Source organism: Vigna angularis, chromosome 10 (genome assembly GCF_016808095.1).
Source record: "Vigna angularis cultivar LongXiaoDou No.4 chromosome 10, ASM1680809v1, whole genome shotgun sequence".
In the NCBI taxonomy this organism is placed as follows: domain Eukaryota; kingdom Viridiplantae; phylum Streptophyta; class Magnoliopsida; order Fabales; family Fabaceae; genus Vigna; species Vigna angularis.
Genome location: NC_068979.1, coordinates 29,811,442 through 29,955,232, shown reverse-complemented (window position 1 = coordinate 29,955,232; position 143,791 = coordinate 29,811,442). Strand labels below are relative to the sequence as shown.

General features: G+C 31.2%; 15 protein-coding genes, 1 non-coding gene and 1 pseudogene across 29 annotated transcripts in view; 12 read left to right on the top strand and 5 right to left on the bottom strand.

Moving 5' to 3' along the window:
• The window catches only part of LOC108335913 (3-ketoacyl CoA thiolase 1, peroxisomal), a 7,653-nt gene extending 4,379 nt beyond the window's left edge, over positions 1 to 3,274 (top strand). The window contains exons 1-5 of one of the 2 annotated variants that reach the window (XM_017572122.2): positions 1 to 1,175; positions 1,719 to 1,842; positions 2,214 to 2,322; positions 2,568 to 2,651; positions 3,055 to 3,274. The exon at positions 1 to 1,175 is cut by the window's left edge and continues 874 nt beyond it. In XM_017572122.2, the coding sequence (XP_017427611.1) occupies positions 1 to 1,175; positions 1,719 to 1,842; positions 2,214 to 2,322; positions 2,568 to 2,651; positions 3,055 to 3,101 (1,539 nt within the window). In that variant the 3' untranslated portion in view covers positions 3,102 to 3,274. The remainder of the gene's footprint in view (positions 1,176 to 1,718; positions 1,843 to 2,213; positions 2,323 to 2,567; positions 2,652 to 3,054) is intronic. The other variant, XM_017572123.2, reaches the window with a different exon arrangement.
• A 1,415-nt stretch (positions 3,275 to 4,689) lies between these two features.
• Positions 4,690 to 10,719, top strand: LOC108336084 (uncharacterized). The gene is made up of 9 exons (XM_017572404.2): positions 4,690 to 5,040; positions 5,755 to 5,952; positions 6,397 to 6,494; positions 8,037 to 8,124; positions 8,207 to 8,410; positions 8,846 to 9,102; positions 9,793 to 9,883; positions 9,969 to 10,182; positions 10,310 to 10,719. The coding sequence occupies exons 1-9, from the start codon at positions 4,873 to 4,875 to the stop codon at positions 10,522 to 10,524; spliced, it is 1,533 nt and encodes a 510-aa protein (XP_017427893.1). The 5' UTR covers positions 4,690 to 4,872; the 3' UTR covers positions 10,525 to 10,719.
• An 18,722-nt stretch (positions 10,720 to 29,441) lies between these two features.
• LOC108335130 (flavonol synthase/flavanone 3-hydroxylase) lies at positions 29,442 to 30,994 on the top strand. The gene is made up of 3 exons (XM_017571069.2): positions 29,442 to 30,000; positions 30,089 to 30,416; positions 30,532 to 30,994. Exons 1-3 carry the CDS (start codon positions 29,549 to 29,551, stop codon positions 30,790 to 30,792), a joined length of 1,041 nt encoding a protein of 346 aa, XP_017426558.1. The 5' UTR covers positions 29,442 to 29,548; the 3' UTR covers positions 30,793 to 30,994.
• A 5,081-nt stretch (positions 30,995 to 36,075) lies between these two features.
• On the top strand, positions 36,076 to 39,478 carry LOC108335361 (jasmonate-induced oxygenase 2). Of its 2 annotated transcripts, XM_052869004.1 has the most exons (4): positions 36,076 to 36,711; positions 38,099 to 38,426; positions 38,979 to 39,023; positions 39,115 to 39,253. In XM_052869004.1, exons 1-3 carry the CDS (start codon positions 36,248 to 36,250, stop codon positions 39,009 to 39,011), a joined length of 825 nt encoding a protein of 274 aa, XP_052724964.1. In that variant the 5' UTR covers positions 36,076 to 36,247; the 3' UTR covers positions 39,012 to 39,023; positions 39,115 to 39,253. The 2 variants fall into 2 exon arrangements, with proteins under 2 accessions (XP_052724964.1, XP_017426859.1); XM_017571370.2 differs by lacking the exon at positions 38,979 to 39,023 and having other exon boundaries at positions 36,081 to 36,711; positions 39,115 to 39,478.
• Positions 39,479 to 42,232: 2,754 nt separating this feature from the next.
• LOC108335101 (probable N-acetyl-gamma-glutamyl-phosphate reductase, chloroplastic) lies at positions 42,233 to 47,696 on the top strand. The gene is made up of 13 exons (XM_017571040.2): positions 42,233 to 42,459; positions 42,681 to 42,812; positions 43,301 to 43,408; positions 43,660 to 43,746; positions 43,853 to 43,903; positions 44,007 to 44,078; positions 44,428 to 44,547; positions 45,283 to 45,343; positions 45,455 to 45,535; positions 46,559 to 46,638; positions 46,716 to 46,805; positions 47,151 to 47,279; positions 47,394 to 47,696. The coding sequence occupies exons 1-13, from the start codon at positions 42,397 to 42,399 to the stop codon at positions 47,499 to 47,501; spliced, it is 1,182 nt and encodes a 393-aa protein (XP_017426529.1). The 5' UTR covers positions 42,233 to 42,396; the 3' UTR covers positions 47,502 to 47,696.
• A 2,978-nt stretch (positions 47,697 to 50,674) lies between these two features.
• Positions 50,675 to 54,435, top strand: LOC108335215 (uncharacterized). Its single transcript, XM_017571180.2, has 4 exons — positions 50,675 to 50,964; positions 51,773 to 52,201; positions 52,792 to 53,031; positions 54,217 to 54,435. Exons 1-3 carry the CDS (start codon positions 50,854 to 50,856, stop codon positions 52,984 to 52,986), a joined length of 735 nt encoding a protein of 244 aa, XP_017426669.1. The 5' UTR covers positions 50,675 to 50,853; the 3' UTR covers positions 52,987 to 53,031; positions 54,217 to 54,435.
• A 4,181-nt stretch (positions 54,436 to 58,616) lies between these two features.
• LOC108335814 (heat shock 70 kDa protein 4) lies at positions 58,617 to 61,000 on the top strand. The gene is made up of 2 exons (XM_017571985.2): positions 58,617 to 58,983; positions 59,192 to 61,000. The coding sequence occupies exons 1-2, from the start codon at positions 58,764 to 58,766 to the stop codon at positions 60,826 to 60,828; spliced, it is 1,857 nt and encodes a 618-aa protein (XP_017427474.1). The 5' UTR covers positions 58,617 to 58,763; the 3' UTR covers positions 60,829 to 61,000.
• Positions 61,001 to 61,646: 646 nt separating this feature from the next.
• Positions 61,647 to 65,936, bottom strand: LOC108335815 (serine/threonine-protein kinase SRK2E). Its single transcript, XM_017571986.2, has 9 exons — positions 65,245 to 65,936; positions 64,410 to 64,484; positions 64,207 to 64,308; positions 64,069 to 64,122; positions 63,866 to 63,958; positions 63,587 to 63,679; positions 62,513 to 62,617; positions 62,345 to 62,443; positions 61,647 to 62,078 (listed from the first exon to the last, which is right to left on the bottom strand). Exons 1-9 carry the CDS (start codon positions 65,419 to 65,421, stop codon positions 61,782 to 61,784), a joined length of 1,095 nt encoding a protein of 364 aa, XP_017427475.1. The 5' UTR covers positions 65,422 to 65,936; the 3' UTR covers positions 61,647 to 61,781.
• Positions 65,937 to 80,544: 14,608 nt separating this feature from the next.
• LOC108334728 (myb family transcription factor EFM) lies at positions 80,545 to 83,270 on the top strand. Of its 6 annotated transcripts, none has more exons than XM_052869813.1 (6): positions 80,545 to 81,007; positions 81,350 to 81,579; positions 81,669 to 81,999; positions 82,352 to 82,428; positions 82,508 to 82,711; positions 82,805 to 83,270. In XM_052869813.1, the coding sequence occupies exons 1-6, from the start codon at positions 80,791 to 80,793 to the stop codon at positions 82,886 to 82,888; spliced, it is 1,143 nt and encodes a 380-aa protein (XP_052725773.1). In that variant the 5' UTR covers positions 80,545 to 80,790; the 3' UTR covers positions 82,889 to 83,270. The 6 variants fall into 6 exon arrangements, with proteins under 6 accessions (XP_052725773.1, XP_052725776.1, XP_017426146.1 ...); XM_017570657.2 differs by having other exon boundaries at positions 80,546 to 81,007; positions 82,508 to 82,688; XM_052869814.1 differs by having other exon boundaries at positions 80,547 to 81,007; positions 82,355 to 82,428.
• Positions 83,271 to 89,195: 5,925 nt separating this feature from the next.
• LOC108334580 (uncharacterized) lies at positions 89,196 to 95,138 on the bottom strand. The gene is made up of 8 exons (XM_017570441.2): positions 94,858 to 95,138; positions 94,502 to 94,786; positions 94,133 to 94,416; positions 92,565 to 92,693; positions 91,602 to 91,724; positions 90,915 to 91,022; positions 90,360 to 90,538; positions 89,196 to 89,578 (listed from the first exon to the last, which is right to left on the bottom strand). Exons 1-8 carry the CDS (start codon positions 94,991 to 94,993, stop codon positions 89,455 to 89,457), a joined length of 1,368 nt encoding a protein of 455 aa, XP_017425930.1. The 5' UTR covers positions 94,994 to 95,138; the 3' UTR covers positions 89,196 to 89,454.
• A 3,911-nt stretch (positions 95,139 to 99,049) lies between these two features.
• LOC108335941 (uncharacterized) lies at positions 99,050 to 99,965 on the bottom strand. The gene is made up of 2 exons (XM_017572173.2): positions 99,647 to 99,965; positions 99,050 to 99,505 (listed from the first exon to the last, which is right to left on the bottom strand). Exons 1-2 carry the CDS (start codon positions 99,906 to 99,908, stop codon positions 99,237 to 99,239), a joined length of 531 nt encoding a protein of 176 aa, XP_017427662.1. The 5' UTR covers positions 99,909 to 99,965; the 3' UTR covers positions 99,050 to 99,236.
• Positions 99,966 to 104,982: 5,017 nt separating this feature from the next.
• LOC108335940 (uncharacterized) lies at positions 104,983 to 105,878 on the top strand. Its single transcript, XM_017572172.2, has 2 exons — positions 104,983 to 105,300; positions 105,442 to 105,878. Exons 1-2 carry the CDS (start codon positions 105,039 to 105,041, stop codon positions 105,708 to 105,710), a joined length of 531 nt encoding a protein of 176 aa, XP_017427661.1. The 5' UTR covers positions 104,983 to 105,038; the 3' UTR covers positions 105,711 to 105,878.
• An 89-nt stretch (positions 105,879 to 105,967) lies between these two features.
• Positions 105,968 to 111,784, top strand: LOC108335939 (pentatricopeptide repeat-containing protein At5g39710). 7 transcript variants are annotated; one of them, XM_052869611.1, is made up of 3 exons: positions 105,968 to 108,514; positions 109,191 to 109,437; positions 110,755 to 110,978. In XM_052869611.1, exon 1 carries the CDS (start codon positions 106,045 to 106,047, stop codon positions 108,364 to 108,366), a length of 2,322 nt encoding a protein of 773 aa, XP_052725571.1. In that variant the 5' UTR covers positions 105,968 to 106,044; the 3' UTR covers positions 108,367 to 108,514; positions 109,191 to 109,437; positions 110,755 to 110,978. The 7 variants fall into 7 exon arrangements, with proteins under 7 accessions (XP_052725571.1, XP_052725574.1, XP_052725573.1 ...); XM_052869614.1 differs by lacking the exons at positions 109,191 to 109,437; positions 110,755 to 110,978 and adding an exon at positions 111,347 to 111,784; XM_052869613.1 differs by lacking the exon at positions 109,191 to 109,437.
• A 10,054-nt stretch (positions 111,785 to 121,838) lies between these two features.
• LOC108335430 (uncharacterized) lies at positions 121,839 to 123,117 on the bottom strand. Its single transcript, XM_017571448.2, has one exon. The coding sequence runs from the start codon at positions 123,044 to 123,046 to the stop codon at positions 121,958 to 121,960; it is 1,089 nt and encodes a 362-aa protein (XP_017426937.2). The 5' UTR covers positions 123,047 to 123,117; the 3' UTR covers positions 121,839 to 121,957.
• Positions 123,118 to 138,016: 14,899 nt separating this feature from the next.
• TRNAR-UCU (transfer RNA arginine (anticodon UCU)) lies at positions 138,017 to 138,089 on the top strand. The gene has a single exon. It is a non-coding gene; the product is annotated as a tRNA-Arg (tRNA).
• Positions 138,090 to 138,513: 424 nt separating this feature from the next.
• Positions 138,514 to 140,511, top strand: LOC108335002 (pectinesterase/pectinesterase inhibitor 18-like; annotated as a pseudogene).
• A 973-nt stretch (positions 140,512 to 141,484) lies between these two features.
• Positions 141,485 to 142,633, bottom strand: LOC108335003 (putative clathrin assembly protein At1g25240). Its single transcript, XM_017570921.2, has one exon. The coding sequence runs from the start codon at positions 142,631 to 142,633 to the stop codon at positions 141,485 to 141,487; it is 1,149 nt and encodes a 382-aa protein (XP_017426410.2).
• Positions 142,634 to 143,791: the final 1,158 nt, after the last annotated feature.

Sequence of the window (143,791 nt, the reverse complement as noted above, 5' to 3'; positions counted from 1 at the left end):
GCTGGTTCACAGTCGAGCTTTAGACATTCGCCGGAGTCATACGATATGATGGTCGATATATTGGGTAGAATGAAGGTTATGAAAAAGTTGAGGGATTTGTTAGATGAAATGCGTAAGAGTGGTCTGGTCACTATAAATACTGTGGCTAAGGTAATGAGACGGTTTGTTGGGGCAGGGCAGTGGGTAGATGCAGTTAAGATATTTGATGATTTGCAAGCTCTTGGGTTGGAGAAGAACATAGAATCCATGAACTTGTTGCTTGATACCCTGTGCAAAGAGAAATTTGTGGAGCAAGCTCGTGAAATTTTCTTGGAGCTGAAGCAGCACATTGCTCCTAATGCTCACACCTTCAACATATTCATTCATGGATGGTGCAAAATCTGCCGTGTGGACGAGGCACATTGGACAATTGAAGAGATGAAAGGATATGGTTGTCGCCCTTGTGTTATAAGTTATTCCACAATCATTCGGTGTTACTGTCAAGAAGGGAATTTCATCAAGGTGTATGAGCTTCTTGATGAAATGCAGGCTGAAGGGTGCCCTGCTAATGTGATAACTTATACTACTATCATGAGTGCACTGGCAAAGGCTGAAAAGTTTGAGGAAGCTTTGAAAGTACCTGAGAGAATGAGGTCTTCTGGATGTAGGGCTGATACACTTTTCTTCAATTCTTTCTTATATACATTGGGGAGAGCAGGTAGATTAGATGATGCTGCCTATGTATTCAACGTGGAAATGCCCAAGGCTGGTGTTTCTCCAAATACATCCACCTATAATTCATTGATTTCTATGTTTTGTTATCATGCCCAAGAAAAGAGAGCTTTTGAAATACTGAAGGAGATGGAAAATTCAGACTATTGTAAGCCTGATGCTCAGACTTACCACCCATTGATCAAGTCTTGCTTTAGAACTGGAAAAATAGATAGTGTGTTGAATGATATATTAAATGACATGATTAATAAATATCATCTCAGTCTTGATCTTTCAACCTATACGCTGCTAATTCACGGGCTTTGTAGAGGAGATAGATGCAATTGGGCGTTCTCTCTGTTTGAGGAGATGATTGATCAAGATATAATTCCTAGATTCAGAACTTGCCAATTGCTGTTGGATGAAGTCAAGAAGAAAAATATGTTTCAAGCTGCTGAGAAAATTGAGGATCTTATGAAAAAATTGTAAATGCATGAGCCTCTTATTTGTGTGCGCACACTGCATTGTTACACATTATTTTAACCATTTGATACAAAACCAAGACAAATAAAGAGAGTGGCATGGGATTTTTTTGAATAGTATATCAATGGCTTGAATGCTCAGACATTTCTTATCTGTTAGCCTTTTAGTTGTTTCCCTAGATTAATGTAAGTTTTTGAGATCCTTGTTCAATAAATACTCTCATTTGGCTTCCTGCAGGCGAAGCTATTGAAAAATATTCATATATATATATATATATATATATATATACTTATTGGGTAAATTTGTCTGAAAAAGTGACCGTAATATAGGATACTCAAGGGTTGAAGCCATGTGCTTCACATTTTTTATATTAGAATATTATATGCTGAAAGGATATGTGAAATCAGTAACTCAAATTTTACTTGAAACCTATTCAGACATGGACAGATAACTAAATCAGGTTTCTGACAGAACCTAATTCATTTTTTTTTCTATTTAAAATTTGTAAAATTGAAATTTGTCTCACAATTGAATTTAATTTTCAGGAGTTTCGCAGCTGTTGGAGTAGATCCTGCAGTCATGGGTGTTGGCCCAGCAGCTGCCATCCCAGCCGCTGTGAAATCTGCTGGTCTTGAACTTGGCAACATTGACCTATATGAAATCAATGAGGTAAAAGTTTTAAGAGTTGTCATTACAGACATTGTTTTGGACAAACTTTTCTATGAACATTTTAAGAGTTCTACGAGAAGAAATAAGGAAGTAAAATGCATTTAACTCCTTATAAACTGAAGTCAACTTATACATCTTACCTGTGGGAGAAGTTAAATGACAGTTTTTATAAAAGTTCACTACTTGATTTTCACTTATGGAAGAAGGTTAATTTATTTTACTCTCTGATTTTCTTCTTCTAAAAGTGTTCAGAAGAAAAGTTTATTCAAATAGGGTCTTAATTAATCACTACTCTTCTTGTACATGTTTTCATAGCCAAGTCACTTCAATTAATGTTGTACTAAGTATTTATCAATATAATGGCTTTGTAGGCCTTTGCATCACAGTATGTTTATTGCTGCAAGAAATTGGGACTTGATCCCAGAAAGGTTAATGTTAATGGTGGTGCCATTGCTCTTGGACATCCTTTGGGCGCCACAGGTGATGTTGAGATGTTTTCATCAGAAATTTATCTTCTTTTTGCCCCTTATTAAATGGAAGAAGATGCTAAAATCTCCATGGAGGCACATCTTTTCATTACTGTAACATGTTTACTCATGTATATTTCATCTTACAATCAAAACAAGCCATCTTACACATACAGTTGAACAGATAAATTCTGTTCATCTATCATGAACCTAGTGCCGACATTGTTGGTGAATTTTCATGCTGCCATTTTCTGACAGGTGCACGATGTGTTGCAACTTTGTTGAATGAGATGAAACGCCGTGGCAGGGATTGTCGCTATGGTGTAATCTCCATGTGCATAGGTAGGTGATTTCTTCTTTATGGCCTCTCCATCTTATAAATACAAGTCAAAACAATTGTATATTTTGAGAAATTAGTTTTGTGACTGATTCATATCACTCAAAAATTGGGAGATTAATTTTGTAAATCATTTCAAGGTTTGTTGGACACAATGGAAAATTTGTTTCAGATTTTCTTGTAAGTTAATGTTCGTAACCTGGCAAATGTATAGCTAGTTGTGTAGAAGTTTATCTAAACAACACCTGTCTGGTTTAATATTAGTTTTTGGAGAACCTAAATGAAATAGGTTTCTTCCATAATTCAAAAATTAGCTTGAGAGAAAATTATTTCATTTTCTTTCTTATTTGCTTCTATTGTAATGTTATTCCTTTCCATGTAACATTATTGAAATGTGCATAATTTCAGGTTCTGGTATGGGAGCTGCTGCTGTATTTGAAAGGGGAGACTATTGAAGATTTGTGCAAGTTTTTATGGTTAGAATAAATAAAGATCTTTGTTGTTGAACACTAGTTAAAATAATGTATTGCGTGTTCACTTTTTTTCTAATAATAAAAAATAATAAAATTATAATTATAATAATAAATATTATTATTTTTATAATTTTATTATAAATTATTTTTGTTTATTTTGTTAGTAATATTTTATTATAAATAGTTATATTAATTTAAAAATAGTTAAATTTAAAAAAAAAACAGTTAAATTTAAAAAAATCACTTGATAAAGTTGGTAAATAGTTATTTATTGAAGAGTAAACAAAAAAAATTGTGTATACCAAACAATAGATTCTCATAATATGGACTATTTAAAAATCCGTCTAGTTTGAATTCGGTTATGATGGGAATGTCACAAAATAGTGGCGGACAAGATATGTTATTACCATCATTATTAAATAATAAATTGCACTTTCAATTCTCATTAAGATTTAGGTAGATTTTTTAGATTATAGACTAGACACAGTGAATAAATTAGAGAATTTGAAGGAATGGAAAAAGAGATTTGAAAATAAAGTTCATAAGAATTGGGAATGATGTAAAGGGTATTATAGATTAAAAATATATTTTAATTAATAAAAATATATGATTATTAATTTGTCTTTGTGTTAAAATTTAATATAAATTTAAATTTAAATAATAGAAATTATATTAAAATAAAATTAAAATTATTAATGATAAAAAAATTAAAATTATATAAATAAAAAGACGTTCTCTAATGGAAGAAGTTGTGTTTGAGATTTGATAGACTTTGTTTTATTGGTCAATAGGAGAAGGTGATCAAGTGTGAGAACAGAGGATAAGGTCAACAAATTTGATTTAGCTCGGGGAAAATATAATGCAATTTGACATTTTAAAAGTTTATTAAAACAATTTAATAAAATTATAGTATTTCAAACTTCACCTAAAAATAGTGAGCACGTTTTTATCGATGTCATCCAAGTTCTATTTTCATGAATTTCGGTTTGATACTTTGATATTCTCACGATTATGTCGATACAAAGTTGATATTATACATGGAAAAACAAACACGATGATCATCATATTAGTTATATGTTTGCATTGTTACATTTGTCTATGTTTAAATGAAGTCTTAAACATTTTGAAAACTCTTTAATATTTATATTTTTACTAATTTTATATTTAGGTGAACTTTTTTAAAATTTATTAGTTTTTCTTTTTAAATTTAATTATTTTAAAAATGAATAAAAATGTCTACAAAATAAATAAAAATGATATATAATCAAATTATAAAAAATATTATATTTATTTTTATAATTCTAATTTTTTACTATTTTATTATTATAAAAATAATAACACACACGCATACTATATAAGAAAGTAAATTTTTTATTTAAAAAATAAACAAACCAGTCTATTATATATTCTCTGAACTTGTCCATATCATGTCCACACAGTAATTCTAAAGTTGATTATTATTTAATTAATTATTAATTAATTATACACACCAAAAAACTCACTTAACAAAACAGTGAGCATAACGTAAAAACGACGTGCTCTTGTTTGGTCGTTCACACGCTTAAAAGATCGAAAACGACATCTGGCATTGCTCTGCTAACACAGTCTCATCTTCCACCCAAATCCAAAAAGACAGAACACACAACAGATCGAAATACCATAGCGTAAGGAACAACAATCCCACAACTCAGTTCACATTCTTTCACCAATTCCCGAAAATCTCTCATTGGAATCTCCACCAAAGAAAAAAAATATGGACGACAAAACTCAGTCCGAGAGTAAGCAAAACGACGACAAGGACGTTGCGCCAGAATCACAACCGCCAAAACCGTCGTCGGGAGGGTGGGGCTTTATGCAGTTCTCGTTTCTCTCCGATCTTCAGAAAGCTGCCGCTGTTGCCGCCGAAGAGATCTCTCGCAATGTGCGTTTTCAAACGCCATAAAAGAGATGTGCCATTTTGTTTAATATTTTTGGTGTCAACCAACGCATTTGTTTCAATCTCTGAATTTGTTGTTGATTTCTGTTATTTAGTGTGGTTTTTCCTTTTTGTTATTGTTTTAATTTATGGAATAGTTTTATTATGCAACTGGGCCTTAATGCGTTGCATTTGCTGTTTTTGGTTGACAGTTTTTTTCTTACTAATTTAGGTAGTGAGTTTAACAGTGTCGAATTCTCAAGTTCAACATTTGGCTTTCACAGCGTTTAGATTTTATTATATTCGAAGGGGGACAATAAAAGGATTTTTGTTGGTTGGAGTAAAACATGGGTACATGGAAAAGGGGTTGATGTTATGTTTCCAATAAATTCTGTCTTAATAGATTATATTGAATGAAGAAGTGGATGTATTGATGTCTTGGAAATTATTTATTTGTTGTGGATTATTAGGAAAGAATGATTGAAGAAGACTATGTAAGAGTGATGTTCAATTGAAGCCCATATGGTTGTGCGTGGGAATGATATTAATGCTTTATTCTTCTAATAAATCATATCTTATTTACTTAAAATTGATAATATTGAATGAAAAAGTAGAGGCATTAATATTTTCGAAATTATTTGGATTTGGCAGATTATTAGGAATAATCATTAGAAAGGTATCAAATTATTTGTTATGAATCAATGTGGTTTTGAAATGCAGGCTGCTGTAGTTGCACAGACAGCATCTAAGGGCATTGCGGAGTTGCAAAATGAAGCTGAAGATTCAGAATCTTCCAAAGAGGATGAAGGGACTGAAGATTCTGCAGCTGAGAAGGAAAGTGACAATGAGGATACCAAACTGCGAAAATCTGCTCTGGACAGATTGGAGAAAGCTAGTGAAGATTCACTACTTAGCCAGGCAAGCACATAAAGATAAACTTCCTTGGGGGGTTGGGGTGGGTTAATTTGCAATTTGGATGCTATAATTTTTGGATTTGACCATTTAGGTCTTTTGCATATTATGCTAATTTATTCATATGTCTTTGCCTCGGCAAATATGCAGATTTCCTATTCATTGTTCACTATCCTTTTGCTCATCTTTTACACGGATATTTCTCTGCTGTTTGTTTGTTGAAACTAGTACTATCTAGCTTCTAGAATATGCTTCTATGGGTCTTGCCTATAGGTTTGATTTGGTCTCATTATTGTTATGGGTTTTGAGTAACAGTGAGTAATATTTTTAATGGGGACAGTTGACTACCTAGGAATAATAATTCTGTGCTTTTGGATGCAAATTTTATGCTTTTCGGTTGTCTGTACTCATACATTAAGCACTCATACCCAAGCTACTTAATGAGTATAGGGTTTGAAAGCTTTTGATAGCTCTGTGGAGAATTTTGCATCTGGAGCTTGGAGTGCTTTAGGAAATGCTTGGAGAGGGAGCACTGATTTTGTTCAGCGGTATAATTCATTGCTATATTTGTTTATTTAAATTTTTATTCTAGCATTGACCCACATAGAGGTTGTTTTGTATGTCTAGTAACTGGTCATCGTTCTGGTGGTGATATGTTGATATTTTGATGGAAATAAGCATGTATGCTACTTGTGAGTATGCGACTAGTGTTGGTATGGTATTATGCAATTTTCTTAAACATACTGCCTTGTTTGTTGATAAACTCATAATTGTGAATGGTAGTTTTTCCAGTGACCTTTATAGCATTTAGTGGTGCACTGGCCCTTGTGCTTGGCTATTAATTGCTTGAGGCATTTTGATAGCGAGTAGAGATTGCTGCCATCGTTACCATGCCTTGCTGAAATATCTCTGCTGTCATTTCTATGGGGAAAATGACCGTCAAATCTTTTACTAAATAAAAAATCTCCCCTCATCATCCTTCATTTGCTCTTTCTGTTTTCATTTCTTTGGTCTGGGTTTTGCTGGTAGAGGATTTCTCTGCGTGCTACTTGACCTGCTTGCTATCTTCTCTTCTATGTCATTTTTATCTTCATCTGCTTTGGATGACTTGGACTGAAATATTTATATATGCCTTGGCTGTATGTTCTTTATGCCATACTTCTTTTTGCATTTTTGTTTTTGGATGTGGGTTCTACTAGTTACCCCTTTTTTTTTGAGTGAACAGTCAAGGCTCTTAAAGTGTAAGGTTTTTACATTGTCATCTAATCACAAATTGTCATGCATGATAAGTTTATTGACTTCTACTTTGATTATATTAAAAGTTGCATACAAACATTTATTTCTGGTTGGTTGAAAATGTAAATATTTTATACTGATAATGCATATAATTTTTTTTTTTTTTGTTTTCTTTGGGCTGGATATTCTTCCATGATGTTTTTGGAATTTAGATATTGGCTGTTATTATATTAAGAGGCACTACACATGTTCATTTTATGCTGGACCCACATTCTTATTTATGTTTTAAATGCAACCTCCTGTTTGTGTATATATGTTTATTTTTCTTATTGTCATTTTGAATGGAATGATGTATTATGCTTTTAACAATATATAAGCTAATTTTCAAATGGATATTCTACAATATGCTCATTCACACTCTGCTTTGGGAGATTACGTTTTGGTGGATCTTTGCAAGAGCTTAGGCTCTCTCTACTTTCATTAATAATATTTTTATTTTACCTCGTCCTATCAATACACCGTTTTGATAATACAGGTTTTCAGCGTTCCTCAAATATCTGGTACAGATATATCTGTATTGTAATTGCATAAAACTACTCCACTACCTTTGCTTGATTCAAATATACTATATTTTTAATTTCTCTTCTTTTCTTCCTGTCTGGTTTATATTTAATTTATGACTGACATTGTTGACTAAGAAAAATGTTTAATTTTTTATTATAATCCTGCAAGTTACCTATCATGGTCTAATTTTAGAATGCTTCACTATTTGCATAAAATATGAGGTGGCTTCTTGTCATATAACAGACTTTCTGTTTAAAGGTTATGAAGCTAAATGTCTTTATGTTCTGTAGGCTCGAAAATTCTGCTGCAAACCTTTCAGGGTCTTCACAGCATGATGGGCCAGGAGCTGCAGGTTCTAATGCATCTTCTCTGTTAGAGGTTTGGAAAATTTTCTCATCATTTGATATTTGTTATGAATAATTACAGATATACATGCATATTTTTGTTCATTGTGATACAGACAGGAAGAGCTTTTACTGCAAAGGGAATGCAAGTGCTTGAATATGTTAGTAAGGAGACAATGGACCTATTAATCAATGAAACTGGAATTGAGGTTGAGAAGGATAAAAAACCAGGTGAAGAACAAAATGACGAGGATCAATTATCAGAGGAAGTGACTTTTGATCGATGCTTTTACATTTATGGAGGTCCAGAGCAATTGGAGGTATTATTGTTAAAAGATATAGAAATTTTCTCATAATATAATTTCTGCGTCTTTAAGAGTATTCTGGAGTTTCAACTCATGAATGAGTGAAATATGTTCTAGGAGAGGTCTTTGCTTTCTTAATTGAGTCCATCCCTTGAATTAGTCAGGGGGCTCAAAGTGGTTTCTGGATGAGAGCTCCTGATTGGAAAAAAATCCCATAGAAGTGGTTTCATATTTCATGATTTGTTTCCTTGTTTTGTTATAGAATTAGAAATCTAATATTAGTATGAAGAGGGTTGGTGGACTGTTTTTGTAACCATATCACTGCATACCATTAATAATTTGTTCTCTTTTTCCCTCCTCCTTCTTAATTCCTATAATTTCAACACTTGATGTGTTAAATTGTGTTGTTTTAGATTGTGGTTTAAAAATGTTTTCATTTGCCTTACTCAGGAACTGGAGGCTTTGTCTAGTCATTATGCCATGCTATTTAACCGAAGAAAAGTTAAGTTGTCAGCTGAACATAAGTCTATATATGATGGGAAGCTTAAAGAGGTCCAACAAATTTTTAATTTGAGTGCTGAAATTGATAGCAATAATAGTGATTCAAACAAAGGCAAGACGATAAAGAGAGGAAATGAAGGAAGCAGTGATGAGATGAAGAACTTACACGATTCAAGTGTTGGCAAGGCTGCTGAAATGGCCGCAGGGTAATTTAACATCCCACATAATTGTTGACATTTTATTCACCTACCACTGTTGCCATAAAATCGAGTTTAAAGTGGTCTATTCATCATATACTAAAATATTACATATCTATGATCCTAAGGAAAATTTGTTAAAGTTCTATCTGCAAGTGTGTCAATGTACGAATTTAGAAAGTCTACGTGATGTGGTTAATTTGGATGTTTGTATGCAGGATAAGACAGATAACATATACATACGGTCATATGTAAAAGCAAACAAAGTTTGAAATTTGTTTGTCTATCACTTTACTACAAGTGTGATGAACCAACTATACCAAAAGCTTAAGCCATTAGATGAAGACCCATGAATGGTTCTACTTACATCCAACTCATCCCCTTATATCCAAGAGCCCCTTGGATGATAATGCACAGCTACACTTCATCTATAATTTTGTTATTGGAATGGAGGGTGGTAAGCAAGGACAGAGTCCAAACCACTTGGCCATAGAAGGCTCTCATGAATAAACTATTCCAAAAGCTTAAATGGTTTTATATAGTATTACATCTCGCAATATCCTAACCCCTTACAGTTTATGATCCTGGTTATTTTCGGCAGTCTGATCATTAGGCTTGTTCACCATTGGCATATATAGATTAAGGAAGCCCTCCTTACTTCATTATATTATATGCTATATTTGATGTTTCTTGTTGCAGTTTCACTAATACCTTAACTGGTCTAGCTGCTAATGATGTAGTTCTGAGAACTACTGCAAGATTGGAATCACTTCATTCTGAGGGAGTTCATGTACGGTACATAATATAGAAAAAAATTATTCTATCACATGAGGTTCTCGTAAAAGTTAATAATATGGGGCTTCTTTTCTTTGCAGAGACTGTCTGAAATGTGCTGTTTTGCTGTGTCCCAACTTCTAGTGTTTGGAAAATCCATCATTTCTCGTGCCAATAAGACTGAGGATGAAGCAGATGATGATAAGGCACACATTGAGTGGCCGGAAGACGTTACTGCAAAAGCGAATATCATAAGAGTAAATGCCCAAACAATGATAGGATATGTGGAAGCAGTTTCTAACAGTTTTATTACAGGTTGGTTGTTTACTGATTCCACCATTATAATCAAACTAAAGTATTCTGCTATATTTGTATGCCTTGAATTTCCATTATTCTCTGCTCATAGCCGTTTATCATTTGACATTTGGCATGCATGTATCAGGCATATCTGATGTAGCGGAGGCCTATCAAGCTGCCATTAAAGCTGTTACTTCTGAGTCTCAGTCAGTTGTTCCCCACGCATCATCAGTTCAGGAAAAAGCCAATGCCTTCTCGGAGAACCTTCGAGCTGATCAAACCACAGCGGTATGCAAAATCCAGGAAGGAATGCAATTTTTAGCTCACGTTCTCATTTCAACCTCAATGAATGCTGCTTGAACACTTATATACGTTCCTATTTGTAAATAGTCACAGAATAATTATAAAAATGGTACTCCACTCAACTATGCTATAGTTTAAGTCGGTTTTAGACTTAGTGACTGGGGCAAGTTTGTCCTGATAAATTGATTCTTGCAACCGATTTATTCTTTAATTCCTCAATTCAGTCTATCATATATGAAGAGATTTTAGATATGCACTCGTGTTACACATTTTTAATCAATTATTCGTCGTCATTTGCAGTAGTCCAAGTTGGAATGAATTGTTGATGTGTACATGTTTAGTGGTGTGGTAGCCCTTTTGCGTTCTGTTTACAAGAAAAATTGATCACTCTGTTGAAAGTAGATTTTGGATCTCAATTCAAGGAAGTTCAGTGAATTCTTCAATATTAGGTAACTAACTGTCTAAATTATGTTTGGCTGATGCAAAGATTTTGAAAGCTTCGCCTGCCATGTTCTAACCCATTTTACAATCCAAACACTAATTACAGGATTAGGCCCTTTTAAATAATAATTTCTAATGACTTGCTCTTCTCAAGACAACTTTAGTACCTATTCTTGATTACATCTATGCGTGTTAGTAGAACCGGAACAGATACCAATTCACCCGAAATGTTGTAATGATGACTTCAAGGTGTAATAGGGTGATCATTAATTAAATTGTATGAATTGAAATATCTTCTAAAAGAATTTGATCTTGACAGAACTTTGACGTCGAAAACAAGGTTTTAAGCCTCAAACAAGAAAATAAAATCAAGAGAAGCAAATGTTTGGTGTATCATGTTTTGTTACAAATAATAGTACAAAAAGTTGTTTTTGGTGATAATGGTGGTATACATCGTATGACTTATGATGGTGAGATCTTTACAAGACTGGGTGAAATTATTATTAGTATACAAATGTCACAATTTCGAAACTAATTTATAATATGCATTTTTTATTTTCATGAAATAAATAAAAACCTTTTCATTGTTTCCTAGCGTTATTTGAAGATAGAAAAGATTTATAAGTTTGAGAAACTTTCAAAGCTCAACTGAAAATCAAATGTTTTACCTTGGATTTCATGAACAAGAATTATGTTGCAGTTCATTACTAGTAAGAGATTAGGACATTCTCATCACTATGTTCAAATATTTATGAAGAAAAACAATCTCGCTAAAAGTTTTTCTCAATTAGAAGAACTCTTTGAATAAGTTACATGCCAATATAAAGCAAATAAGGATATCTTTTCCAAAAAAATAAGACTTGGAGGGTTCCACAAATATAGTTAATATATATGTTGGAGAGTCTACACCAATTTTTAATGTTAGTGTTAGATTGTTTTCATCAATGATCACACAAGAATACGTTGAGTTTATCTTATGAAGTTTAGATCTAAAGTTGTCAACAACTTTTGGAAGTCCAAAGCTTGGCCGGAAACTCAAAGAAAGCACAAAATGCAAATGATCAAACGTGACAGTAGAACAATGAATAAGTCTTTGCAAATTTTAACATGTTCTTATGAAGAAGCAAATATAAAACACCAATAGCCAGCACCCAACATGCCTCAATTGAATAACATTGTTGAAAGGAAGAATAGCGTAACTAAGTATTTTTTACATGATAAAGATTTGCCGAAAGCATTTCGGGCGAAGTTATAAACATAATTTATTTGCTAAATCAGTTGCTAGAAACAGGCTTTGCAAAAAAGACATAAGTTGAAGTTGGTTGTGGTTTTACATTCCTCGTATTAATTCAAAGACAAACGGGAAAAGAAATTAGAAGTTGGATTTTTTTTTTTTAACTTAGAGACTTGATCTTAAAAGATTATAGAGTTTATTTGTTGTTAGATTGAGTGCTTATTACTATACCACATTAGACCAAAAGTTATTATTAATAATTAAAATGAAACTTTTTTACTATGACTTGGTTCATTTAGCTTACTCAATGAGATGCATCATATAACAAATGATCTTTAATCAATTAAAACCATTTAAAACTCAAAATTTTCGATTTAAATATGTTTTAATATTAAAACAATTTTTAAATAAATTAAAATAGCTTAAAAGTGATTTTAGCATTATAATTATTGTTTTGGTAATAAGGTTGATGTCAATTATCTTGTACGCTAAACTCTTCCCAAACTTTAAGAAACATATTGAGCCTATAATTTTGATTGTTATTAGGGAAATTACCAAAATTACCGCTCGATCTGTTTCCTTTTATTAATGGTCGTTGTGTTTTTGGCGAACTGCTTTAGAAGGTTTGGCAGGTTATTATCGGAAGTTCGTGGAAGGATTCTCCAAGATAATGGGACCACTAACATAGTTGACCCATAAGGATCAACCGTTTGTTTGGAAGGATAAGTGTGAGGCAAGTTTCGAGGAAATGAAGAGGAGGTTGACATCTGCTCTAATCTTGGTGATCCTAGACACTGAGAAAACTTTTAAGGTGTACTGTGATGCATCATATCAAGGGTTGAGATGTGTGTTAATGCAAGATAGGAGACCAGTGGCATATGCATCTCGTTAGTTGAAGGTGCATGAGAATAATAACAGTTTGAGATTCGGTGAACGATATCGCACAACCCTCTCTCTCGCGTAGGAGGATGCACAACTTCACCTACACTTCACCTACACTATACATATACCATATTAATAATACCAATAAACAAACAATAAAGACTATTAAACACAGAAGTCCTAATTATTTTATGTTTGAACGAATTTTGATCAGGTGGGAAATTTGCAAAGGGTGTCAAGTTTCCTGTAACCTACATGATGAAAAGAGAACTCTTATTAGTGGAACAAAACATTGTACAAAAGATATGTCAAAATCCATTGTTGTCAAACAAAATAATGTACAAAAGATATGTCAAAATAACCGAACAACAACCCAAAAATGATTGTGCATGTCAAAATTGAAACTTTACACCCAAAGAACCAAAACAACCCCAAATGATAAAAAAAAAATTGAAAACCACTCTAAATAACCCAACAACAATAACAAAGAAAAACCGAAACAAACAAAAAAGAACTTACAAAACTCACGTCAATGGTGGTTTGGACTTTCAACTATGCTTTGAAACGACGGTTGCAGCAAAATGAATGGGGAACGACGAACAAAGAACGACAGTTGCAGGTTAAGTGAACAACGGTTGGAGGTTCGGTGAATGACATCGCACAACCCTCTCTCTCGAACAACCCCCTCAAAACCCACGTCAATGGTGGTTTGGGCCTTCAACGATGCTTCAAAATGGTGGTTGCAACAAAACGAACGACGATTTTAGGTTCGGCGAACAATAGTTCGAGATTCAGTGAACGATATCCCAAAACACTCTCTTTCGCACAGGAGGATGCACAACTTCACCTGCACTTCACCTACACGATACATATACCATATTACAAATACCAATAAAAAGACAATAAAGACTACTAAGCATAGAAGTCCTAATTCTTTTATGTTGAATGAATTTTGATCAGCTTTAGGTGGGAAATTTGCAAAGGGTGTCAAGTTTCCTATAACCTACATAATGAAAAAAGAACTCTAATTAGTGGAATATTATCAACATGAAAACAGAAAACATGTAATAATATGAATATGCATGTTATAAAAACTGGAAAGTACCTTTGAGTTGTTGAGAGCCATAGTTGAAGTAGCAAGGAAGAAGATTGAAGCAAAGAGTAAGAAAACAGTGGCCTTCATGGTTGGCAAGCGTTTGATATATAATGCTTAACTTTTCTATGAGTTCATGTGAAGAGTATTGCGATGTATTTATAATCTCAGTTCAGCGAAGTGGGAAATTGTATAGAGTGTTGCATAAAACATTGTCAGTTTTCACCCACACCACTAGAGATAAAAAAAAATTAGGCATTTTTATAAAAATATTTGTACAATGGTTTAATAGAAAAATGTTACCTATTTTGAATAAAAAGGGTGGTGGAATGAAATCAAATGAAGTATATATTTACAGGTTGGGGTGGTTAAGTGTACATGTGATATAGGCAATGGTTGAAAATATTTTGAGTTTTTTAGATTTAGTTTCAGCTTGCTTAATTCAATAGAAACAACATCTGAAGGTGCCTAATAAAAACACAACAACCCCATGTTAGCTCTTGATGAACAAAAATGCATAGATTAAGCAAAGGCAAAAAAAAAAGTCAAGTGAATTTAACTCTAATAACTATTAATCACAATGAGTTGAACAAAAATTGAATTTGATTGTCTCAATTATATTCTAGGTTTGGCGAACAATAGTTTGAGATTCGGTGAACGATATCGCATAACCCCTTCTCTCTCGCACAGGAGGATGCACAACTTCACCTACACGATACATATACCATATTACAAATGCCAATAAACAAACAATAAAGATTATTAAACATAGAAGTCCTAATTCTTTTATATTTGAATGAAATTTGATCAGTTTCGGGTGAGAAATTTGCAAAGGGTGTCAAGGTTAACCTACATGATGAAAAAAGAATTCTTATTAATGGAACAAAACATTTTACAAAAGATATGTCAAAATCCATTATTGTCAAACAAAACAATGTACAAAAGATATGTCAAAATAACCGAACAACAACCCAAAAATGATTGTGCATATCAAAAATTGAAACTTTACACCCATAGAACCAAAGCAACCCACAATGATAAAAAGATTAAAAAATTGAGAACAACTCAAAATAACCCAACAACACTAACAAAGCAAAACCAAAACGAATAGCAAGAACTTACAAAACTCAAGTCAATGGTGATTTGGACTTTCAAATATGCTTTGAAACGGCAGTTGCAGCGAAATGAACGAGGAACGACGAATGAAGAACGACGTTTGCAGGTTCAGTGAACGACAGTTGGAGGTTCGGTGAACAGCGTCGAACAACCCTCTCTCTCGCACAACCCCCTCAAAACCGACGTCAATGGTGGTTTGGGCCTTCAAAGATGCTTCAAAATGACAGTTGCAACAAAACGAACGACGATTGCAGGTTTGACGAATAATAGTTCGAAATTCAGTGAACGATATCTCACAACAGTCTCTTTTGCACAGGAAAATGCACAACTTCACCTACACTTCACTTACACGATACGTATACCATATTACAAGTACCAAAGAACAAACAATAAAGACTACTAAACAGAGAAGTCCTAATTCTTCTATGTTGAATGACTTTTGATTAGCTTTGGGTGGGAAATTTGCAAAGGGTGCCAAGTTTCCTATAACCTACATGATGAAAAAAGAACTCTTACTAGTGGAATATTATCAACATGAAAACAGAAAACATGTAATAATATGAATATACATGTTATAAGAACTGGAAAGTACATTTGAGTTGTCGAGAGCCATAGTCGAAGTAGCAAGGAAGAAGATTGAAGCAAAGAGTAAGAAATCAATGGCCTTCATGTGAAGAATGTTGTGATGTATTTATAATCTCAATTCAACGAAGTGGGAAATTATATACAGTGTTGCATAAAACATTGTCAGTTCTCACCCACACCACTAGAGATAAAAATAATTAGGAATTTTTATAAAAATATATGTACAATGGTTTAGTAGAAAAATGTTACCTGTCTCGAAAACAAGGTGGTGAAATGGAATCAGATGAAGTATATGTTGACAACTTGTGGTGGCTAAGTGTAGATGTGATATAGACAATGGTTGAAAATATTTTGAGTTTTCTAGATTTAGTTTCAGCTTAATTCCATAAAAACAGTATCTGAAAAAGCCTAACAAAAAGACAACAACCCCATGTTAGCCCTTGTTGAAAAAAAATGCACAGATTAAGCCAAGGCAAAAAAAAAATTCAAGTGAATTTAACTCTAATAACTATTAATCATGATGAGTTGAACAATAATTGAATTTGATTGTTCAGCGAACAACAGTTTAACATTCGGTGAACGATATTGCACAACCCTCTCTCGCATAGGAGGATGCACAACTTCACCTACACGATACATATACCATATTACAACTACCAATAAACAGAATATAAAGACTAATAAATACATAAGTCCTGATTCTTTTATGTTGAATGAATTTTGATGAGCTTCGGGCGGGAAATTTTCAAAGGGTGCCAAGTTTCACGTAACCTACATGAAGAAAAAAGAACTCTTATTAGTGGAATATTATCAACATGAAAACAGAAAACATGTAATAATATGAATATACATGTTATAAGAACTTGAAAGTACCTTTGAGTTGTCGAGAGCCATAGTCAAAGTAGTAAGGAAGAAGATTGAAGCAAAGAGTAAGAAAACAGTGGCCTTCATGGTTGGCAAGCATTTTATATATAATGCTTAACTTTTCTATGCATTCATGTGAAGAGTGTTGTGATGTATTTATAATCTCGATTCAGCGAAGTTGGAAATTGTAAACAGTACTACATAAAACATTGTAAGTTCTCACCCACACCAATAGAAATAAAAAAAATTAGGAATTTTTATAAAAATAATTGTACAATAGTTTAATAGAAAAATGTTACCTATCTCAAAAAAAATTGGTGGAATGGAATGAAGTATATGTTGACAACTTGTGGTGGCTATGTGCAGATGTGATATAGACAATGGTTGAAAATATTTTGAGTTTTTTAGATTTAGTTCAGCTTAATTTGATAGAAACAATATCTGAAAGTGCCTAATAAAAACACAACAACTGCATGTTAGCCCTTGATAAAAAAAATGCACATATTAAGCCAAGGCCAAAAAAAAGTCAAGTGAATTTAACTCTAATAACTATTAATCATGATGAGTTGAACAATAATAGAATTTGATTGTCTTAATTATATTGTAAGTTCGGCGAACAATAGTTTAAGATTCGGTGAACGATATCGCACAACCCTCTCTCTCGCATTGGAGGATGCACAACTTCACCTACACGATACATATACCGTATTATAACTACCAATAAACAGACAATAAAGAATAATAAACACATAAGTCCAAATTCTTTTATGTTAGAATGAAATTTGATCAGCTTCAGGTGGGAAATTTTCGAAGTTTGCCAAATTTCCCGTAACCTACATGATGAAAAAAGAACTCTTATTAGTGAAATATTATCAACATGAAAACAGAAAACATGTAATAATATGAATATACATGTTATAAGAACTGGAAAATACCTTTGAGTTGTCGAGAGCCATAGTCGAAGAAGTAAGGAAGAAGATTGAAGCAAAGAGTAAGAAAACAGTGGCCTTCATGGTTGGCAAGCGTTTTATATATAATGCTTAACTTTTCTATGCATTCATGTGAAGAGTGTTGTGATGTATTTATAATCTTGATTCAGTGAAGTGGGAAATTGTATACAGTACTGCATAAAACATTTTCAGTTCTTACCCACACCACTAGAGATAAAAAAAAATTAGGAATTTTTATAAAAATATTTGTACAATAGTTTAATAGAAAAATGTTACCAATCTCAAAAAAAGGTGGTGAAATGGAATCAAATGAAGTATATGTTGACAGCTTGTGGTGGCTAAGTGTAGATGTGATATAGACAATGGTTGAAAATATTTTGAGTTTTCTAGATTTAGTTTAGCTTAATTACATAGAAACAATATCTGAAAGTGCTTAATAAAAACACAACAACCACATGTTAGCCCTTGATGACAAAAATGGACAGATTAAGCCAAGGCAAAAAGAAAGTCAAGTGAATTTAACTATAATAACTATTAATCATGATGAGTTGAACAATAATTGAATTTGATTGTCTTAGTTATATTGTAGGTTCGGCGAACAATAGTTTAAGATTCGGTGAACGATATCGCACAACCCTCTCTCGCATAGGAGGATGCACAAGTTTACCTACACGATACATATACCATATTACAACTACCAATAAACAGACAATAAAGACTAATAAACACATAAGTCTTAATTCTTTTATGTTGAATGAATTTTGATGAGCTTCGGGTGGGAAATTTTCAAAGGGTGCCAAGTTTCCCGTAACCTACATGATGAAAAAAGAACTCTTATTAGTGGAATATTATCAACATGAAAACAGAAAACATGTAATAATATGAATATACATGCATAAGAACTGGAAAATACCTTTGAGTTGGCGAGAGCCATAGTCGAAGAAGTAAGGAAGAAGATTGAAGCAAAGAGTAAGAAAACAGTGGCCTTCATGGTTGGCAAGCGTTTTATATATAATGCTTAACTTTTCTATGCATTCATGTGAAGAGTGTTGTGATGTATTTATAATCTTGATTCAGTGAAGTTGGAAATTGTATACAGTACTACATAAAACATTTTCAGTTCTTACCCACACCACTAGAGATAAAAAAAAATTAGGAATTTTTATAAAAATATTTGTACAATAGTTTAATAGAAAAATGTTACCAATCTCAAAGAAAAGGTGGTGAAATGGAATCAAATGAAGTATATGTTGACAGCTTGTGGTGGCTAAGTGTAGATGTGATATAGACAATGCTTGAAAATATTTTGAGTTTTCTAGATTTAGTTTAGCTTAATTACATAGAAACAATATCTGAAAGTGCTTAATAAAAACACAACAACCCCATGTTAGCCCTTAATGAACAAAAATGGACAGATTAAGCCAAGGCAAAAAGAAAGTCAAGTGAATTTAACTATAATAACTATTAATCATCATGAGTTGAACAATAATTGAATTTGATTGTCTTAGTTATATTGTAGGTTCGACGAACAATAGTTTAAGATTCGGTGAACGATATCACACAACCCTCTCTCGCATAGGAGGATGCACAACTTCACCTACACGATACATATACCATATTACAACTACCAATAAACAGACAATAAAGACTAATAAACACATAAGTCTTAATTCTTTTATGTTGAATGAATTTTGATCAGCTTCGGGTGGGAAATTTTCAAAGGGTGTCAAGTTTCACGTAACCTACATGAAGAAGAAAAAACTCTTATTAGTAGAATATTATCAACATGAAAATAGAAAACATGTAATAATATGAATATACATGTTATAAGAACTCGAAAGTACCTTTGAGTTGTCGAGAGCCATAGTCGAAGTTGTAAGGAAGAAGATTGAAGCAAAGAGTAAGAAAATAGTGGCCTTCATGATTGCCAAGCGTTTTATATATAATGCTTAATTTTTCTATGCATTCATGTGAATAGTGTTGTGATGTATTTATAATCTTGATTCAACGAAGGTTGGAAATTGTATACAGTACTACATAAAACATTGTCAGTTCTCACCCACACCACTAGAGATAAAAAAAAATTAGGAATTTGTATAAAAATATTTGTATAATAGTTTAATAGAAAATTTTTACCTATCTCAAAAAAAGGCAGTGGAATGGAATCAAAATGATGTATATGTTTACAGCTTGTGGTGGTTAAGTGTCGATGTGATATAGGCAATGGTTGAAAATATTTTATGAATTTTTTAGATTTAGTTTCAGCTTAATTTCATAGAAACAATATCTAAAAGAGCCTAATAAAAACACAACAACCCAGGTTAGCACTTGATGAACAAAAATGCACATATTAAGTTAAGGAAAAAAAAAGTCAAAGTAAATTTAACTATAATAACTATTAATCATGATAAGCTGAACAATAATTGAATATGATTGTCTAAGTTATATTCTGGGTGGCTTAGATTCATTTTCTACTGTCATTATACAGCCTTAATCTTTATAAAAAATTAATAATTAATCACATAATTTTAAAAATGAGTACTTTTATAATTTAATTATATATTTAATCATCTAATTTGTTAAAAAAATAATAAATTAAGTACACTATTAATATATTATAACTATATTAGTTAATTATTAGCTTAAATATTAGTAATAATAGAACTTCACATCTTTTATAATTAAAAGAATATCCAACAGTTCTTCTATAATTAGAAAATATGAGTTAATGCAACCATCCAAGAAATCACGCTCTCATATAAATTTCCATATTATAATGACAGTGTTTTGAAATTAATAAGAGATAACTAATTAATCTGTGTGTTTTCCTCCGTGTGTGGTAATGGCCATTTAATGGGGGTTGAAATATCAGTATGAACACTACCATAATTTTGTTATTCCATTTATAAGTTAAATCCAATCTAGTGTCATTATTTTCTAGAAAAAAACAAAGCAATTAACATGATAACAATTTGGTGCAAAATCACTTAGCTATTATTCTTGAAAGATGACTGATTTTAATAGTTTATTCTAAAGATGACTGTTTTTAATCATCTTACGGCAATTATGTGCATGGTTCACCCTTCTTGAAAGCTCTAAAGCATTTGAGTCATTAGAATATGCAGAACTTAAATTCAAATTTTTCATGTGTTTGAGTTACAATAACAACAATATAAAACAAAGTTAAAAATTTAAAACAAAATTTACGAAGGTCCTTTATCCAGACTTTTAATTTGTCATTTCTTTTATCTGCTTTCTTTGTCTTTCAATTTTGTAATTTGTTAAATTAAAAGAGAATTTTGTAGGAACCCATCGGAGAATAGTTGATGCTTATATGTCGATATATTTTATTGTAAGAAACATTTTATTTTCAAAAAATTAAAATTCCATGTTATATTTGAGTCTCATGCTCAATCTCAATTGTTTACTCATTCTTCCTCTCTCATTACTCACATTTTCGATATGGTTTTGATTTTTAGAGTAATTATTCTTATACCTATATATGTCTATTTGATCAAGTTTTTTTAGGTTGAGTTCTTTTAGGTCAAACTTTTATGGATTAATCACTCCAAACTGAACTCCTCTAGACTAGTCACTTTGGACCAATGGTTATTAATAATGTTAATGATGAGTGGCCGACTACTCTGACCAAATAATGTGGCCGACCGGTTACAACATAATCATATTAACAATAATAATGAAAAATCAACCTCTAATTAAAGATTAAAGTATGATTAGACAAAAACAATGTAAAAGTACATAACAATCATTATATATAAATGATGACTTAAGTTTAAACAATGGACCTATACAGAAGAATAACTCAACAAAGATCACATAAAGTTGTGAAGACCTATCAACAAGCAGCATGGTTGCAAAAACCTATCAGTAAGGAGCAAGTAAGCTCAAAACCAACCCACCAAGGTTATCTATAGTCACCTAGTGACCTGGCCACGTTGCCAGGAGGGGCCGCTTAGCGGAAACCCCAGGCCGCCCAGCGTTGATGTGCCAGGAGCTTTCTGAATCCAGCTTCGCATACAGGCACTCAGCGAACCATTTACTCGCCCAGCACTGCCTCGTCTGCCAACACATAGCTTGTTGCACTTACCACATTTTGAGCATGTTTTTCTTGAGTTTCACATGTAGCTTGCCACTTGGTTTTCTATAAATGCCATGCTAGAGCACTTGGTTTCCTATAAATGCCATGCTCCTCTCTTAGATCAAACACTTTTGAGATAAATGACTTGAATCCCTATTGAGATTACTCCACGTCAGTTCCTCCTTGAAAGTCCTGGTTAGAAAATCTGAGAGATCCTCCTCTTCAAGTCTATGTTAGGTTTCCAGTTTTGTGTTATGTGTGAGTGTTCTTGAAGTGTCTTTTCATTTTATTCGGTGAATTGTGGTTTGAGTCTTTTAAATTTTTTAGATTATATTCTGTTATGTTAAAGTCATGTTACTTGTTTCAATCGTCACTTTATTCCAAGTTTTAGTTGATTAATTTGCTGCTTTATCATTTGAATCTGCAAGTTTCAAGTGTGCACAACAAGTGAGCTATGAAACTCTTGTGAGTGAGCTCGGTGGCCACTGGCAGTTAATATGTTCAACTAAGTTTCACCGGATTAACATAGCTTTGTGAGAGTCTGATGTTTGAGTCATTCATGCTTGGTACTAGCCCATTGCCAAGTTCTTATGTTAATTTCCAGTAAGCATGTCTACTGTTACATTGATTTCTGCATTTGGTTAAGGTCTGCAGAATTTGAATTGTCTGTTGCATAATGCTGAATTTGGTTAATTTCTAGTATGCTGCGTTTGAAACATTTAGTTAGCAGTTTCATTAACTCTGTTGTGCGTTCAATGAGTTGTCATGTTTGAAATCAATTCTGCTATTAATTTGTCACACAATGAGGCTTTTCCTTAGCAGTAAACAAAATTGTCAAAACTGTCCAAATCAGTTTGAATAACACTACTGCAATAGTCGAGAATTATTGTGACTATGTCTTTTCTTATGATTTTAAGTTGAATCAATTTCTTTCCACATGACTGACATGCTGATTAGTTAAATAGTTAAATGATTATCTGTTATATGGTGAACTGTAGCAAAATGCACTGACTTTAATCACAGCCATGAATTCTCAAATGTTCATAGAGTTGGCTGCATTTTAAATAATAAAAGCGAAACAAGAAGAAAGAGCAATCAGAATCAATGCAATTCACGATATGCAGTAGCTTTGTCTCAGTCCAATAACACTGTTAAGTGTGAATTAGATTTTCATTGAGGCAATTTCACAAACAATTTACTTTTTAGCAGTGCATACCTTAAATCTGTCATGTTTGGTTCAACTTGATTTGTTTACTTGCTTTATTCATCTTATTCTAGATCCATTCTATATGAATTCTGGTTGTAGTGCTTGCCTTTTATTCATTAGCCTTAAATTCTAGTTTGTCCAATTTGTAGTATTCTTTCGTACTATCAAATCCAATACAGTTCCTTGGTTTAACCTTTCTTAATTGACATTTTCTTTGCTTTACTTCTTGGCTGTCTTGGTTGTTGTGGTGTGTTTAGAAATTGCAGAAACACTTTGGAAAGAAGAAATTAGTGTGGCTGGTAGCATTTTAGGTGGTGGAGGTCTTCAAGATTCTCCAAACCTTGAGCTACCAAGTTTTGAATTTCACCAAAACAGTTGCTGAGTGCACCCAAATAGCAGCCAACCAGATCAGAAATTGAGATCAGCGTGTCACAATTCTATAAATCAAACAGCATAGGCTTTGAAGCCGAGAGGAAGAGAAAACTGCTGGTTGAGTGGGAAATGGAGTTACAAATCAAGAGCAGAATAGTTGTTTGAATGCATATACCAAAAACCGAGTGTGTCTTAATTTTCAATAATTGCTGAATTTGTAATCTGTTTTTGGCATCTTTGTAAAAGGCTTTTACACCAAGTGTCTTGGAATAACCTTTGGTGTTCTTCAATCACTTGGCAAACTTCTTGTGCTTAAAATTTAAAATTGAAGTAAACAGTGAGTGTAACTTGGAAACCAAAGTTTATAAGTCTCACTCTAGGTCTGCATCTTTCTTTTAATTTCGGTCTCACCTTAGGATTTCCACTTTGTGTTTAATGTGTGTTTTTAGGAGTAGCTTGGCCAACGCTATCAAATTCTAGGCATTGCTAAAATAGAGTACGTATAGTGCGTATATGCCTTTAATTTCATCTTTGTTTATGATCGAGTCCATCTTTTAAATTCAATAGTCACACTCTTCTGAAAGTGATAAAGTAAGTAGCTTAAGACTAGATAAGACTTTGTACTCTTCTCTGACTCATCTCTTTATTTGGGAGTGACTTTTGGTGAAATCTTAAAGCATTTTCAACTTAGGACAAACTTTTGAAATTAAAAGATGTCAAGATGAAATACACATGAGAACACTAGAGGGGAGGGGTAAATAGTGTTTTCTAAAATTTTCGGAAAAGGTGTCTGATGAGTTTTTAAGGGATACCAAACAAGGATATGCTTAAACAATGATATGGAAAACTTAATAAAAGATTTTAAAGAAGAAAACAGTAAAGCAAAGTTTTTATACCGGTTCACTCAATGTGAGTTATGTCCAATTCTCCCTTAAGAATTCTTAAGGGGTTTCACGAGTTTTACATCTCAAGGTTTACAAAGTCAATCCTGACTAGTCTGAGTATTATAAATCACTCTTGGTTCCCCTAGTCAACATGACTAATTCGAGTATTATAAACCACTCTTGATTCCCCTAGTCAACATAACTAGTCTGAGTATTATAAACCACTTCTGGTTCCCCTAGTCAACATGACTAGTCCGAGTTTACCCACTCCTGGTTGTTGATTATTGTGACCACTCCTAGTATCCAAGTATTGTCAACCATTCCTAGTTCCTTAGTCTAACCTGACTAGTACAAGATTAATATCAGTGCACTATCACAAACGCAATTAGTGTTTGATTACAAATATAAATTGAATAAACTCTTATAGAGAGGATTACAAAGTTACAAATCAATATGTGAACTAGTGAGATTTTTTCTCTTATTTTTTAAGAGCGTTAGACGATATAAGCTCATGAAGTTCTTTCTTTCTTTTCTTTTCTTCTCATATTTTGAATGAGAATTAGGCATTGTAAGCTCGGTCTGGAGTGCTACTGAAGGAACATTCCACTCCTACAATTCTATTTGATCCAAGTGATTTAAGGGGAGTTTTTGAATTCTTCAACTTTTCTCCAATTAATAAGTTTTCATTCTTTGTTCCAAAATTCTTTTGTCAAAATATTCCAACTCCATCCTCCATCATTTCAAAGTCCTCAACAAAAAATTTCAAACCACATCTTGAGTTAGTGTTATCTTTTAGATACAACTAACTCAAGACAAAAATAAAAGTTTTTACAAAGTATGACTCCTAGTTTTCATTAAAGATATAATTCAAAGTCTAAGGAGGCCTTCTTCTAGTGTTCTCTTTCTACATACCTTATTTGTTAGACCAAAATTAATTAAGATTATGTTTGATGTTTATTTCAGAATGACATTTGACCCAAGAGGAGTTCACGAGAATGACAAGCAAAACAAAGCCATTCAAAGATGGCTTGCTCCCAAGAATGTTATGAGCTTCTTCAACAATAAATCCATATGTTTGTCATATTTAAGGACAAATCCTTCTCAAAAGGAAGGAGATGATGACTTGAATTCAAACAATGGACCTATCAAAAGGAGAACAACTCAACAAACATCACATAAAGTTTCCAAGACCTATCAACATGGAGCATGGTTGCCAAAACCCACATAAAGTTGCCAAAACCTGTAGCCTCCCTTATAGGCCCACTTGTAGCCTCCTCTACAGGCATACTCGAGTCATTCCTCTTCTAGCTTTGGACTTGTTCCCTTAACGGAACAGTTATCCCCTCACCAAAGAAGATTCAGCACTCGAACACCATTCTCTTTTCTACAACTATTTGCCAAAGAGAACCTCACTCTCTTTTCAACAACCAATGCCAAAGGGAGTCACCCCCTTTTCAACAACCAATGCCAAAGGAAATATCCCTCCCTTTTAAACAACCAATGCCAAAGGGAGCACCTATCCGCAAATAATCTCAAGATTTACTACGTAGAAAAAGTAAACTAATCACTCATGTCTCATACTCATTGATCAACCACACACCCCCGTGTGCATTCCATCACCCATTCATACTCCATCACCAATTCAAAAGTCAAACCTAACCCTAAACATAGCCATTAATCTCATTATCTGATTATCATCACGTTCTACAACTCCTTAAGCTTGGTCCACATTCATTCTTCATCAAATTCACCATTTTTAACAAAAATGCACTGGGATAATCGATTATCATGATAATCGATTATTCCCGAGAAGTTCACGTTTACACAAATTACATTGTAATAATCAATTATCACTTATGATAATCGATTATTTCAATAGCTCTAACACATCAAATTTGCATATTCATTACACATGAAAGGATAATCAATTATCATCCCAATAATCGATTGTTCCTGAGACAAAACTCAAAGTCATATCCTAATGATAATCGATTATTGCTGAATCGAAACATATCATAGACAAAACTCAAATGTTCAAAACACACATACATCATAGATCACGAGGAAACATGCCCAATACATATTTTGAAAAGTAAAATGTAAATATTTTTCGAAGGTAAATTGGAAAATTGTACTTTATTTTTTAGTTGAATAATTATACAATCAATTTTATTAAAAAAATATTTGATCAAAATAATAAAAACATTTCAATTTAATTGAATATAAAGTTTAGTAATAAAACATAATAAAAAATAATTAATCAAGTTATATAAATTTACATAATGATATTTTTAAGTTTTATTATTATACAAAAGTAAACAATGTTCATTAATAAAAAATAATAGTGATAATAAAAATAATAATACACAAGTATAAATAAATAATAAATTTAATATTAATCAATAATAATATCATTTTACAACTAAATAATTTTATAAATAATTTTTTCTTATTTTCATATATTATTATTAAATTAAATACTTATTCTTTTCACTTTAAAATTTTTCTCTTTTTCTTTCATTTAATACACATTCCTAGGTGTGTGGAATAGTGTGACAGTATGCAACTAGAGTCTGAGTCTACTGCTCTGTGTTGACACCTCTGGACCATTTATACTTTCTATATTATTTCTAATTTCACTTCCCAATAACTCATTTCTTTAATAATTTTTACTTTTATTAAATATTTATCGTTCATAATATTAAATAATTTTATCCTTTTGTAAATATATATTATTTTAATTAATAATAAAAAAGAAAATGAATGTTATTAAAATCAGATAAAAAAAAAGATTTTGTTTATTATTCTGTTCTTGATTGTTCTTTCTCTTTTCTAACATATTTATTACTTTTTTTTCTGTTACCCTTATAATAACTTTATTTATATAATTTAGACATGTATTTAATGTATTAGAAGAAGAAAAGTGTGTAAGAGAAAATATTATACTAGTATTTTATTAGAGTGATTTTTTATTATATTTATATAAACAACCTTGAATTACACTTAGAATAAGTTGGTAAAATATTACTTAATAATAAAGTCATAAAGAATAATACTAATGGTTATAAATAAAATTAATTTTAATTATTTAAATCTTCCTTAAATACATCTAATAATGTAAATTCAATTTTTCAAATATGAATTCTAACTTCAACTTATATTAATTTTGAAAAAAAAAATATTTTTTCTTTCAAAACATTTAATAGCATTAATTAACTTAAGTCAAACTTCTCCTAAATATTATTTCATTTAATATATATTTGTGTGGTCCCATAGATTCGTAAAAGAAGAAAAAACAGTGTACGAATGATTATTTGCAATTCAGATCTTAGTATTTTATAGCCATAAAAAATTCTTCATCTTCTAATTAGAAGGAAAAAATTAAATTTCTCAGAAAATGTTACAATCATGGTTTTTAGGCTTAAAATAAAATTAAAATAATAAGTGAAATGATGAAAGTAAAGATGAAACATATATTAATAGTTTTACAATCAAATCCTATAATTTACTCAATTTTGTATACTCACGAGTCTCACTGTTTTATGTGTCTGTTTGTGAAAACCTTATTCAGTCACATTGTGGTCCATTTCAAATTCTTTAACATATTCTTCTTTTGGCTTTATGCAACAGAACTATATTATTCAACTATTTCTTTTAACAAAATTCCAAAAAAATCACAATAGGCCTTGTTGTCTTTTATACAATAAAATTTAAGTCTAACAATAAATTGTAATGTGATCTTAAAAAATACAGTAAGAAAATGTATTATAAACTTAAATATTACTTAAAAAATATATATACAATTAATATAGAAAAAAAATAAGAGTAAAAATGTTTTCAAGTTAATTACATATTTATTAACCACTGAAAAACTAAACACTCATTGAGTTGTTGTCATGAAGTTAAAACAACATTAACTAAATTATTTTGTATTATTCTAAAATTAAACACTTATTATAAACTCATTAATTACCCAACAGAAATTAATAAAATATTCAATGAATCATGTTTTATGTCTATATTATTACAAAATAATAAATTATCCTTAAGCTATATAAACAAACATATATAATATTATAAATTATTATAAAAAAAACATTTCTAAACTAAGATACAGAAAACTAGGAAAAAAGATTAATATTATGCAAATTATTCAATGAATTATTTGACAAGTGCGAATGTGATAAAAAAAAATATGGAAAATTTTATATAATACAAACTATTTTGCTAATAACATTTATCAAAATTTGAAATGCAGTAAGTAATGTGGTATAAACCATAGAAAAAAATAATTATACAAATTGAATGATTAAATATTTAAAATATACTTTTAATCTCTCAATTTGATATAATTATCTAATTTGAATTTAATCCTTTTCTCCTTTGTTTACGTTACAAACAAACAAACAAACGTTGTAGAAGTAACGGTCCTATAATGTTAAATGTACAGACTATAAGATAAGATCATGTAATTGGGTATGTCAGTTTTTTTTTTTGTTTTAACCTACTCTTATAAAATCTTTTAAATTCCAATGTTAATAGAGAAAAGAAAGAAAAAGGTCATATGTTTTATTGATTGAGTGACAATAAAAATAATATTTTATTGTGGATGCCTGAGTTACTTAAATAAATATATATTTTTTATTTTAAAGAATCATGTGAGCTAAATCAAAATATTATTTTTATTAATAGAAAACCAATGTAATTACTTTTATAAAAAATATTCATGAACATGAAAAAAAATTCCTAAACATATAATATAATATAAAAAAAGAGTAAAAATAACAAATTTATAAGTTATATGTCATAAAAAAAATTACACAAAATGTAGATAAAGTAGATAAAATAAAGGTATATATATATATACATACATACATATATATATATATATATATATATATATATATATATATATATATATATATATCATTGTTCATATTCTTATTAAAGATAAATATATGTTTAAAATGTTAAAAAATATTATTATGACTAAGTATAATAGAAAAAATGTTATTATAATTCTAAAAATATGAAGGAAACTGTTTTTTTTAAATAAACAAACATGATAAAAAGAAAAAAATAACAGAGAGTAATCTACAAATTGTTTAATGAATTATTTTATTGCATTGACTGTTCCACCAGATCATATAATTTTGTCCACACCCTGTAATTGAATGCTACAAAACATATGTCCACATTCATTGTATTTGTAGATTAAACCAAAAAGCAAAGCAAAATCAAATTTGTGTTTTTTTCTTACAAACGGACTAACTCCATGGTTAGTCACAAGGTCTATATATATATTGGATGTGTTTGATGAGAAAAGGAGCATCAAGAAGAGAAAAAGTAGAGTCATGGGAAACATTGATCTTGATCCAGCTTTCATACAATCCACAGAACACCGTCCCGTACCGAAGGTGGTGGAAGTGAGTGAGATTCCAGTGATTGATCTCTCAGGAATCAGAGATGAATCGTTGATCATCTCAGAGATTGGGAAGGCCTGTGAGGAGTGGGGGTTCTTTCAAATTGTTAATCATGGTGTTCGCACTGAATTATACAAAGAGGTTGAGATTGAGGCCAAAAAGTTCTTTGGGTTGGAATCAGAGGAGAAAAGAAAAGTGAAAAGAGACGAGGTTAATGCAATGGGATACCATGATGGAGAACACACCAAGAACGTTAGAGACTGGAAAGAGGTCTTCGATTACCTTGTTGAAGACAATGCACAGGTTCCATCCTCTTATGAACCAGATGACAAAGATCTCAGAACACTCACCAACCAGTGGCCCCAGCACTCCCCCCAGTTCAGGTAATGTTAATTCATGTTCTTTTATGTGTTAATCTTGTAAATGATCATGAAAAGAAGAAAATGTTAACTACGATATGTGTTTGATCAGGAAAACAATGGAAGAGTATGCTAGAGAAGTGGAAAAGCTATCATACAAGTTGTTGGGGTGGATCTTATCAAGCTTGGGTTTGGTTGCTGACAAATTCCATGGCTGCTTCAAAAAGCAACTCAGCATGGTGAGACTGAATTACTATCCTCCATGCCCTTTTCCTGATCTGGCACTTGGTGTTGGTCACCACAAGGATTCCAGTGCTTTGACTGTGCTTGCACAAGATGAGGTTGGAGGGTTGCAAGTCAAGAGAAAATCAGATGGAGAATGGATTCCAGTTAGACCCTGCCCAAATGCATACATCATCAATGTTGGAGACATAGTTCAGGTATGTTAATTATTGTTACATGGTTTGGCTTTGATTATCAATTGAAGATGAAATGTTTTGGTGAATTTGTTCAATCAGATGCTTTTTGACCAATGGTTTGAGGTGGATTTTGAAGGTTTGGAGCAATGACAGGTATGAGAGTGTGGAACACAGGGTGGTGGTGAACACGACCAGAGAAAGATTCTCAGTTCCGTTCTTCTTTTTCCCAGCTCACCATGTGAATGTGAGTCCTGCTGAGGAGCTTGTTAGTGAGGAAAATCCAGCAAAGTTCAAAGAATACAACTATGGCAAGTTCTTTGCTAACAGAAACCGCAGTGATTTCAAGAAGCGTGATGTCGAGAATATCCAAATTCAGCACTTCAGGATCATGAATTAGCCTTTTCGAATGGCCTTCTCAACATGTGTTTAAGTTCTTGTATTTTCATCTTTCCAAATAAAAGCATGTGCATGCAAGAAGTGGATGTGAATTATGTCACAGTGTTCTAGTACTGTGTTCCAACTTCTAAACTGTAATGAGACTATGTAATTTGCATTTGCATGTCCATGAATTTCATGGAAATTTTACTATTTCCAACCAATTCTTGTTTTCTCAGTTTTTCTTTTTCCAATCTATTAAATTCAAGAGGAGCAGAGGAGCATACTTAAATTGGACAAAAACACTTATTTTTGACACAAATATTCATTAAATTTTAAAATTATAAACTGTGATGATCTAGAAATTCAATAATAGATCCATATAGTGTCGAATTAATGTTAAAAATTAAAACTGTTTGTCAAAATATTATTATTGTAAATTTAAATATTCTTTAAAAAAATTACCTGATCAATCTACAAAACTGTGCTGGTATAATATCCAAGAAGAACTATTTTACAAGTGTTCAAAAAGTTTAATTAATTTTGGAATGTACTTTTAAATTAACAATGGTAATAAATTAACAAGATGAAGAAGGAGTTCTTATCCTTCTCATATTTTAGTCTATTAGAAAATATATTTAATAATTGTCATGAACTTTTGTTTCCCTCAGTCTATATAAGATAGATAAGACTGAAACTCAGATAGACATAAAACTACCAATATTAAGAGCATCTTTCAATAAGATTTTGTGAATAAGCAATTTCTTTTTTGTTTTCTTAACCCGCTTTAATATTTTAAGTGGATTCCACGATATCATATGAGATTTAATCAATCAATTCATAATTTATTAAAATATTATATCTTATAACCAACCTACAATTTTATATCTTTATGTCATAATGTTATGCACTAGGTGTTAAACTCGTCAAGAGATTACTTTTAACAATGTCCAATTAGTCAAGTTTGTTAAAAAAAAAGTATGAAACATTATTAAAAAAAATTATAACTAGATATTCATATTAATTCGGATAATTAAGTCAAAATATTATTATACATAAAGTGTTTCATTGTTTGGTGTAATATGTTTGTTTTTATGTATAATGTTTAAACATTCATATACATCTATATCATTAATTATTTTTACTCTAACTTACCATTTTTGTTTGTGAATGTGTTTGAATATTTTTCTTGTTTCCTCTCCTTGTTAGGATCATCTTGTGAGTGTGAATAGAGGGAAAGAGGAAAATGGAGTCTCTTTAGAATATGTGTTGGACGAAGCTGTATTCTATTTTTGCAAAGAATTATATTTTTGATATAAATATAATTTTATCAACTTATAAACTCATTATTATTCAAGTAAATGAAATTGAATTTGGCACATATCTCTACAACATGGAGTTTTTACATCCTAATAAGATATCTATGCATGTCAAGCACATGAATGTAGACATTTTTTTTGTGGGAAAATGCACCATATGATACCGGGAAATGAATGACACGTATTTGTAATATTATACTCCTTCCAATATCACATGCATAAGTGGACCTAACTAATAAATGTATGATAAAAAGTGTATATGGTTGAAAGGGCAATTGTTGTATTCAAAGAAATAAAGCATGCATGGCAACAAAGGAAAGAGTTAAATTATGTTTTGTATTGTTGTAATACTTCTTCAATGAGTGTACATGCATAAATGGACTCACCTATAATGTGTATCTCAAATAAAGAGCCATGCTCTGTCTAAAAGGGTAACATGTGATCTTTATATTTGAATTCAGTCTACTTAAATTTAGATTTAAATTCACTAAACATACAATACTTTTATTTATTTTTTCAATTCCACACTAGTAGAAAAATACCTTTCTATAACGTATAAAAATTATCCGTCATACTAGATTGATCGGTGGCAAGATGGTAATAAAAATAGGACATATTATAACGTAGTTTTGTAAATCAGTTATAATATGAAACGCTGTGGCAAACTTGTAAATAAATGTAAGACATATTGTTTTTCTTCTAGCTAAAGGTCATTTCACTATTATTTATAAGTCATTTATCAGTTATCATATAATTTGAGCTGAGAATAATTCAAACTTCGAAAGATAGTATTTGATGTTAATTTTATGAGAGAAAAAAAATATTACTAAGGAGTAATTATTGTTTATACAGATATGTGTGTTTTTTAAGGACTTATTGATCTTTTCAGACTCATGGAAGGTGAGATAAAATTATTTGGATCGAGGTAGATAAGAAAGCTTGAAATTTTAATTTTTTTTAAGAATATAGTCTACCAATATCTTAAAATTTCACCTTAGACCAATCTGTTTAAATGGGAGCCAAATAAAGTGTGCTCAAAATTTTTTAGACAAAGTATTATATATAATTTTATAATTTAAGAATAATATTATACTTTTATTTAATTTTTTTATAATTTAAATCATTAATTTAACAGTTAAAAACTATTTTACATTTCTAAAAATTTAAAATTTAAAGTATATTTAAAAAATATTTTTAATATGTATAATATATTTGTACATGCGCTCTCTCTCTCTATTATGCATTAAGGATGTACTTTTACACTATGATTAAATACGTAAAAAATTAAAATGAAAGTAGGTATTAAATAGGTAAAAGAACAATTTGAAATACTTTGAAAAATATGAAAAAATGCAATAAAAAACATAAATAGTTTTGATGAATAAAATAATCAATTATATTTATGCTCTGTTTGTTTATATTTCATATTGTTTATGTGAAATTTGGAGAAACAAATTTCTTATCTTTGTTAAGAAGATGAGTAGATTAGTAAATAATTTCGAATATAGGATAATTACTATTTCTTTATCTTGGTAAGTGGAGAAAATATATGAATACGTTTATAAATACTCTTTTCTTTATTGTTACATTTGTTGATTAATCATCATTTTGTTTTTTTTTCAATGATATTATTCTCGATTTTTGTTTGTAATTTTTTTTTAAACTTTGATTTACCTCTAATTAAAATCTTTCTAGCTACTTATTTCTCTTTTTTCAATACTCAATGTTGAACTACAACTAGAACCGGAAGATTTCACTAAACCTTCTCGACAAATATCTTCACTTAAGATCAAGTCACAAATGTTATTAAATTTCAACTTGTTATTACTTGTAAAATTACTAAATACAATGATACTTGCACCTAAACTTTCCAAAAGAAAAGATATGATTAAGACACTTTACTACATGTTTTCCCCCACATGCTTTCATACTCTTTGTTATCTTCAGAGTTCGACCAAAATAGGAATTTACTGACTTTCCGTCCTTCACTGTAGTGTTTCAAAAACCTTGTGTAAGGATTGTAGTTGTGCTCTTTTCACATATATTTTTTAGTACTGGAATTTTTGCTTCATGGAATCCCATAAATTTTTGGACATCTCATCATTTAAAATAGTATCTAGAATTTTTCTATAAATTGCTTGATAGAGATAATTTTTTATCTTTAAATCTTCGAGCTTCTACTCCTCAAATAGCTTGAGTTATGCCTGGGTTGCTTTTGCACTATCTGAAATGACTATAGTTCCATGTTTTATTAGATGTTGATTTTGCACTATCTATAATGACTATAGTTTCATGCTCTACTAGATGTCAATAGTCCTTTGAACGAAGGAAACTCTCCATCAATTTTGCCTAATGCACATAATGTCCATCAAATTTTAGGATCGTAGATTATATGTATTTGATGGATTATATTATTATCATCTATTTCTCCTTAAGCACTCACTCTCAAAGGTATTTCACTTAATCTCACTTGATTTCAGGATCCTCACAAATTCCTCTCACTCTTACTCTTACTGTTGATTTTTTTTTGGTTCCAGCCCTATAAATGAGCTTTAAAACCAAATTGTGAACAAAAATAAGGTAAAATAATTTTATGAATTTTGTACCCGCTTGTATTAATAAAAAACTAAAACAATGTTACATTTTATAACCAATTACAAAGCAGAAATGGTAACTTATCCAACCCCACTACTTTCACGCTGGAACTAGTAGATTGTGCTTAATTAGATCACAAACTAAAATATAGAGAATAAGTCAATACCTAACCTAATTTATTTAAAACAAAAACTGCTTAAAACAAAAACATCTTATATATCTGCTAACAAAAATAAATTTCACATACTACATATGAACTCATACTCAATATATAACAACGTTGGAATATAAAAATATTTTCCGAATTGGGTGTTCCGGAGCTTATTTCCTCTTGAACAACCAATATGGAATGTATATGCCACACCATGCCACGCTCTCCCGGCTTCTTCTCCATATTCCATCTTCTTCCTCCAATTTTCTCACACAGAACGCGCACATCATTATCTCCTTTCAAATTTGATTCCATTACTACCCATTCACTACCACATCAATCTCACACATAATCACTCGTACCATTCATCAGATACAATTTTCACACACATCTCCGATCAAAAGTCCCATAGTAGCGGCGGTGGTGGAGTGCCAGAGATGGTGAGGAAGGAGTTTTAACGGGGTAACAATGTCCGTGTTTTGGAAGGAGGAAAAAGTACTGCTGCTTCCTGTGAACGGAGGTCGGAAGGAAGAATTAAAAAAAGATAATGATAACGAGTAGTTTGGTTATGATAAGTTTTATGGGATGCAGGAAGATAAAAAAAGGGGGTGCAGAAAGTAAAATCCTATGTTAGAGTGGCAAAACCAGCTGCGATTCAGTTCGGCTACACATTTCATCAGATTACAAAAAGTAGGTCAGAGATCAACTTCATCAAAGGACACTTGGTGGACTGATCTATAATTATTATTATTTTTTTTTACTTTCAAAATTTGTTTTTATATATTAACCATATAAATATTTCTACATTTTTAATTAATTAATTAATATTCTTAATTGAATAAATAAAAGTAATTAATGTTAAATTATTCTATTATAATTAATAATTAATGATTTAAGTTACAATATTATTATATATTTATGTCTTTAAATAAATATAATATAAAAAATTAATTTTTTAGATTATTTTTTATTTTAGAATGGAATTAAAATTGATGGGTGGATTAAAAATTTGTACCCGATCCGTTTCATTTTGGACTGGTTGGCAGATTTGTTCATGGACTTTATCATCCCTACAATATGCAGTGGTACTACACATGTAAATTTCGGAATTCAAACACTTTCTGTGATGTATTTATAGATTGAAAAATATAAAAAAATAAAAAATTAATTTTAAATATATTTTTAGATTAGTTCATATTTCATATACACATAGGTCTTGAATCTGGACTAGTTCTTAGGCCTGGTGAAATAATTTATGTCATCTCATTCAACCACCAGATACAAACAAAAAAACATGTCAAACATTGTCGGAATGTGTATTTATAAATAACCCGAACAGATATAGATTCGATATTTCGAACTCCTCTTCCACACCTTTCAATTGCAATAACTGATATTCTCAGCGAAAGGGCATGGGAGAGATAGATGAAGCTTTCATTCAAACAGAAGAGAACAGGTCAAAGGTTTGTATGATTGAAGAGGGAATCCCTGTGATAGACCTCTCCCCTTTGGTGTGTGGATCTTCTTCTGAGCCTTGTTTTGAAGAGGTTGTGAGGCAAATAGGCAGTGCATGCAGAGAGTGGGGATTCTTCCAAGTGATCAACCATGGAAGCTCAGTTGAGAGCAGGCAGAAGATGGAAGAAGAAGCAAGGAAGTTCTTTCAGCAGAGCAAGGAGCAGAAGAATGAAGTGAGAAGAGATGCTGTGCATGTTATGGGCTACTTTGACTCTGAGCTTACCAGAAATGTTAGAGATTGGAAAGAAGTATTTGATTACACTGTAGAAGAACCTACCTTGGTTCCTGCTTCACCTGATCCTCATGATCTCACAATCACTCATTGGTATAACAAGTGGCCCCAATACCCACCACATTTAAGGTATTTTAATCTTCCTAATCACTTATAGTTTATGCAAGGTATCTTTCTAATATATTAATTGATTTTTAATTATATCTATTAAAAATGTTTTTAATATATTTTAAAATATTAAAATTAATTACTATGTTTTGAGAACATAACATAAAGATAATACTGAAAATTTATATTTAAAAAGTTTAAAGGATGAGTTAAAACCTATAGTTCTGTTTAGGTGATCAAAGTTTAAAGCCTCATAATCTTTCATGATCAACTTTAATCTGTGGTGAGAATAGAAAGCAAATTTATTGTTGTATGAAAATCATATATTCGATAGGTTTAATAGGCTTTTTCTTTTTATATATTTTGAGGAATTTATTAAATGCGATCTCTCAATTTTTTTTTTGTCTTAAATTTAGTTTCTGTTTTATTCAAAAGGAGTCAACATAGTATTATGCCTGAATCACTTTACAATTTTGTGTGGTGAATACAAAAAAAGATAATAAAAAATTAGAAAAAATAAATGACATATGATATCTTTCAAACGAAATCTATTAATTTATCAAAAGTGGTTATTTAAATAAAATAAAAATTAAATTAAAGACAAAAATAAAATTGAGAAGTTACATTGAATAAATTTATTAAATATTAGATAAAACCTATCAAAAGCCTATTCTATAATATATGAACAAAACTGTTGAAAGGGAAAAAAAAGTATTATGATGTGAAAGTGTCATAATTTAGATAAATTTTGATTCGATATATAGTTAGATATTATTTGTTATGAATGAAAATTAAAAGAAAAAAAAACAGTGAGAATCGCATTAAAGGGAAAGAGAGTGGATACTAGAGTTTATCAATAATATCAAACACTTACGTTTTCAAAATATACCAAAGTTTATTTTAAGTGAGATATCTAAAACAAATAGGATTAAGCTCATTTATGTCATTTTGGACTTACCTTTCGTATGAAATTACTTTTATTCCTTTTTAAGAAGTAAGAAGTTTTGGAAATTCTGAATATCAATTTGTTAAGACTCCAAATGTAATAAACTAATGCATTATGCATATATAATTTTATACAATGCTACGAAAAAGAAAATACTAAAATTAGAGTATCGACAAGTGTTTATTTAATTATTTATCGTGCATGTTGCTCTCCCTTGCGTACGTATAATTATATTAATTAGAAGATTTAAAATAGACGGTGTATAGTCAAATTTATTTTTTAAAATTTATTGATAAAAAAGAATTATGATTACAAACAAAAAATTCATCAGTAAATAAGTATCACATGAGTAATACTGGTGTGATAAATATAAGTTTTTAGAGAAGATATTTGAAATAACAAAACCCAAACCATTGTATATATTAGAAGTTGTAGTAATATGGTAAGGTTTTTGTTGTCCAGAGAGGCATTGGAAGAGTACGGGAAGCAGATGGAAGAGTTGGCACTGAAGCTAATGGAGCTCATTGCATTGAGCTTAGGTTTGGCACCGAAACGTTTTCATGGTTTCTTCAAAGACCAGACAAGTTGGATAAGGTTGAATTTTTATCCACCTTGTCCTTCACCTCACCTTGTTTTGGGATGTGGTCGTCACAAGGATAGTGGTGCTTTGACAGTGCTTGCTCAAGATGATGTTTGTGGCTTGGAAGTAAAGAGAAAATCTGATGGCCAATGGGTTAGGGTCATACCAGCACCTAATGCTTATATCATCAATGTTGGAGCTGTAATCGAGGTACTCTCCTTTCTAGTTTTAATCCCAATAACACATATTTTAAAATTGAAACTAAATATTTGTAGATAAATTAATAATGCTTGAGTTCATTTTTTTTCTTGAAATTATTTTATAAAATTATTTTTCATTAGATCGAGAATTAGTTTTATTTCGGATGTGTAGAGTTTAGGATCTCTACAAAACATGTCTTCACACGTTATTTTAGGTAATTCTGATTGTCTTAGTCCAAATCTTTCATTATTTGCGTTTCAAACTCTCCGGGAGTACAGGTTAAAGGTACTCTGATACTCAAGTCAGTTACAATAAAGTCTTAAATTCATAATAAATGAATCTACCTACTTTCTTATCTTTGACCTCTATTTATAGGTTTTGAGACAAGCCTCTAGTAAAACCTTAATCACGACTTATGGTCCAAAACTTACTAAGCAACATTTACCTGTAATTTTGATTTGAAATGATATTTAAGGATGATAAGACACGTCCACTCGTCCACTCAGCTTTCTCTCCTTCTCGGCCGCTTAGTTGATGGACTGTTTATCTTTTGACTTGCAGCTTATGGACTGCTTAGTTGATCGGGTCATCTGATGATTTTGTTCTGTCAGTTTTGTCATATAACCGTCTGATCATACGGTACAAGTTTTGACATGTTGATGAAAATTATATATTAATTATAATTATTATTTTGCAGGTTTGGAGCAATGAAACTTATGAGAGTGTTGAGCATAGAGTTATATTGAATAGTGAGAAGGAAAGGCTCTCATATCCATTCTTTCTCACCCCTGCACATTACACCATGGTGCAGCCTTTGGAAGAGCTGCTAAATAACCAAAACCCTCCCAAATATAGGCCCTACAATTGGGGCAAGTTCTTTCTTACAAGGAAACGTAGTAATTTCGTCAATCTTAATGTAGAAAACATTCAAATATACGATTTCAAGATTAATTAGATATTTTTCAATAATGTTGTAATCAGGATCCTAAAGGAACTTTGTCCATCGATTATGACAATGTATTGTTTTTATAAGCAGCATAAATTCAATTTCAGAAGCCAAAGTTCATCTACTCTTTTTTTTTTTCATTTTTCCTTACTGATGAACAAATCAAATTTTAACGAAATTTATCAAAAAATAGTAAGTGGTACATTTAGTCTTCGACTTAAAAGAGTTTTTCATACAAGAAAGAATTCCTTCATGTTAAGAATACAAATTAATAACATTAAACAAATTTTTAAATAACAATTATTTAAAACACAATATAATATAACATATATATATAATTGTGAGTTGATCAAAGTTTTTGTAAAATTCTTTATTGTTAAAATTGAATATGTGTTTCTTATAAATAATGTGACACTCCAACGGCTACGAATAATATTGCCAACAAATAAATATTTTGAATATTTTGATTTATTTTATACAAATCAAATTTTATAACAAATAAATATTCGTAAAAATGACAAGACATTATAATAGAAAATATTTTGAATATTATAATCATAATAAATAACTTGTATTATTATATAAGATTACTCTTAAGTGTTAATAATTTTCTTTAAAAATAATAAAAGAAAAAGAAATTATAGTTGTTTGACATTTATTAATGGGGAACTATAATAGGTCGTGTGTGCAAAATGATGGTTGTTTAGAAAATGTATGGATTATAGGGAATTTGACATTTTCTCAATCATAAGAAGTTGGATTGCTATCTTTGCTTTATATGCATGGTATCAATCTTATGAACGAAGTTGATAGAAGCAAACGTTGTAAAAGTTGGAATGTTGTGAAAAACATGGGTTTGGACTATCTTGGTATTGCTTGAGCTTAGGAAAGGACCAAATAATATGCTATTATTATACTAATTAATTACCTTAAGTTGTTCAAGTTATTGGTAATTGTTTGGTGTATATTTCAAGTGATGATTTGTAATGCGAGAAAGAAAGAGATTAACATGATTTTCTCATTTATTCAAGGGAGATGATGTGAGAAAGAGGAAATAAATGGATTTGAGAGAATTTGAAAGTAAATTGTATATTGTTTTTTTAAAGGGATTAGAGGTTATTTAAAGTAGATTTAAAAATAAAGTTCGTAAAAGTTTTTGTAAGATTTGACTGATGTAATAGATTAAAAAAATATTTTAAAGAATAGAAATTAAAGATTATCAAATTACTTTTAGTGGTAAAAGTAATATAAAATGATATTCATGAATAACACAATTTTTTTTGTTAAAAATAATTTTAAATAATATAATAAAAAAATAATTAAAAGACTAATGCAATATTTTTTTTAGGAAACTGAATTTTTTTTGTTTAAATCATACAGCATTTGACTTGTGTTATGTCTTCTAATCTTATCAACTTGTGTTAATTATTTGTTATTCTTCATCACCAAATCATTATTTGCTTCGGATTAACAAATGACTAATAACATGAGAGGAAAAAATATTTAAAATGTTCAAAGTGTCCGAACATTTATTCAAATAACAATTAATTGAACCTCATGGAATCAGTTACAGTCTCAACGTAATCGGTTATGTAGTCCAACAAAGCCTTATGGAATTGATTCCACCTCGTTCAACTTGTACCATGGAATCGATTACAAGGAGTTCATAGTTCGTCTTCAACCTCAAGGTCTTCTTCATTTTCCTGAGTTCTTAATTCATCTTCAAGATCAAGTTCGTGGGTTCCTAATTCGACTTCAAACTCTGATTCACGAAACAAAAGAGAGAGTTAAAATTGATTCCCTATTCAATTTAATTATCATGACATTTTGGTTTTCTTTTAGGACAAATAGGATTTTTGCACTTATATAGCCTCAAATATGAACTTATCTATGAGGAATGAAAAATCAATCAATCCCTCAAATCATTGCCTCACTTCACTTCTAAATTTATCAATGCGAATACAATAACCACTACAAATCTGTTTATGCAAATACTCTTCAAGAATGTATTAATCTCAAGCGAACATAGTGTAAGTGTTGAACAAGACACTAAGTGATATGATTTGTAGCTCAAAGAATATGTTAAATGTCTAAGAGGAGTGACAAAAGTGGCTTACATATATCCTAAACTTGTGACAATGTATGCCATATGATTATGCTAGTGTGGGATGAATGATCACGCCTCCAAAAACAACTTATTTTATTATTTTTAACTAGTGGTTGTCATTCAAGCATTAGCTAGAAAGCTTAAACAATTAACATTCAATTGATTAGTTGAAGTAAGAAACACTCAATGAGAATAAGATAATTAATATGTATGATTATAGTGAAGGCATGTTGATATATAATGATTTGTAATGTGCATTTTTATCCATGTTATATTAATAGTATGTTGTATAAAGGATATTATCCACGTCTAATTTCGTTCCGATAAATAAATTCATTTAAAAAAAAAACTAAAAAATACATGTTTTCATTTAATGGTAACTAAAAAATAAATAAAAAATGAAATAAATTTTCTTACTTTATTATTTTATATGCCCTTTACATATGGTTATATTATGATGAGAAATAAACTAATAAATACATTCACATTGTAATAGTTGACTATTTAAATAATTTATTAGATTGTGATAAAAAATTTATAAACTCATGAAACATGTTCTTTTAAATGATTTATTGACGTAACAGGTATAAAGAATACTTCATAAAAGCTATTTATTTTAAGTTTATAATTTTATTTATTTTCCGTTCTTTAAATTTTTATAATATTGAAGCAATAAAGTTTTAAAAGAATAATTATTCTTAAATAAACACCAAAATAAAATCCAATTCAATTTGATTAGAATTCTTTTCACTAGATGTTGTCAGTTTTGCGTACTTTAAGCTCTACTACATAGTAAAGTTAAACCCAAGGCTGTATTCGGCCCGACCCGAATGTAAGAAGAAGGAAGAAATTCGCAGTTTCACAAATTGTGAACACCCAATTCTCTGATCCCGCACCCTTGTTAGGTTCTTGGCTGTCTAGAGAAAATGAGCGCAGTCTCTTCCAGTTCCCTTTGTTTTTACACTGGCCATTCTTGGAACAGCCTCAAGGTACCCTTTTTATTTTATTTTTGTTTTTTGTTCTGTAAAATGTTGTCTTTGTTACCGTACAATGTTTAGTTTGTATTTATTAGAATGCGGAGTACAATTTTCTTTTGATTCTGTCACTTTTTCTTTCGTGGGTAAATGTGTTTGATTCTCTGAGTTTATGTTGTTACTGTTGTGGTTAAATGTGTTTGATTCTCAGTGTTAATGTTGTTGGTGCTGTTCAGGAGTTTGGAAGGGGCAGAAAGCAACAAGATAAGAAGCTACTTGTGAAGTGTTCCAGCAAGAATGGGAATCCATCTTCACAAAATGCGGCTCGTGTTGGTGTTCTTGGAGCTAGTGGCTACACTGGTTCTGAGGTGAGCCTGCATGACACAAAGTGGTTCGAAGTGTGTTTGGTTTAGTGTGAGGAGAGGTTGAAACATGGAAAATTAATAAATAAATAAATAAAACAAGTAACAGTGATTTTCAACAGAAGTTATGGCTTAGAGTGAGATGGGTATAATCAAGGATTTAAAAAAATGATTTTTTTTCACAATGTCAAGGTTTCTCGGATCACTGCAACAACAATTGCTACTACATCAGCTGCATTGTGGTGGCAATTTCCCGCAATATCAATGATCTTGACGTAACTGTGATCACAATTTTAAACCTTAGTGATAATTAATTTATTCTGTTTTTTCTGCTTGTGCTTAGTATATGCAACTTAAGTGTAAACTGTGAAGTGACTTTCGTTCCAAATTGCTGCACTACCACTTTACATGTACTCAACAAAGCAAGTTGATGTCAGTGTCAGTTTTGATCTGGTGTTATTCTTTTGTGAGATTGTGAAGATTTTTTTGGTCAGGTTTTGCGACTCTTGGCAAATCATCCACAATTTGGGATTGCACTGATGACTGCCGATAGGAAAGCTGGGCAGCCAATCTCTTCTGTATTCCCACATCTGAGCACTCGGGTATGGCTGGTTTTAGGAATGATGATATCTTTAAAGATATATTTTTTTGTTATTTTTTATGGAAGGTGTTGTGAGCTATCTGTTTTTCTTCTTCTAAGTGAGATTAGCATACCTTTTTTATGATGATCATGGAGGTTGTTGTTATTCATAATCATCATTTTCTTGAACAATCCTCTGGGCGTGATTTGAAATATGCATGTTGATGTATTGTTATGTAAATTACATAATTTGAACTTAACTCATGTTTACAGGACTTGCCAGATTTGATTGCAGTAAAGGATGCGGACTTTTCTGATGTGGATGCTGTATTCTGTTGTTTGCCTCATGGGACTACTCAGGTTCTTTATTATGTCTTTTGACATTGTAATTTCCGTATTGGCCAAAAGAGCACTGGATAAAGTATATTGTTTAAAATTATTCCTTAGATTATCTTCTTGTTAACAGGAAATAATTATAGGCCTGCCCAATCACTTGAAGATTGTTGATCTTTCAGCAGTATGTTTTAAATTACTGTTCTCTCTGGTTTTTTTAGAAAAACAAAGCATTATGAACAAAGCTTTGCTTAATATCAAACTTGTAAACGAGAGGGATTTTGTAGGATTTTCGACTAAAAGATCTTTCTGAATATGAAGAGTGGTATGGTCAGCCACACAGAGCACCAGATTTACAGGTGGAACTCTTGTCCTTTTTTATTACAGAAGGGTCTAAACTATCTAGTTCTACCATCTGTTTTCTAGATCAGTATAGCACATTATCAACTTATACTATAGGCTTCTATGCTGTCTTTCATTTCATTGAACTTGGCTTAGCAAACTGTTGAACCCCTTATAAGTTATAATTTCAAAATGAATATATTTTATGAAGTACAATGCCTTCTATTTATGAATTTGACCTGTCAACATTTATTTCTTTCCAAGTGTTCATGTATATAATATATGAGAAGATTGAGTCTCAGGTTGAAACCTCTTGTTTTGTAATTTTGTTTTAATGCCTGAATTAATCTAGTTATTTCTATCCAGAAAGAAGCTGTATATGGATTGACAGAGGTTTTAAGGCAGGAAATAAAGAATGCACGTCTAGTTGCCAATCCTGGATGTTATCCAACTTCTGTTCAACTTCCCGTTGTCCCACTGATAAAGGTCGATGTTTACTTTACAGTGTACAATGCATATTTTGAATAAGTGAATTTTCCTTTCAAGAAAAGACTGTCTCATTAAAATGCAAATAATAGTATAAATTTGTGCTCTAAGGATTTTCTTTTGAGATGTATCTACTAGTCTTTTCTTTGCCTTGTGGCTTGAAATTTATGGTCTAGGATGTTAAGCTTGATAGGTACCGTTCACTTTAAGAATATTTCTATGGTGCTTAGTTCATGGTCTTTTTAAGCTATTTTTCAGATATGCGGAGGAACTGGATAGCTCTCTTATAATGACTAGATTTTAGGAGCTCCTTTTTTTTTTCTTTTACCCCTTTTATTTTTCCTCCTGGTGAATTTCTTATCCTTCAACCTTTTGTACTTCTATCCCTTTCTCTGAATAAATTTATTGTTTTATCAATTAAAAAAATGTGCATATTGACATTTATTCAATAGCATGAATTATATATAGACCATTAATATATATGAATTCTTCTTTTGGACGTCCACTTGTCGTTTATCAAGTTTTTCTACTTTGACTTGATTGGACTACTCAAGATGTCAAATCAAGAGTAGGCTCAGCTTATTCAGGGGTGGAAGCATTTTATGCTCAGCTTAATGCTTCCTATTTTAAAAACTGAATTTTCTGTATTTATTGATTTTTATCATGCTTGAAGTGTTTCAAAACCCCTTTAACTTTAAGTTTATTCTTTCTTTCTGAGTTTTCTTTGTTTTTCAGGCTGGTCTAGTTGAGATTAAAAATATTATCATTGATGCTAAATCTGGTGTCAGTGGAGCAGGTTAGAATTTTGATTCATCTCTTTTGTATTTTATTGCAATTATTCCACAAAAATATTCTCAGCCTTAACTTCTCATTTATATGCGGTTCTATTACTTGATTCTTGTTGCAGGGCGTAGTGCCAAAGAAAATTTATTGTTCACTGAAGTAACTGAAGGTCTCAATTCTTATGGTGTTACCCGTCATCGCCATGGTAAGTTTAGTTTGCTTGTTATAGTTAGATTTGCGTATTTCTAATCCTACAACTCCAGCCTAACTAATAAAAACCCTATGTTATCTCGTTAAACTTTTGTCTGTGACAATGAAGTATTGAATGATTAGTTTATTGTAAGAGGTATGCAATAGTACAATAACCAGTAAAGGCAGAAGCAATAATACAGTTTACCAATAAAGCTCAAACATGCCTCTTCAATTGTGTGTCCCTGTATCCTGCGTGTATCCGACACTAACACGTGTACGACACTTGTACAGCACAAATTAGTCAATCTGTTAAATTGTCATCTTCAGAAAACATTTTTTCATCTCCGAAACAAGTCTAACACGGCTCCATCACTGCACTAATGAGGGAAGATATGCTAATTTATTTTAGAAGTTCGAAATTTATGGTATAAGTTTCTATTGTAATTATAGCAATAAGTAGTAGTTCATATATAATTAGGATTATCTAGATTGTATATGTATTGTTGAGATTATTTTCATTTATTCTCGTATCTTATATTGTAGAATTTATCTAGAGTGTCTTTTTGGATGATGATGACCAGGGAGTGAAATGTGTTAAATATATTAATTCCTCTTTTCACTTTGGACTTAGATGAATGGATTAGATTTATTTTTGTATTCGACAACAATATGTTCCGATAGCTATATTTGAAAAGCTTTTTTTATAGATGATTTTGAATATATAAATTTAGATTTCCAATTTAAACAATTCACAATGAGCTACCTCCGGTAAGTACACCAGTGTCAAGAAGAGCCGAGAGTGATTTCTGCTAATTAGCATGGTTCTCTCCTCCATTAGGAAAAAGGAGATGTGGGGATTGGCTAGTTGGGGCCTTACGGGGCATCATAACGAAAATTAATCATAACTTGATTGTGGGCTACTAAGTTCTTATCCTATTTTTGTTATATATGTCTACTTAGCTAGGAATTTTATCTAGTAGCAACAAATGGCATCTGAATTTGAATAGATCTAATAATCATATTTTATTGTATGCAGTTCCTGAAATAGAACAAGGACTTGCTGATGCTGCAGGTTCAAAAGTAACCGTTAGTTTTACACCACACCTAATTCCAATGGTAGGTAGCGCCTAGAGTTGTGATATATTTTCTTGCTTTTAAGTAAATTAACAAAATTCTACTTTGCCATTTATCAGAGTCGTGGAATGCAATCAACTATTTATGTGGAAATGGCTCAAGGAGTGAGAACTGAGGACCTGCACCGACAACTGAAGCTCTCATATCAGGTTTAAACTTTTGTCAATGCTTGTCACCTCCTCACTATACATGCCATTACTACTACTTTACAAAATTGTAATGTATGAATTGTATATATGCCAACAAATACGAATAACTCAGGTCTGAAAATGGTACTTAATGGTCATTCTTCATTGTTGTGGAAAATGTTTTCATCATTCAACTCTCTTCATCACAGAAGAGTCTCTTTAACCTTAAAACTTAAAGGCTTTATCCTGCCTTGGTTTGTGGGTCTGTGGAAAGGGCTATCTTGATTCCTAGTTCATAGCTTTTTTAGTCTACTTTGGTTCATGTTTGAATTTCACGTTCAACTTCTCTTTTATTTGGTGATTCAGGAAGAAGAATATGTTGTGGTGTTGGAAAATGGAGCCATTCCTCGAACTCACAGTGTGAAGGGGACTAATTACTGTTTAATCAATGTTTTTCCGGATCGAATTCCTGGAAGAGCAATAATTATATCTGTTGTATGTTATAAGCTTTTTTCCCTCTTATATACACTTTACTTTAGCTAACATTTTATGCATTTAACGGTATTATGATATTATAGTTGGCATGACTATTTTGATGTGTTGTTGCAGATTGATAATTTAGTGAAGGGAGCTTCAGGTCAAGCTTTACAAAACCTTAACTTGATAATGGGATTTCCAGAAAATCTGGGACTTCATTACCTGCCTCTGTTTCCTTAGAGTACTTCTTTTGTCTAGCTAGAGCTCCAACACTAGTTACAGTTTCACCTCATTTTTTTTGTTGTTGTTGCTTTGTAATCTTAAAATAAGCCATTGAGTTTTGAGGTGATTTGGTTTTTCAAGCATGAATTTTGGCCTTTTTGTAATGCCAATGTTTAAGTGGACTATGAAATCTCCATCTCAAGTTTCTTTTGAGATATTTGTTTTATTTTGACTCAGCCTTTCTGGTTTTCTCTAAAATCACAGGTGCAGGACTGTGGACTGGCTGCTACAGTTCCTGTGTTTGGATTATATTCTTGCATTGAATGAAATTGATGTAAAAATAGGGTAAATTATTCTCTTGGTATGTAGTTAAACAGAATTTACCTTTTCAGTCTTTATATGCAAAAGTCATTCTTCAGTTTTTATACATATTATTTTCAATTTTATTTGTTTTAGTTTGAGTAATTAAAACCAAATGTTTAGTATTTGATTTGGTTCAGTGTTCTTAAAAAATCTTAACCAAATGGACTCTGATGGTTGGTAGGGTATTTCCAAGATGTTCACAGAATATATATATATATATATATATATATATATATATATATATATATATATATATATATATATATATATATATATATATATTATTCCTTGACAAAACACCAATTATTAAACACCTAAAAAGTGCTTCTTTTTTTCATTTCAAGAGTTTTTAAAATCATTTTCAAGTTATCATTTCAACTGTAAATTGTCTCAGCTTATTTCTTTGGAAATCGATTTTTCTTTAACATTAATTTTACCGTAGTCTAACTTTTATGCAGTAATGAAAATTATTTCGTTATGAAAATGCAATTAATTTAAGTTTACTGTATAATGTGATTATCTTCTTTATGTTACATTCTGAAAGTAATTTTACCTTGAAAGTAATATAATCTTACAAATGTTGTTTATATAATTGAAAACTAATGGAAAGGAGTATTTAAACATGAGCAATAGTAGCGAAGCAATGAGTACTTATTTAACAATAACTTATCATTACACCAAAATATTTACCAATTAATTATTATAAACAAAATATGACAATAATTTTTTTCTTAAGCATATATGTTTTATACAATTAAGTTAATAATTTGATTTTATTATAAACTCAGTAAAATAATTACTTCAAAACAATATTTGATTTTTTATTTTTATTACTAAATAAGTTTATAAATTTATTATAGTTACAAAATACATTAACAAAATGTTGATATTAATTCTATTTAACAATTTATTCAAATCCTTAAAAATAAATTTTAATTTCTCCAAAGATATAAATATTAACTATTTTAATTAATTCATTTCTTTTCTTCATAATTTTTCTATTTTTGTGTAGGTTAGTCTCCATAAGAAATTATTTATTTTGTAATCTTTTTTCGTTTATAGCATATAAACATGACGCATAATTTTATAGTTTTATTTTTATTAAATTAAATTAGTACAAATAGTAAATTTTATAATTTTTTTTTAAATGAATAAAATTTCTATTTTTCTAAGTATAAATATGTTAAAAATTTCATACGAAATATATATAATTAAAACAACAACAAAAATTAAATTTTAAGTAACTAATTAAATCATGAAAGATGCTCCCAAATTAAGAAAGCACATGCAGCTCAACAATGCAGGGTTTTAGGGGTTGAATGCGTTATAATAGTAAAATTGACGTTTAAAAAAGTTTAATACATTTAGTCCTACTTTTGGGGTTTGATTTCTTGGGGTTCATTCCTTTTGAAAAAGTTCAGTAAAATCTCATATTTCGTTTAAAAATGTTTAATAAAGTTCTTTTCACTGATGCCGTTAAAAATATTATGGTGCATATGCTATCCTGCCCAAACCTAAGTGAGTTGTTTTGTTTGATGATTACATCCAACAATGTGAAGTGAAGTGAATTTGTGAGAATATTTTAAAAAAAATTAAATGACTTAAGCTAGCTGGTAGGTTTAAGTCTGGGTTAAAGAATTATCCTTAGCTAAGACTGATTTCGCCATTTCTGAGTTCAACGTTGTGTTGCAAGTGATGTTGTAATGAGGGTTGATTGTTGATTCCTTGAAAGTAAAATTGGAACAGCATACATAAGGTAAGTGGTCCTAACCTGAATGGAGTTGGGCGCTGGCAGAGTTAATAAGAAACTCTAAGGTGATGGAGAAAGTGAGAGAGGAGATAAATTCAGTGAGAAGAAATTAGAGTAGAGTGATTGTAGAATCAGATATCGTTAACATTCCCTACTTGCGAAACATAGTGAAAGAAACCATAAGGCTTCATTCGACAACGCCGATGATTGGAAGAGAGTCATCGGAGAAGATGAAGGTTTGTGGGTATGAGATTGGAGAAAAGACGTGGTTGCTTGTGAACTTGTGGTCGATGGGAAGGGACCCTAAGGTTTGGAAAGAGCCTCTTGAGTTCAGGCCAGAGAGGTTTATGGGAGAGGAGAAGGAGTTTGATTTAAGAGGACACAACTTTGAACTGATGTCATTTGGGATAGGGAGAAGGGTGTGTGTCGGTGCTTCACTTGCACTTCAGGTTGTGACCCCAACCTTGCTGCTATGGTTCAATGCTTTGATTGGAACAGCGTAATTTTCTTTAATCCAAACTTAAACCTATTTTACGTTATTTAATTTTCTTTTAAATATTTCCACCACTTCACATTACTTTTTACGTAATCATCAAACAAAACAAGTCACTCAACTTTGATCACGGTGATATCTGTACTGTTATATTTTTAACGATGTCAGTAAAAAAGTAAAAAGAACTTTATTAAACATTTTTAAACAAAATATAAGATTTTATTAAATTTTTTCAAAAAATAAGATCAATTTCAACCAAAACCCCCCAAAAGACTCAAACTCCCTGAAGTAGAAACAAAATGATTTATTAAACCTTTAAAAAAAGTGCTGGAATCAAAAGCTTGTAATTTATCTACAGAGGGTGCCGCCGTCGATGTATATCTTTTGGGCATGACGCTATGCTGGTCAAAAAATTTAACAGTTTGATAAAGATAAAATTAAATAATTGAACTTAAAGAACAATACTGTATACAATAAACCAGTTAATAAAGTATAAATTAATAAAAATCAACATTGTTTTACATATTTTTAATCTTTTTCACACTTTTCTAAAAATTATTTTTTCTAAATACAGCATGAATGATGTTATCTCTAGTTTTTAGTTTTCACTAGAACAGACCTAGAAATGTTCCTTGTATGGTTACTCCACTATGCTGCTATTATCGTAGTTGACACCACAGCAAAACCCACTTGTTGAATTGCAATCCCCTTTCAAAAGGGTATTCAGATTTGGTTTCAAATTTTCATCTTTCAACTACGCAAACATGTCTCTCCCCTCTTCCTCTCACCTTCTATCTACTACTGCTTCTTCTCGTTTCCAACCCTTGATCCTCAACAGCACCGTCTCTATCGAACCTTCCTTTCTGGGTTTCAAGGTACTCTTTTCAACATTTTTTCTTACAATATATTCTCGCTTTCTCTTGGGCAATTGTTCGTATTCTGTTGTTATCTGAAACCAAAATGTTAGTCAAGGATAATTTAAGTTAATATAATAGTAATTTGTGCAACGTGACAAATCAAATGCGAAATGTAAGATGTATTATTCATTTATTAAATGATTACAGTTTCTAGGCCAGGGAATTTTGGATTTTGCTACTTATGGATAATGCATTGCTCAATCTGTAAATTGCCTGTTATCATTTGTTTTTCGAGATGTTTAGTAGAATGAGTGCGTGTTTGGGTAAATAGCGTAATTAAGGCATTATTGAAGGAGTGTTTATCGTTGAAGCATGTGTATAAGTTGTTCCTACAATTAAAAATGAAATTAGATTGAAATATTTTATATAAACTGTAAGCTGTTTTCACAAGTTATCTTAGAAATCTTGTTGGAATAAGTTGGAAATATCATAAGCACTTCCAAATGTTTGCACAAGTTCTTATACCTTTAGATAGTTCAAATAAGTTGTAAACAAGATATTCCAAATGGACCCTAAATAAATCGTGTACTATCTCAGTGTAAATGTCTTTTACACTATCATCCAATTACAGACCACCATGTATGGCAAATTCATTGACTATTGTAATACCTGCTTCAAAAGGGATTCAATAGATAACTTTTTATTGTTTGATAGTGTAAAAACATCTCTATTGGTAGTGCTTGCCAGTTAAACACTTTTGAATCTTTGACTAAGGTCTGGTTACTGGCTTCATAAGTTAAAATTTCCCCTATCTGCTGTTGCACAGGGTACACCATGTTTTGTTGAGAAGCACAATTGCTGCTTAAGTGTTAAACCATTTGGTATATCTCAGAAGAGAGTTACCACGATCTCCTGTTCTATGAATATGTCTGCACAACAGTCAGATGATCATGGGAAAATGAAGCTTGAGCAGTTAATAGACAAAGCACGAAAGCTTTGGGACAGTTCTCCTGAGCCAGTGAAGATTTTCCCCTGGAACAAAGCTCTGGACAACTTCATTCAACTTATTCTTGATCTTATTTTGGTTGTTGTCAAATACCTAGCCGTGCCTGTATTCGCAGTTACCTCACTGAGTGAAATGTCCTACTGTGCACACGAAAGGAAGCTATTTCTGGTTCCTATTTCAGTTCTCTTTGGAGTTGCTGTTGCTGGGATTCTTAAAGCCACTGCCCTTGAGTTATCTCCACATCTAAAGGTATGGTCATTGGTTATTCACCATTTTATAATCTAGATATCAGAGAGATTTGTTGGATGTAGTATTAAGCTGTTGTATTAAGCATTCCTAACAGTTGTGATGCTTGAGCTCTATAGGCTCTTTTTTTCTTCCATTCACTCCGTAAAACATTTTCAATTGCCTCATTATCTCTCTCTTTTGAATTTCTAACAACAGGGCATGATCGTTTTGGATTAGTTAATCTTACTGCACTTGATGACTTTTCTTTGGGGATTTATTACAGTGTATGTACAAAATGGTGACTGCCTTAGATGTTTACTATTTTGAAAATTCCAGCATACCAATCCAGCTTGCAAAAATAATTCAGGATGAATTCGTTGATATATTTCAAAACTAGATGCCTTGTTTTCCAGACGTTTGCCATGATTTCTAGGAGCCAATCTGTTACGGACTTTTCTGTTATTTATATTGAGATGATTTTTATTGGTCATAATAGAGCAAGATATGAGAAACTTAGTCTGGTGGTCCTCCCTTCCTATTAACTGTATTGCAGTCTATGTCTTGTTTGATTTCACCCTTTTACCATAGCTTATTACTGGTCTTGTTTTCAGGATGCAGAAGTTCCATGGCATTTAATTGCTATTGCAATTTTGTTCACATTAATCAAATTGCCAGGGCCATATTACCCTTACTGGGGACGTATAATCATTCCTCATTTTGCAAATGGGGTTCTTTTGAGGACTCTATGGTTTGCAATATTGTGGTATAGAAGACCAAAAGCAGTGAAAATGCCGGGTTCTAGTTAGTTATCCTCGAGTTATGGTACTAGCTCGCAGAGTTACTCAGTTTTTGTAAGTATTATTAAATCCTACAACTTACTAAATCCTATACATATGTGAAATGTGATTCTTGGGAATTCGAATGAGGGTGTAATGTGTTTCTTTGCTTTATGAGTAAATGCTATATTATGGGAATTTAACCATGTGGAAATGCTCGGGTCAAATTCAAGTTTAGTTTTTTCAAGCTACAGCTCCATTTTAATAACTATTTTAAGTTTTGCTCTTTTTTTTGTTGGTTAAATCAATTTTTAAGTTCCTATAGTTTCACTGATTTTTTAAATTGGTTATTATAATTTAAAATTATGTAATTGACCCCCATACCACCAAATATTTTCAAATAAGTCTTCACCTCACCAACAGTTATTATCTTGTTCTAAACTACAATGATATATTTGAAAGCATTTAGATAATTCAATTTGTATTTGTCAAATATAGTTTTTGAGTTTTCAAATGTGTCCCTATAGTTCAGCAAAAGTTAGCAGCTTTTACTGAGGACTACTTTGAAAAAAATTGAAAATATAGGATCCTAAATATGACTTAGTTCAAATTTAATGTAACTATTGGGATTATTATTGAGTGAGTTGATCTTTTTCTTCCCTTTACAACTTTTAAATGTTAACCAATGTTATGAGAGTTGACATAACTTTATAAGCATTTTGGTACCACTTTGACATCAAAATAATAGTCCAAAAGATTCGCCGAAAAACAAGAGTAATTCAAAGGCTTCTGTGTACCAGTACATGTCAGCCAATGGATGAATTATTTAAGGACCAATCTTGTGCTGCTAATGTTTCCAAAAATCTTTTATTGAGCAATATATAAAATTTTATTTATGTAATTATATAAATAGTCCCCAATCAGATTGTAATTTGCAGTTGTTTCATTTCGCTTGCTTTACTAACCATTCAACATTTGTAACATTATCTTTCAAGAGTAAAACTGATTTCCCAGAACATGTTACTGTTAGTAGATTGTTTAGTGAATCAGACCCCGTGAGAATGTTTTGTGAGATAATAGTCCTTGTAACAATTAACCAATATATTCAAGTTTGCTAATGAGTCCTGCAATTCAAAATGGAAGTACTTTGATAGTTTAACATCTTGTACAGGCTGACTTCAGTTGTTAATTCAACAGTATTTTGTATCAAAATGCTCTTATTGATGAATCGATCATTGACTTTTGCTTACTCTTATACAGGATACCAGATTTTTGCTAGTGAAGTTGCCAGTGGTGTTAAGCAATGCATTTAGATTTTTACTAAATTTAGATTTCACTTTGTTGAGAAATAATGTAAGTGCTGTAGTTAGTGACTATAGTTTGTCTTGGGATGACAGATATGCATATTAATAGTTGTAGCTGATACATATCAAGAAATAGATGGCAATGGTGACTTCACTTTTGGTAAAAGAAAAGAAATTCTTAAACCTTTGCAAGAGAAATATCAAGAGGATTGGTTGAGTGAATAAATTGTTTTACATTTTTTTTCCTTAAAAATATTCATTTCTTAGGATGACATGGTGACTGTCACAGATTTTTTCTAATTCTTTGGTTAGAGACTGATATAGCTTATGCTACTGAAAATACAGTTGACTTATACAAATTTTGTCATACAGTGAAAATCAAATACATATTTTTCTATTATAAGGATCTTTGTTACGTTATGTGAGCACAACGTGTTAAAGCAATGTGAATTTTGTCTACAATGTTATTTTTTTTAAATGATAAGAATACGTTCTTAAACATATTTTTATTGGTTGAAATTTATAAGAAATTGATGAAATTTGAAGGTTTCACATATTTTTTAACGGTCTTTTCCTGATTTTGTAATTTTCAATAAATTTTAATCAATAAAAAAGAAGTATTTAAGCAATGTATTATGTATTATACAATGTGGTTTAGCACTTCTCATATTTTATTTTTGGTTAGTAATGATAATCTGTAACATCCAAAAATAATACAGTATAAAAACTATATAAAGGAATAATCACATATTAATAATATTTCAGATCAGTCTTACAAAAGATGAGACGTACGCTTATGGCCGAACGGCCTTACAAGATAACGAAGAAATTAAAACTGTACAAATATGCAATCTAGACCGAACAGTTTACAGAAGACGTACCGAACGGTCATACAAAAGAAGAAAACAACAGATGACCGAACGGTTATCACACAAAGAAACTAACTACTGACCGAACGGCTCTACTGTTCGGTCTTAACTTCTACCTCGACCAAACTTTCTTCTTCCAGCGCCTCTTCCAGCAAAGCTACTCCTTCTTCTCACATCCACACGGATGATCATTGCAACAGAAGGACAACCACCGAACGTACAAAACGGACAAGACAGGAAATAGGGTAAGCTTATGTAATTTAATTCAATTATCAACATATATCTCACTCAATCAATTTAAACAAGATAACTCATTAACTCTTTCATGCAAAGCCTAATATTAGACTCTGATTGTCCGGAATGTATGAATTCTGTGTAGCTACGACGTTCGTGCACCCGGGTGATGTAGTAACTGGGATACCCTCAACAGCTGTCACCCGAGGTTAGTCCGTTCCGTCCAAATTAACCATAAGGAAGAGAACCTCCTGCCATTCCCACACATGACTTACCCTTCTCTACGTGAGAAACGAGTAATCACGGAATATCAGGATGAACCGCCAGCTTAGCGTGTCCACATTCATACTTTACCATTCCAATATCAAATCATGAGATATTCCTCCCCGAAACACTCTTCCATAACCAAAGTCATTTCATCCATATCGTATTCTATCATCTTTCATTATTAAAACCTCAACTGAACCAATTTGAATAATGATCCCTTAGGATACCAAATACCGCACATTAGTTTTTAATCCAGAACAAGACCGAACACTTGGAGTGAGACCGAGATGTCTCAAGCTCAAACATAATCAAATTGAGAGAGTTACTCACTAGTTGTGAAAAGGACCGAATATAATAATACTTCTCAGAGACTAATATAATCGAATGTTGTTTACCAAGTGAGCCAATTTAATGATCTGACTCTTGAGAGTTCAAACCGAACACCGTAAAGCCTAGGCCGAGTATTAGGACTCTAGGCCGAAACCAATTGAGATAGGTACTGTAGGATACCAAATAATAGTACTTGACGAAATCATATGAAGAAACCGATCGCCAATAAATATTTAGCTTCTTAATGAGCTAAACCTCAAGGAAACAGAATGTCAGTTGAAGACTGAGCACTTACTTAGTACGAGTGCTTGGTGTAAGACCGAACACTACTTAGTACGAGCGCTTGGTGTAAGACCGAGCACTACTAAACTTATAGAAGAAAGGCTTGATAAATATAATAAGATACCATTTAAATAGTGTTCACGAACGAACGAAATATACAAATACATATAGATATACTTAAGTTTACCATCAAACACCAAGAAACGAATATCCTTGGTTGAACGCTTAAATACAGATATTACAGAACGAAGACGCTCGGTCCTCAACTGGAATTCTTTCCAAATGAAAGAATTCAGTTCCAACCGAGTCCACAGGAAAACCCAACGATCAAAGATCTTCAGTGACGAACATCAATTTTCACATAAAACTCTAGACTTAGAATTCATAATCTTATCAATACATTTCTCAACATCTATCTTCATACATTCATACATCCATATCATAGTAAATATTCACACTTCATACAGTCAAAACATATCAACAATCATACTTCATATTCATTCAAAAATCAACGAACGTACATCTATTCAAAACAAAAATCTTAATCAAATTATATAAGTTTCTCTTACCTCTAAGCGTGACCGAACGTTCACAGTTCAGAATACGGGTTCACCTTTACCAGAGACCTTAGCGTTCTACAGTCACGCTTTAAGAAACTAAACCAAACAGAAATCCAGAAACTCTCAGAACAAGATGATTGACTCATGCAACCCATAAACTAGGTTTGCATGTACCAGGAAACTAACCGGCTGAATGAAGAGAGAACTTACCAATTTAGAACCCGGAACTGATCGGTTCAAATGAACGTCCTCGACGCCGGAAATGCTCAGGTGTGGTCTGTTTGATGATCGGAAGAAGAAAAGAGTGAGATTTTGTAGAGAGAAGTAAGAGCTTTTTAGAGAGAAGGAGGAGAAAAATGGAGTTTCAGAAGATTGAAGAAGATGGTTGCATGCAGAGAGTGGCGTGAATTTTGAAAAACTAAGTTTTACTTCTACCCTCCAAAATCGAACGGCCACTCGACTGCTCACACCTGTTTTCCACTTTCTGATTTCCAGCTCCCCTTGCTCGACATTTGTCTTCCACTCAAATAAGGTTTTTAGTGTGTTTTTAATGGTTATGACATAATCCAATTTTCATCCATCCTTTTTCACAGGAAAGATGGATCATTTAACAATCTACTTGGTAAAATAATAATTTAAAAAAGTAAACTTTTGTTTTTGTAAATAAAAATATATTTTGAAAGATAATGCTAAGTAAGTGTAAAAAATATTTAAGTGTCAAAATGTAATTGTTCTTTTCAAATACACATTACTGTTAATTAAAAGATAAATATTATAGCTGAATTTATTTTATCTTGAATAATCTTTTTGAAGAGTTTCTTTCTTACTATTACCTCAACGTGCATGGTTAATAATTAGTTTCGGATATGCATTACCATTTTTATAATAAATCTTAAATGATAATAGAGGTTTAAAAATTCAATCAACCTTTTAAATACTGATAGTAATAATAAGATATTTAAGTTATTTATTGCTAGCATTACAACGGTAGAAAGAATGGAAAACATCGAAAGAATATGTACAGCCATATACCACCATAAAAGCGTTCATTTATATAAAAGAAAAAGTATAACATATTATTTTTTACTGTATATTTCAAAATAAAAAATAAAAACACTATGAATTGAACATAAGTGGATATACAATTCACAGAAATTACTAATTTGGTCGTTTTTTTATATACTTCCATTTACATATGAAACCCATAAATATTATTTTTTATTTCAATATTTTGTTTACATTTATTTTTATTTATTACATATAATATTTTATTAATAAAAGGAAGAGTGAAATGAAAGTAAGAGAAAAGTTGAGTTTGAAAATACAATTTTCATAACAGAAGACTATTCATTAGCCTTGGGATTTAAATGCTTAATTCCAGACATGAATGAAGTTACAAGAAAAGGAATATTGGTATTTTAATATCACAATTTTTTTTATTATCATTTGTTTGACATTATCCCGCACTATTATTTATTCCCTTTTTTTTATATATATAAATACAAAAGTTATTTTTTGTAAACATCATTTTATTTCCATAAAAGTTGTAAAATGATAATTAAATAACTATTTTTTTAAAAAAAATTCTATCCCATTTTGTTGGATCATAATTTTCCAATTATACCTAATAAATATTAGAAGGAAAATTTAACGAGACAAGCTAGTCAGTTATTATCACAGAAAAGCTTTCAGTCTTTTGGTTTTCCAAATTCCATACATAGTTTAAGTATAAATATTAAACACTAACATTCATCAAAGTGTTTGAATTGAGTTTTTGAGTTCTGTGTTGGATTATTATTTGTTTTTTAAATAAAGCCCTATTTCTAAGGGTTGAACTACTCTAAGCCTGTTAGCTATTATTTAGGTGTACGTGACTACTTTTTAGTCATTTACTTAGATTCAGTTTTTATCTGTAAAGGCTTATAGTTAACATTCTGTACTCTTCATTCAGCTGATAGAATATGGGCAAAGAAGATAAGAAATTTGCCGTAGGAATCGACCTTGGTACAACGTATTCCTGCGTTGCAGTTTGGCTGGAGCAACACAGCAGAGTGGAGATAATCCACATTCAGCAAGGCGATAAAACCACACCTTCTTTTGTTGCCTTCACTGACAAACATAGATTCATTGGTGAAGTTGCTCGGATTCAGTCTGTCACCAATCCAGAAAACACTGTTTTTGGTATGATTTCATTCTCTCCAGCATTGAGTTGCTTATTCTTTAAGTGAGTTTTCGGAATGTCCTTTACATCAAATCATACATATGAACTTTAACTTTTGTTTTTCTCCAACACGATAGAGTTGTTTAAATGAATACAATTGCAATTATTTGTTGTTATTATGATTTCTCTACTGACTTTTACATACGGGATGTCTTTCCACTTTTGCAGATGCGAAGAGGTTGATTGGTAGGAAATTCAGTGATCCCTTTATTCAAAAAGAGAAAATGTTATGGCCATTCAAGGTTGGTGCAGGTGCTAACGACAAGCCTATGATCGTGGTTAAATACAAGGGTCAGGAGAAGTTCCTCTGTGCCGAAGAAATCTCATCTATGGTTCTCATGCAGATGCGGGAGATTGCCGAGGCGTACTTGGAAACACCTGTGAAGAATGTTGTTGTCACAGTGCCTGCTTATTTCAATGACTCTCAACGTAAAGCCACCAAAGATGCCGGTACCATTGCTGGTCTCAATGTTATGAGGATAATCAATGAGCCAACTGCTGCAGCTATTGCATATGGCCTTGACAAGAAGACTAACTGTGTTGGGGAGCGAAATGTTTTCATTTTTGATCTTGGCGGTGGTACTTTTGATGTGTCTCTCGTCACAATTCAGAACAAGGTCTTCCAAGTTCGGGCGACCGCTGGAAACACTCATCTGGGAGGAGAAGATTTTGACAATCGAATGGTGAACTACTTTGTGAAGGAGTTCAACAGTAAGAACAAGGTAGATATTAGTGGGAACCCGAGAGCCCTAAGGAGGTTGAGAACTGCATGTGAGAGGGCAAAAAGGATACTGTCATATGATATCACCACAGACATTGAGTTAGATGCGTTATTTAAGGGCATTGACTTCTGCTTTTCAATCACTCGTGCAAAGTTTGAGGAAATTAATATGGAGCTCTTTGAAGAATGTATGGAGACAGTTGATAGATGTCTTAGGTATGCTAAGATGGACAAGAGCAGTGTAGACGATGTTGTGCTTGTTGGTGGTTCTTCCAGGATTCCAAAAGTGCAGGAACTACTGCGTGACTTCTTTGATGGAAAGGATCTGTGCAAGAGCATCAACCCTGATGAGGCTGTTGCTCATGGTGCAGCTGTTCAGGCTGCTTTGCTGAATGAAGGCATGAAGAATGTTCCAATCTTGGAGCTACTGGATGTTACACCTCTATCCCTTGGTATAAGCACACATCCAGATGTCATGGGTGTGGTCATTCCCAGGAACACTACCATTCCCGTGAGCAAGATAGAAGTATTCCACACAACAAACGATAACCAATATAGAGTGCGGATTGAAGTTTACGAGGGTGAGAGAGCAAGAGCCAGTGATAACAATTTGTTAGGTTCTTTTGTTCTTTCTGGATTTCCTCCTGCTCCTCGTGGTCATCCTTTGAATGTATGCTTTGCCATAGATTCAAATGGTATGTTAACTGTTTCAGCTGAGGAAAAAACCACTGGAAATAAGAATGAGATTATCATAACCAATGATAAAGAGAGACTGTCTCCTGAAGAAATTATGAAACTGATTCAAGAAGCTGAGAATTTTCAGGCGGAAGATAAGAAATTCCTTAGAAAGTCCAAAGCAATTAATTCTTTGGATGAATACGTTTACAAGATGAATAAGGCTTTGGAAAAGAAAGATATGATTTCTAAACTTAGCTCATCGACAAGGGAGAGGATTAGTTTGGCAATTAAGAAGGGTACAGAATTGCTGGATGGTAAAAATCAGCATGAGGAAGCATATGTATTTGAGGATTATCTGAAGAAGCTTGAGAGCCTCTATGAAGAAACAATAGGCAAGAATGGGTAGAAGCTTTTCCAATCTAGATTTTTGCTGTGCTGATTTGCCTCCTGCTATGTGATGAAAACAATCTTTTATGATTTATTTGGTATCTCAACATTGTTCAAGTTTCACTGTTTTGTAGTCGATATATAACCTTAATTAACATAGCTTTTGTTGATTTTGCTCAATCTGCGTCTGATTGACCCTTTGACTCATACCGATTGCTTATTTTTCCATCATGTGTGTTGCCATCGGTGCACCTCTTCTGTTGTTCATTTGCTATACTTACGTGAAAATAGAAAACAATTTTCTGTTGTAATTTTTTTAATTTGTTCAGTTAGAAAAATAATATTTTCCCCATGACAATAATTAAGCTTCCATTTTAACATTGATCTAAATAGGATCCTTTTAAGTGACTCGGCCGGATTTAAGTCTTACAAATTAAAAAAGATATGATTGAAAAGACCTTATCAAAATTAGTTAATCAAGTATTTTTCAATAAAGAATAATTACTGACCAAAATTAATAAATAATTTCCACTGGACTTAACTTCAATGACTCCAATCAATTGGCAATTCTACACAAGAAAGCTGTTTATGCGTCCATCTCTGTCTATGAACAAATTAAGCACAAATTCATCAAATTTTTCCAACCATAAACATCGAATAAAATTTTACTATTTTACAACATGATCCCATTAATGAAGTATAGTAATATAGTGATAAAGTTTACTGAGAACTTTAGAAGAGTGGAACCGAAACCTGTATAGATACCAGAAATGAAAGATAAGATTGGATCATTAAAGATCATAAAATACAAGCAGAGTGGATCCTGAGAATATAAGATTTTAATCATAGAATCCTTCCCCTTCATATGTGAAATATTTTTCTTATACACACTCTTACAATCTCACTGAACAATCCACTGTATTTGTTATAAATTGATGAGAGAATTCAGTTTACAGTGTGTCTGGTAGCAACTTACATTGCATAAACTATTTCTCCACTGCTATCAATATCAAGATCAGAATCTGTCTCTGGGTCCTCGTCCATGTCATCATCATCCATGTCCAAGCTACCAGTGAGATACTGGTTGAGAGACTGAGTTTTGGCTCCAGGAATTGTAGCCTCTCTAATTATCTGCATGATCTCTTCAACGCTCTGCATTGGTTGATGAGGCTCCTCAAACTGGTTGCTCATTGTGCTGTCCACCATCAGATCTGCCGGAAGGTTCGTCAAAAACCACTCGTGGCTTCGAATATCAGGAATAGTTATTCTCTGCATGAAACAATACCAGTCTTAAGGATAGATAAAAAAAACAAACAAACAAGAGGGGCTTAACTTGAAATGGAATATTAATTTGAAGATTCATCTGTACTAGCTAGTAGCTGATGAAGCTACAGCTTTTCTTTCTAATCCGTTGTAAGAAACTCATGTCTAGATACATATTCCTGACTTGCTCCCTTCTGGATACATCACATTCAATAGTATAAACGAAGCACACAATTTTCAGATCGAAAAATTAATTAAAATTATAAGCTGACCTGTGCAGGATCTGCAACGAAGATCCTTGAGATTAGATGACGACATTCGGGAGATATATGAACATAATCAGGAATTGAGTACTGGACTTTCAAAATCCTCTGCAAACAAAATCCAACAGTTTAAACAAAATCAAACTGCAGTGACCTAAACAGGGTGCAGTAACCTACCTGAATTGTCTTTCGGAAATTTGCAGGTTCCTCTGGATCCTCAAAAGGATATGCACCTACCAACATGACGTATAAGGTCACCCCACAGGACCACACATCTGCAATCTGAGTCACAATTGAATGACAATGTCAGTGCAATGTATTAGTGAATAATTATTCAAGAAAATGCATAGCTGTCCTGAAAGTAGTGCTTTCAGATTATAATCTAAAATTTTGTTTCATCTGTAGGAGATAAAGCATAACATTAGTCACAATCCTTTCTAACCATAAATGAAAAGCAAACATACTTCAAACATGATTATATAATAGTCTCACATTAATCAAACTTTTCTTCATGTTCCACAACCATCGATAAGAATCATTCACAGAGAAAGTGATGAGAAAACAAGGGAGGGCCGTTATGATATTCAGTTTGGAGAAAGATATTGACACCATACTCAGAAAAGAGGAAAATATGAGTGATAAGTCATGAGATTAATCGCCTCAGCGATAAGATCAAATTGGGATTCTTGTTACTTAGAACTCCACAAAGCTCTCACAGGTAAAAGTCCATTTTCTGACAGAACTCACAATTCACACCGGGGAACCATGAAAGAGATTGCAATGAGCCTTAAATAGAAAAAAGAAATATTTTTCATTTCTCACTCTTGGTTATGTTCTATTCTTCAGGAAAAAGAGCTCAATATTCTAGTTAAGGTTAAAAGTATTACACTATCGTCCTTGTAAGTTGTAGGTCATGTCTGCTGTTGACACCCAAACATAGCAACTTCAGTTATCAACCAAAGTCTACTACTCACTGGATTAGATTCAACAAGTAGGATGATGCTAAAACAGTGACAATCCAATTAAACCCCTAGTGGTTACAGAACATATCATTATATGTTTTTCCATGCAACACCTAGAAATTACAATTGATAGTGTCTTTACTGACATTAAGATGGTAGATTCTACTCTGCATGGAATCAATCAACAGGTGGTTGTGGTGACCAACGTATAATTGCAAAGTATAAGAACCAAATAAACTAATACAACAGTTCTATGAATATTCTTTGGGAGATGGAAGTTACATAATACCTTGCCATCATATTCTTTCTTAAGCAAAACTTCAGGAGCAATGTATGCAGGGGTACCGACTGTAGATTTTGGTTGTGAATGTAGTACAGAGGACTGCAAAAGTAACACAATCAAGATTTATGTCACAGATAGTACAAACTGATCCATAAATGCAAATAACAGATGAAGAAATTTCTTGATCTTGGGGTACAATAAAATTGCAATGAACTTCCCAAACAGTACCCAGTGCAAATATCAATCTGGAATTCATGTATTGTAAATGCAAAGAAAGAAAAGTACCTTCGAATACCCAAAATCACAAATCTTCAAACGAGGAGCTGGACTACCATCCAACAATGTGTTCTCCAACTTTAAGTCACGATGGCATACTTGCTTTATTAAAGAAGATAAATAGAGACATTCAAGTATGACAATTTACTGTATCTTTCAGCTGAAAATGCACTAATGAGAAAGTAAAAACTAAAATTGCCAAACTTACGTACCATTGCATGACAGAAGCTAACCCCTGATATAAGTTGTTGGAAGAAGAAGCGTGCCTGCAGCAAAACATAATAGGCATTAAGGGTAAATGGTAACTGCAACAACACTGGAAAGAATGCTTGATTGGAAAAGATTAGAACCTCATCTTCACCAAATCTTCCTGCTTTGCAAATCCGTTCAAATAATTCTCCTCCAGAGGCATATTCCATCACAATAGCCAAATGTGTAGGGGTTAGTATGACCTATACTTTCAGAGCATGAGAACTGATTAAAATACGCCTTAGGTACAAATAGGAAGAAATAGGCCAAGACTTTGGACGTGTACAGAGTTAAGAGAACAAACCTCCTTGAACCTGACAATATTGGGATGCCTCAATGATCTATGATTTATAATTTCCCTTCGTACATTTTCATCTATCTGTTAAGAAAAAAACATGATTAAGCTTAATGTAATGCAGGGAAAACCACATGCATGCAACACTATCCCTTTCAAACTTTATTTAACTCTACTGCATAACTTAGATTGACACAAACTCTAGATAAGCTTCATCATAGGTGGGAATGCTGTTGTACTTGTGGCTTGTCAAACAAACAAGTGTCGAGGGTTTAAGGCAGCTATAACATTAGTTAAGAAAGTCTGCTATCAAGCACACTGTAGCATTTGCACTTTCAATTGAACCACTGCAGCCAACATTTAGAACCAAAAACAACACTTATAATGTGCGTTTGAAAACAGTAAGAGTTAATTGCCAAAAGAGACATGGGGGCACCACTAAGCTTAACTTTTATAGGTAGAAGATGAAAGCAAAATCTTGGTTCATATTTCCAAAGGCTGCAAATTCCATCCAAACACAAGAACAGCAAAACCAGTGCATACAATTAGATTAGGCAGCACGTACACATCCCAATTCTGAACAGACTGAAATCCAGATGTACACCCCTATCAATCCCCAACATCTCTTTTAGCACCATCCAACTGAAAACCAAAGCACCCACCACCACCAGTAGCACCATTTCCAACAAAGAACCCAATCAATCAAATCATAACCTACAGACTTCAGTTGCCAAAATCCCCCACCCAAACCAAAACTTTACAAGCACAATAAAGAGAAAAGGAAAGCTTAATTCACGAAAAAAGAACAAAAAAAGAAAAAATTTAGCTATAATGGAAAACAAACCTTTTCACCTCTCTCAATATACTTCACAGCAACAAGCTCCTCAGTGTGCTTGTCCCTCATGAGCCTAGCCACCCCAAAATTCCCCGACCCAATATCACGGACCAGCTCATACCTATCACTGTCATGCATGATTGGCATATCCATTCCTGGCCCAACAGTCATCGCAGAACGATCCATCTCCACCCCTTTACAAATCCCACCTTTACTTTTTCTATCACTATGCACCAAAACAACAACACCCCAACAGCAAAATCTTAGCTCTCACATTGAAACATCAAAACCCAGATCAGATCTTTGAAAAACAAAACCAGGGTAGTGGCTGACAAAAATAAAACAAGGCAAAGCTGCTACTTGAGCCCGTGAAAATGTTTCAACTTTCACCAACCAAACTAAATGGGGATATTTTATTGTTTCTTTCAGAGTTGGCAGTGGTTTAAGTAGGAAGTTGCAGGAGCAGAGGGTCGGTGATAGGCTCGTGAAAGTGAAACTGAACCTGAACGTGAAACCTCTCTGCTTTTCTTTTTTTCTCTCCCTCTCTTCTCTTCTCTTTTTGTGTGCCTTCTTTCACCAAAGTTTATCTTTTTGATTTTATCCAAAAAACTGAGAATCTGAGATGCATGAGGCTAGCAGGTTTCTAATTTCTTAATTTTTCTTTTTTTTCCTATGGATTTTCTATTTTGTGCTTTCAGCAACTCCAATGATGATCTGATCAGTTTCCATTTGTTTGTCACTAAATCAGTGAAACGTGTCAACCACAGACTGAGAAATTAAGGAACATTTTTACCATTTTTCTAGTTCAACTAAGTTTGCAACCTCTTTGGTTGGGAGAAAAAAAAAATGATATTTAACACCATTTTTTTTACCAATATTTTAATATTATTTATGTCTTATTATATAATTGATTCAAAATTATTTTACCATCAATAATAATAATAATAATTATAAACACAAAAATCAATCGTACAGTATTAAAATATTGTCAAAGTATCATTATCTAATAATAAATAATCATTTAATTCATAAAATCATTTTATTGTTATTGGATTGTAAGTTACTTTATAATTTTATCATCATAACTGGTTAAGAGCTTTATTTTTTATTTTATAGTTTCAAATTTGTTGACTTAATGTTTTTAGCATTAATTATTGTATTTAAAACAAGAGTTAAATATAATTTTAATTTCAAAATTTTAATGTAAAATTAAAATTTCAAAATTTTAATTATAATGTTTTTATGTGTCAAATTATGATTCATAACGTATCGTTTGATACATTTTAATTTAAATATTAATATAAAACGTTATTTAATATATAAAACATTATTTTTAATTAAATTAAAATTTTATATTTATTAATTTTTTAAATTTGATAATAAAAATATATTAATGTTTTAAAAAAGATTTTAGTTTAGCTTTTAACATCAGAAACTAAAAAATTAATTTTTAATTATTTGTTTTAAAATTTGAAGTTTTATCATCTCTTAAAATATTAAAATATAAATATATATTTAAACTATTTTTAACTTCAATTTCTAAATGATATTATTAAATATGATACTATTAAGTACATGATAATAATAACTCTTTTGATCAATAACTAGAAAAATTTATTTCCACATACAATAATATTTCAATCTTAAATTTGTTATTAATAATATTATTAGATCCATTTCCAATTGGCTGGAACTTAGACCAATCATAGTTTTCCTCTTAGTATAGTTTTGTATTTCTACAATTGGCAGGAGTTACTTTATGAGTCAGAGTTATACATATATAGAAGGGAGCACCCATTATTGAGCAAGATAATGATAAAAGTGACAGAATGGTGTCAGTAACAGCAGCAACAAAGAATATTTAAAAATTGGAACAATAATGTATGCAAATAAAAAAGAAATAGGCACTAGAAGACAAATAAAAGTAGATGGATAAGTTAGCAGAAATGCAGAATGTGCATCCTCTTTCTTTGGTTCGTAGTACAGGCAGTATATTAAAGTTGTCGAAACTTCATGTCGAAGCAAATGGTATTGGACAAATAAATGAATAAATATATATATATATATATATATATATGTATATATGTATATATATATATATATGTATATATTTTGAAAATGCATATAAATTTTTATTTAGATAAATAACTTGATAAAAAAATTTATTTAAAAATTATTGGACAGTGGCTTGAATCATAAAATTAATGAGGATGTTTTCAAAATGAATAAGAATGATAAAACTGTGAGATTTCTCTTAAATAATGAGTCTATTTATTTATAGATATTTTCTTTTATAGAGAAAGAAATAAGGAGAAGTAAAATTAATTTTTTTCACGAGTTAAATATAGTTTAACATATAAAAGTTATTTCCCATTAATTTTTCCAAAATTTAGTTTTTTATTGCTGTATTATTTAAATTTAGTTTTAATGGGAAACTAATTTTATTTTCTACTTTTTTCTCTCTCTCTTTTAAATCTTATAAAGAATTTTCCTCCAAACAAACATAAAACTTTCTAACAAATTTTTTAGTACTTTTCATAACATTGTTTATATTAATATGATCTATAAAAAAAGAGTATAATGTTTTTTTTTTCTATTTTGAAAACATTGAGAATGCATTGTTGCTTTATTTTACTAGAAAATCTCATAAATAAAGTATTTTTCTAAGCTAATATTACACGGTCTTCCCTAAGTTAATTAAGACTTTCTATTATTCCATTATAGTTGTTAGCTTAGGTCAATAGTAGCCTATATATAGTGTGCTCTTTTTAATACGTTAGAGGTTTGGAAAAGAGGAAAAATTAAACTTAGAAAAAAAAAATCAAATGTTAGAATGCGTTTGTGTTAGAAGAATAGAAACTAATTATCAAGAATATAAATTGGGAATGTAGCATTTTCATCTCGAGAATGAGAAAAGTGATTTTTTAACCACTTGTACTTTAATTTAACTATAATTATTATTTTAATTATTTTATAATTTAAAAATATCCTTAAAAATGTTAAAATTTATTCAAATATTGTTTTCAAATTTTCTATGAAATAACATTAATAAAAATGAGGTGCGTATTATCGAGAGTTGCTTTCTCCACAGCAACCAATCGCTCTCTGCACAATCACATATCTAATTTGTCCTTTTATAAAATGGATGTCAACATCATTTCACCTTTAACGAATGTTGAGATCCGTTTACATATTTTATATTTTAGTTTATTGCTTCAACGAATGTGGTCCATTTAATAGATTTTTACAAAATATTTTATTTATTATTTAAATAATAATATCTAAATTAAATTAATAATAATTATTTTATTAAATAAAATAAAATTAATTTATAAATAATTAAATAATAATTTTAAAAAAATTAAATAATATTTATTTTTTTATTTTGAAAAACTAGAAACTAAAAAAAAATAATTCAACGGATGTCATCACATGATACATCCGTTTAATAGATTTATAACAAAAATTTTAATTATTATTTAAATAATAATACATAAATTAAAATTAATAATAATTATTTTATTAAATAAAAAAAAATAATTTATAAATAATTAAATAATATTTATATATTAATTTAAAATATAAAAAATTAAAAAACTAAAAACTAAAAAAAAAATTCAACCGATATCGCCATGTCCATTGCACATCCGTGGCACATTCATTTTAATATATTTATAAAAAATATCTTAATTATTATTTAAATAATAATATATAAATTAAATTAATAATAATTATTTTATTAAATAAAATAAAATTAATTTTTAAATAATTAAGTAATAATTTAAAAAAATTAAATAATATTTATATATTAATTTAAAATACAATAAATTAAAAAACAAAAAATTAAAAAAAAATCTTTCCATTGAAGAATTTTGTTTTCAACAAATATTGACATCGAAGAAAAAAAATGAAAATGTAGAATATTTTAAAATATAAAAGATAGTTTTTGAATTTAAAAAAAATGTGGTGGTAGAGGAAGGAAAGTGGGGTGGTGACCCTATTTTACACTTTATCCAGCCCAAACAAATGGGAAAGCCATGTTCATAATCAGGATATTTCTTCCTGCACCTCCATAGACAAATTAAAAAGACACCCCTTACCTTCTTCCCCACTACCACCGCAGCCCTCTCTCCCTTTTTCTTTCTCCACCTCCGTTGGCACCGCTTTTTCTTTCTCCACCACCACCAACATTCGTTCCTCCACCTCCATGGATGCTCCCATCTTCTTCCAACAGCTCTACCGAAGACACATTAGAAGGAACATCACCGTCCACGGCGGGGATGGCGGCGGCGAAGCAAAAGAGGGGGTCAGGGGGAAGGGCGCGAGGAAGAACGAGAGGGCGCTCATCGCAGGCGAGGGTTCCGAGACTGCGACGACAAGGGAGGCGGCATTGCAGGAGTGGGATTTGGCGGCGAAGGAGGTGGAGAGGCTGAGGAACATTGTGAGGAGGCGGAGGAAGGATTTGAGCCATCACGTTATATCCTTAAAAAATACATTCTGGATTTTCCGAGTTGGAATACAAATTTTGTATTATAAATTATACAAATATATTTTCTATTTTATATTTTGAGCTATATAATTTAAAATATAAAATAAAGTATATATTTTGAATTATACAATTTAAAATAAAATAAAATAAATACATTATAAATTATATAGTTCAAAATATAATTTTACTTTACATTTTGATTATATAATCGAAAATATAATTTTTACATTTCAAATAATGTTTAAAATGAGAATTTTAAATTCTATAAAGATATAGGAAGAAACTATAGAAGTTTAGGAAGAAATGTCCTAAATGAAGTCAAATTGTGATACATCAACAACATTTAAAATATATATATATATATATATATCCATTAATCTCAAGATAAAAGTGATCCATCTACACAAATGAAAGATTTTCATACCGAATTCTTACCGAAGTGTTATTCATTTTATTTTTGTTATTAGATTTTCAAGTAAATGAACTATCATGCTAAGAATGCATGGCATCAACATGTTGAAAATAAGATGAGTTAGACTTAATTGATATTTTAAATCTATTAACACACTCCTTTATTTTTAAGTAAATGAACCATCATCTTATCATTGCATGATATCAACATGTTCAAAATAAGATGGGTTAGACTTAATTGCTCTTGTAAACTTATTAACACACCACTTTTTTTTGCATCCTTTGTTTTGACCTTGTGCACAAAATGATGTCATATATAGATAGATATACAATGTCAAACTCTTTAAATTTAATCAACATGATATCAAATTCTTGTTATATATATATATATATATATATATATATATATATATATATATATATATATATATATATATATATATATATATATATATATATATATATATATGAATGTCTCATCATATGAAATATAGAAAAGTTTAATTATAGACATTTCAATGAATGTAAAGTCAATTCACAGTCACAAGAATAGTTGTAAGTGTACAACTACAACTTGTCTAACTCACCATATTTCAGCTTACTTTAATACATGTTTAAAGCAACTAAAATAAATGAATATGTATTTTCAAGATAAACTTTGTTTTCTTTAAAAGATTAAAATGAACCTATTATCTAATCAATATGATAAACTTTAGTTCTGCTAAAAAATAAGTAACTACATGCATGTGTTTCTTTCTATCACAAAACTCATATTATTTTTCATAATACAAAAAAATGTTAAGGTATAAAAGAAGATTAACAAAAGTAAACACAAGTTTAACACACTATGATTTTGATTATAATAAAATAATATTTATCGTGCAATTTACAAAGTTTACATATTATTGCATGATTAGACGTAAGTATTTGATGTGGTTTAAAAGAAATATCACATGCAAATACAAATTAAACAAAGACTTTGCAAAGATTAATAAATGTTTTTTTATTTGAAAAATGGACAAGGTATACTAAGAAATGTCATGGACTATATATAAGTTTGTTCAAGTTAGAGTTTTTGAGCTTGATCCATTATTTATGGGTCAATCCTAACCCATTCTTGAAAAATATTTCCTTTTAAGAAGTTCTCTCAAGCGCGAAAAAAAAAAAGTTTTAGTTCGAAAGTTTCTTCTTAAATGGATTAACATTAGGTATAAGGGAGATTTAACCCTACTACAACACTTTAATTAACTCTTAAAAACAATATCATTTATATACACATATAAAATTATATATTTTATTAAATAGTCTAATATTTTTAAATCAATATTTTTATATCATAGTTATAATTTTGTCACTAAATAAAATATATAATATATAGTTTAATATAAATCTAAAATCTATTTTTAAAGAAATATCAAATGATGTCTTCTTGTAAAATATTTTTATATGCACATATTAATCCTCAACACACAAATAATTAGTTTGAGTAATTTATTCTAAAAACTAAGTGAATATTTCACACAGTTAACTATTGTATGTAATGGAATTTGCAAATAAAAGTTACCCTTAAATAAGTTACAGGTCCCTAAGTATTACTCGTTATTGATTTGAGTACCAATAAATTATTTTTTCAAATTGAGCTTTTAGTTATAATTATAAAATTTTAGTTTAAGTATCAAAAAAAGGATTTATTTATATTTTTTTCTATTGTTTCCTTTAACTTATCCTGAAATATTTTTAAATTTTTATTTTAGTCTCTCTACTTGGTTTTTATCAAACAACATATACCTTTTTTCATCATATAACGGAAATAGAAATTAGTTAACGGGTATCATTCTTTTAGACTTTAGAATATGTGATACATGTTTTACTTAATTAACATATACAAGTAGCTAAAATGACTTATATAAAAGTTTTTAATTTATCTAATATCCAATTTAAAAAATATATTAGATATTCAAAATAAAAATGGATCATATGTTAAAGATATGAAACTTATTTAAATAAGTTATTTGATAATATAAAGTATTGAGAAAATAAAATGTTGTTCATTCTAAAGATTCTATCCTTTACAATGCCTTCATGAGGAGGGAGGTGGTGAAGGAGTGACACAAATGCCTTGTAAGCATGAACAAGAGCAGGTCTTCACGTGAAGGAATTTTCTTTAATCTTTCATCTAAAGCTTAGATAAGGTATCTTATGTTCTTTGGTTTCAATCAACTTTCGTCTTGTAACTTTTCTGAAAGTGAGAGAAAATCATGTTCACTTAATCACATGCAATTTTAGTGCTATCAGACCCCATTAAAACACAAAAAAAAAACCCAAGTAGTGGGATCCATGTGTCAAGAAGAGAGTGAGCGTCTCAGTTAGTGGAAAACAGGTGACTGTAGGAGAGTGGTCGTTCGTTTTGGGGGTGACGATAGTATTTAAGGCCAAATTTCAAATGTTGTGTCACTTCTCTGCATGTCTTTCTTCTTCTCCAAACTGTTGAAAACATTTTTCTCCTCCTTCTCTCTAAAATCTCCTCCTTCTCTCTAAGAAAACCTTACCTTTTCTTCTTCAGATCACCTTTCTGGCACCGTATGAACACTCCCGGCGTCAAGAGCTTCTGTTTGAACCGATCAGTTTGTAATTCTGAGCTGGTGAGTTTCCTTCTCTTTAGTACGTTCGTTTAATCTCACATGCAACTCTCTATTTCTGGTCGCCTGAGGGGATAGTATAATTCTGAGTGTCCTGGTTTCTCTGTTTGGTCCAGTACTCCTAAAATGGGATTGTCAAATGTTAGGTCTTTGGTAATGGGCAGCTACATTCTGCCTCGTTGAGTGTTCGGTTACGTATAGAGGTAAGAGGAGCTTATATAATTTGATTAAATTCTTGTTTGAACGTTGGTATGTTTGCATGATACGTTGTTTGATTATTTGATGAGTATGAGATATGTGTGTACTGCTTGTTTGGACGTGTGGATGGAGGAATGATGCATGTGGTGAATTGAGTTGAGATATGGATTGATCGTCAACTGTAGTAATCTAAGTAAAGGTGGTAATCTGGTCGAGCGTCCGTCTATATTAGGTTTTTCTTATATAAGGAATTTCGGTAATAACGACCGTGTTATAATATTAGATATGTATGAATTAGTGTTCAACCTAAGTGTAGTTCTTCTTTAGACTTCCTAAACAATTTAGTTAATGTGTTATATACTACTTAAGGTCGTAGACATTATCGTTCTTTTTCATTCAGAATAAGTGGTGGCTCAATTGTGTGTGTATATATATATATATACATATATATATATATATATATATATATATATATATATATATATATATATATATATATATATATATATATATATATTCATTCGTTTTATGTGAGTTTATTAGTGATCAGTTTTGGACCAAGCCTTCAGTCTTAGTAGCGCTCGTTCCTGATAAGCACTTGGTCTTGGACCAGCGCTCGTTCGATAGTGTTCGGTTTCTACAGGGCTCAGTCTTAAACCAAGCGCTGGGTCTTGTTTTCTATAATATATTATTATTGTTTTTAGAATAGGAGTCTTCATTCAAACTCGATAGCGTTCGTTACTCATAGTTTCTCATCAGTATTAGTATTGTGTGTCAAACAGTGTTGGTCTGTAAAAGGTGTCGGCCTAGAGTCTTAGTACTCGGCCTAGGCTGCGTGGCGTCCGGTTTGAACTCAAAGGGGTCTATTTATTGAAGTGGATAAGTAGCGCTCAGTTATGTTAATTTCTAAGAAATGTTATGCCAGTCGTACTTACACTATGATGAGAGTATGTGATCGTATTTCAGTTGAATGTATTAAGGATGAGGTATGAGAAAATTTGAAATGTGATGTGAATGAACTAGTTTGATTATGAACGAGTATTCCAGGGAAGAATATCTCAGAAATTGGTTATTGATTGGTAAAGTATGAATGTGGGCAAAGCTTAGCAGGCGTTCATCCTGATATTCCATGATTACTCATTCTCAAGTAGAGAGGAGTAAGTCATGTGTGGGAATGGCAGGAGGTCCTAGTACCTAAGGTTAACTTGGACGAAATGGATCAACCTCGGGTGGCAACTGTTGAGGGTATCCAGTTACTACATCACCCGGGTGCATAAACGTCGTAGCTACACAAGACTCATACAGTCCGGACAGTTATAGTCAAGTGGTCATATTTGCATGCCTTGATGTATGAATGATAAATTGGGTGTTGTTGATTTAGTTATGAATGTTGTACGTTGTTATTGAAGAAATTAAATTACATAAGCTTACTTTGTTTATCATTTTTGTCTGTGTGTTGTGCGTCCTGTCGTTGTCCTGTTGCAATGATCATCCGTGTGGATATGAGTAGAAGTAGAAGAGCTGCTGGAAGAAGTATTGGAAGATGCGGCGGAAATGAAGACCGGACCTTAGGGACGTTCGGTCTGTTGTTAGCTTTATATTTTGTAAGACCGTTCGGTATGGGTTATTTTGTATATCGTTCGGTCTAGTAGTAGCTAGCGTACGTTTTTAAATCCTCTATTTTTATGTAAGGTCGTTCAGCCATAATCGTATCTTGTTCTGTGTAGAACTGATCTGTAGTATTATTAATATGTGATGATTCTCGTATATGGTTTTACACTGTACTTTTGGGATGTTACACTACCTCTTTCAACAAGAACCAATCTTTCAAAAATCAAATAGATGAATAGATGATGAACCTTATTTAAATTTGAGTTTATGTCCCATCAGAGATAAAGAAAGTTGAATACATTACAAAACAAAAACATATAAATTTATTATTTTTAGGTTTTGAATTGAAAATAATATTATTTTTTAGATAATTTATTATGCATAAAAAATTTAGATGTAAGTATATATTTTATATTGAATGAAAATAAAAAAGTTTGAATATTTTATAAAAGAAAATCATAAATCTATTATTTTAAGGATTTTATATTGAAGATAGTGTATTTTATTTTATAATAGTTCGAATTTAATTAGTATTATGGCTTTTTAATAATTTTTTTATACAAAAACCCATCATTATTTTTTATTTTTATATAATTCTAGTTTGAATTCCATTAGTATTATGTCTTTTTAATCATCTTTTCTCCAAAAACCTATCATTAAAAAAATTCAAAGTTCAATTTTTCAATAAATTATACTATAATAAAAATAAAATTAAATAAATAAAAATGAAAAAATGATTTTTTTTATTAGTATGGTGATGCACCTAACCTCCATTCTTTTTATTTGGTCATAAAAATTTAGAGGATTTGTTGGCAACTAACAAACCATTTGGTCAAGTTACACACCACTTTGTCTTTGTCAAACGAACTAAAATTCTATGCCTCCCACTTCTGGTTTTGTGTTTTTTTCTTCTTATTTTAATTTAGTCAATAATATTCTGTTTTGATTATACGAGACAATGGCCCATATCCTGCTTCTTTCAATTCAATGCTATAATTTCTTCCATGGAAAGAAACGCCTTTGCATTTCTTCAAAAAAAAGTCCTCAACTATGATCTTATTATTTTTTTTAATCTGTTCCTAACATGGTACACATTCCTAGAAGCATTAATACTGAAGAATATTGGCAGTCCATTCCAATTTTGTGTTTGATGGAAAGAACTTTCATCTACTTTTTAGCCAACCTTCATTTATTTTGCATATATCTAAGTCAAATCAAATACAAATTTTTAGGCTACACTGTATACTTTTATCTTTGTTAAGATATATTATCTAAATTCCTGTAATTTTACTCATATTCAGTTTTTAATTCTGAAAAAATAAACTCTTTTTATAAACACTAGATTTTGAAAATAATTTCCTTCTTCAAGGATGTAACAAGTATTTAGTATCATATATATTGAACTAATGCATCAAGTATTTATATAACTAAATGAATCACATGTCATTATTAAATGAGAAAAACTATATTATATATATATATATATAATTGATTAAATACACACATCTATAATTTTAATAAGAAAATTAAAATAAAAACAGAGACAACAGTATATTAATAACCATATAACAATTAATGTAAATATAAAAACAATTAAAGAATTATTATAATAGAATTATTAGTCTTGAAATCTGAGCAAACCTACACATTTTTCTTTGCTTTAAATAGCAGTTGATTCCTGACTTATTAAAGTGGCTTATAGACTTTGAATATTAGAATAACGTAATTTATCATTATTTGACTCCTTCCTCCTTTTCTATACTTTTTAATAGCAACAAAAAATAGCAATAGATTTGGCACTTATTTTATAGGCGTTGGTAAATCTTGAAAGAAATGGCAATCTTAATTTATGTATAAAATTATTTCAAACTTATCCAAGTGACAACATTTATTACAAATATATTGGAGACTCTAAACAATAGTTAAATCATATAAGAATCCGATCAAAAAGATTACGACGCATGATAATGTAACATAAATAAATAAAAATCACATTAAATATCTAAATAAAAAATTAACTAATGAGAAAAACCATAGTTGATTGTGTCATTTTTTCAAATTGCATAATGCAGTGGTATCTAGAGTTGTTTATCGTCATTTTCACGTGCTAAATTTTTTATTGATTTAATATTTCAATTCTAATTGTTTTTTTTAAATCGTATTGATTATGCTCTAAAAATTTATCAGATTATAATATAATATATTATTTACTATATGATTGGATAATAGGCCAACACGGTTCAAAACAATGTTTTAAAATTGACTATAATATCGTACTCAAATAGTGTAAGAATTTAAAAAATATACTATTAGAGTTTATTGATGTTTTAAGATAATGAGATTGAATATTTTAATGATAAATAATTTGATAATATAAATAGAAATTTATAAACACGTCTCATTATCTAAAACATTCACCATTTTTCTAGAATTTTTTTTTTGACTTTTCTTTTTCTTTTTACAAATTCTAACTTCTAGATCATTTGTTTGAGGATCAAGAAACGTCTAAGAGATCACAATATTATATTCTCCATATTCATCCTATCAGTTTTTCTTGTAGAGCAAGTAAGTTTATGTTTCTTTTTCCTTTCATTCTTAGTTAAGGTCATGCGTAGGAGTTCTTCACATGTGTCATGTGAGTTTCTTTTCTAACCTTTCGTTGATAAGAGGTTCTAAGGACTTGTTATGATCATATTTCTGTGGTTTATAGGCGTTTTTAGAAGTTCCTTGAGCTTGAAGCAAGGGTAGTGCATATATAGAGTAGTGCCGTCAAAATGGGTTGCAACTTGTAAACCAATCCGGCCCACCACGGGTTTGAGCTGGGTTGGGTTGCAAAAAAATGTAATTTTTTTAATGCAGGTAAGTTTTCAACCCGACTCACTTAGAACCCGACTCACCCGGGTTGAATCCATGGTGAGCCGGGTTGGTGCCTAATTTAATTTAATTATTTATTATTTTATGTTTAATTACTATTAGTTAATATTTTTTTATTATATTGTAGATGGGATAAAAAAAAGATTTTCTAAGAGAGAAAAATATTATAGATTTATCTATTTAAGACTCTAAGATTATAGATGGACAAGTGATACAAAAATTATCAATATTAAAAACTTATTTGTTCGTCTTTTGTGCTTGTTTTTGGATTATGCTTGGATTGTATGATATTTTTATTTTATTTTGAATTGTCTTTGGAGTTTAACATCATTTTAGAGTGAAATTTATTTAGATTTGAATTTAAAAATATATAATTTCTTATTTAAAAAAAACTTATAATTAAGTGAGTCAGTTAGCCAACCCGTTTAACCCACCAACCCATCGTGGTGGGTCGGGTCGGGTTCAAATTTTTTCAGCTTGCTAATAAATGAGCCGGGTTGAGTTGGCTCACTAAGTGACCAACCCGTGGTAGGTCGGGCCGGGTTACCCATTTTGACAGTTCTAATATAGAGCTTGGTAGCATTCTCCTTAAGGTAAGAGAAACTAATGACCTTTCTTAATGTTATTTAATTGATGATTATAGTTAGGTTATGTTGAATTTGGTTGAAATTAGAATTTTATCTGCCTTAGTATAAATTGTGATTTGAACAATTTTAAAATAGTTAATTGATGCTTGGTGTTGTGATTGATACTTTAGACTTTGATGAATCTGTTTCGAATAGATCTTGATTGTGAATTTTCTGTGGTTGCGAAGTTGGTGATGTTATTTGATTGAAATATTGGGAAGGAAAGGTTCAGCTTGGTTGTAAGTCAATTTTGGTCTAACAATAGAGGTCTTAATAGGTGAGTTTTAGAAAATTGGTTTTAGTGGAAAAATAATGTTTTAGGTTCAGACAAAGATCTTGACAAACTTAAATATTTCTTAGGTATTGAGGTGACACAATCCAATGGTATTGTTATATTTCAAAGGAAGTATGTATTGAATATTTTGAAGGAAACTAGGTTTATAAATTCAAAATCTATTGACACACCCATGGATTCTAATACTAAACTTATATCAAAACAAGGGAGCTTATGTCAGACCTCAAGCAGTATAGAAGTCTAGTAGGAGAATTGAATTATCTTACCATTACCTGTCCGTGCATTTCCTTTGCAATTAGTATGGTAAACCAATTTCTTAATTCCTTATGTGAATATCATTGGAATGCAATTATTCATATATTAAAGTACATTAAAGGATCTTCTAGAAAAGGATTGTTATATGCTTCCAATAACCATACAAGAGTGATTTGCTATTCATATGTTGATTGGATAGGATCTCCTTTTGATAGAAGGTTTACATTCAAATATTGTGTCTCCATTGGTGGTAACTTGATATCTTAGAAAAGCAAGAAATAGAATGTTGTGACAAGATCTAGTATATAGAAGCAAAATAGAGAGTTATGGCCTTAGTCACTTGTAAACTTGTTTGGTTTAAGCAATTGCTTAGAGAGTCACAATTGAAGATGTCACTCAAATGACACTTATATATGACAATTAGGCTGTTCTTCATATTAGTTCGAATATTGTCTTTCATGAAAGGACCAACCGATTGAGATTGATTGTCATTTCATTTGAGAGAATATTGTATTTGAAGACATCAAGACTATGCTCGTAAATTCAAGTAATCTGTTAGCAGTTATTTTCACTAAGTCTTTATGTGATCAATAATTGATTATATTTGTAACAAACTTGATACGATTTATATGTATAAGTGGGAAGGAAAGTGTTAAATATATTAAATTTTTAAATATCTTAAGTAGTTATTTTTATCTTTTATCTTTAGTTAATTTGTTATTTTGGACTTTAACTCATTTTTTTGTATTATAAATACAATAACTTATTATATATTTAACAGAAAGATAGATTAATCATACTTAATTTTTTTTATTATATTGAACAATGTTTTCTAAATATTTACCTGTAGAACGGATTCTAGTTTAAGAATTCTTGATTTTACGTGAAAAACAACAAACAAAAGAGTGAGAGAAAAAAGTATAATCTATGAAGCTTATAAAGTAATTAAGAACTCAGACCATAAAACTTGTTTTATCGCTTTGGTTTTAGTTTAAAAGGTTTTGTTACATCCGCTCAGATCCTTTGTTAAACAGGTTATGATATTGGTTTATATTATACATCAATAGGTTAACAAAAGTAGATATATTATTGATTAATGTAAATTTAAAAAATGTATAACAAAATATTATGATGAAGACCCTTAAGTATTTTTTTATTAATCATTTAATCAAATTTAAGAGTGAAATACTTCATTTGAGCCACAGCTACGCAGAGGCGACTTTTTTATAAAACAAAAAAGTTACATTAATATTATAATTTCACTAAATTACACAATATCTTCTATTAAATGCTTATAATATGGGAAAAATAGAAATACTTGCATAATTTAAAAAACGCCAAGATAATTAATATAACTTACACAAAAAGTATAAGTTTTCTCTTCTATTTTTCAATTATATATTTAATAAGACTGAATTTCCGTTGATTTTTTCAATAATTAATATCTTAGTTCGTTATTTTCAGTATATTTTTCCGCGCTAATTATTTTCTTTAACAATATTTAAACTCCGGCTTTTACTTAAAAAAAAGTCAAATTGAATCCAATATTTCTAGGAACAATACTTTTAAAATTAAAATTTAAAAAAAAAATATAATATTAGTAGGAATTATTCACTAATAATAATAAACAAAATTATGTATATATATATTATTCTTATTTTACTACTGCAAATTCCATTGTTATTAATTTTAACTTTCCTAATCACTAAGATATTTCATCGTCACATCATAATCTTAATAGTAATTATATAACAATAAAACATTATTATTTATTATATAATCATATTTTAATTTTTTTTACTGATGTATTATTATTATTTGATTTGAAATTCGTCTTTCAGACTTATCTGATTTGCAAATCACAATCAAAGTCTCTTCAAATATTCCAATTCCAAAGTCGAATCCCACCAATTCTGCAACTATAAATTCTCCGTTTTTTAATTCTTCTTTCATCTCTTCACTATTTCACTTCTCTCTCTTTCTTCTTCTTTCATTCCTTTCTCACTTTTTTGACTGCAAAATCAAATGACAAAAACAGAAGAATAATCTCGTAGCCACTGCAACTCACAAAACAAGAGAGAAAGAACAGAAAGAACAACCTTTTTTTATCATAAGAAGTTGCACTGTGACACCACCACCATCATCATCTTCATCATCATGATTCCCGTTCCTCATGAAGAACCAAGCTTAGATTTCAGACCCTCTTTTGTTAACAATATCGTCACTGATTTTCTCTCCCATCTTTCCTCCATCCCAAATGCCTGCAACAGGATGTCCTTGCTCCAGGAATTTCTCACCAGATTGGAACTTGAATTGGTCAAGATCCAAGCGTTCAAACGCGAGCTTCCTCTCTGCATGTTCCTCTTAAACGATGGTTCGTTTTTTTCTTGAAATAAAAACCACTTTTTGGACGTCTAACCAATGTTGGTTTCGACTAGTTCGTGAAGATAACACTCATCTCTCACACGAACGTGATTTTCAGTTCTGTTTTCGATGACGGGCTCTGTTAGTGAGAAATCATTAAGTGTTTTTCTGAATGAACTATTGTACCTGTGACGATGCTGTGCGTATTCGGAACATTACTAACTCGCTGAAACTTTTCTTTTACGTTGATAAAGATTATGTTTTGATGGTTTTTGGCAGATGGGTTGTGTTTATTTTCTCTTCATCTTTCAATGGACTAATATTAGTACTGTTCTTGCTTTTATGGTTGCAGCTATTTCAGCTTTGAAGGAGGAGCTAGCGAAATGCAGAGCTTTCAAGGCTGAGCCTGTTTTGGAGGAGTTCATTCCTCTGAAGAGAGAGTATGAGGAGAAGGAGGATAATGAGAAGGAAGAGGAATGCAGAAACAAGAATGATTGGGTGAGTTCTTTCCAGCTTTGGAACACAGAAGATGAAGCTTATAATAGGAGCAAGGCATGTAGATTGGAGCAGAAACAAAAGAAGGTAGTATTACAGAGATTGTTATATGTGTGTGGGTTCTGTAAAGTTGATGAATTTAATTTTGTTTGTTTTCTGTTATTTGGCCATGGCAGAGTAAAGGAGAAGAAAGAAAATCTATGGAAAAGGACTATTTCCAACATGATAGTAATAGAAATGTAGAGAGAGGATTTGTTATGCCTTTGTCCACTTACCTTGCAACAGAGGAAGAATGTGTTGTGGATGGACTTTCTCTCAAGACACCTGCAACTGCAGTGAAAAACACAAGAGAGGGACGTGGTTCCAGAATCAGCTCTTGCAGGGTGGTTTCCTCCGCTCCTTCGCCCATGCTGCTGCCGCAAAGTGGCCGGAAACAAAGGAGGTGCTGGTCGCCGGAGTTGCATCACCGCTTTGTTAAGGCATTAGAGGAGCTTGGAGGCTCTCAAGGTAGGAGATTAAAACTAACATAACTTCAATCTTATCCAGGCACCTAACTAGTACAATACAACTATTTTTCTTCTTTGAATAGCAGTTAGAATTTTGAATCATGGAAACTGTGGTTGGGTTATTAAATGGATGAATTAGGTATTTGATGCTTGAATTGTGTGGATATGAAAATCGTCACTTCTTTTTCAGTTTGGATCAGCCAAGATACATAGGAAACTGTACATATTGCATTGCATATGTATGTTATATGGTCACAGTGAAAGTTCTTTACAAACAGATTTAAGTTTGGAAAGTCATAATCATGTGAAATCTTAGTTCATAATTGTCTAATCTTTTTGTTATTTCATTGTAGCAGCTACACCAAAGCAAATTAGGGAACTCATGAGGGTTGATGGCCTGACCAACGACGAAGTAAAGAGTCATTTACAAGTGCGTTCGTGTTGTTCATTTCTCCCTGTGCCTCCTAATGTTTGACTTGAGATTAAAGCTTAGTAGATTGTTATTGCAGAAATACAGACTTCATACAAGGAGAGTTCCAGCTGCTACAGCCGCAAATTGTAGTATCTCTGGTGCAGATCTTGGAGGCTTGTGGATGCACAAAGAATCATTGAAGGGTACAAGTTATTGTTCTCCTCAAGGGCCTCTCCAATTCGCTACACAATCTGGGGACACGACATCCACAACAGAAGGTGACAACATGATAGATGATGATGTAAAATCGGACTTATAACTCTGGAATGTCACATTCAAAACAAAAACATGGAAAAGGTGATGTCTAGATGTTTTCTCACCGTGAATTTTGCAGATAAAATTAGAGGAGTTTCACATCTACTCAAGAACAACACATGATTACATAAAAGAGGATGGATCTTCGGAGAGAGGCTTTTGAAAATTTGAAGGACCGGTTTTACTTCCATCCCATGAGTTTTGATATGATACTCTGAGGAAAGAATAAGCTTTTTCACATTAAGAAGCAGGAGCAGTTTATTTTTCCAATATCACAATGATCATTCATTTCTTCTTTTTCCACGAAATCATTATTATAGAGCTGAAGGAGAAAACTCCGACACGTCTTTGAAGGGATTTCTGCAGTTATAGGTGGATTTTGGAGTTTCATGATTTCATGGATGACTTAATTAGCTTAGATTATCCATGTCTGAGAACGTGTACTGATTGTAGCAGAGTCAAAATAAGTTTATGATGTAACTCCCAGTTTTGTTCTCTATCTTGTGTATTGTAATAATAGTGGTGAAGGATTGTTCAGCTTTTAACTTGGAATACCTTGATTGATGCTCTATCAGTGTTGGAGGCAAAGTAGGTTATGAAAGTTGTAAATTTGTCATAATAGCTAGGGAGTGAGAAATAAAGAAAAAAAGAAGCTTGATACAATTTTGTATACAAAGTTCACAAGACTGTCAGAAAACTTGTTAAAATATGATTTTGATAAAAGGAAAAGAAATATTGTTAAAGTCTACATATGGAATAGTTGTGAACCACTCATATTTAGTGTTTGATTCAACTTATTTTAAAAGAAATAATTGCTATCTTTTGCAGTTTTGTGAAACAGAATTGAAAAATATGGAATGGTAATATTATTATGTCTTGTTGAGAATTTAAATGTAATTTTAAGTCTTTCATGTAAAAGTGAGAAAGTTGGAAGAAGTTAGTAAATTTATAATATTTTCATTTGAAAATGGTGTCAATTGATTGGATTTATGTCTATTGATATTGTATTTTTTTTAAAGTAATTTTTCTCTCAAAAGACCTATTATGTCTATAGGGAATGTTATGAGTTTTTGTTTGATTGAGTTAGCAAAATATGCCCATCAACCAATTATATTGTCTTTGCCTCTAAGATACTCTTTCATAATCAAGAATGAGGATTGCTCTCTATGTTTAATTTAACAATAATAATAATTTGACATTGTTTTAGTTTTTAACATTTATTTGACATAGTGTAAGATACATTTTTGTTGAATTTTCAGACGGTATATAATTTTAAAATTTAATGACACCTCACTTGTTAAATGAATATATTTGTCACGTTGACATAGGCATATTAAGGTATTGTCACTCTTAATTTAATTATATATTTAATTAAAATTCTTGTGCAGGTTAGGGAAAGAGAAATTTATTGGGGGAAAATCTATCTATTTATATTTGGAGTACAATTTTAATCTAATAAGTTATTATAAGAAATAGAAGTCACATGAGAGAATAATATTCTTATGCTCTTTGTGCATTTTTTTTATCTTCAATTTGCATCATCAATGTGGACCTTAGACATTGGCATCCAATGAATTTAATTGGTTTAATTCAATGGCATATTAAAAGTTAAAAGTTTTAGTAAAAGGAAGAAATTTATTGATGTTTGTGTCATACTAAAACTAAATGAAGCATATATATCTAGCATACACATATTAAGAGGTTACAAAATATATATTAAGCATTACTCTTTGTATTATCTTAAGTGTTAAAATAAATTGTTAACATTTATTATTTTTATTCATCAAGATAGTGGGTCAAATTTAGGGTTAGAATACCACCAAAATAGAAAAAAAGTTACGAAGACGGTTGTAAGAAACCGCCACCAAAGTCATCCCTTACAATATCAACTCAAAATTATGAAGCAAATTTTCAACCAAACTCCACTGACCAGACACCAACTTATTCCAATCTTTGAATCTACTCACTCAAATTTTTATCATTGATAACAATTTTAATTCTTTTTGTTTGTATGGGTTCTTTATTCTTTTTATAATTAAAAATATGATATTAAGTGTGTTTTTGCGTACACATTTTAATAATTATTAAAATTTATTTTTATTATCAATTTTCACAACAATATTTAAAGCATTAGATGATCATTGTGGTATGATAGTTATTAGAAACATTTTTCTTTTTTAATGGTAAATTACTTAAATTAAACGATCATTTAAATCAATTAGGACTTCAAGAGTTACTATAATTCTTAAGATAAAATATTATTTTTTACTCACAAGTTGTTAATAACATGATTTTTTTTTAATAAAGAATAACTCATGCATATTTATTTTCCATCTAAATAACATTATTGGATTCTTTTTATCAAAGTTTATCTGGTGTAACAAAACTACCCTTTTTCTGATTTCTTAAGAAATAAATGCACTTGGTTTCAACTTTCCATGTTTATCTTGAAGGTGCATGACAAAACGGTCTCTTTCAGATAAAATAATAGAGAAGAATCTTGTAGAGCCAAGGAGTCTACTTGCTCATACCTCCAAACTTATATACAATATAATATTCTATAATGATCAATTATAATATTAACTACAACCCTTTAAGATGATTATTTAGAAAATATTATATACTTACATTTTGAGTTAAAAATTATTTTAAAAATTTATTATTATTATTATTATTATTATTAAAGAAAATACTATATATAGGAAGTTTTTGTTTTCTTCTCAAACAATTGAAGAAATGAAGTTTTTCAAAGATGTCAATAAATTTATGGCATGCAATTCTTGCTAACATAATTTATACTTTTGAGAAGGCTTAAAAAAATCTATCAAATGCTCAATCATAACACAATTGATATGCTGAGAATAAAATTATTACATTAACATTAAATAACCAAATCGCATGACTAATAAATAAAACAAATGTGTGTAGGTTTAAAAAAATAAGGTAGGTCCCACCCTAGAAGAAGTCATTTCCTTGAAAGATTCTCATACCAGCCAATTCATACTTATCTATCGAAGCAGGTTTCTTATTTTCATCATATTATTATGATTAATGATTAATTTGTAAAAGAAAAAAACGCTTAAATCATTAATAATTATTTTTCATAAAATTTGATCTTAAAATTGGATGGGAATCTCAATGTAGTTATAGATAAGACAGATTTAAAGCTTACTTTAATTAATATTAAAGTCAGTTAAATCTGTCATAATCATTATTTGTTGATCTATTTTGCTATCTACTATTAATTTATTTTTATATATTTATCAATATCTAGTTTCGTAGATATCTCGACATGAGATATTATGTTAACAAAAACAAATTTACATTATATTACTTTACAAAAGCAATTTTATAAAGTTAAATTAAACTAAAGTTTTATTTTTTTAAAAAAAATCTTACTTTAATAGAGCAATTAAATTTTACCTATGGTAAAGTATGTTAATATTTTCAATGTTATGACATGATAAGAAAGGAAACATAATATATTGTACACGCAATACTATGAGTATGAACAAGGAAATAGCACCAAAAAGTGTACATCTTTAGATGCGTTTGGCAGAAAAAGCCAACTACCACCAACCAATACTTAACCCAACTTCAAATATATATATATATATATATATATATATATATATATATATATATATATATATATATATATATATATATATATATATATATATATATATATATATATATATATATATTGATTTCTATACCTAACTTGTACATATCTTATCTTAACTTGTCTCAAAATCTATGTGAAATTTGATTGTGTTTAACGTGTTTTCAGAATCTTTGCGATGGAACATTCAGTACCACTTCAATTTACTTTAGTTCTTAATTAGATTATTGGTCAACTTTTTTTTTCCTAAAGGACAAAAAGAGCCCTTGTCTTTTGTAATGGTACGATATTGCTTTGAAAATGTGTATAAACTATTTTTTTTATTTGTTATATAAATTTTTAAAATAATCATTTGGATTGAAAATAATTACAAATTTTATTTTAATTGGAAGTTATTTGAACTTGTGGTTGAATAAAAATGGGTGGATATTTGTTATAAAGAAGTAACTCGTGAAACTATTACTATTTTTTTTGTTAATATGATTTTTTTCTTAAATCTCTAAATTATTTTGCACCAAGACTACTTACTTTTTAATCTTCATAAACAATAATATAAAATAAAATAAATTATTATATAAACTTACATTAAACGATAGATTAATCTGTAAAAAATCTCTCATTTACCTAAACTAATTTCAACTAGTGCATAATTTAATTGAAATACATAAAATATTCTTATAAATATTTTAAAAAAATTTAAGTACATACCCTAATAATTGTTTCTGAAACAGGTTGTAAAGCACATCTTTTATTCCTCTGCAAGCTGGAAAGTTTGGCTTATTAGATGCAGTCAGCCAGGATAACTTTTATTTGAGAAGATATATATATATATATATATATATATATATATATATATATATATATATATATATAGATATATATATATAGATATAAATATGTGTTACATAAAGTTTTAGAAAAAAATTAATTTGGTACTCAATAATTTAAATTCTAGTATAATTATATTCTAAGGAATTAATATTTAAAAATTATAACTTTTGTCCATAATAAACTTATGTGTGCGTGTATATATTCCCTTTTATAAGTGGATTAATGACTCACTAACTACTTAATTAATATATATATACACTCCATTTATATCATATCTCTAATAAGTTTGAATTGGTTAATTATAAGAAACTTTGTTAAAATATATGTTATTTGTTTATTGGTATTACAATATTTTAACTCCATTTTTTTTTACATGATTCCTTAGAAAGTAAAATTTTATTTAAAAATGTTTGTTTATTCCATCATCAATAGTTGAGTGGGATGTTCAGTTCTAATAACAAGTCCATTTGAAACTCATCAAAAGGGAGACGAACAAGCATAGCATTGAAAAGACAAGCATAAATGTAGAAGAGGTCTACAAGACAACTTTTCCTCACATGAAAAACCTACTCGTTCCCTTTGCATAGATACAAGCTTATCATGTTAGCACTCTGACCAGCTTCAATAAGGTGCTTCTGCTCGACCCACCTAATCAACCATTGCCCCTAATAAAAACAAGTTACGTACTAAAACACATCGTGGGACACCCAATCATAGTTGGGGACGATTGGGAGGTGGTATTCATCCCTTCTTGTCACTCATCCTTAGCCATCCGATCAAGCTGCATTTAATGGCTCGTAGGATACCAACTATGTGTATTATAGATGGTATAGAATTCGAGGCATTACATTTTCCCTCCAACAATAACATTTTCAAACGTAAGTTCGAAGTATAGGTGGCCTAGACATTGCATGGTTAGATCATGTTTCCCAAACAATTAGCTTAAATGTAACTCCAATATGTTCACCGATCAGTATCGATCGAAGCGATAATTAAATGACCAACTTAAAACCCCTACGCCCAGCGGCAAACAACAACGTTAGCAGCAAGCAACAATGTCATCAAGATTGGACAAGGAAAAAGAGTTATGTTAAATTATAATGTCAAATGCCTCTCCACATTTTTTGCCATCTTCATTCATCGCCAGCATTCCGTGACTCCCAAAATGCCTACCATGAGAAACCCGCATCACCACTACCATATTGTGGCAACAAACTATAAATCCACCACCAATTTTTATCATGGCGCCACCATAGCTGATTTTCAATAACATTGATTCTTGAACATCTTTATAATTTCCAACACGTCTTGGAAATCAAAGATGATCCCCATATCAACACTCCATTGATCAAAATTCTATCGACAAGTTGATAGGAAAAAACTCAATAAAACCTACCATGATTCATAATCTGAACACTGCTAAATTTCACACAAGCAAAATTTGTAAATTAGATAGAAAACCCACGAAGAAAAAGTTTCTCACATAGCAGAATACCCTGTGAACATTACATATAGATAGATCTCGAATCAAAGTAGTTCTAGATATCAATTAGATAAATGCTTTAATGAGGCGTGATATAAATTAGATTTAATTAATTACTTTAGTTTTGCTTTGAACAATTTTTACTAAAGTTTTGCTATGATTTTTAAGTTGTAAATATCATTTTTAGTGTTTAAAAGTATTCTATTTTAAAACTTACATTTATTTGATTCTATAAATTTTAATTGAGAAGTTAAACATGTAAATCCATTATCTAAAAATTAGAGTTGAATTTTTGGTATTTTATTATCAATTCTAGACAAACATATTCGGGAGGCGGATGATTGTTGCATAAAGTTTGACTCAATCCTTCCATCGGGACAGTTTCTTTTAGTTACAGAAAGTTTTAGAATTTTGGCATTCTGTCATCAAATATAGTTCTTGATGTGAATGATTTTAAACTAATACCTAACCAGTATAATTTGAAAAGATGGAGAAGGGAAGCAAAGAGTAGATGCGTGAATGATGCACATGAAGAAAAAATTCAAGATGGTGCTAACCTCGATAACACTGGAATATTTATGGCTTATAACCATTGGATTGGAGTTCCGACGAAGCTATTAGGTTCAAGCTCTGTCTGTACATAGAATAGAATTCCAAAAATTGAGAATATTCTTGTAGAGAGGTTAGAGACAATTACAATATACAGTCATACACTCACTATTTTGCTTGGAAAACAAAAGAATATTGATGGTATTACGGTGTAAAACAATAGAGGTCAAAAAATTATCAACTACAAGTTGTAATTATCAAGGCCCAAATCCCTCAACGCATCGGTGGCAGCATCCTTACAGTTGCTATGTGTTTGCTTGGCTTTCCTTATGTATTTCTCAATTCCATACAAAAGCAAGGTTGTTCTGTCCAATACAAAAGTTCCAACAAGGTTACCATAACGAGGTAATATGATTCGCATTCTGCGGTTTCTAGCAATCTTTTTATTTGGCATTTGCCTCATGCAATATTTTTAAAACCAAATCGGTTATTGCTTTGGTTATAAAAGATGTTCAAAGTAGTCAAACTGATATTAATCAAACAATGCATAAACTATTACTTAAAACATAATTTTATAACTAAAATAAAAACATCGTTTTATAGGTTATTAATATATAATGTACACGTAAAAGATCATAATTCTTAAGTTTAATGAAATACACCAATATCTAATAACAATAACAATGTTACATCTAAAATGAAAAAAAAATGACAAATTACTGTAAAAAAAAAATTAAAGGAATCAAGATCTAAAAATTGTAAATTAATATAAATGACTAAATTATATACTTTATTAAAATAATATTGATAGAATAATTTATGCATATTTGTAATCCTTATTAAAATATGTTTTTATTTGTCTCAAAAATGTTTCAGATTAAATTTTACAAAAGTAAAATAAGTTTTTGAAAACACTGTTCAACCTCGTTTTAAACCAGTTCGGAAATGGTCTAGTTGTTAATATTAACGGAAAAATTACCAAGTCAATTCCCAGTTAAACAGAACTACCTGTTCAGGTTTTTCAAACTACATTCATAGTAAATGCTAGAAGACAAAGACTACAAAACTGCAAAACGAGAAAAAAAAATGCAAAGCAATGTATGATTAAACATTTTGCATAATAAATATCACGAATCATAAACTTGCCTGTTTTCTGGATTTCTCACAACTAGATTTCTGATCATAAGACAGGAGTTTCTCTGCATTTGGTGTGCTGCAGGAAATTTCTTCATGGCCTGAACAGCTAGGTCACCAGCACCAGCTTCAACGGCACGGGCTGCGTTTTCAGGTGATCTTAAACACAGCACAGAAATAATAGACATAATCTGTGCCACAAATAAAAGCAACAAAATAAAAAACAGGTACAAGATGTACATATATACATAAATTGGAAGGAAACAAGTAAACCATGAGTTTTAAAGAGAAAATTACGTCCATGATATGGTCTGATATAACTCTTTGTAAATGTTGGTAGCAATAGCATGATTAAGTATATTAGGAGTCTGAACCCAGTAACAACATTATAAACCATGATTACATCATTTACAAACTTCAATAGCCACTGTCCAATTGACTAATGCCTATTGGAATTCCTATAACGAAATTGATGTGCCCAAAAAGAACAATTCAAGACTTCGAGCAGGATGTTTTAGTCTGACTGATTTTACACTGGCTACTCAAACAGATATTGCAGATTCTCACCTCTTGCAAAACAGATGGGTCATCGGAAAACATGCATGAAAGTGTGAACAACTTCTCCATACCTCCTTTCCCAACAATTTCACTCTTGTTCATGTCACTTCCTGCTAACTGATCAATTAAACAAAGAAATGAGTCATTTAACTTAATGGAATGACAACGTTTAACTTAATGGAATTGAACGTTAAAAGTTATAAGCAATCAAATAATGAATATGTTTATGATCATTTCAGTTTTACCTACATTACTCAACTACATTCATATCATATATAAAAACTTACGAGTATAAATTGTGTTTGGATTGAAAATTTATGAGATTATTACTGCAAACTCCAGCTCATGATTTTATGGAAGCCAAGTGAATTTCATCAGCTACATACACCCAAAAACATGGGTGCATTCACATTTTTATTTTCATTTTAAAAAGATGCAAGGGATTTATCTAGGACACAAACAAACCACACTCAAATCCCAAGTGATTGAAATTATAACAGTATAATATGCAGGGAAAATTTTCAGCTCAAGAAGAAAATGTAGGACAACCATCAAAACAACAAAAAGAGAAAATGCAAACCCTACAAAGAACCACTAGCATTGGAAACCATATTTTGCAGAGAGAAATTACAAAAAATTAATAATAATAAACAAATGACTAGGTGGGCAGTCCAGAGAAACATTTTCAACCCATACCTTTGAAAGTAATGAGCAACAAACTTTGGCAACAGCTTTGTTACCTTGTTCACCACTGTCATCGATACATCTGAGTACTGCATCGACACCACCTTTCTCAGCAATGGATTTACATATTTCATCCTGCAACATAAAATACAAGGCATAAATACAATACAATTCTTGTGTCAGCAAGTCTTCAGTTTGAAGATGTGGCATGGCTAACACAGCATGCTGTATTGAAGCCAAGGAATGAAATACTCCATGGGAATAATGACTCAAAAAAAAAATAGTGAAACGGGACAGCTAGGCAACCAGACAGCAAATAAACATTTCCAAGTGGAGAGAATGTCTGAAGGATTGAGCCCATAAAAGAGAAAAAGGAAAATTGTTGAGAAGGTGGATGGTGTGATGCAACTCTATTCCTCTTCTCTCTCTGCCACTAACTTTTCGGATTTCCTTGCTCTGCCTCCTTTCTCATTCCATCAGCATCAGTTACTCCTCCTCCCAAGTATACACTCAGGGAGTTGATTTTACTGTTCATACTCAATAAGGCAGCAAGCGTACATTTTATTTATTGTGCCATTACACATGCAAAAGCCATACACAGGGATAAGAAGCAAAAGCCACCTAATAATTGACCAATGAGACTGCGAGTCTTGTATTAAGATACACAGGCAAATATACCGCCATTATCCCAGAGTTTAATTTCCACTAACATGTCCACCTGGCCTCATCTGAATCAATAAAAGGAAACCATTGCAGCAACTCAATCTTAGGAATCATTCACGGTGAGACAGTCCATAAAAACTCTTGGTCTTTCAACAGTTATTTTGAGACAAAGTATAACTGACAATTTGTCACCACAAAAATCACCTAAAACCATACAACTACATGCTTTATCTAATGGCTGCATTCCTATGAGTTTCCAATACAAACACAATTTTGCATACTCAACATAGGATTGGATATTACTCCACTTACATTTACAGCAATGAATTTCAAAGTGGTGCACGCTGGAACTAGGTCAGGTGAGCAAAGCCCTGCACTCAGACAATCCACAAGAGCTTCTGCAATTCCTATCTTGGCAAATTTTCGTGCATAACCATACACCTGAAAACAGATCAAAACGAATACTTTTGCAATGATGTACACATAACTGAAATGATAGCAGATTACAACTTCGAAAGACATGAACTAGAAATCCCCTATTCATATTCACCAAATTAAGTTCCTAATTTGCACCCTTTTACTTCTTTATTTTCACGTGTCCGTGTACATGAACACCTGTGACACTCCACGGACTATTTGGTCAAAAACAATATTCCCATCATCAATATTAAAGTAATCTGTAAGGAATGAAAGAACGAACCTAACTGACCCACAAGTCAGTGAATAGTTAATAAATGGGCAAAAATAGCAATGTAAATGCTGCAGGAGCAATTTTTAGAAACCCATCGTGAGGAGAGTGCTGAGACTCTGGAATTATCTCTAACCAATATAGAATAAGTTATACTAAAAGTAACTGAAACTTTTTTTAAGGGTTTAGTTTTCACACACTGCCAATATAAACATTTCAAGATTGTCAAACAAACTCTGAAACCTCGATCTCTAACTGAGCTGAATGGCAGTTGTGATCTGTGTTTCGTAAGGCTTTCTTGTTGTAATCAATTAGAGTTACCTATGACTTTCAAGATAATTATTAAAAAAAAAAAGTCAACAAACTTATTATACATGAACTATGTGATTAGATGACAGTGTAATAAACATTTAAATTTCTTTCATAATTACCTGTGAATTCATGAAAAAGAAGAATTGTTTCCGATACCCAAACAAGACTAATGATATATGGACACATGCTGCAGAACAAATGCTAAATATATATGACTTTTAAGATAAATCAAATTCTTGTAATTATGCATGGACACCTGTTAAAGTACAAACACAAAATTGACATCTTTCATTTCTCGATATCTATCCTCGTACCATATCATATTCCTCATCACATCATATTACTTAACATGTCTACATTTCTTTCTCTACCACAAGTGTCCATGGATAAATTTTACCAAATTTCTTTAACATCCATAATAATTGTTAGAATAAATAGTCTTTAATAGGATTTATTGTAAGGTGTTGTATGTTTTGTCTTGGACCTAGTTCTTAGATGTATCTTTTGGAATTTTCTTCTTTTCCCTCATATACATTGTGTCCCATGTATCCAAAGTTATTATAAATGAGAATCTTAAGAGAGGGAAACACACACTCTCAAATATCTTTCTCAAGTATAATAAGCACACTAAGTGCATGTTTGGATTAAAGTATGGAAACTTAGATTGAGAAGGTTTCATTTTGCTAACTGAGTTTGCAAAGGCAACCTCGATCTTACTTTCAATTGAAACCTGGTTTCAGGCCAAATGTAGTATGCTAAGGTACTTTTAAGGAAAATCAAACATACAACCAAACTGAGTTTTCGGGACAAAACGTAACTTGGAAGTGACCAAACGGTAAACCAAACATAATCTAACATATCATCAAGCAGCCGAACTCACCTGCGAAGCCACGACTCGATTGTCATCCGGAGTTAAAAGCGCGCGAACTGCGTCATACAAACACTGGATCCCCCTGTTCTTATGCAACGACAAGATCTCCAAAACCTGCTCATCAACCTTCAACTCCATAAAGGTCTCCTTCACGATCTCATCGCCGGTCGCCGCAGAAGCCACGACGCGAAATCCACTGCTCAAGACCTCCACATCCTGCTTATTATCAGCCAGAAAACCAATCACAATCGTCGGTCCGTCACACCGCTGAAACGTGCCCGTACTCTGAACATCTGAAACGACAGAGAGAATCAGCATTCAAAAGGAGAAATTCAAAACAGTGGCGAAATGGCAACGGTTGATAAACGAGTAGTCAACCGTGAAGCAACGACGACAATGCGTTTAAAGCAGAGAGAAGGAGCTCGCGAGATCCAGTGGCGCGGGGGATTTTGGAACAGAGCGAACAAGTTAACTCGACGGCACCGTTTCTGGTCGCAATTGCCGAATTAGAATTTGCATTTGGATTTGGATTCGAACACAATTCATGGAGCGTGTTGAACGCTATGGCGAGTTCGTGCTCGTCGGGTTCGGATTGGAGGTGCTTCAAGCGGTCCAAGCAGTCGATGACGGGGTTGGTGTCGCCGGGGACGGAGGTGACGATGCCTGCGAAACGACGTCGTTGAGGGATTGAGAGAGGGAGAAGAAGGTGAGAAGGTGAGAAGAGAGAGAGGAACCTGAGAGATCGACGCCTTGAAGAGTGAGGGTCTGGATGGCGTCTTGGAGGGCCTCGGTGGGGTCCATGCCGAGGTCGTCGACGTTCTCTTTCACAAGTTCTTCGAAAGCTTCCTGCGAGATCGTACGCGTCGCCATTGCTTCTTCTTTCACTCTCACTCCTCTCTTCCTGTCTTTCCTTTTGTTTCAAGGTTCTTGAGTTTTAGCCTGTGACTGGTGAAAGTATATGCTTACTAGGGTGAACTGATTTTGAAAATGGAGATTAAACGCGGTAAGATCTACCAGGGTTATGTTTGCTATCTATTTTATCCTCTATTTGCTTCTAGCTTTCTTCAACACTTTATTTTTTTTTTTCGGACGATCTCCATAGGAAAAGTCTCAACTTGTTATTAGATTTTAATTTAGTATCAATTTCATTTCCAAATTATTTATCTGCATCATAGTTTATATAATTAACTTGTGGTATGAAAATTTGTACGAAAAAGAAAAATTAAAAAACGAAATTATAGTGACTTGAACATACATACATAATTATCTGAAATTGTGTATCATATAATTAACTAAAACCTTTAGAGAACTCAAATATCTTAACAAAAAATTCGAAAAATTCAATTAAATACATGAAGAATTGAAATAACTCTCATAGTCATACGTAGAATTTGGTAAAGTTAATGTAGAAGTCAAATAACTTACATTCATAGAGCTATGTAAGGATTGAATAATGGTTAAAATGATGGATTGAATATTGGTTAAGATTATGGAAATTAGCTCACTAAAGCTTATGCGCGTATACTTGGACTGAAATTGATATCGGATCAATAAGCTTGGTGTAACTGATGCATATAAAGGCTTGGTGTAACTGATGCATGTAAAGGCTTGGTGTCGCTGACGCACATATATGGACTTGATGTAGTGTATTTGTACTGTATGATCGCTTAGTCAGTTATTGACCGAATGGTCTACGATAGTAGCGCACTAGAGCTCGAATAAGTCAATCACTCAATCAGACTCTAGGGATGGTCGAACTATCATAAACATTTAAACACCTTAAGTGTCACCAATAATCAAGTTTACAGGTAAAGTATGCTTATCATATATTGGGCCATGATTAAGCCTATAGTAATTATAAGCCTATCTTGAAATCTACAAATACAAATTTGAGGTAAGGAGGTAGGTGATTGTATTTATTACGAATTTAAGATTTTACTGTGTTAACCAAATGGTCATAATACTAACTTGAGCATCAGAGTATTTTTGACAGATACACCAATACGGCTTGGAGACAAAGTATTAACGATTTAGGATAACTTTATAACTGAGACTGAAAACAATGTTAAGAGGGCTGGAGAAAAGTGTGAAGGAGTGTTTTGATTGTGATTTCAAACCCCACATCCGAAACCGTATTTAATTATGATCAAAAGTATCTTATGTAGTTCATAAACATATATGATTTTTGGAAGTGAATCTTGTTTATAAATCAATAGTTACTGGACAAGTTTGAAAGGTGTTGCCAAGGTTTTTAGCATAGTTGGTGCATGTGCAGAATTGGATGGAAGCCGCTGGAGAATTGGTAGGTAAAGTTTAGATAAACATGGAAAGGCTATTAGATCGTGATGATTGTGTTAATCATGTTTTAAGGTTGCATGAGTGCAAAATTAAAAAAGGGGTGTTGTTGTGTGTGTTCTTATGGGATAGTGACCCATAATTTTGTTGTTGTTTTGTTTAAAATTGTGTTTAGTTTAGATTGCTTAAATTATTGTTCTTATATGTTATCTTATTATGAATTGAACACATAAAGTGGATTCAACATGACACTAGTAAAAAAAGCTATTTTAACTCGGTTTTACTGAAACCGAAGCGTATAAAAGCATGGTGATAGTTTTGTAAATACTGAGTGATTATATGCCTCCGTTATTTTTGAACCGGTGCCTATGCTTGTTATTGTCTCGGGTCAAAGGACAACCAAAGCATAAAAGTCATGTCACTTCACCACTGCCAATGGGTTTTTTTTCTTCTGACAAAGCGCTATCACCTCGGTTCAACTCAGAACCGAGGCATAATATGCATTACTGCTTCGGGTACAGGCCCAATCGAAGCATAATGGGATGCCCTTAGGTTAAAATCTGAAAAGGCTTTTCTTTTTCTCTCTCGCACGAGATTTTCTCTCGCACGCCTCTCTCATCTTTGCCTCTCCGTCTAGCCATCAAGATGGTCTGTGCCTCCCTTCGTCGGTACTTCTTCCAAGGACTCCACGGTGCCTCCAGTTCTCTCGCTGCTGCCACTTATTCCTCCGACAACTGACACCGTTGCTCCAGTTCTCACCTCTCACCGATCTCTCTGCTCTTCCTCCGATTCTAACTCAAACCCTCCCGCCAGACCCTCCCAACCCATCATCATCCAACCAGTTTCCTACCCTGTCAAGCCCAAATCCCCACCGCTAGAACCCTCGCCGGAATCCTCACCACCACCTGCCGAACTGCAATCCCTCCGCCTGCCGTCGGACTTGTAGCGCGCATGGAGGCCAGATCTGTGGTCATCGTGAGCCTCCAATGTTAGATCTGTGGTCATCGTGAGCCTCCGGCCACCATCGCGCGTTTCTCCCCCAACGACGAGTGTGTCGTCTCCGCCGACGCCTCCGGTACCGTCATGATCTGGGGCACGTGAAACGATCTCCAGGCGCATCGACCACCTTCAGTGGTCCCCCGACGGCCTCCGAATCATTGCCTGCGGCGAAGGCCTAGGATCTTCTCGAAGCTTCTTTGTGTGTGTGTGTGATATTATGTTTGACTTCGTTTATACGTGTGTTGTTGTTCTTACTGAAACATGCTTTGAGTTCTTACTATGCTATGAACCCCCAAAATGAAGCCTTGAGTTCTTACTATGCTTTGTGTGTTGTTGTTCTTGCTGAAACAGGCTTATTGGTTGGCTGATAGTGAAGAGATGATGCCTAAGCCAAAGGATGGTTGTTTACCAGCTTTGGGAACATGATCATTTCACAGTGAATCAGTATCTTAAAATTGAAAAAGAAAAACAAGTTACCGTCTCGGTTCCCTAAAAACCGATGCATAATCCATTCTTTTCTGACTCAGTTCATAACCGAGGCATAAAACCAATGTCTTATTACCTCGTCTGAATGCTTCGATTGTAAAACCGATGCGTATAAACAAAAGCAACCGGTGCCATTTTCTCGTAATGGAGTAGTGTGAGTGTCTAAATTTACAGAATATAATTGATACTATAAAACTAAAAGCAATAATTAAGGAGGTAGAGTGAAAACGGTGCATCCACATGATATGTAGCGGAGGTTTCCGAAACCCTAATAATTAGCAATGATTTTGAAAACCTTAGTAAATAATAACGATTTTGAAAAACTTCAACAAATGATTCTGAAAACCTCCCAATAACAATGGTTAAACAAAAATCGTTAATAATTATTTATCAATGCTGTTTTTCTCAACAATTTTCATAACCACATAAAATATATTTACTAGAAATTAAAACCATCCATAATGTAAAAATTAACTCCTAATAAAATTTGACTTTTGTTGTAATAAACACAAATTAAAATCATTACCTGTCATTAAACTCATTAAACACAAATTTGATTTTGGCTCTTGAGTACTTGTAAAGCATTGTTGTTGGCGCAATAGACCCTAACCTAGTTTTGCACCTTTAATTCCCTAGCTAAATCCTACAACCATAAGTTTTTTTTTATGATAATATTAATATTCATTGTCTTTTTTAATCCATCTTTGTTAATATTATTTTTTAAATGTATAAAGATTTTTTAACTGATAACTATATTTTTTTTCAGCTCGTCAATCAATATTATTTTTAGGTCAATATTATTTTTATAGATATAAATCATTTTGTTAACTTTATTAATGATATCAATTAAGACTTCTTAATATTAACAAAAATAAATCCTAGTTATATTTATTCCCAGTTAACATTAAAAAATAAATCTAATAAACTAATAGTAACATGAATAATACAAATAACTCTTATAGACATTAAAAATAGGAAAATGATATATGTCTACCTTTTAATTTTTCGATACCTATCCAATACTCAATAAAAAGTTAATACTTTCATTTTTTATTTAATTCCTTATAAGTTATTTTACATTTTAATATAAAATTATAATTTTATAGATGTTGAGTGAGTGTGGAATAAAAAAAAAAGAGTATAATGTATCATAACTCCCTACGTGTTCTTTATAATCTTTCACCAACGCGCATTACAGTACTGACAAAGTATCATTGGAATCAAAATCAATCAAGTTGAAGCAACAGCATAACTTATTTTCAGAAAACTTGGGACAAAACATATAATAAGAGAAACAAAAATATAGCAAGTTTCAGTAGTTGGTGCAATTCTATCATGGCCGCTGCCAGAAGGGACGGAACATTGGCATGACAGCAAACTTCATGGTGCCATTGTTGCAATGGAAGCCATTTCTCTCACCGCAGGCGAAGTAATGAGGCTGCCATTTGTGCAACACAAACTTAAACCCCTCTCCTCCACCTTGAACCGGACTTGCCAACATCTTAGCCTTTTTTATGTCACACTTCAAGAAGCTCCCATAGCTTTTGAACATGTACACACTGTGTGGGAAACTGGTGGCATTTGGAGCATCATATTTGAACACTGCATAACAAATTCAATCAAATCATGTTCATTCGTTAGCATATTTCAATGATCAGCTTGACACACAAAATGAGTTACGAAAACATAACGCAGAAGAGTTTGGATTTTCCTATGTTAGAAATGGTTTAGTGGGAAAGTGACCTAGAGTATCATTGAGGTAGAAAGGGGCGCTCTTGATGGCCCAATCATTGTAGTTGTAGCCAAAGTGCCAATGCTCAGAACCACCGACAAGAATCTGGGATGGTTGTTGCTGTGTTTTGTTTTGATGATGATTCCCAAATCTGGACCACCAATCGGTGTAGTTGAAAGCAGGGAACCAATCCTTGTTGGCCATGCTCACTGAAAACATTGAAGCACTCATTATAACTATTATCATCACTGCATCTCTAAACTTCACACCCATTTTGGCTAAACAAAACAAGGGAATTAATGTAGTGAATGTGAAGTCTGATTAGGTTTTTGTTGTTGAGAGAATGGTTGGAGTTAAAGGACATTTATATAGGGAGAGAGGAGGAAGAAAAAGAGTGAATCGTGTATTATGTATTTGACTCCAATGTCAAATGGTAGTGAAAAATGGCCAAATCAACTTTATAGTTATTTGTTGGTGGGTATACTGCAATTAAACATGATAGTTGAAAGTATGTTGTGTTTTCATTGGCTTTTATAACTTTTCTTCTTCCACACTTGACCTCTTTTCATGAACATGAGTTTGACTTTGAGCATAAAAATGGGAATTAATTGATAGGTTTGACATTTATTTTGAACTTTGATCGTAAGAGATGAGCTGAAAGTTCGTAATTACAAGAAATAACATCTTTTGGTTTCTATGATAACATTGGAATCGGATAAAGTAATATTTTTTTACCATAGTTAATCCTTTTTTAAAAACTCTTTTCGGTTGAAATACAATAAAATAAATTGAAATTACATATATTTTTATTTTTATTTTTCAAATTACAAATAATACCTAGTTAATGAATTTTTCTTAAGTCTATAAAAAGATGGGTATGAAGACAAATGTGATTTATTGAATGTAATAAAACTCATTCCCCTGTTAAATTTTTTACATTCAATAGCTTTATAAAGGAACAATCTTAACTTCATGGCTTGCATTGATATTTTCCATGTAACACCTTTATTTTATATTAATCATTAAAAAAAATGTTTATTATTAACTAACATAATTTATCGATAATAGAAAAATCATTAATAATATAATTTTTTATGAATGAATTATCAACTATAAAAATTTTTATGAATGAATTATCAATTATAAAATTTTGTATTAGTAAATTAGTCGTCGATAAATTTTATTGATGAATCACGAAATTTGTAGTTAGTTACAAATGACTACAAATCTATCGTTAAACATCCGTCAATATCTATATGATATATAATTATTGACAAATTTTGACTATTAATGAAATTTGTTGGTAAAAATTGAGATTAAGTCTTCTTCTTCCTCTTCATCTTTCTCTTTTTTTTTTCTTGTTTTTCCTTTTTTTTCATTATCTTCTCCTCATCACAACACTATCAAACTCATCCTCCTCCTTCTCCTTTTCCACCCCCTCGTTCTCTTTATCTTCTTCTCTTATTCTTTTTCACATGTATTTCTTGTTAATATATAAATTTTTTTATTATACTAAGTAAGAAACTTATTATAGAGTTTGTCGAATAAAAAAGGGTTAAATATGTTTTTAGTTCCTAAACTATTGGTCGTTTCTGGTTTTAGTCCATCTTTCAAAATAAGGTACAATTTGGTCCTCATTCTTTTCGAAACTTTGGTTTTAGTCTTCTAAAACTAACACCTTTAAAAATTAGCTGACATGACTAACGGTAGACTGACACACGATTTTTTTTCAAGTGTTTCTCACCTTTTTTCCCCTTCTCTCTCTTCCTTCCATCTTCCACCCAACTTCATCTTTCACAGCAGAATGCCACAAAATCTCCAACTGGGAGCCCAATCGCGAACCACCAAACCCTTCCCCGATTCTTGAACCCTCTCGACAAAACCCTCTGGCAACCATTCATCTTCTCTGAACTCCGAATTTATGCCGAACCCGATTGGTGGTCTCACAACCCAGATGAAACTCTTTCCACAACCCGATTGCTGGATACATGCATGTACCATTATTAAGCAAATGTTGGCCAGAGCTTATTTTTTCTGCATGATAATGGTGCTTACATAAGCTGCAGAGTTTTAAAATTGTTCCAAATGGAAATGATAATACAATAAAAATGGTGCTTACACTGGGTCTTTAAATCTCGCAATTCCCTCCTATCTCTGCAAGTTTAAAGCATATCAGCTTTATAAAAATATTGTATGTGAGTAGTTGTTTGGCCCATCATATTTTGTAAATTCTTCATAATATAAATTCTTTTATTACATTGTTTTTGTACTCAGTAGCTTGAGTTCATGAACACTTTCTTCCAGCCAGAAAATTAGTTTTCTATGTCCCAATATCTAGAAATGAAGATACAATATTCTGGGTGGAAGATGGAAGGAAGAGAGGGAGAAATGGTGAGAAACACTTGAAAAAAAAAATAGTGTGTCAGTCTACCGTTAGCCACGTCAGCTAATTTTTAACGGTGTTAGTTTTAGAGGACTAAAACCAAAGTTTCGAAAAGAATGAGGACCAAATTGTACCTTATTTTGAAAGAGGGACTAAAACCAGAAACGACCAATAGTTTAGAGACTAAAAACATATTTAACCCAATAAAAAATTATAATTATAATTTACTAACAAAACAAATTGTCATATGTAATATTAGCAGAATTATTTGTCAGTAATATAAAATCTAATTTATCGACGAATTTATTTGATAAATTTTAGTGACAAAATCATTAATGATGAAAATTTTTGTTAATAATTTAAATTCTAAAATTCCTCAATAGTTTTAGATTTATCAATGCATTTGTTTCTATCAATAAAAATTCATAAATGATTAAGAAAATTCTTGTAGTAAATTAAACTTTTGTTTATACGTATTAAGAATAATAAAAAATTGCTTATGAAATATTTTACGAGTATTATTCTCTCATTAAATATGTTTTTATATGTTATAATATAAGTTATTGGTGTAGTTTATTTTGAATAAAATCAAATAATTAATATTTCGATGAAAACTAATATATATATATATATATATATATATATATATATATATATATATATATATATATATATATATGATAGGAGTGGGTTGGTAGAAGTGGAAAGAAACAGAAATTTTTCATCGTATGTGCGTCAAAGTGTAGCAACAATATTATGACTAATTTATAATTGCAACATTAACCGAAAGCATATAATGTGGTAGGGCTTAGTCCTCAAATTAATTTTTATAACCTTTGTGTAAAAGAGATACATGATGTAACAATGAGGGCTTGATGGCGTATTATTAGATAGGGAAATGTATTTTATTGAATTTCACATTCACAGTTATATTCTAAGAATTTAATATTGTTTAATTTAATTTATTTAAAGTTTTTTCTATTTCAAATTTGCTCAAAACAAAACTGTTAGATTTGGAATAGAAAAAAATTTAAATAAATTAAATTACACAATATTAAATTCTTAGAATATAAGTGTGAATGAAATTTGACTCAAATATAACATAAAGATAAATAGAAATAGTTGTTACTCATACAGTCTCTCCTTGGACCTTTTCATTAAGGAATTGTTTGTATGTATAAATTAGATTAAAACAAATAAACAGAAATATAGATTTAATTTTATCTTTTGGAAAAAAATGAATGAAGTTAATGATAATACGGCATTCATATGTCATTATGAAATCACTGCTGAAGTAGTCAACTTGGCAAAGGTCATTCATACTAAGTATGAAACCATGGAAAAATTTGTGAACAATTATTCTAAATTTCTACACACTATAGTTTCCACTATATCTGCAACAGTAAAATCATACTATTACACATGATTTCGTGAGATGTTTTCTCTCAGTTCATATGATGAACAATTTCTTTTTGTATTCGGCTTCGTTTTAATTAAACACCTAAATGTGCATTAAGCCCTAATATAACACAAAAACTTATATAAAAAGAGTCTAAGGCAGTATCTTTTAAGTAGATAAAGCTTGAAAAACTAAAGAGGGTCACATTCGAACCAAAGTCTCTTAAAGCTCATTATCGAAATATGTTTTTTTAATGCATAAATGAGTCCCGTAAATTATGCATTAACATAATTTTGTATACCCAAGAACGTAGAAAGAACTCTTAATATATTCATCTTGTTTCTTTTAAAAGTACTACCACACATACTAGGACAACCTTGAGCAATTACACCAGTGTTTACCTTTCTGGAATTATTACTAGCCAATCTAACGAATTCTTTAATTTAGCATGCTGTCGTATTAAAATCAATGGAAGATTGAAATTTATAGTAGTTTCTCCTACGCTAAATCATCCAAGCCAATATAGTAATAGTTGCAACTCTAACAACTTTAAGCAAAAGACTGCTTTGCTTTGATGCTTCAAAAATTGAATAACAGACAAAGTATATTGAACATTGAAGATCCTAAAAAACTCGTTGCAACTAAGTCCAAACCTGCATCGCCGTAACATAGTAAAAATGTATGTTTAGGAGCGAATTTGATATCACTTTTTACCCAAAGTCTTAAGGTAATAAGTTAATGGGTCTTCCCACTTATAAACTATTCTACTTTCTCATTTCTATCTAATGTAAAACTTATACTCACACATGAATTCCCAACATCCCTATTCAAATAAAGTTTCTAATCCAAATGCCCACTTGCTGAAAAAGTTTCACAACTCATATTTATAAACTTGAAAGCTATATGATAATAAACCCACAATCAAATAATTGGCTAACTAAATCCTATCATTTAGCGTGTTCATCCTAAAGAGTTTATTTGAAACACATTATTTCGTTAGACAAAACATTAAAACAAGATTTATTTAAACAAGTCCTAACAAAACTATGTTAACATCGCAAAATAAGTTTAATAAAATGAGATTTATATATCTAGTTATATAATACAATTTAATTATATATTTGATCAATACTATTTCTTAATCATCATTTAGTTATTTTTTAATTTATTACATGAGGACACTAAGAAATTATGGAGGTACATGAAGAAAAAGGTAATTTAATTTAGTGGAGGTGAGGAAACATTTTCATTTCAGTCAACTAGTCTGTCCTGCCTCTTACCAGGCGGGTGGATCCAGGAGCATATGTACAGCCAAAGTCAAACACAGGTTCTGTGAAACAGGATAGGTGAGGCAAAAAAAGTTGACGACCAGAATTTGGGAAAAGACACAACTACTGTTCAGATTTCAGCTATTTATAATGTCTAATGTACCATGAAGTTGATTTGGCCATTTTGCACCATTATATGACATTGGAGTCAAATACATAATACACGATTCACTCTTTTTCTTCCTCCTCTCTCCCTATATAAATGTCCTTTAACTCCAACCATTCTCCCAACAACTAAAACCAAATCAGACTTCACATTCACCACATTAATTCCCTTGTTTTGTTTAGCCAAAATGGGTGTGAAGTTTAGAGATGCAGTGATGATAACAGTTATAATGAGTGCTTCGATGTTTTCAGTGAGCATGGCCAACAAGGATTGGTTCCCTGCTTTCAACTACACCGATTGGTGGTCCAGATTTGGGAATCATCATCAAAACAAAACACAGCAACAACCATCCCAGATTCTTGTCGGTGGTTCTGAGCATTGGCACTTTGGCTATAACTACAATGATTGGGCCATCAAGAACGCCCCTTTCTACCTCAATGATACTCTAGGTCACTTTCCCACTAAACCATTTCTAACATATGAAAATCCAAACTGTTCTGCGTTATGTTATCCTAACTCATTTTGTGTGTCAAGCTGATCATTGAAATATGCTAACAAATGAACATGAATTGATTGAATTTGTTACGCAGTGTTCAAATATGATGCTCCAAATGCCACCAGTTTCCCACACAGTGTGTACATGTTCAAAAGCTATGGGAGCTTCTTGAAGTGTGACATAAAAAAGGCTAAGATGTTGGCAAGTCCGGTGCAAGGTGGAGGAGAGGGGTTTAAGTTTGTGTTACAGAAATGGCAGCCTCATTACTTTGCCTGCGGTGAGAGAAATGGCTTCCATTGCAACAATGGCACCATGAAGTTTGCTGTCATGCCAATGTTTCGTCCCTTCTGGCAGCGCCCATGATAGAACTGCACCAACTATTGAAACTTGCTATATTTTTGTTTTTCTTATTATATGTTTTGTCCCAAAATAAATTACACTGTAGCTTCAGCTTGATTAATTTTGATCAGATTTCAATTATTGTAATGCACTTTGGTTAAAGATCATACATAAACAGCACATAAGGAGTTGTTTGTATGATAATATTAACAACAATTATATTTATTTATTATAATGCTGACAATAACAGTAATAATAATTACATAATAAATTTTCTTCTCCCAATACTTATCTTAAGACACAAAGCTTTAAATGGTTCCATTTGGTTGATGTGTGTCGCACCAGTGCCAAAAACACGATGGTTTTCCCCAAACCTAAACATCACCGTCGTTACTTTTCTGCAACCACTCTGTGTTCATCTTCTTCTTCTTCTTCCAACGACGCTTTCGTTGGAGAGAGAGCGATCGTGTACCTTAAACGCCACCCTCAAATGCTCCCATCACTCTCTCCTCGTTTCACTCCCCAAGCCGCTTCCTACGTTTTACTCCACTCCCAATCCAACCGCGGCATTCTCCTCAAATTCCTCTCATGGGCCCAAGCGCAAGCCCAGGCCCAGGACCAGGCTCACACTTTCCTCACCCCCCACTGCAAGTGTCTCGCCATTCACATTCTCACCCGCTTCAAGCTCTACAACACTGCGCATTCCCTCGCCGCCACCCTCATCGACCACACTGCCGCCGACCTTTTCCGTCACCTTCACGACACCTACTACCTCTGCAACTCCTCTTCCGCCGTCACCGCAGCCGGTGCTTTCGACCTCGTTGTCAAATCCCTCTCCCGCCTCGACTTCCCCGACAAAGCCCTGGCAGTCCTCCGCCTCGCCACCCGCCATGGCTTTGCGCTCGCCGTCCTCTCCCACAATGCCATCCTCCATGCGCTCCTCCGCCGCCAGCACCACAAAAACTCCCTTCGCCAAGCCGAACAACTGTTCCGCGACATGATCCGCAACGGCGTGTCGCCGAACGTGTACACTTACAACATCATGATTCGCGGCGTGGTTGACCGGGGAGACTTGGAGAAGGGGTTCGGGTTCATGCGCGAGATGGAGAGGGAAGGGGTTTCGCCGACTGTGGTTACGTACAACACGCTGATCGACGCTTGCTGCAAGAGGAGGAGGGTGAAGGAGGCGATGGTGCTGCTGAGAGTGATGGCGGCGCGGGGCGTGGTTGCGAATTTGATTTCATACAACTCGGTGATCAATGGATTGTTTGGTGAGGGGAGAATGTGTGAGGTTGGGGAATTGGTTGAGGAGATGAGTGATAAAGGGTTTGTTCCTGATGAGGTCACTTATAATACTCTTGTCAATGGGTTTTGCAAGGAGGGGAATTTCCACCAGGGGTTTGTGCTGCTTTCGGAGATGGTTGAGAAGGGGTTGTCACCAAATGTTGTTACATACACTACTTTGATCAACTGTATGTGCAAGGCTGGGAATTTGAGTCGAGCGATGGAAATTTTAGATCAGATGCGTGTTAGGGGGCTGAGGCCGAATGAGAGGACTTACACAACCTTGATTGATGGGTTCTGCCGGAAAGGGTTGCTGAATGATGCTTATAGGGTCTTGAGTGAGATGATTGTTAGTGGATTTTCGCCGTCGGTTGTGACTTACAACGCGCTTGTGCATGGATATTGCTTTCTGGGGAGGGTGGAGGAGGCTGTGGGGATTTTGAAGGGGATGGTTGAGAGGGGGCTGTTTCCTGATGTTGTTAGTTATAGCACTGTTATAGCTGGGTTTTGCAGAGAGAGGGAGCTGGGGAAAGCCTTTCGAATGAAGGAGGAGATGGTTGAGAAGGGTGTTATGCCTGATGGGATTACATATTCCTCGCTCATAGAGGGTCTTTGTCTGCAGCACAAACTGGTGGAAGCTTTTGATTTGTTCCGAGAGATGCTGCAGATGGGTCTCCCGCCTGATGAGGTTACGTATACTAGTTTGATTAATGCTCACTGCGTTGAAGGTGAGTTGAGCAAGGCTCTTCGTTTGCACGATGAAATGATGCAGAGGGGTTTTTTGCCTGATGATGTTACCTACAGTGTGCTTATTAATGGACTTAATAAGAAGGCTAGGACGAAGGAGGCAAAGAGGCTTCTTCTGAAGTTGTTTTATGAGGAGTCTGTACCAAATCATGTAACATACAATACACTGATCGAAAACTGCAGTAATAATGAATTTAAGAGCGTGGTAGGTCTTGTGAAAGGATTCTGCATGAAGGGTTTGATGAATGAAGCGGATCAAGTTCTTAAGACAATGCTTCAGAGGAATCATAAGCCTAATGTAGCAATTCATAATTTGATAATACACGGACATTGTAGAAGTGGAAATGTTCACAAGGCATATAAGATGTATACGGAGTTGGAACATCATGGTTTTGTTTCTCATACAGTGACTGTAATTGCTCTCGTCAAGGCACTATCTAGGAAAGGGATGAATGATGAGCTGAGTCAGGTTTTGCGAAATGTGTGGAGGAGTTGTAAGCTTAATGATGCTGAGGTAGCTAAAGTACTTGTTGAGGTTAACTTCAAAGAAGGTAACATGGACGCTGTTTTGAATGTGCTAACTGAAATGGCCAAGGATGGCCTGCTACCTAACGGTGGCATGCATTCATTTGCTCCGGGAAGTACCTAATGTCTTTCCTCTCGTGCACTGAACTGTGCTTTGTATGCTGAAATTAGAATGGATCCTTCTAGCTCACACCTAGCATGTTTGGCTTGGACTTACAATGTGAAAATGAAACCCTAGCTCCACAGTTATCAAAGATCACCATCTTGGACAGGTAAACTATATCCTATCTGTTTTCTCAATCAAGTCCTAAACAAAATTTATTTGTGAGGTGTTTCTTGCAATTGTGTATTATTTTTCGTTTTCAATGTCCTTCCCGCAACGTGTGAATTTTTTTACATCAAAAAGTCATTTCTTTGCTAATTACACAAAATATATCAAAATAATTCGTAATACAATTTCATTCTTATTCTTTCATGTGATTCAAACAACCAAATGTGGCCTTATTATTTTCTTTTTATAATTGTCAAGCATGAAGTATTCAAAAAAGGACATTGTTGTGTTTTTTCTTAGTGTGTATTTCAAATTACAGGTTCTTATAATCGCCGATTTACGTAATTTCAATTTGTTGGACTTTATTATTTTTTTCATGAATGGGTGCTGCTGAAGTCAAGAAAGCATAATCTGGGCATGCTATGCCTTTTATTTTAGCATTCGAATTGTAAATTTGAATCTTAGATTCTTTGCAAAACCACATGAATAAAATGCTTTTAATTGTTTAACTCCATTTATCGGCCAGGTCATTAGAAATTTCATTCCTGTTTTTTTATATTAATGATTTAATGGTTCTCCAGCTTCCTCTCCTTTTTGATAGGTTGTGTTATTAGTGATAATAATTTGCAGTGAATGATATTTTTAATCTGATTTGTAATATATTTCTCTTTTACCAGAACCGAATTGGCGGTGATTGCTGATGTTCTTAAATTTTTGCGTTACGTTGTCACTAAACTAGAGACAAGGTTCTTTTTATTTGTTGCAGATCACTCAGTGGAGATGAAATCTCGTCTGCTACATATAATATAAACTAAGTGGTAAATCAAATGATTTTCTCATGGAAGGAATCTTGGGCATCGGTAGGAATCTGTTAAACAACCATTGCCAAAGCCTTCGACAATGAAATCAGTCAAAACCATGGAGGTAAAAGTTTCTTTGCAAAGATAAGGGTAGTTTGGACCATGGTGAGGGTAGTGGCAGAGCTTATTTGCAAGAAAAGTTTCCAGACATCTTGAAAACTAGAAGGATGAATTTGCATAACGTTCAACTGGGGAGGACTATAATAAGGGAAAGTATCCTATCGGAAAGGCTTTTGCCGAAAAAGGAAATTTGATACAATTAATTTGGACCAACTAAATGCTTTGTGTGGAAGTCACAAGTGGTTTGTCAAGAGAATATATTTATTGTCGCAACTAGAGAAGAGTATTTACTGAATGTTCTTCAGGAAGAGAACACATACAAACACATAAATAGAATGCAAGAAATGGAAGAAGGCACAATCCGTTGAGATTTTCATCTGGCATATGTAAACAAGCTGTTCCAATACCAGATTTTATTTAATTCTCAAAAAGAGTCGTTGCTTACATTGGAAGCCTCAAATAGTGGGGAGCCTAAAATTATTCCCCATGATTTTTTCATTTATTTAACACTAATATTGGGAATAGATGTAAGTCATTTCTTTTTAGGTAAGGACAGAGACTGTTAGACTGATTTAGATGACAGTAGATTTCACGAAAGATTACGAGATATGTCCTTGTAGACTAAGCCTTGTAAAAGTTTACTAGAATCACATGCGTACAAACTCTGTACATTGGTTGAAAAACCTAATCAGAAGCTCAACCCGCACTTCTTTAGCCCTGATCAGATGCTGGAGAGGATTGGAAAGGTTGGATACAGGTTGCAATTGCCTAAAGCGAGTTCATTCAATTTTTCATTTCTCCTTGCTGAAGAAAGGGGCTACTTTCTCAAATGCAGGTACAACCAGTTCCCTTGTGTTGTCAGACTCGTGCACATGAACTGCCAACCTAAACAGATTCTTGATACATGTCAAATTCAAACAGGAGATCTTGATTATTAGTCCGTGGGTATCATTTCCGCACTTCTGAACATAACTGGGAATCTGAAGCTAATATCCGAGCTTCCTTTCGTGGTTTTCACCTTTGATGTTAAGGTGATTATAGTGGGGGAAAACATAAATGGGAAGCAGGGGATGATAACCTTAGTTAAGGGGTTGTTGTAGTTAGAAGAGTTAAACTATGGACATAGCTCGGTGGAAAGAATAAAGGGAATTTGGAGTGGAAAGGGGACAGTAGTTGCAATTCAGGATAGAGAGGGAGAGCCCTGAATCTCTCAAATATTCAGGAATTTCATTTACTATTCTTGTATAGATTATTGTACCCATGCTAGGGACAGGATTGGGAAGTACGGTTCATTGATGAAGATTCATTATTTTGTTCACAGGCTGGTAGAACTATATCAAAATCACAGAAAGAATGTGGCTTATTGACTTCAAAAGGCAACACTTGAAATTGCATTTTTCATGTTGAGATAATTGATATATGTTCGTGAACAAATTCAGCCTTTCCAAAGGTAAAAATGTTGTAGTTTGCATGTATAATATATTCAGTTGTTAAATGGTTACATGAAAGATTTCGCGAATTACAATTTTAAACCTTACATAGCAACATCCTTTACACATAAATTTGATGTTTCTTAGCTTCAAGATCCCAAGCTTCTAAAATTTGGGGATGACAAAAATAATTAGGTGCGGTTTTGCAAATGGGAAGGACTTTGGGTGTGGGAAGAAAACAGGGAAGGGGGGAAGTTGTGATTCTCAAACTCTTTCACATTCCATTTCTTATGTCTGGGTTTTGTTTTCTCAAACTCAAATCACTCCTCCAGTGGATCTGCTTCTGAATTTGGTATATAGTTCCAGTATGATGTTATGTTTATTCGTGTATATGGAGAAAATGCCTGAGTTAAAATAACTTTAAAATGTTTTAATCTGTGAAAGGAAATACTGCCATGCATCTGACCTGTTGATTGATTGTAGGTGTTGGCGTAGATGTTTGACGTGAACATGTTTGCTCTGTTGATTTGTTGTTGCTTGTTTCATAAGCCATGCATATTGACTTTTATTTTCTTTGATACTTTGCTATCAGTAGATTTAAACATTGTAATCTTCTTTTTGCTATGAGTATATTTATGCTGTTTTATATATTTTGTTTTAGTTTTCTTGTTGATTGTTATGTTAGCAAATTTGTATGTTACTTAAGTTTTTAGTTTTCCTCCCCTCTCCCAATTTCTTATTCCTTTCACCGTCCATTCAATAAAAGCACACTTCACCAATGCATTACAGTTGACAAATAATATTATTATTTAAATACGCGATCACAAATTAATTCTACAAAGATAAAATAACAGCTCTCCAAGATTTTTTCATTTAAATAATCAATATTTTAAGAATTAGGTTTTTTTCACTTTCATTTGGAATACTCTAAGTACACTCCAAGGATCTCTTAATTTTTCTTACTCTTCTGTTAACTTGTTCTTTGTACTTAGTTTTAGTTTAGCAGGAGACAACTCAAACAACTTGAAGGGCAAACAGTGAAAACTTGTTTACGATCTTTGTCTTATATTCAATATCTTACATCATGTTTAAACAACCATCACTACCAGTACCTTTTAATTTAAAATTCAATATATTTTTAATACTTGCAGTATCTAAAATATATTTGATGGTATTGTATTCTTAAATTTTTAAACCTTACGATAACTATGGGTAGTTTAATGCTAAGAATAGAAAATATTAACGAATATATTCAAGGTAATAAATGTAAGTTTAAAAAATAATGTTTTAGGTGATAACATGATTTAAACAATAAAATGTAATTATTTTAATATTAAAATTTTAAAGTATAAATAGAATTATTTTTAAAATGTTTTATTATTTAAAACTTGTTTATTTATAATATATAAGTGGGTGCAAATTTCACTTTATAAGTTGGTTTTATAGGGTTGATAACATGATTTAAACAATAAAATTTGATTATTTTAATATTAAAAGTTTAAAGTATAAATAGAATTATTTTAAAAAAGTTTTATTATTTAAAATTTGTTTATTTATAATATATAATGAGTGCAAACTTCACTTTATAAGTTGGTTTTATATGGTTGAGTTAGGCTGAAAATTCACTTCTTAACATGGTATCAGAGTTATGGTTAGAGTCTATCCTAGCGATATCTGTTGTTGGGCATGTTGTTCCATCTGCTATCGGTTCGTTATTGGACCACCCATTAATGTCTAGTCTCACGCTCAAGATGATGTCTATACCTCGACGTGAGGGACTGTGTTGGAAGTCTGACATCAACTAGAGATCAAGTCAATTTATAATATATATAAGTGGATGCAAACCTCACCTTACAATCTGGTTTTGTAGGGTTGAGTTAGAATTAAAATCCAACTTTTAACCGAGTATAAAACTTTTTGTTAAAAAAATGGTACGTATTGGGTTGACTCGTTTTATATATATATATATATATATATATATATATATATATATATATATATATATATATATATATATATATATATATATAATAGATGTAAGGTAAAGCTATGAACACATGATCGTGCTTGTGAAATAAACAAACCTTTATTATCCAAATATTAACTTATTAAAGCAGTGGAGATAGTTGGACTCTCAGTTCATTTTATCTTGCTTAATTAAAAGTAAGGAAGTCTTCTAGGTTGAGAGATAGTGTTAGTTTTCGAGTCTTTGAAAAAAAAATTGTTGACATAATTATAGAGTCATCTTAATAAAATTATACTTGTTTTATTCATTGTTGGATTAAACTAAGTTTTTGTGTAAAAGATTATGAATATAATTCTTCATTTTTACTATTGTAATTGTCCATTTGCACTTGGATAAATCAATTTCGTATTATATTTTTATTTTAAGTGTTTTCTTTTTGTTCTTCAAATTTAAAAGCATTATTGCTTAATTATAGAAGCTTTTTTATGTATTTAATCTGATTTTCGTATAATATATTTGATTTTAATGAAGCTTGTTTTTGTCTTACATACATGAATTTTTAATTCCGACATTAAGGATTTTTTTTTTATAATTATTGTTGTCATTTTCTATTATTGTTGATATATTTTTATAAGTTTGGAAAAATTATTTTTCTACCACATATTTTAATATTTTAATGTTTTTTATTATTGTGATGTTGTTTTGCATCATCTAATAATTCTAACTATGCAACCTTAATTCCGAAAAAATATTTTCTATGAATAAAAGATGGAAAGTATTTTTTTTCTTTCTTTGTCTCCCTCCTATGTTTAGAAAGTGTGTTTCTTTCTATTAAAACTTTGTTTTACATATCAAGATACATTAAGTATGCTTATTAGTTATAACACCAACAACCCTTTTTTGCCTTATGGTATAGATTTTATATGATTGATGCAAACATGGAAAATTTATGTTTTAGTCTTCAATTTTTTTATTCATTTATATTGTTATAATTAAAAGTTTTGAAAATAGTACCTATAATAATTTACTAATACAAGTTAACTTATTTTACAGATGGGTATATTTATAAATTACTTTTAATTTATGAAAAAAATAATTTATTTTTAATTCATTTTAATTTTTCTCTCTTAAAAGTATTTAGGAAACAAATATAGGCCTACATTCAATAACAACTTCATAACATAAACTAAACAAGAATAGAAATTGTAATTTGTTTTATTTAAAGTATTTCTTTTGTTTCTCTTTCTTTTTATACGCTAATAATACTGGGACGATTGAGAAATACTATATTAATCTATAATTACAAGTACTGATTTAGTCCTTAAATTATAAAAATGTTAGTTCCTTTACCACAATAATGGTTTAGTTTTCAAATATAATTACTAAACAACAATAGTTTCTTCTTCTTTTTTTGAAATTATAATGCATTGTAATAATCAAAAGACATCTAGTAGCAATATGTGGGATTGAAGGATTCTTTATTTTAGTTTTTGAAATAAGGATAGATATTAAAAATTTTAAACACTACTCGTATTATATGAATAAGGGTAGCATGACATACATTGACATTTATTTAACACATCTAAGGATAAAATGATTTTAAAAAAATAAATTTTTATAATTTTTTTAAAAAGAAGAAAGTAAAAAGTAAAAAAGGATAGCGTAGTAAAAAAATTATGTGTCAAAATATTATTTTTCGTATGTAATATATGATTGACTATAAGAAATTATTGATGTATTTACTCTTGGTTGGTTATTTTTTATCTAACTTTTTAAGCTTTATTGAATGTTTCCGATGGTATCCATGCTTGAAATAATTAGTGATGACATGTTCAAAAGAGAGTGAGTCAAAGACGTGTAATTGAAGTTAAAAAAGTAAGAAAAGTATAACATGATAACTGAAAAGGCAAAGAGGTTGGTGAAAATTTATGACTTTTGTAGAACTTCACAAGGCACAAGAAGTTAGTGCATATAGGTCTAAATGATTGAGTCAAATGAGTTATCATAATGGATTTCATTCATTCTTATAATTAATCATTTTTCAACACTATTAGGTACTAATCATCTATCCAAATTGGCATGAACATCACACTAACAAATCACAAATGTTATATAATATATTAAAAATTAAGTAATAATATATTTTTTCCCTACAAAACATAATTTTATTTTATAAGAAAATGTATATCTTTTTTAATATAATTTTACGTTTACCAATTAGTTCAAATACTTTTAATCTAATAATTTGTTATTAACTATCAGAATTTATAAATAAAAAATTTACCATTAATTTATCGACTAAAAACTAGCTAATCAATTATGGTTAACTTATAAGTTAGTTTTGTCAAATATACTCTTATTAAAATTAATATTTTTTATTAAGATACTTTAATTATATTCTCCTGAAGCTTTATGTTTTCTCGTTAATATTGTTTACAAGTTTCATAGAATTATATTATTGATTAAGCTCTTACACTTTAGTTCTAGTATATTAATTTATTAAGAAACCTAAAATCACTAAAAGAAATGCATGCGTTCTAATTAAAATATTTTTATTGTATAAGTCATATATTGAATCGTAATACCAAGACATAGATCTTATAAGACCCCGATCATGATATAAAACAATAAAATCCTAAATCTTAAATAAGATTTTAGGAAAATAATAATAATAAGTTATTCTCTATCTTAAAAAGTTATATATTTCTATCAATAACTAAGTAAAACTTTAATAACAAAAGATATACCAAAATATTAATAGATACATGCTTCATATATAATTAATGTAAAAATCTTTTAGGAACAACATGAAACAATTGATGAGCAACCTAAAACAATTGAGTATCCATTACATGCATAGCCACATAATTATTATCTTCATAATGAAAATTTATGATTGTAAGCCATTAAAGATGGTCAAAAATTATAGTGAAGGAGACATATTTTCATATGGTTCTGCGATGACGTGCTCATGAAGCATCATGCTATGATTTGCTGCTATTATAATGGTCATAGCTGTAATTTACATAAACATAGCTTCTCTTGCATGGCTGGACTAGTAGTTCATATAGGGATGATATTCAACTATTTCTACTATACCTATTAGTTTCATATTATTTGAGAGTCAAAGTTAATGTTGTTAAAATATTTATTCTGAGACTTTTTTTAAAAGTAAAACTGTGACAAATAATACTTTATATACATGAATATTAACTTTAATAATATCATTTAATAAATTTAATATCGGAACAAGAACAATTTTCACTATTACGAAGAAAATAGAATACGTTGGATTCAAATTTGAGGAAATATTAGTTCTAAAACATATGAGAAGGAAAAAGAAAATTGGATAACCAATGAGTAGTTAGATTTTCGTTCTCTTGTGTAAGAATTAGACCTGTCAAATAAGCTCATATAATGGGATTTTCGTTCTTTTATGTTTGAGTGTATTTGTTTTGTTCATAATGTCTTTCCAAGTCTTGATAAACTTTTTACAAAGGCCATTAAATGTGTCTTTTTGGGATATTCACTTCTTAAGAAAAACTACAAATGTTATTTTTCTTCGATCAAATGGTGTTATATGTCTGTTGATTTCAAATTCTTTGAGGATATACCTTTTTTGTTGTCCTCCATGAAGAATCATTTATCTGTTCAACAATATAACTATGATCGACATATATATTTCTTTCATACACTTTTTTGAAAATAATGTAAAATACAAATATATGAAAATTATATTATATATAGTATATCGTAAAAGTACGTTTGCCACATATAAAATATTCTACTTAATGTTTATTAGAAATGTATTATATTATTTTCATAAGTTACATAAATAAAACAAATGTATAATTTAATTTAGAAATTAAACAACTCTTTTAAAAATATTATAAGAATGAAAAACATAATTTAACCAGTAAATTTCATATTCACAACCTTTTGAATTTTTGAACCTTGTAATAAGTTCAAACTTAGGGTTCTGCCATTCTTTTGGTAGGTCAAAACACTTAATACTTGGTAAAAGAAAGTCGAATGAATCAATTCCCCTAATGAATTTGAGTGTGAATCTCTGGTTGAGGAGTTGTACATGCTCCTTTCCAGAAGACCTACGTGAGTAGCTATTTAAATGATCCAAAACTAAATCTATTTTTTCTCCGTGTTTAATTATGTTTTTTTTCTCTATATGAAGTTTTTATACTTTTATGTATTTGGTATTTAAACAATATTCTATCTAAAACGGTCAAAATGTGTTAAAATTCGCAGGTCAACTCAAGCCATCACAAGTTTGAGTCAGGTTGAGTTTGAAAAAAAATGAATTTTTTTTACAATCCAGCTCATTCTAGATTCCAACTCACCCGGATTGAACCTGTGGTGAGCCTGGTTGGCTCACAACCACTTAATTTAATTTAATTATTTATTATTTATTATTTTATGTTAATATTATTGGTTAACTTTTTTTTATTATATTGTAAATGGGAATAAAGAAAAAGATGTTTTAAGGAGCAAAATATTATAAATTTATACATTCAAGTTCTAATCTTATAAACCACAAATGACACAAAAATTATCAATATTATAAACTTATTTATTGGCTTTTTGAGTTTGTTTTTGGATTATATTTAAGTTGTATTTTATTTTTTTATTTTGAACTGTCTTTGAGTTTAATATCATTTTAGACTGAAATTATTTAAATTTGAATTACAAAAAAATTGTAATTTTTTTATTTAAAAAAACTTGTAATTAAGTGAGTCAGTGAACCAACCTGTTTAACCCATCAAACCGTGGTGGGTCGAGCCAGATTCAAATTTTTTCAACTCACTAATAAATGAGTCGGGTTCAGTTAGCTCACTAAGTGGTCAACTTGCGGTGGACCGGGCAGAAGTCCATTTTAACCGCACTAATTCTATCCTATTATTGTTTTTTAAGTGTCCTAGTTTTAAAATGTTTACTTTTATTTAATTGACATTTTTAAAATTTAAGAAAATATTGATTATTCTTTTATAATTTATATCATTATGTTTCACTTGACTTCAATACAGAAATTGTGAAAAATTGGTGGTGATTTTGACAAATCTAACTCTTAAACCAAATTGATATTTAATTACTCATATGTCTCACGACTTTGCTTTCACTAACGCAGACGAAAGCAGCACATAAGGCAAGTTTATTTAATTTCATTGACTCCATTTTCATCTTAACATACATCCACGAAATTAGAACGTTCCTATTGACAAAATGAAATTAATAATAAAAAATGAAATAAAATTAAACTTTACAAAAATTTAAATTAGTTTATATATAAGGTAGTTTACATAATAAATCAGGCTAAGCTTTTTATTGTTTTAATAATTTATAAGTTAATTTATTTTTTTTAAAAATAATTATATATATATATATAAGTATATTTGTCGTTAATAAAAATTTGTTCACTATACGCTATGTGTATGTGTGTTTTCTTTTTTATAATAAACATAATAAAATTATTATTATTATTATTATAAAAATAAATAAAAATTCAAAAGGTGCTTAATTTTAAGAAAACAGTCAAATTAAAAAAGTCCGATAAAATTATTAAACTTATTATTTTAATTTTAAAAACTGTTATTTGAAGAATAAAATAGAAAAGAAAATATGTATACAAAAAAGGAGAAATATTTTTATATAATGACGATATACATGATTCGAGAAATCTAGTAATTGAATCTTATAAAGAGAGAATAAATTTTGTTAAAGATTTTTCACTCATATCCTTCATAATGTAATTTTAATAAGTGATACTATTCTAATATTTATTTATTTCATTTTTTTAATTACATCACTTATCTTATTCCATATTTTTCTTTTTTTTATCTGGTACAAATTTTATAACATTTCAATTTCGTAGATTAATATTATTAATTGCACAGTTAGGTATTAAGCAAACCTAATCATGTATGGACAAGTAAAATATATACAAGCATACCAATATGGCCTAGTTGCAATCTTTTCGATCTTTAAAATAAATAAAAAAATACATATATCACTTAAACTTTTATATAATATAACAAAATCAAAGAACTACATCATACTCATACTCTATATTTAAATATATTGCTCCAAAATCTAGAACTTTAAACATAGTCTTCAACCAATCACATCTACTTTATATAAAATTACATCTACTTGTAACCTCGTCTGTTCAGGCCATAAAAGCAATAATTACAAAAAAAAAAAGACAAAAACAAAAACAACAGAGAAAGATACATTAATAGGTAGACAATTTATCATTTAATATCTCAGTCAATTCAAAACATAGTATTTAATGATCTAATTGTCACTTCATTCATAAACACTTAAGTAAAATATAATACTAAACTCGATATATGGATTTATGCATTAACTCGGACTCTAGAAATTATACATTTATCGTCAAATGAAATTGAAATCCTTAAAACTTGGTTTTTCCTTCCTCATGACAAGGTAAATTCTCTATAACTTAAAAGAAATGGACTCAACAACTCTAAGACCAGTTATAAGAATCTCTTTCACACTTCACAACCTAGATCTCATCTTCTAAATGAGTCTATGAGTCTAGTAAAGTATAAGCATGACTTCACAAAAGATGTTCCTAGCCAATGCATAACACTAACTAATTTACTATACCCTTCCTCCTTAGGAAAGACATGGTCATACAAGCAAAACATAACCTACAAAGTAATAAAGTCTTTCTATCAACCTTGAAATCTCTTCATAGAAGTAGAACTTTCATTTTTAATAATAAATTTCCACTTTAAATATACACGACGATCTCCACCTTAGAGATTACTACTCATACACATATATTTCATTAATACATCACCACATAAAATATGGTCTTTCCCGAAAATCATTTCATTATCACCACTTTCAACCTTGAATCACACCAATAATCACATGAAAAACATAAATCGGAACATCACGAAAACATAGATATTGAAAAACATCAAAGCATAATATAATACATGCTAGCGTCCAGTGGTACCAAGGAACGTTCTACGTTGATGTGCACAAAGGCTCACTGTCAAGTGAGCGTTCAATGGTACAAACTAGAACTCAACATTGACAAACCTTTAGAGTTTTTTGACTTGAGAGTGTTTTGCGATGAAAACCAATGTTCAACGTCAATGTCATGGAGCTCATTGACCTGAGCATGTTTAGCAATAGAAACCATTGTTCAACATCCTGTCACAAAATGATCATTGACTTAATTTTTTTAAAATTATCGCTTGACATCCATAGGTCACCACTTAGCACCACTTTTTAAGTCTTTACGAATTTTCTAATAATTTTTTTATATTGTCATTCTAATAAACTTTAACTTATGTTAATATATTAATTTTTTTAATATTTTCTAAAATAATAAAATTATTGTACATTGATATATTTTAGGAAGATAATAAGGAATCGAAAAAAAAAATCAAATTCCTCAATTCATTTTATATATCATACAAAGATTAAGTAGAATTAACATGTATGTGGTCATAACATTTAGTAATGGAATAATATTAACGAAATTTTCACACACTCTTCTTAAACTATATTTTAGAAAGAAAAAAAAAACAAATGACTGTGGATTACAGCAACATTACAATCATTATTAAACATGATAATGATATGGCATAAATGCTTTTTTTTTCTTTTCTAAGCTCATGCTTAAATTTGTCCATATATTATGATTAAAATTTCTCAGTCATTTTCTTGGCATGTCTATGTTGTGACCAATCTCATGTAGTTTTTTTAAGTTGGGAAAAATCCGTGAGCAATAAGAAGAGAAATTGGTGATGGAAAGATATCATGGTGGGAAACAGGTTGTTGAAGGTGAAAGAAAAACAAAGACACTTATAAAAGACGACCTAAGATTTAGTTTTAAAATCTTCGTTTGTGTACATAGTTTGACAACAACACTTTTTCTCACCTAAGGAGAGTCATAAATGCACGCAAAGAATATCATTTTTCTTCTGCAACGTGCAAAACCAGCAGAAATCGTTAGTGTACAGACAAACGCAGGATTTGGTTGGAGGTGACATGACATCACAAACCAGTTTTTACCTCGACCAAATACAATGTACAGACAAAACATGTACCAAATCATAATATTTGTCTCTCTAATTAATATATATATATATATATATATATATATATTAATACTTATTAAAATGTTATTGTTATTGTGTTACTCGTTTTCAAAAGGTCGTTAAAATATTTATCTATATTTAATTTTACATTAAATTTTTCTTTAATTTCTAAAGTTATTTTTAGATTAAAAAATAAATTTCGACTCTAATTCAATTTTATAAATATTTATGGATGATGCGATAATAATTTTATAATGATCTAATAACAATTAAAATAATATATCTAACAAATAAAAGATTATGGATATCAAATTTTGATATAATTTTAATATAGTGTTAAAATGTTAAAAACGTTAAAAATGTTAAGAAGTGTATTTTAGTTTATCTCAACATATTATATTAATAATTAAATTTTAAATCTACTTCATCTTCATAAAATTGGGGTGTAAAACAAGATTTGCACTCACTTATATATTATAAATTAGTCTTATCTCTAATATGTGATTTAAAAGAAAATTAAAGCAATCTTATTTTCATAAAATTAATTTAATTTCATAATAAAATAAAATTTATATATTTTATATACTTAAACTTAACTTTTATCTCGAGGTAATTTAGAAACTTTTGTAGATGTTTTTGAAGATTGATATGATAGTTATAAAAAGTAATTTAATGAATATAAGTATTTTTTATATCTGTTTGTATTAAAAGATGTTGTTTTATAAAAGATACTAATGTTTTCATATTTATAAAAAAGATAAAAAGTAATTTAATGATTATTAGTATCTTTTATAAAACAATATTAAATTTTAGAATTTTGCTAGAATCGGGAAGGATCTATGCTAGAAAATATGATACGAAACAAGTATAATATATAACCCAGAAAAGAACCAACCACAACAAATCGAGAATGTACAAAAGAAAATTGAAATTACCATTTGGTTGCAAATTTTCAAAACATGGTCACCAAAATCACAATTTAATCAACACATTAATCAAGATTAAAACTAGTGATCTGGCTTAATTAACCGATTATTAAGATCCAATTCTTGCACTGAAGTGATGCATCCCAGGGTTGAAGCCCAAGCACCCCAACAACCCCTGTTTGTAAGGCAACAATGTTTTCTTCTTCATCTCCACAGAAGCGGCCCGGTTCACCGTGTAATGCAACTCGTGAGCCGAAACTGGTCCCCTCCGTCTCGAAACCGAACCGGAACTTTCCACGGACCGGAAGCTCAGGTTCCGCACATCCTCCTGCGCCGTCGTTTTGGACAGAACCGTGTATTTCCGAAGAGGATCCTTGTCGGAAGCTCTTCCCTCGGAAGCGCTTCGGAACAGCAGAAAATCCTTCAGCCGCCACTTTCGGTAGCCTTTTCCGAACGAAATCGACGACAAGAACGAGGAATGGGAAACGCCCTCCGAGGCCTTGTTGATACCTTTTTCAGTTGAAGATACCGAATTAACGTCGATGTCGTCACTGTTGGTTTCAGGTTCTCTGCGTAGTGATATGGCGGAAGAAGTGGAAAACGATAAGGATCTTTCTCTGATTCTTCTATGTTCTGATAACGACGGCGATGAGAGTGGTGACGGTGATGATGACACGTTATCTGTTATTTGGGATGGGATTTTGGTTTTGTCTGATGTGGGAACGGAGGAAGGTAAAGAGGGTTTCAAAGGTCTGATCTTTCCGCCGAGAAAGAGTTCGTCGGCAGAAAGAGAAGGCCTTTGAACATGACTGCCGAAGTCGAATTCAAATTCATCTTGAGCTGTGGTGAGAGGGGAAGCAGAGGAGTGTCTTCTGGTGGGGCTGGCGGGGGCACTGAAGAAGAAGTTTCCAAAGCGTTGAGGGCTGGAAGGTGCGGTGATGTAAGGGGAGGAGCAGCTGCTATCGAAGTTGAACTCCATGGAAGAAGAAGAAGAAGATGGTGGTGGTTGAAGCGGAGGAGGAGGAACTGCCACCACTACTTCCATAATGGTGTTGTTTGGCAATTGGGATTTTGAGTTTGGAGAAATGGATGATGGGTGTGGAGTAAGGGTATAAATATATGCAGACACAGGCAGGAGAAGGAAGGAGAGAGGAAGATGAAGGTTGAAAATTTGACTGTTGTGAATGATTTTGGTCATTAGAAAATACACTAGCCACCTTTTGCTTGGAATTTTGTTATATTTTTATGTTTCTATCTTTTCTAAATTTTAGATTTGTCAATGACATGTTAGTTAGTATCATTTAGATTCATTATAAATCGTGTGTTGTTACAAAATCTAATGCCAATATCCAAAATAAAAGAGTGATTTATTTTTTACATCTAATACTTATATTTGATACTAACTTAAATATATTGTTATCCTTTGTATTTTAAAAGTAAACTCGTATCAAAGTTTTGAGTTTTAAAACAAATGATATTCTAAATATGGTGATTGATTTTATTAAATTATTTCAATTGTTAAAATCAAAACATTAACATTATTTTTAAAGACAAGAATTGAGTAATGTACACTATAGACAAATCAATGCAATCTTAAAATGAGTGTTGGTCAACTCTTTAAAACTTTCAAAGCAATACAGATGGATTGGTCTTTAGCAATATTAATAATTATTATGTATTTTATAAAATTAAGAATATCTCAAGGTAATTAATATGGTAAAAGATGCTTATGAAAGATTGAGTTGTAATTGGGTCAACTTTAAACAAAAGTCTATTTCAAAATCTATAAATACAGATGTAAGATAAGGAAGTAAGTGATAAAATTTATTAGACATTTAAGATTTATTTGCGATAATCAATTGATATAACCAAAAACTAACTTGAACATTAAGTGTTTGTCAAGACATGTACCTATCCGCTCACTCAGATTCGGACCTTAAAAAGAATTGTTAAAACTTTAAAAAGAAAATGATAGAGTAAGTGAAGTAAAACGACATAAATTGTGAAGATATATTTCTCTCTACCAATCGAAACAAGTATAAAAACTAATTCAAAATACAAAATTCTTGTACATTAAAAGAATTGAAACATTTTTAATCTTCATATTTTAAAATTGAGATATTTTAAAAGTGAGAGTAACGTTATGTTAATGGAATTAAGAAGTTATTATTTGGAAATAGGCGAAGCAGAAGAGAATTGTAAAGCAGTTTGTTTTGTTATTCCGGCGAAGAAGAAATTTGGGTGTGGCGTGAAGAAAGAAGAAGGGCATTACTTGAGCAATTGGCTTGATATGCAAATTGTTTTGGTCAATAAATGGCAAACGGTATTCGAGAAGCAGCAGTTAGTTATTTTATTATAAGGATATAATGAATTCGGCATGTGTGAAATATATTATTGTATGACTTTGCTCGGTGTAATTCACGAAAAACAGTGACAGTGAATCTAGAAGAGGAGACTATTCGAAGAGACAAAAAGACACTTGTAATTTAATTTTCCTTCTTTATTCAGAAAAAATAAATAATATTGAACACTGAAATTAAGCCCTGAATGGGTGGTTCAAATTTGAAGAAAATTTATACCGTTGAAAAGAAGAGAAAACGTAAAGATGTAAGAGATTCCAAAAGTGTGTTATTTTAAGATATAAATGTGGTAATTAAAGTTTTAAGAAAATAGCGTTGAAAGTAAAGAGCAGCGTGGTGAAGAAGGAAGAAAGACAAAAGAAAACTCAGGTTACCGTTTTCAACGTCAGTTCGAAAGAAAGCTCATATCATCATCTCCAACGTGAATTTCACCGGAATCAATAATGTCACTTTAATATTGTCATGTTTACTAGTAGAAATTGATATTTCTATTATAAAATATTAAGTTCAATCTTATCTTTTGGATAAGTCAAACACTAATCTAAATAATCACATTTGCTTTTCATTTTAGGTCACCAGAAATTTTATTATAGGATGTAAAACTAAGTCTACTTTCTAGAATGAGTTTCATCATCTATTATATATCTAATCCTCGTAATTTTATTTTAACATGAATAATAGGTTGACATATGTATCAAGTTAGTATCCACAAGCTATTTTCTTTTATCATGTTAAGGAAGTTATTAGTGACCTGAACCGGATCTTAAGGGATAAGGGTATTATGACCAAATTGATAGAAATTAAATTAAGTATTTCTTTTATTTCTTTTATAAAGCACAATATTAAGTATTAATAAATAATAAAATATAATAATAATAATAAAATCTATTAAGATATTTATTATTTTCTCTATCTATTTTTTTTAAGTTTCTCAAATATTGCACTCATTTCTCTCTCACCTTTCTTTTGTCTCTCAAGAGAAAAAAACTTATTATTTTTATTCTTATTTCTCATATATATATATATATATATATTCTTTTCTTGAAGAAAACAAAATATTTCTCTCTTATTTCATTTGATAATGAAATATTAATTTAATAATTATCATTAATCTTTCATAAGTTTTTGTATATTTATTTTTATGAATATAGAAAAAAAAATATTGTAGTATGTGTATTTTTATAACTTATTTTATTAACCAAGTTAATCTTTGGCAGAAACAAAAATGTTAATATCGTTTTATTTTATTGATTGTGTTCTTATAGAGTTGAATATACTACGTAAAGACTTCAACTTAAAGTATTCTAAGCTTCAAAGGTACTTGTCATTTTTTCAGGTACACTTTGTTCTTACATAGCCCAAATAAAGACTCCAACTTCAAGCATTCCAAGTTAATCAAGTGTGTTAGATGGTAATAAATGCGATAATTAATGAATGTAATAAATGGACCTCACATAATGTGTTATTTATAGGACAAGCTTGAACCACAATTAGTATGATTCTACCTTGACTACATACGTTTGTGCCAAATATATGCTAGTTCAAGTGGTCGAGATGTCTTCGAACATATATAAGATATATATTGACATGGTCGAGATGTATTTGATCATGTTTAGTACATCAACCCCTAGACTTAACATGTCAAATGTTGAAGTGTTGTAGAATGTCACCATAATGTCAGCCTTTGATCTGATTGTCATGGTGTCGACAGTCCATTTTTGTCATGGTGATGAGTGCAAAGAAAATTTGTATTTATTTAATTATGTGTTTATATAGGTATAGAAGTCCTTTAGACTCGAAAAAACATATCCACAAAGATGAAAAATTGAATTTATCATTAACTAATCCAATAATATTAATAAAAGAGACCAAATTAATTTTATTTACAAATATATGAATCAATTTGATAAAAAAATTAAAATAAAAAATAAATTAGCAACTTAAATATATGAATCAAATTATCAATTAAACTTAAAATTTGTATTACTTTTGACATTTTGTATAAAAGAAAGGAGTTATGAAATAATCACAAGAATAACAACCTCTTTAATTTCACAACTTATCTCGTCAACTATAACGTCATGATTTTTTAACTACTATTATTTATAGTAATATAAAATGGTCCATATAATGTATGTAAATTATTATTTTTAATTTATTCTTCATATTTTTTTTTAAATTGTAATATAAAATTCACAATATCGAGTATTAATTTAAAGAAAATAAATATTAAGATATAGTAAAAACCCAAAAAAGGAAAGAAACTAAAAGAAAGAGTAAAAACATGCGTCCATATATGTTAAAAAAAAAAGAAACAAGTGTTCATATTTAAAAATATTTTAAATAAAATACAATTGTAAGTATTTAAAATTTATAAAGTTATTATACGTCAAGTAAATAATATATTTTAAGTAATAAATAAATTTATATAGAATAAAATAATATATTTATTTATAAAAATATTATGAAAAGATATAATAAAATATTACAGCTAAATTTTTCATTATTATTGAAATAAACTCTTTTAATATTTAATATAGTAACAATTAAAACCGTCTCTACGTCTAGAAAAATATTTGTTAAAGCTTTTAATTTACATTAATTATAATTATAGAGAAGCGTATCGGATTTTGAAAGCATTATGTTGACAAAAAGTCTTGGGGATTTTAAAGACGGTGCAGAAATGTCATGAATTATCATTTTTTCCAATTATTGATTAAGACCTTGTAGTTGAATTTATATTACAAGAAATTAAATTTGAAAGAACTTCATTCAATTATAGATTTTAGAGAGTTAATAATCTTTTAAAGAAAACATTCAAAAATAAAAAATCAATAAAAGAAAAAAATATCGGGATGAAGAAAAGTAAAACTTGTTTAAAATTTGTAATAAATTTTTTATTCTAATATGATATAATTTTGTTCCAGTACTATATGCATTAATATCTTAATTGATTTTGTTAAAATACAAAATTCGAACTTGGGCGTGTTTTTAGGCATATTACAAAGAATTTTTTATTGTTTTAATTGAAAAATAATTTGAATGATTTTCTGTGAAAAAATTATTAAGTTTTACATATAATTACTTTTGTCTCTTTAATTTTTTAATATATTTTAGAATATTAAAATTAGCGTACATAAATATATTTTGAAAACACAAAAAAAAATTAAAATTCAATAAAAAATTCAAATTCGTCACTAATATAAAAGAATGAATAATATGGTCTAGCAAAATAAAAAAATGTAAAAACCTAGAAAATAGAGTATTAGAGTTTATAGGTATTTTAGATGATGACATCGAGAATTTTAATGTTAAAATAATTCAATAATATAAATAGAATTTCATAGACACGTCTATTATCTAAAACCTGTGTCATTTTCCAGAACTTTCCTTGATTTTTCTTTCCCTTTTCTCATAAGAATTCTTACTCCTGACTTACCTGTTTGATGATCAGGATGTGTTAGGAAATCACAACAGTGCATTCTCCATCATCTACCAATCAGATTTCCTTTTAGAGCAAATAAGTTTCTACTCTTTTTTCTTTGATTCTTAATTTAAGACACATGCAAATGGAATATCTCGCATGTGTTGTTTACTCTCCTTTTCTAACTCTTTGTCGATTAATGGTCCTAAAGATTTACTTTGATCACGATTATGTGGTTTGTAAGCGTTTCTAGAGTTTCTTGAACTGAGGAAAAGGTAGTATGTTGTATAGAGCTATGGTAGCATTCCTGATAAGGTAAGGGAAACTAATGTTTTTTTTTAGACATGAAGTATGAACTGATAGTTAATAGTATATGACATTAATGTATGTTGATTTTTATGCTTGAAATGAGTGTTTGTAGTATTTATGTGTGTTTGAATGAATGAACTTAGTTGAATGATTTTCTTTGGACCTGATTATTGTCATGTGCGTTATTGTTCTAAAGTTTGTGGCGCCAAATTGATTATAATGTTGAGAAGAAGTGAATTAGGCTCATTTTGGTCAAAAATGGAGGTTTTGATAGATGAGTTTTAGAAGTAAAGGTCTAAGGGGAGAAACAACAATTTAGGACATGTTGTAAGGTCATTTGAAAGTTGTTAGTACATTGAGTTAAGAGAAATGTGACATGAAAATAGGTATGAGTCAATAGGGTGATTTTAGAAGGTTTTAAGCTCTAATTTAAAGGTTTTGACTAGTGAGATTTTAGTGTAGTAGGTTTAGATTGAAGCAAAGGGTTTGAGGTCTGTAGTTAGATAATTTCTAACTGGTTTAAACCCCTAAACTGTTAATTTATGGATTTAATAGAATAGAAATGAGATTAGATAATTTGGAATTTATTGAACGTCTAATTTGAGTTAAACATGTTTTAAATTATTCACGCCTAGAAAGTTATATTAATTAGTTAGATAAATATAAAAAACAATCAAGGTTAAATTGGAAATAAATACTTTTTTGTTATAAAGTTAAGTATTTATAAACTTTTTGAGTCTATAAAATATAAAAAAATAAATTATTATATTATATATAATTGTAATATCTTCGTAATATATGATAATAAATTATTATAATATAAGATATTAATTGTAAATATTTTAATATATAAAATAATTTGATGATAAATTTCTGTATCATAAAATAATAATAGTAAATATCTTAACACTAACATAATGTGAAATAAATTATTTTATCATAAAATATTAATTATATGTATTTTAATAATATAACCGAGTATGATAATATGTTATATACATGATATTAATAATAGATATTTTAGTAATATAATAAGTTACTATAGTATAGGATATTAATTGTAATATTTTAAAGATATTTGAGGTACGTAATATATATATATATATATATATATATATATATATATATATATATATATATATATTGTTCCGACTGAATCCGTGAGGACCCTGTTAAAACACATAAGTTTGTCGAAGACTGGGCGGATACTTACGAACGGTGAAGACGGGCGGACAAACGATGAAGCTGCTAAGGACCGGGCGGACGCTTTCTCATCAGTCGAAACAGATCGAACGGCTCTGGCGCTTGGGTCACTAGAAGCTGACGAAAACCGGACGGTCATTGCTGAATCCCACGAACTGAAGAAGGCCGGGTCATGCGCGTGACGGACGGTACCGTGACGGACTGACGCTGCTCCGCGCTCTATGTTGGAGGCCGGGCGGGTTTCTCCCTACGCACTCCCGGTGGTCGTCCTCCTACTCCAAGCCGAGTGGTCGGGTACTTGTCAAAGGCACTCCGACGCTCAAGTCAGTAATATGACAGAGCGATCTGTGATGCATCTATATATTGCATCGTAAGGAATTCCTCCAGAAATCATACCTGGGACCTCTATTTATACTGATTGTAATGGGCTTTTACCTTTCGTGGGCCTGAAAATGGCCTAATCATACCTTAATCTTCATTAAGGGCTTTAACGAGTCATTAGTATTTAATCGCGCAGTAGGCATAGTGAATGACGGTCGTGACGACCGGTCAGCAGGGTGACCGGTCGAGGATGTCAACCTGGGAGGGACGGTCTTTGTGGCCGGTCAACAGGGTGACCGGCCAATGATGTCAACCTGGGAGGGACGGTCTGGGCGGCCAGTCAGCAGGGCGACCGGCCAATGATGTCAACTTGGGAGGGACGGTCTGGGCGGCTGGTCAGCAGGGTGACCGACCAATGATGTCAACCTGGGAGGGACGGTCGTGACGGCCGGTCAGCAGGGTGACCGGCCAATGATGGATACTCGGTCGGTCGGCCTGGATGGACGACCTTGGCGTGCCGCTCGTTCTTGATGGTCGGCCTGGATGGACGGCCTTGGCATGCCGCTCGTTCCTGATGGTCGACCTGGACGGACGACCTTGGAGGATTGTTTGGTCTATGTCGGCTCAAAAAACGTTAGTTTAGACGCTCGGTCATGATTGTGACCCGTTTGGGCGGCATTGGTTTAACCACTCGCTCGGTCTATGTGTCGGGAAGACCGGTCGGTAATATATATATATATATATATATATATATATATATATATATATATATATATATATATATATATATATATATATATATTAAAACTTAATGAATAGCATTTGGAATTTTACATGAAATAAATCTTACGAGGAAATTAAAAGAAAAAAAAAACAATGTTGATTATTTTTTTTACTAGTTGTTCTTGAAGCCCACAAATTTTCACTGTGTGTCGCAACCGGAAAAAATCGCGACGGGACGACGATCCGAAAAAGATGAAAAGTATTTAAGAAAAAGAGATTGGAGTCGCCACCATAGTTTATTCTGGAAAACTACGGAAAAACCATAAAATGATAAGGCATGGTCTATTAGAACCAGATTCTTGGTTCGGGAGTCGGTTACGTGTAGGGAAGGTATTAGCACCCTACAACGCCTGCCTTAAGGCAGTACCTTTAATTAAATATGCGAATATGATGTGGTTTTTAAAATGTTTAACTTTACCTTGAAATAAAAACTCTAAAAAAACAAACAATCTTTTTTAGCTTTTTGGGCCCGACAAGGATTGACCTTGCTCCTACGTATTCTCATTCAGAATGAGAAATCAGGGTTCCGTAGTTCGTTTAGAAACTGTTTGAGAAATTTGTTTGGAAAATTGTTTGAAAACTTGTTATGGATAATTTGGATTTTTGGGAGAATGAGCCTGACAAGGACTGGCCTTGCTCCTACGTATCTCCACTTTTGATGGAGAATCAAGGATCACGTAGTTCTGCAAGGCGATATTGTTTGTTGTTTGAAAATGTTGATGTTTTTGGTTTTTTATGACTTTATATTTTTTTTTGTATTTTTTGATTTAGGAGAATGAAAAGGTTTTTAGCACAAGGACGATGCGTGCGATCACACATGTGCCTAAACCTTTAAAACATATTTTTGTAATTTTATTTAAAAGAGAGAAAAGGTTTTTAGCACAAGGACGATGCGTGCGATCACACATGTGCTTAAACCTTTGAAATGTATTTTTGACATTTTTTTTGAAGAAAGAGAAAAAGTTTTTGGCACAAGGACGATGCGTGTGATCACACATGTGCCTAAACCTTTAAAACATATTTTTGGGATTTTGAAGAAAGAGAAAAGGTTTTTGGCACAAGGACGATGCGTGCGATCACACATGTGCCTAAACCTTTAAAACATATTTTTGTAATTTTAATTGAGAAAGAGAAAAAATTTTTAGCACAAGGACGATGCGTGTGATCACACATGTGCCTAAACCTTTAAAACATATTTTTGTAGTTTTTTTAATTTTTAATTTTATATTTTTTTTTATATATTTTTTTTTATTTTTTACGAACAAACCCGACAAAATACAATATACAAGAGTGTAGTTATCACACAAAGGGCTACATACAGTAAAAGAAATAAAGAAATAAAAACTTTAAAAATAAAGCGTGATCAATAAAAATAGGGGTGCAGAGATAAAAACCAGGGGTGCAGAGAATAAAATTGAACTCCTTCGTTTGGACCAATACTCTTTCTTCAACTTTTGATATGCCAGGGGCGAAAATAGGAACACTTGGGTGCATCCTGAAATGGTGTATTTAGGCCCAATTCCTTCTTTGTTTACTTGCAGAGACAAAATGTGTTTCAGTCCTTTCTTTTTCACTGACCTTTACTGAATGTTTCACTGATAATTTTTTCTACAAAACTCCAAACATAATGAAACTTTTTTCTGTAGAAACTAGATTTAGAGGGCTTTCATTTGATAACTCACACATAATTTTTGGACCTCTGGACGAGATGCAGTATAATTTTGAAATCAGGTTTGGCTGTTTCGTTTCTGGCACTGACCTTGGTTTACTGTTTGGCTCATATCTTTTTCCACAGAACTCTAATTGCAATGAAACTTTTTGGGTTAGATTCTAGACTCAAAGGGTTTTCATTTGAATACTCACACATAATTTTTTGACCTCTGGACTAGCAGCAGCTCAGTTTTGAAGAGATGAGTGGGGAAAGGATTTTAGTGTTTGGTCATGATGATGGAAATCAATTTTGTGGGTGAAACATGTTGATATGGTTTGCTGAAGGGGTGTATTGAAATGTTTCATGATAATAGGGGTGATAAGAAATGTGTGGAAAGATATGTAGTGTGGGAGAGAAAAATGAAGTAGAGTTTTGGAGTGGAAATAAAGATGTTTGAGAGAGAAGAGATGGATATTATGTAATTTTTTTGTGTGTGTGAAGTGAAGAGAATGTAGGTATTTATAGAGTTAAGGATGAAGAAAGTTGATGAATAAAAATAATATAATAAGTTGGTGGAAAATTTAGATGAAATAAAATATAATAAAAAAAAGATGAATAGAAAAAGTTAATGTGGAAAATAAGTGAAAGAAATAATATAAAAATTTGTGGAAAAATTAGGTGAAATAAAATATAGTGAATAGTAAAAGTTAATGTGGAAAATAAGTGAAAGAAATAATATAAAAAGTTGGTGGAGAAATTAGGTATGGAAATTAAGTGAAAGAAATAATATAAAAAGGTGGTGGAGAAATTAGGTATGGAAATTAAGTGAAAGAAATAATATAAAAAGTTGGTGGAGAAAGTAGGTAAAATAAAATATAGTGAATAGTAAAAGTTAATGTGGAAAATAAGTGAAAGAAATAATATAAAAAAAATGGTGGAGAAATTAGGTATGGAAATTAAGTGGAAGAAATAATATAAAAAGTTGGTGGAGAAATTAGGTGAAATAAAATATAGTGAATAGTAAAAGTTAATGTGGAAAATAAGTGAAAGAAATAATATAAAAAGTGGGTGGAAAAATAAGGTGGAGAAAAATGGATAATAAAAAATGTTGATGGAGAAGATATAATTAAAAAAAGTAAGTGGAATAGTTAGAAAAGTTGATATATAAAATTAATATGGAAATGATGTGGAAAAAGTAAATGAAAAAGGTAGATGATGTGGAATGAGATGTGGAGGGTGATGTGGATGGTGATGTGGAGAGTGGGGTGTAATAAGAGAAAAGAGGTGATGAGGAAGTAAAAAAGTAAGAGATTATTTTGGGCCATTGGATTAAGTGTTTAAAAGAAAATTTGGGGGTGCAAAAAGTAAAATAAATAGTATTTTTCATTTTGGTTTTTTTTTATGTTTTTTTTTATTTATTTTTGTGATGAATTATATTTACCCGGACGAAATTGGGTATTAACACTGTGTAGTCGTTCTTTGTTTCAACATCAATTCATTTCCATAATTTTTATACTGAGGTATATCTAATAATGACCCAAATTTCAGGTAATGAATCAATATAATATATTTGAAAGTATATTTCAAAAGTGAATTATCATTGATCAAATTAACTCAATTTAAAAGATAAAAGGGACCAATACTAGAAGGGGTCACTTGTGTTTCATTTATAACTGAAGTTTAAATATTTTACCTTATAAGTTTAACATAGTGAATATCACGTAAAATATTCATTTCAAAATCCATGATAATAAAGTTATTTGGTCAATTGTATTATATTATATAATAATATATAATTATATATACTCCAATATACTTCTCCTTAGCAATAGTGTCAGTTTAATTTCCATCCATTTATGGATAAATTATTTTCTCATTGTAAGTTAGCTTTAATTTTACGTTTCATCATTATATATATATATAATATTTATTTTTTATCGATGCGTAATTTAATAATTAAACTTTATCAAGCATTTTGTATCCTAATTATGTGTTGTTTTTGGAAGGCATTGATGTTGTTGAAATAGTATGATTAATTCCAGTCAAAGCACTAGAAAACAAAAACATAATTAAACAGGTTCATAGCATGTTGACCATTTTCCATGATGATTCAGCACCCCACAGGTTTCTAGATTGTGGGAAAAGCTGGACGATGATGATGTCTGTTTATATGTGTTCTTTCTACAGACATAAAACTGCTTTTGTTGTTTAACCATGTCGCTCATGATTGCAGGATTAATTCTGTTCAACCTTTAACGTACTTACACTGTACTGTGCAAACTCTAATGCTTAATCATTTCATCTTAGTTTTTTATTCGTAAAATATATAAGAAGGCATAACTGAATCACTACCCTTAAAATTACATTCATCTTGTAAAAAAAATTTATGTGAACATTTAATGCATTCTTATTTTTGTTTGAATTAAACAAGTTTTAGATTTCATAAAAAGTATTTATATATATTTTGCTTTTAATAGTGTGGTTGTTTTTAGTTGATTTTTATTTTTATTTTTAATTTTTGGTCTCTGAACTTATTTTTTTCCATCACCATAATTGATTACTTTTTTTTATCATATGAAAATGTATATATGTATATAAGTAAAGATAATAAAAATAGCTTAATATATAGATGATACAGTATTGGTTTAAACGGGTTACGATTAAACCCGTTAAATTAGTCCATTATAGGATTTGATCCTACTCTATATGGGTTTGGACTAACAAATTTCAGAAAGACAAAAAAGTCTTTTACAAAACAAGTTTACAAAGTTAAATATCCATACAACTTTATGTATCATGAGTCTTCTTTTAACCTGTTAATTATTTTATTTCTAATAATATATTTTTAAATAATGTTAATTATTTTATTTCTAATAATATATTTTTAAATAATATTAAAAAATTATCTGACTAAGCTCTCATAATGTATTTTTGAATTAAATTATGCAATTATATTCATATTTAGTTTTTTTTTTTAATTTTATAAAATTCTGTATTTTTTTATTTTTGATACACAAAAATGTTTATATTATATATATTAGTAATGTTTTATAAAAATAATAACTTATTTGATTTTTAAAGAATAATTCTTCTGAGAAAAAAATATTTTTTTTAAAACTTGTGCAAAATAATTATAACACTTTTTTCTATCAAAATTACCTTTGTTTTATTAGATAATAAAAAATTACTCTTGTGTAATAAAACTTTTAAACTATAATTTTTCTTAGGTATTCAACATTGCAGAAAGATGTTTAGAGTGAAGGGAAAAAAAGATACTAATAAAATATCATGCGAAACTTAGAAATTACTGAAGAGAAATTGCAAAACAAACTAAAGAAATAAATGAAAATACATTAAAAATAAACTAATTTAGTTTTGGGGAGGAACCTCACCCTAAGCTTGCACCAACCCACTTTACATAGAACTTTGGGGCTGCAACTTTTAAAAAGCCCCTGTTATGCGGGCTAGAAAAATAAGGCTTGGTTTTAGAAGAGACTCATTTAAGCTCAAATAACTGCTCTAGTTATGATAAAAAAAAAGTTTATAACACCAAGGGACTCGTTTAAGTAAAAGTTCATACAACCAAAATCCTTCTCATGGGTTAACTTAAAACTAATTCACGAACAATATTTAAAATAAATATTTTTCTTTGAAAACCAAGATAAAAATATATATTTATTTAATTTATTATATATATATATATATATATATATATATATATATATATATATATATATATATATATATATATATATATAATTCAAATTGAAACCCAAGTTCTTATTAGCAAAGTTAAGTTAAGTGAGGCCATGCGAAGTTGTATCTAGTTTGTCCAAATTAGACCAAGTCCAATCAGACCCATGTTAGGTTAACATGGATAAAATGCATGTTAGGTTAACATGGATAGGGTGCATATTTAGACAAGGATAGAGTTGTTCCAAATCAAGTTAGGTTAAGTTCAATTTGGACCAAGTCAAGCTAAGATGGGTCCAATTTAAGTCTAGCTAGACCCACATTAATCCAAGTTAAGCTGAGCCTATTTTGGACAAAGTCAAGTCGAGCTAAGTCCAACCTAGGACAATATGGGTAAGGCCTATCAGACTCATGTTAAGTTAGAAGAGGTTGAAACCATGTTAAGATGGTTCCAAGCTAGTTTAAGTTAGGATTAGATTGAGTTAAGTTCATATGAGTCTAAGACAAGTTGGATTAAGTCCAATTTCTATTGAGTCAGGTCGAGTTTGACCTAGTCAAACCCAATTAGGGCCAATTTAGGTTAGGTTGAGATGAGTTTGATTTAAATCAGGTTGGAACCATGTTGGGCCAAGTTGGTCAGCCTAAGTAAATTTGAGTCAATCTAGACACATTTTAAGCTTAGATGTATAAGATCTAGGTTAGGCTTAGTCAGACACAAGTCATTATAGGTAAGGTTGGGTTGGGTACAAGTCAAGTTAGGTAAGGTCAGGTTATGTCAAGTTGGTTTGATAGAAATGGATTGCAAGATGACTTAAGTTTAGGTTAGGCCAAGTTGGGTCGAGTCAGATTAGGCCAAAATAGGTTGAGTTCAAACAAGCTCTGATCAATTGGGTTGGACCCATGTTTTTCCAAATTGGGTTGGATTCAAGTCAAGCTGAGTTAGGCCTAGTTCATGTCATGTAAAGTTTTTCAAGCCCAGGTAATGTTGAGTTAAGTCAACTATGTATCAAATTGAGTTGAGATATGCCTCGGCTGACCAAATCTAGATTAAGCCATGTAAGGTTGTGTTGAAATGACTCTGACCTATGTTAAGAAATTTTGGATCAGAGTCAAGTAAGGTCAAACCATGCTAGATGTAGGTTAGGTTCGATTAAACCTAGTTCATACAAAAGTAGTTCGAATATGTCCTAATTTAGATTAGAAAATTTGGATGCAAACAAGGTTAAACTAGGTTGGGTCAAGATTAGTCTAAATTAGAATAGAACAAGTTCATATTAAGAGACTATTTATATTACAAAAATGGAAAAGAAAATATATTTATTAGAATTATATAAATAATCGTGAATATAAAGATTATTTTAAAATTATAAGAACAAAAACGGTAAACTTTATATATTATAAACAGAAAACACAACCCAATTCTAAAACATTAATTATTTGGGGTAAAAAAAACTAAACATCAAAAGATGTGAAAAAAAGCTAGTTTAAGAAGGGAAGAGAAAGAAAAGAAAAAGAGAAAAGGAGCTTACACTTTTCGTGATAACTTTTTTAGGTTATATCTATGAAATATATTTACATTTTTTTAATTTAAAAAAATTATTTTGAAAATAAATTTTAAATATACGTTAAGCTTAAGATTTTCTTTCAAAAAGAAAAGGACGTCCAAAAGAAATGATACATATTAATCACTAATTTATGAAATTAAGAAAAACAACTTAATGACCTAAAAAGTTAGTGAAGTAGTACTTAAAAGGAAGAATTAAAGATAAGTTAAAGCAATGTGCTTAATATAAATAAGTTTTTCTCGTTTACTTAGTTGTTCTATACACTTTCATTTTTTCATTAAAGTTGTTAGACCAATAAACTCAGTTTCTAAAATCAGAGGAAATTATGGGTTATGACTTTAACATTTCTTCGTTATGGTTGCTTTGTTAGTTGACATCCTTTAATATATATTTACAAATTGACATGAAATTCACCCTTATCTCATACTTTTGGACTTAAAATTAAAGATGAAACTAGCGGATGATGACTATAACTGAGTCAACACAATTTGTGTTCTTCTAATTCTTTTTTATGATGATATATGTATAATTTAATGTAATTATTTATTATTATTTTTTTATCTTTAAGTGTTATGAAATTATATATTTATAATTTGTTCATCTTGTTACAATAATTTTAAGTTTGTATTTGTGAAAGCGAAATAATTCTATGCGTATTATTTTGTATATAAATATTCATGTTAATTGTGTGATGCATATATTTTTACATTTTTATATTAAATCAAATGAATATTTTTTTATCAATAACAAAGAAAATATATGATGGTATAATGGGTAAAACAAATAAGTTGCAAATTTAAGCTCTGTTTATGTATGTTTATTTGTTAAATATAAACTAACCATAAAACTAACATTAAAAGCGCCCATGGCCTAATGGATAAGGCGCTTGACTTCTAATCAAGCGATTGTGGGTTCGAGTCCCACTGGGCGTGTTGCTTTTTATGAGTTATAGTTATGATTTGAATAACGATTTTAGTATGGAACGCAACTTCTTTAAGTGAAGTTTTTCCTGGTACGACTTATCCATTTTATAATATTTTCAAAATCTGTCCATTACAATAAAATTAAAGTAAAATTACACCATTGTGTATCATATGAATTATAATTTTACTGTGTATTGTTTTTTTTTTAATGTCTCAATAGGTCCCTATTTTTGTCCAGAATTTTAAATAGGTCCCTTTATTTTTTGACGTCTCAATTGGGTCTTTATTTTTGTTAATTTGATGCAAATAAATCCTTTCCGTCAATTTCATCAAACGACGTTAATGAGTGTGTGACGTGGCCTGGTGACACTGCATTTTTAATACACGTGTCAATATTATAATTTTTGCTGAAATTATTAAAGAAAGGGCAACGATGGAAAATGATATTATTCTTTTTGCTGGAACATCCATTTTCTCTGCAACTGGGAAATCAAGAGGAATAAAGTGAAGACGAAGGTGATGGTAACGAATATGAAAACTCTTCTAATATTGCAGCTAAAGGTTGTGGGTTATTACCTATATTACATATCAGGAATTCATTGTGCTTAATGAATCCTGTGGCTGCGATGAAAATGAAAAACCAGGTTTCCTTGCCTTCAGCCAGTGAGGTTGTGAAACCTAACAAAACTTCTCATATTAGATCTTTTAGCCCAATTCCATATGTAAAGAAGGTGAGAAAAATGGACCAATTTTACACCCTTCAACCCTGAATCAGCAAGTTCAAGTGGTTTTTTTTGACATATTTACTTACAATCATGAATATTTTCTACAGGCTTGGGATGCAATTCATAGGAACAAATCAAGCTCCAAGGCACCGTCACCTGACAAGCAAGAGGGTAAAAAGAAATTGGCTAGTGAATCAAATAGATTTACCTATTCTGGTGAATTACTTCCAGGTAGACTCTCTCCCTTCCGTCGCTCAAGAGCAGCTGCTACTGGTATATCTCCCTCTTGAAGACCTCAATCTCCCTTTTGCGGCGTCAAGTTGCTTGGTGATTCTAGAGAAGCTGAAAATTACAAGTTTGGCAAGGTTAAATTCCACAGTGGTGTGCTTGGAAATGTTCAAGATGTGCAGTCCCTGGGAAACAAACAGCGAATTTACCATCTTCAAATGTAAGTTCTTTAGATAACAAACGGAGGGTAGATACCATGGTTGCAGACTTAGGAGAAGAAGGTAGACACGTGTATTAAAAATGCAGTGTCACCAGGTCACGTCACACAATTATTAACGCCGTTTGATGAAATTGATGGAAAGGATTTATTTGCATCAAATTAACAAAAATAAGGACCCAATTGAGACGTCAAAAAATAAAGGGACCTATTTGAAATTCTAGACGAAAATAGGGATCTATTGAGACATTAAACTTTTTTTTTAAACGAACAAATTTCTCCTTTTCATAATTCACTACGATGAAGGTCATCCTCCATTACGATGAAGCATCACCCAAAAATCTTCTTTCTTGTGCATCATTCAAAAATCTTCTTCCATGTGCATCACCCAAAAATCTTCTTCACTATGCATCAAGCCTGTGAAAGGAAACCCAAAAATCAACCTCGAATTACGATGAATCGCCTCTCACAACAAGCCTGTAGAGAAATCCTAAATTTCACAAACTTAGGAACCCTAATCACAATTTGTCCCAAATTCATGTTTACCTTCAATCTCACCTATTCGCACCTCCATTAAATCCTCTTCCCCATATATTTCTAGTTTCTATGTTATGTTTGACCTAAGTATGTTTCTATGATTCCTGAATAAGTGAAGTTACCATTTTGATTGAATGTTTAAAAATCTGAATCACAATAAGACACAAATGAGTAGGACATTTTGAATTTTTGAACACTAACCACGTATAGTTATACGTGTTTTGCAGCTTCTATGGGTGATGGATTTATGGGTCAAGACATATGGTTTCAAAACACAGCGGGGGCGACGAAACACCAAGTGGTGGCTCTTCGCGTAAGTGCCAACCAATCTGCGATAAAGCGTTGTCGCATGTATGCCTTTCAAGACACTCTCTACGCATACTCCAACAGGTAGTTTTACAGAGATTCTATCATCACTAGTACCATTTACTTCACTTTTGGAAATGTCGTTGTTGTGTTCCAAAAGTGTAACCTGGTGGCCTGAAAGTCCATGAGTAACCAAAAGAATATGGTGATAGCTTAAGGAAGAGAAGATCCAAACCAAAATACAGAAACTTCAATTCAACAATGTAACCTAACACCGAGTTCATATCTTAAGATTATTGTAAGTTCCATCAAAACTTATCTGGGTCGACCTTAGAAGAAGTATTCCAGGACTATTATGATGCAATCGTTGATAGAAAACCATATTGATCCAATAGGATGGGCAGCGTGGGATGCCTAGAACTCTATGAATTCGTTATTTATTGCGTCTTTAATCTCGAACCCAATTTGATTTTGATAAACCCTAATTTGGTGGTGCTTAATTTCATATTTCAGAAACTTTTTGGATTTCATGAACCCTAACTTCATGGTAAACCCTAAGCATTAATCGCTAGGGTTGAAGATGATAAAGGTAAGGTTGAAGATGATGAACCCTAATTTGGGTTTCAATTCTTAGAAAACTTTTTTTTTAATTATATATTTTATGTAACCTACTTTGAATATGTCACGTCATTTAATGATTCCACCTCACACTAACACATCACCTGAAAGTTAACCTCGTTAATCCAATTTAAAATAGAACTATTTGAGAAAATCCAACAGAAATAGAGACTGGGAAAGTGGTTTAACCTTTAAAATATTTATCTCACCCTAAAAATAATTAAAACATTAATTTAAACAAATATTAATTCATATTTTATTATTTGAGTATAAATTATTGTTATTATTAATTAGTATGTAAAATATGATATAAGAAAGAAAACAAAAGGAAAAAAAAAAACTCAATAGGAGTGAATCTTTGCTCTACTTATAACCAGGTGTAATGGAGAATCGAAATTAATTAGGTGTAAAACACTCATGTATTGTCACAATTCATATATTTTATATATCATTATTTAGAAAAAAGAAAGTTCAATTAATACTTGGGAGTACATGTTACCACAACATGCATCCTTAAGACCTTAAAGTTAAAATGACAATACATCCAATTAGCCAACTCTCTACACATTATCCTAAATTCTGATTAAATTACGAAATTTAATTGTCATATTTCTGAACTTGCTTGAATACAACTTTGCAGTCATGAGAAAGACAAAGAAAGACTTTATTCTCCATCATTTCATTTTATTTTTCTTTTAAGAAAATACATTGAATGCATATCACCATAAACCTTATGAGAAGCTGAAAATAAAACCTGCATTTATGTGTACTTGCTACAAAACAATTAAATCGGGAAGAACACAATTGTTAGAAACAGGAACATACGGTACGAGGCTGAAAGAATAGTCGAGAAAAGGGTTATTTGCTGTGACACTTGCACCATCCGTAACATCACCTACTAAATCATCCTCGAACACTTCCCATTGGTTTGTGATCACTGTCTTCAAATCCGTCTGCTTCGTCTCCAGAAAGCTCACAATGGCTCTGCAATTATTATCCTCATACGCCACAACACCATTTTCCTCATCACTCTCCATCTTTTCTCCGTCTCTGATTCTTATCAGTTCTTCAATGTCTTTCTCATCCACCCTCACAATTTCAGGACAGTCCGAAACATTAAGGATACCAATGTCCTTACAGAAGTTGAAGTACGTAGTAATCTTGTTCCCTTGCAATTCAGCTTTTCTCACAACTTCCAGACCAACCCTAGCTTCCTCTTCCCCACCCATGTCGAGTATTCTCTCCACAACTCGCTGAACCCTAGCGGAAAACTTCTCATACACTTCCAAAACCTCGTCCATGACACAATCCATGGCCTCAAGAACAAGCACCACGTTCATGCGGAGGCTCCTGGGCTTCACTTGCAGAAGCAAATCTATCAAACCAATAAGCTTCTCCAAGCTCTGCAGCTCTTCCATCAGGCTCTCTTCCTTCTCCTTGCCTCCACGTTTGGTCTCTCTCGTTGCTTCCATCCTCACAAATGCTGATTTTTGGTCCAAATACAAGAAATAAGCCCTAACAAACGCGTTGTAAACCCAGGCCCTGTTAGGGTTTATGTGTCCGTCGCTGAACAACGATAAATCAAACGGCAACCTTCCCATCTTCTGCACCCCGGGAAGATCGAAACAGAACACCCCATGAATGAGCATCAACCCCTTGAGTGCCACAACCCAAGAACGAGTCTTTTCCATCCTCATTGAAAGAGTGTAGAGAAGAGGCTGAAGGTACAAGGGTGAGGTGCGTAGCCATTTGAAAACCCTCTGAACGTTCTTGTAATCCATGCATTGTTCGTCGTGGCTTGTTGCCTTGATGATGACCATTTCAAGATCAGGGTTCCTGCATGGACGCCTGGGTAAGAGCTTCGCCACCCAGATGCTGTACCTATCCTTCAACGCTCCAGTGGCCTTGATCCACAGCGTCATCTTCTCTGTGTTGTGATCTTGCAATGCAATATGCAAGAACGACAACAAGAAGAAGAAGAACAAGAATGTGTTGTGGGATGTTGCTTTTCCTTGTGTTGTTCACCTGGTTTGTACGGTGTGAAGATTGGTTATAGTTTTGGAAGCATGTTGAAGGTGTACACAACCCATTTGTCCAACCATGTTGTGTTGTAAACTTCACATAATTGCTTATATTGTTTGTCTCGCCTTGTATTTTGGGGCATTGCTGTGGTGGAATTCGTCAAGGGTTGTTATGCCGCGTACTACGAAGGTGGCTTATCCTTAAAACCACCTTAATTTCGAAGCTTCTTTAGACGATGCATGTAATTTCCCTTTTATTTATTTTTTCATTGAATTATTAACGATTACTAATGTTGTTGCTATTGTTACCGTCGTGCACTGTTGTCAACTGTCAAAAATGGAATCTTGTGAATCGTCTCCACCTTGTCACAAATTTCACATTCAAGCTCTGGGCACTTGCCACGTTTTCTCTTCAGAAGGATCCAAGTGTCGATTTTGAGACCATAATAATAATATATCGAGAATAATGCATTGACCTCTATTTGTTATCAATTTTGAGACAATAATAATAATAATTTCGAGAATAATGCATGGACAGCTCGTTATTTTCCTATTTTTGTGATCTTTCAGAAGTTATATTTTGTTTCTATATTCATATTTTCATTTTGTAATAAAAAAAATTACTGTAGTTTACTTTTAATTTTTTTTATATGAAAGGAATAAAGTTGTTTTTTTTTTCCTATTTTGATGAATATTTAAAAACGAAATAATAGAGTGTATTTTTAAGGAAAAGAGTGTATATATGTTGTTTCAAGTAAATCATACAGTGGGGAAAGAGTGATAAATACAGAATGAGTAGATCAACTGAGTAGCAAAAAAATATTTTTGTAATGAAAAAAATAAAATACCATATAAAATGTTGAAATAAATTTATTACATTATTTATTAAATTAAAAGTATTTTGATAATTTAAATTAAAGACAAACAAGATCTGATACGAGATTGAGTATTATACTCATCCAATTCTCATACCCATTTTATAAAATATCACTATAAGAAAATTGTTTATTATTGATAGATATGAATCCATCAAAAAGTTGTTATTATCAACAAAATTAT

Excerpts from the sequence above, each read along its gene's own strand:
- LOC108336084 (XM_017572404.2), top strand. The coding sequence starts at position 4,873 with ATGGACGACAAAACTCAGTCCGAGAGTAAGCAAAACGACGACAAGGAC. Across the intron at positions 5,041-5,754 it reads CCGAAGAGATCTCTCGCAAT|GCTGCTGTAGTTGCACAGAC; the intron begins GTGCGTTTTCAA and ends TTTGAAATGCAG. Across the intron at positions 9,103-9,792 it reads GCTGCTGAAATGGCCGCAGG|TTTCACTAATACCTTAACTG; the intron begins GTAATTTAACAT and ends TTCTTGTTGCAG.
- LOC108335130 (XM_017571069.2), top strand. The coding sequence starts at position 29,549 with ATGGGAAACATTGATCTTGATCCAGCTTTCATACAATCCACAGAACAC. Across the intron at positions 30,001-30,088 it reads CAGCACTCCCCCCAGTTCAG|GAAAACAATGGAAGAGTATG; the intron begins GTAATGTTAATT and ends GTGTTTGATCAG. Across the intron at positions 30,417-30,531 it reads ATGTTGGAGACATAGTTCAG|GTTTGGAGCAATGACAGGTA; the intron begins GTATGTTAATTA and ends TGGATTTTGAAG.
- LOC108335361 (XM_017571370.2), top strand. The coding sequence starts at position 36,248 with ATGGGAGAGATAGATGAAGCTTTCATTCAAACAGAAGAGAACAGGTCA. Across the intron at positions 36,712-38,098 it reads CAATACCCACCACATTTAAG|AGAGGCATTGGAAGAGTACG; the intron begins GTATTTTAATCT and ends TTTGTTGTCCAG. Across the intron at positions 38,427-39,114 it reads ATGTTGGAGCTGTAATCGAG|GTTTGGAGCAATGAAACTTA; the intron begins GTACTCTCCTTT and ends ATTATTTTGCAG.
- LOC108335101 (XM_017571040.2), top strand. The coding sequence starts at position 42,397 with ATGAGCGCAGTCTCTTCCAGTTCCCTTTGTTTTTACACTGGCCATTCT. Across the intron at positions 43,409-43,659 it reads TCCCACATCTGAGCACTCGG|GACTTGCCAGATTTGATTGC; the intron begins GTATGGCTGGTT and ends TCATGTTTACAG. Across the intron at positions 43,904-44,006 it reads AGATTGTTGATCTTTCAGCA|GATTTTCGACTAAAAGATCT; the intron begins GTATGTTTTAAA and ends GGGATTTTGTAG.
- LOC108335215 (XM_017571180.2), top strand. The coding sequence starts at position 50,854 with ATGTCTCTCCCCTCTTCCTCTCACCTTCTATCTACTACTGCTTCTTCT. Across the intron at positions 50,965-51,772 it reads CTTCCTTTCTGGGTTTCAAG|GGTACACCATGTTTTGTTGA; the intron begins GTACTCTTTTCA and ends GCTGTTGCACAG. Across the intron at positions 52,202-52,791 it reads AGTTATCTCCACATCTAAAG|GATGCAGAAGTTCCATGGCA; the intron begins GTATGGTCATTG and ends TCTTGTTTTCAG.
- LOC108335814 (XM_017571985.2), top strand. The coding sequence starts at position 58,764 with ATGGGCAAAGAAGATAAGAAATTTGCCGTAGGAATCGACCTTGGTACA. Across the intron at positions 58,984-59,191 it reads TCCAGAAAACACTGTTTTTG|ATGCGAAGAGGTTGATTGGT; the intron begins GTATGATTTCAT and ends CCACTTTTGCAG.
- LOC108335815 (XM_017571986.2), bottom strand. The coding sequence starts at position 65,421 with ATGGATCGTTCTGCGATGACTGTTGGGCCAGGAATGGATATGCCAATC. Across the intron at positions 63,680-63,865 it reads GTGATTTTGGGTATTCGAAG|TCCTCTGTACTACATTCACA; the intron begins GTACTTTTCTTT and ends TTACTTTTGCAG. Across the intron at positions 62,079-62,344 it reads TCGTTGCAGATCCTGCACAG|AGAATAACTATTCCTGATAT; the intron begins GTCAGCTTATAA and ends TGTTTCATGCAG.
- LOC108334728 (XM_052869813.1), top strand. The coding sequence starts at position 80,791 with ATGATTCCCGTTCCTCATGAAGAACCAAGCTTAGATTTCAGACCCTCT. Across the intron at positions 81,008-81,349 it reads CATGTTCCTCTTAAACGATG|CTATTTCAGCTTTGAAGGAG; the intron begins GTTCGTTTTTTT and ends TTATGGTTGCAG. Across the intron at positions 82,712-82,804 it reads ACAACATGATAGATGATGAT|ATAAAATTAGAGGAGTTTCA; the intron begins GTAAAATCGGAC and ends TGAATTTTGCAG.
- LOC108334580 (XM_017570441.2), bottom strand. The coding sequence starts at position 94,993 with ATGGCGACGCGTACGATCTCGCAGGAAGCTTTCGAAGAACTTGTGAAA. Across the intron at positions 94,417-94,501 it reads ATTGTCGTCGTTGCTTCACG|ATGTTCAGAGTACGGGCACG; the intron begins GTTGACTACTCG and ends CTGTCGTTTCAG. Across the intron at positions 92,694-94,132 it reads ATCGAGTCGTGGCTTCGCAG|GTGTATGGTTATGCACGAAA; the intron begins GTGAGTTCGGCT and ends ATCTGTTTTCAG.
- LOC108335941 (XM_017572173.2), bottom strand. The coding sequence starts at position 99,908 with ATGGGTGTGAAGTTTAGAGATGCAGTGATGATAATAGTTATAATGAGT. Across the intron at positions 99,506-99,646 it reads CTACCTCAATGATACTCTAG|TGTTCAAATATGATGCTCCA; the intron begins GTCACTTTCCCA and ends TTTGTTATGCAG.
- LOC108335940 (XM_017572172.2), top strand. The coding sequence starts at position 105,039 with ATGGGTGTGAAGTTTAGAGATGCAGTGATGATAACAGTTATAATGAGT. Across the intron at positions 105,301-105,441 it reads CTACCTCAATGATACTCTAG|TGTTCAAATATGATGCTCCA; the intron begins GTCACTTTCCCA and ends TTTGTTACGCAG.
- LOC108335939 (XM_052869614.1), top strand. The coding sequence starts at position 106,045 with ATGGTTTTCCCCAAACCTAAACATCACCGTCGTTACTTTTCTGCAACC.
- LOC108335430 (XM_017571448.2), bottom strand. The coding sequence starts at position 123,046 with ATGACCAAAATCATTCACAACAGTCAAATTTTCAACCTTCATCTTCCT.
- LOC108335003 (XM_017570921.2), bottom strand. The coding sequence starts at position 142,633 with ATGACGCTGTGGATCAAGGCCACTGGAGCGTTGAAGGATAGGTACAGC.